We start from the raw sequence: 132,125 nt of genomic DNA on the forward strand, positions 1-132,125 counted from the left end.
CAAAAAGCCATGCTATAGTAGGCGTCCCATGTATAAAGCAGAGGAAGATGGGCAGGGATGTTAGCTCAGGGCCAGTCTTCCTCAGCAAAAAGAAGAGGACTGGCAGTATTTAGCTCAGGGCTAATCTTCCTCAAAAAAAAAAAAGTTCAGAAAGCCTACTCTATACCAAAAAAGATATGCACATACTATTTCCAAAATGGAGGGAGAGATGACAAGAGGACAAATTTTTCAAAGTATTTTGGATACTTTTGGAGTTTAACTTTGTGTTGCCCTGATACAAGGTTGTTTTATGCACCTATGTTTAAGAAGGAAAAGTTGTCATGTGCTTCCTCTGAATCTCTGTCACGTACAGAAAAAAAAAGAATAAGTGATAGCACCCCAGTCATATTGCTGAAATACACAGGTATATGCTCTATGTAAATATTTATACAATTTGGCAACATCTTACTACAGTATACAAATCAATTTGTTTTGCAGTGCTTGCCAATGGGTGGGCCAAATTAGAAGCAACCAGGACGTCCAAAAACAGGGGATCAGTGAAAGAAATTATGCTTGCCAATGAGTGGCCCAAAATATTAAGAATGTCTCAGATTTTTACACTTACCAATTGGTAGAAGTGTTTGTAATACGTAGTAATTGCAGAAAACACATTACTTAGTTGCCAAAACCTATCTAAAGATCCCCCAAATAAATAACATTTATACCTGTATCATGGGTATAGAGCCATTTCTCATTTGCTCAAGAAATTCATCCCAAAATCTTGATTAGCTTTTCCTTATACTAAGAACCAACTGATATTTCTGACAGATGCCGTGTAAATGGACAGTAACTAATAAAATGCTGATTCAGCAACTGAATTGCTGAGTCATAAGGGATTACTGGTATAGCAGGCATTTTTAATTTTGTCAGTTTCTTCTCACGCTAAGTGGAAAACTCCGTCCTGGGAAACAGTCAGGCCCGTTGTCCCTGGACTAAGAGCTTCTGCCTAATGAAAGGCTGGCTGCTGAGTTCTTGTGTTTTTGGAGGGCTCCCAAAATTTCCACCACTGCAGAATTCTTATCTTCACACCCTTCTGAATTATCACACCTTCTGGGATCATTTTCATTTTTCCACAAGTATCGTTTTTATTTGAGAATTTTTTGTAGTGAGAGTCTGTTGGTAGTAAATTCTTTCAGTATTTGCACCTGAAAATGTCTTTTTATCACCCATGTTCTTGAGAGATAGTTTTAGTGGGTAGACAGTTCTAGGCTGACAGTCATATTTTCTCATCAATTTGAAGATCTTATTCCACAGGTGTCTGAGTTCCATTTTTGGTCTTGAGAAGTCGGCTGTCAGTCCAATAATCCTTCTGTTGTAAAAAGTAACTGTACTAGTTTACTTGGGCTGCTGTAACAACTTACCACATACTGGATAGCTTAAAATAACAGAAACGTATTCTCTCACAGTCTGGAAGACCAGAGACTAAAATCAAGATGTTGGCAGGGTTGATTCCTTCTGCAGACTCTGAGGGAGAATCTGTTCCATGCCTGTCTCCTACCTGCTGGTGGTTAAGAGCAATCCTTGGCACTGCTTGGCTCATGAATGCACCATTCCACCCTCCACCAACACATAGTGTTGTCCCTGTGTGTCTGTGTCTTCACATGGTGTTCTCTGTGTGTGTCTGTGTCTCCATCTCTGTTTTCTTTTATAAGGATGCCAGTCATTGAATTAGGACCTACCCTACTCCAATACGACCTCATCTTAACTAATTACATCTGCAAAATCCTATTTTCATATAAGGTCCCATTCTGAGGTTCCAGGTGGACATGAATTTTCGAGGAATGAGGGAACACCACCCAAGCCAGTACAGCAGATTATATGTATTTTTCTGTGTGGTTCATTTCAAAGTTTTCTCTTTGCTCTTGACATTCTTCAGTGTCTAGAAAGAGATTTCATTTGCTTTACCTCATCTGGGATTCGCGGGACTCCTGAATCTGAAAATTGGGATATTTAATCAGTTTTGGAAAAGTCTCAGTAATTATCTTTCTGAATATTGTTTCTCTCTCATTCTCTTAATTTTTTTCTTCCTTCTGAAACTTCAATTAGACATTCTTGTTTCTTTCTTTCTCTCTTCTCAATGTCTCTTAACCCTCTCTTTCAAACCTTCTCTTTCATGTTTTCTGTCTTTTTGCCTCATGGTGCTACATTCTGTTTAATATCTTCATATCTATCTTCTAGTTCACTAATTCTTTCTTTAGCTGTGTTTAATCTGTTTTTGACTCACCTATTGAGTTTCTAATATGAGTTATTATGGTTTTCTTTCATAAAAGTTCTATTTGGTTCTTTTTTCAAATATGCCTGACTATTTTTAATAATCTCTGGCTCCCCATGCACATTTTCCGTCCTTTTATCTATTTAAACATGTTAAACACATTTATTTCATATTCTGTGTGTCTGCTAATTCCGGTAACTGAAGTTTTTTGCAGGTCTGATATTGCAGTTTCTCATTTCTGCTGTTTCTATCTCACAGTGGCTTTTTTCCTTGTGTTTTTGTAATATTTTATTAGAAACTCTTATTCTTAGAATCTTGCTAGTGTGGAAATTCTTTAAAGTCTGGGTTTAAAATGCATTTCTCTTGGGAGGTATTTTGGCCACCCAGGTACTGTGAATTCCAGTCTGAAACTCACATGAGGGTGGGGTTGTATTAAGAATTCTCAGGGGAGATTTTTTTCTTTTTGTTCCCTTCACCCAGATCCAAGACTAAGACAAGCCCTTATCCCTCTGTGTGATTTCTCCCCTACTTTATTTACTGAGGGTGTCATCTCTTGAGGGTTTTATTTTATGTGGGAATGTCCAACACTATCCCTCTCTCATCTTGCACGAGCTTTTTCTCCTGTGTCTTTCTAAACCAGGAGCCATCAAGAGAAGCCCGCAGGGCCAATTTTGTATCCAGGGCTTCTTTCCGTCTCCGGATTCCTGCCCTTTAGTCATTCTGGTTTTTGAGAACATCTTACCTTACTTCTAGCTCAGCCATGTAAGATAGGTCTCTCCTTGTATGCTGGCCTCCCCAGCAGGATAGCCATATTCCTCATGGGGCATCTTAGGGCTTGCATAAGAACATTTCCGAAGAGACAGGAAGCAAAAACTACCATTCTCCTTAAAGGCCAGGCTCCAAGCCAGCACAGCATCACTTCTGTTTCATTCCTTGGGTTAAAGTGAACCACAGGCCCAGCCCAGACTCAGAGCAGGAGAGGACTACACAAGCACATGCATACCAGGTGGTTACTGAGGGCTACCACACATGATCATCCTCCCCGGTGCCCTGCCAACGCGGAGGCCCTGGCCAGCCCTGGACTCCATCTGCTGAAGTCCCTCTACCACAGCTGCCAGATAGTCCCCCTCCCATCCCACTGGCTGAGCTGGGGGTGGAGCCTTCAGACCTTTAAGAGGTCTCTAAATACCTTGTGAGACTCATAACCACTCGGCACTCTATCGTGAAGGGAAGAGGTGAAGAACTCACCTCTCCTTGCCGCTCCCCCAGGTTTTGCTGTGTCCAAGAAGCCTCAAACACAGACTCCAGCAGAACGGCCGTCCCAGGCCCTCCGCCCAGACCTTCCTGCCGGGATAACTAAGGGGCAGGCTGTCACAGTACCAGCCACTCTCTCCTCCCTCTTCATGTACAGGGAGGCCCCTCAAGGGCTCAAGGGATTGTCTGGAGCTGGGCTTCCACTGCTTCCCCCAGTCTCACCAAATAAGTCTGTATTTGCTGACACCTCATTTCAAGACACCGTCCAAATCCCCCATCCCACCCCACAATCGGCAAGACTCTGCAACTCCAGACCTCCCCCGGGAACTGGGGAGTCATTGGAGGGGGCTCCCCATCTAACGCCACATTTTCTCTGAGCTTCAGCTCCAGAGCACACAGTTCTCCATTAACTATGATTCTCTCCAAGTTTTGGATTACAGGTGACTTTTTTCCCCAGTTATTCTTCCTTTTTTATATTTTTTAATTTTCTATCATGAGCATGTGTTCCTTTGTATTATAAAAAAGATATCATAAAAGTTTAAGAAGTACCATGGAAAAATGATGTTCAGAAAGAATTAATGATGAGGAAGAATGCTTATAATTTTTTAAATTGTTTTAAAACAAGATGCAATTTTACATTTTATATATATGCAGTGCATGTAAAAGAAAAATGATGTTACAAAATATCCTTCGCAGTCTATCTACTGTGAAGTGAACGAGCTTAAGCTCCAGCGCCCCTCACTTGCAGGGGCCACTTCCGAGGCCCTGGTAGGGGCTCCAACAATGCATTCAGAGAGTCATGTGTTCTTGCAAATTTTGCACAAGTGAGATAATTGAACCACATTTGGTTAGGATCACTGTCTCTCCTCTGCCTTTCCCTCCCTTGCCTTCTAAGTGTTAATGGAGAGGCCACAGGCGTTTCCGTGGTCTGGCTACAAGGAAGTTGCCTTGGGTACACATTCGGTTTAGGTTTAGTGGGATACATTTATGAGGTCCACAATCCTGTCCGTGTACAGTTGTGTGACTGCTAGCTGTCCCCATGTATGCATGGCTTCCGGGAATACTCATGCCAACTCACTTGGTGCAGACGCAAGGGCAGAGGTCATATCAAGACACAAACAGGTCCTAGAACACCATGCACTGGAGGTGTCAAAAGTTGGTCTCCCTGGAGGCAGACATTGAAATAGAGGCTGGGTGCAAGAGGTTTACTGGGGATCAATGCCTGAGAAAGGAAGGCAAATATCAGGCATGCAAGAGAATATCAGGAGGCTCCAAGTGGATCACCTGGGCTCTGCAGCCCTGCCTGCAGCCCTGCCTCCACCTGATGTGAGGGTCAATTTCCCCTGTGAAGATGGGGGTCCCTACACACAAGAAACACCAAGCGCTCAAGCAACAGCCATGGCTTATCGTCCCATCAGACTCCCATGTGGACTCTTTTGTGTCTCTTAGTGAAAGTGTCTCTCTTTGGGGACCAGGACGCTAGCCCTGCAGAGCCCAAAGTTGCAGCAGCCGAAGTGGTGGGATGTCGCTTCCAAGGTTAGGTTACAAAAAGACTAGGGCTTCTGCCTTGAGTGTACTTACTTGCTTACTTGCTTTAAGGGAAAGCCAGCTGCCATGTCATGAGCTGCTGTATGGTGAGGACCACATGACAAAGGACTGATGTCTCCAGCCAACGCCAGCAAGGGCTCATGGCCTGCCGACAACATGTTAGTGAGCTTTGAAACAGAACGTCCCCAGTCATCCCCCAGTCAAGCCTTAAGATGACCACAGCCAGGGTCAACACCTTGACTGCAGTCCTGTGAAAGCTCCTGAACCAGAGGCCCCCAGGTAACTGCAACCAGATTCCTGACCCACTGACACCATGAGATAATAAATGTTTGTTATTTTAGGCTGCTAAGTTTTGGGGTAATTTGTTATGCAGCAACAGATAACTAATATACAGGGCCACTCCTGCTTCCACTCCCTGCTTCCCAGGTCCATGCATTCTTCCTTCTGAAGATACAGTGTCATGCAGAAGTCTCTGATTTAGTGCACACACTATGTCCCAGGGGATGGCACCCCACTATGCAGAGCATTGCCTTTGAGCTGGCATTTCAGCTGTGCCTTCCACGGGCTGTGCCATCACATTCTACCTAGGTGGCAGCTTCTGGGTGGTGTGGCATGTGATGCCACCATGGTTCAAGGGGCCCCCAGCCCTCTCCCCACTTCCTTTGCTGAAAAGTGGGTCCTCCAGGGGGTCACAGTATTATGTGGGATCCCATGCTTGTTGATCAAACATCAATTAGCTCTGAGCTCGTGGTGTCAATAAATTTCTGCAGGCAGCAAAGGATGGTAGTAGCTGACTGGTACCCTTGTCAGAGGCCCATCCTTTTGGCCCCTGGGAACACCATGTTCTCAGATCATCTCCGTAGCTCCCTGTGGATCAGGCCCCTTGGCTGCCACATCATCCTTGCCAGTCATTATGATCATTGCAACCCTCTGGCTTTTGGCCTCTCTTGCAGGTTCCTTTCATCTCCAATGCTTTCCAAGAGCCAAGCTCTGTAACGGCTCCTCCTGTCATTAGCCCGGCCAAGGGAGGAGAGTCACCACAGAGCTCGTTAGTGGCACTGGTGCCCCTCTCGCCACTCATTCCTCCGGGAGAACTCTCAAAGTGCAGGCCCCAGGCCAGCAGTAAATTGTTGGGCTCCACTCCAGACCTACTGAATCAGACACTGGGGATGGGGCCCAGCAAACTGTGTTGTAACAAGCCCTCCGAGTGCTTCTAAGGCACATTCACGTTTGAGAACAACTGAGTTCGTGCCTCGGTGAAGGGTGTGTCCTCTGGGCTCTCCCCTAGAACGTAATCTCGTCTCCACCGTCTGCCACTCGAGCATTTTGACTTCACTCATCAAGAGCCATCATTTTTCCAGGCTTCTGGAAGACATCCTAAGAGCGACTTCATACCATCTCCTGGAGTCCCAAGTCTAAAAAGCCCTCCCTATTTACTTTTATATTCCCAGCCTTGATCGAGCACCCTCAGAATCCACTCCCTCTTCCTTTCCTGGCTCCCCACTCTGTGCATGGTCTTGCAGCTTGGAGCAGAGTCCGTTTTCTCTCTTATCAGGCCCAGCAGCACATCCCCAGTGGGGTTCTGTTGGACTTAACTCTAGTTACAGGCCTAGTGGCCCGAAGGGGAGGTAAGGACAGGTCCTGGGGGGAGCACACATTGCCTGGTTGGGAGAGGCCTTTGCATGGGCTTCCAGCTCCAGGGAGTGCCAGCTCTTGGGGCAGGGTGCAGAGTGGGGCACTTCTGCAGGCTCAAAAGTTTCAGGGTAGTCTAGAGAGCCAGAAATTGTTGAGGCCTCCTCCCAAACATCTCCATCCCGTGTGTCAAGGTCCCAGGTTTTCCCAGCCAAGGCCCTGATCTTGACATAACAGACTTGTTTTGGCTGGGCATCTAAATTTCTTTCAAGTTCAGCCCCGGGACTATGAAGGGTCCAGCTTGAGCCCTGACTCCGCCCTCCCACTGTAGGGGCTGGGGGACTTCTTTGCAGATAGCCAGAGAGGCCCATTGGCTTTCCAGCTTGCCTTTCAAGGGCCTGTTACCTGCCCTCAGCTTTGTTGTCTTTGTATAGATGTTGAGTATCAATGACACTTAGCAGTAGCTGATCCATCCTTTTGACCTTGTATCTATTATTTCCTCCATAAGGTTCAACTGACTGATAAGTTGTATCCGCTAGAGCATTCTCTTCCACTGGTACACCTCCCAGTCCACCACCCGTAAAAGCTTTCATAATTGGACCTCTACTTTCTGCCAGGGGTTGTCTGTGCTCCACCCACCATTGGAGTCTCTATTGCCAGCTAGGCAGTGAGGGATCCAGCCCCAAAACTTCATCTAATCATCTGCTTTCTTAGACCCCACCCTGTTCCAGCTGTCAAGGGACGGGTTCTCCAGAAGCAGACGCCGCTGAGACAGTTTGGGGTGTGAGACGTTTGTTAGGAATCCACACCTGTGGAAGGAAGAAAAGGAAGCAGGATTAGGGAGATGGAGAAGTCAAATGGTGGTGCAGGCCCAGCAAAGTCTTGGCCACATGTTGCGGAGTTCTAGACTAAATATGGTCCATTAGAGTTCCTCTTCAAGGGGAAATGGCCAGGCCTTTACATCTCCTTTCACTTCAGTCACTGGAAGCAGATATGGGCTACCCTATGACAGGCGTGACCTTGGGTGAGGTGGCTCTCTGTAGCTGAGGCCAACCCCGAAGATGCTGACAACTGGAGCCTGACTGCACTTCCTGTAGCTGGACAGCAAGCCCTTTCCTAAAACGGGGTCTGAAGGGCACATCTCTGTGTCCAGTGGGGAGAAACAAGGTGTGCAGTGTACAGGGCCAGAAGCTAGCCTGCAAAAAATCCTTCCAACCAGTAAAAGTATAAAGTGGTGAGTGGAGAATTGGGTTCTCAGGAATACACTGTCAGAATAGAAATTCTCTTCTGTATGAATTGACTCAATAATCCAGTATATACAGTTATGGACACATAATTCACTTGTTTTTATGAAAACCCAGTGAAATAGAATGATCACAGTTCCCCTGTACCCCTGGGTGAGACACAAATTCTGGTAGAACTCAAACAAAGGTGTTTGTGTTTTTGGATGAAGTTGCATGTTTTATGCATCACTCCTGTATTGGTTGTCTGTGGCTGGGTAACAAAATGTCCCAAAACTTAGCATGTTGAAGTAGTAGATATTTATTATCTCACAGTTTTGGGAAGGCCAGGAAGTTGGGAGCAGCTTTGTGAGGTGACTCTGGCTCAGGAAAGATCATGAGGTTGGGTAATTAAAAATCTAAAAAAATTAAAATTTCCATGGTGCCAAAAGGGAAAGACACCCCTCCCCACCACACATGCCTTTTCTTTCAGCATTTCCTGTAAAAACTTGTCATCTTAAGTCCTTTCTCTGTCTCTTTCAGATGTATGTAAATCGTTTTAAAAGCCAACTAAGGTTCTTGCCAGTTTTGCATCCTAGGACGGTCTTTCTTGAAGGCCTTGGAGCCATCTCTTTGCAATGTGAACACTAGAAAGGATGGCGCCTTATCTCCATCTCTATGGGAGTTTAGCCTATGTGCCTGGCTCCAAGTTATAACTTCCTGCTTGTTGAAAATATATGAGAAGTTTTCTTTCTCCTTTTGGACAAAGACAATTCGCGTGTATGTGATAGGTCATATCTGGCTGGCTATATAAAAGGGTAAAATTCCTTTCTGTCTTTGACATCTCTTTAGCAGATTGCCTGTGACGCACATCACAGCTTGGTTTGATGTTTATTCCGTAAGAAAACTGTTTAATTCTTTTCTACGTTTTGAGCAGAGGTTTTACTGGGTTGGCAGGAGATTTTATTTTTAATTCTATTTCCCTTAATTATTCCCTTTAACTATCTTTCTCCCCTTAGCTGTCATTAGCAGTTACAGTTAAGACATCAGCCGAGGTTGCATTCATCTGAAGGCTTGACTGGGGCTGGAGTACTGCTTCCAAGATGGTTCACTCACACAGCTGTTGGCAGAAGGCTCCAGTTCCTTGCTGGCTATTCACAAGAAAGTTCAGTTTCTTACCACGTGAACCTATCCTAGACAGCTGTTTGAGTGTCCTCACGGCCTGACAGCTGGCTTCCCCTGGAGTGAGTGATCTGAGAGAGAGAGAGCAAGAAGGAAGCAAGAATATCTTTTATGATCTAGTCTGAGAAGTGACATGACTTCATCTCTACCATAGTCTATTTGTTAGAAGTGAGTGACCAAGTCCAGACAACATTCAAAGGGTGACAAATTAAGCTCTCCTCTTAAGGGAAGTTCAAGTAATTTGTGGACATATTGCAAAACCACCAAAACCAGAAGTACAACAAGAAGTGCCAACAAGCTGGTTAATTAGCATCCCCAGTTCGAAAAGTATCACATGTTAGTCCCTACACAGATAACTAAAAATTCTCTGAAATCCCGTCGCTTTTATATGAAATAACTTGATGGAGGTTTTCCCAGATGTGACAACAGTTCTCAAAATTTCCATGATATTACCAATACAAGTTGAGAAGATGAAAGAAATGTTTCCAAACTATCAAAAAAAAAAATTTCAATCAACTATGCTGGAGAAAAGATCACTTTTCTATTCTTTCTGTAGAAAATATTTCAGGGGCTGGCCCCGTGGCCGAGTGGTTAAGTTCACGTGCTCCGCTGCAGGCGGCCCAGTGTTTCGTTGGTTCGAATCCTGGGTGCGGACATGGCACTGCTCATCAAACCACGCTGAGGCAGCGTCCCACATGCCACAACTAGAAGGACCCACAACGAAGAATATACAACTATGTACCGGGGGGCTTTGGGGAGAAAAAGGAAAAAAATAAAATCTTAAAAAACAAAATTTCAAAATCATTGTTGGGGTGGGGGAGGGGTGAACTGGGTGAAGGTAGTCAAAAGATATAAACTTCCATTTACAAAATATAAATAAGTCCTGGAATGTAATGTACAGCATGGTGACTATAGTTAATAATACCTTGTAGTATATTTATAGTATATTTGAAAGTTGGTAAGGAAGTAGGTCTTAAAAGTTCTCATCACAACAAAAAAAAATTTGTAACTATGTGTGGTTACGGGTGTTAATGAGACTTATTGTGGTGATCATTTCACAATATATACAAATACTGAATCATTATGTCATACACCTGAAACTAATACAATGGTTTATGTCAGTTATATCTCAATAAAAAAATAGAAAAAAGTACAATGTTCTGCACTATTCAAGTTGTCGGTCCCAACACACAAAAAAATCATTGTTCTATGAAGAGGAGACCAAAGAGTGTGCAGTGAAAAAAATGTAGGAAAAAGAGTATTACGCAAGTGTGCGAGATAATTAATAAAAATATTGGGTTATTTTCAGGATTTTGTGCTGTTTGTGGTATCTGTCAGCAGGGCTGGCTTCAGGGGTGAGCGACCAGTGCTTCATCCTCTCGGCCCCTGTCCAGTGACCTCTGGCACCCCCCACTTAGGTGGGGGCCTGGGCGTAGGTGCAGAGTGGTCCATCAGTGTCAAAGTGGGTGGGGTTCAACTTGTGTGCCCAGTGGTCTCTCTGGGCAAAGCAAGGCAGTGCCCATCCCACCATTTGGTGGTCAACTTGGCAGTGGCAAGTCTTTTGTCCATCCCTGATCCAGGTACCTATCGTGTCCTGGCACCTTGAGAGCTGCCCTCTGCCATGGGTTGAGGTGGTGGTACATGGAAAGGGGAGATGCCTGGCTGGACCTTTCTGTCCCAGCAAGGTCAGCTGGCGGGAGAGGAAACCAGTAGCCATCAGGGCCATGTGCATACTTCATCTGAGTCCAAGGCAGGCCCTAGCCCACTGGAGCAACAGCACTGGCCCAACCAGTATCCCCATGCCCAAAGGTGTGTGTGCTCTCTTGGCCTGTCCCGTGCCTGAGGGACTCCCTCTTCCTGCTTCCAACCTTCCTGGGTACGGCCTGCGTTCATCTCCTCTGGCCAGCTCCGGGCAACCTTCCCAAGCAAGTCACAAAATACAAATTACGTACTTTCAGGGACTCCACATCCATGTTAAATGCTGTGATATTTGCATTCAAAACCAACATTGCCGGATATAAAGACAAATGTTAATATTCACGATCATAATTTAAAATTTTATTTTTTCTTTACTTAGAAGAAAAATTTTTATTTTTTCTTTACATTAAATAGCAAACAGGGAACGCTCCAAGTCGAGAGAGGCTGCAAAACAAAGGGAAAAGCTTTATTCTTTAGTACCTTTCACAGCACTTTTTTCCTGCTTTTGAACCGGGGACCTCGCGTTTTCATTTTGCACCGGGCCCGCGCAAATTATGCAGCAGATGCTGCTTGTCAGCTTCATTCCATTAGTAATTTCTTGTGATTTATTTTCTCCTCCTACAGAAATGTTCACTTTTCTACCTAATTTTGCACCCTTTCCCCAGAATAGTAAAATCTTCACAGAAGCCGCGTCCTCCGAGACACCCCCAATATCGACTTTATCTTAAGTGATGACATCACGGATTAATTTTTTATTTTCCTCTTACACGTTGTCTGAAATCCTGAAGATAGAAAGCCTGTAAAGCTCTTAAGATTAGCAAGGAGGAAAAAACTCCCTCACAAAGGAGTGTCATTTCAAAAACTAAAGGAAATCGCTGGCACCCGAGGGGAAGCCGGAAACCCGGCAAAGGGATGTTGGCGAGAAGTCCGGGTCCTCCGCAGGCAGCCCCGGAGCCTGCGCTCTGGGCCCAGTCTGCCCTCGAGCGCGGCCCCTTTAAGGGGCGGGCCCGGGGGCGGGGCCAGGCGGCGGCCCGCTCTCCCAGGCTGCCCCGCGCGCGCGCGCCGGCAGTTGGGCCACGTCCCTGGCCACGTCGCGCCCGCTCTCGCCATCTTCGCCGTTTCCTCTCAGGCGCCGCCGCCGCCGCCTGAGCCGCCGAGCCCCGGGGCCGCCGCGCCGACCGCCGCCGCCATGAACATCTTCCGGCTCACCGGGGACCTGTCCCACCTGGCGGCCATCGTCATCCTGCTGCTGAAGATCTGGAAGACGCGCTCCTGCGCCGGTGAGCGGCGGGCGAGGCCCCGGAGAGGCTCGGGCGGCCCGGAGGAGCCGCCGACCTGGGCCGGCCCGCGGGCCCGCGCTGGCCCGTCACACCCCCTCGGCCGGCCTGGCAGGCGGGCGGCCGGGCGGGCGGCCCGGGGCTGGGGGGAGCCGCGGCCTCGCGGGGTGGGCGCTCAGGCCGGGGCGGGGTGTCGCGGCGCTGGGGTCGCTCCGAACTTGATCCTTTCGGGCGGAGGACGGCGCGGGGCCCCGGGGTGTCGGAAAAGTTTGGGGGGGAGGGGCCCGGCAGGCGCGGGGAGCCCGCGAATCAATGGGACGGGCGCGAGGAGGATGGGCAGGACCGCGGCCGGCTCGGCCTGACGTGGCAGCCAGGCCACCCGGGAGGTGGGGCGGGCGCGGGGAGAGGTCACCCCGCTCCCCACCCTGCCTCTCCGAGGACTGGCCTTTAGGTTAGGGTGTCGGCTCAGGCCTGTCCCTGGAGTCCTGCGGGCTTCACCCCGGCTCTCGGGTCCGGGATCGTCCCCGCCAGGAGAGGGGGTGGGGCAGGTCTCTTAAGTGAGTTGCTTGGGGGTGATCGGTGTTGCCGTGGGGAACGAGCCAGTTTGTCCGACGCCCGCCTCCATCTAATAACGGGTTCTCTTAAACCTGCGGCGCTGGGTACCGCCGAGGCCTGATGTGGCCTCCTGTAGCTCCTCGCTCCACGTCACCAGGGAGTTGGCGGCTCCCTCCTCGCGAGTACACGTTTCAGGCACGCGTTGCTGGGAGGCACTGGGGCACATCTTCCCCCACGTAATAGCTGCGGAGGTTTGCGTGCCGTTCACCCCAGCCGCTTAAGAACGGCAGGTGTTTCAATGATTTCTTAAAACGCAGTGTCCTCTTTAAACTTGCTTTTGATGCCCTGACCCCAGTCGAATAACTTTTGGTGAATTCAAGAACTTAATTTTTGCAGAGGCAGTGAAAGATGGAGTCCTAAAGGACCTGGGTGGCAGAGGTGCCATTTGCCTGATTGATTTCTAAAAACGTCCACATCTGAAGGACACCACATCTTTGACTGCTGTCTTCAGGCCTCACCTGTCTCCCTAGAGCATAGCTGAGATCCAGGAAGTAAGCAAAAACAGAAAAGACCTTTGAGCAATCAAAATGGATGTTACAAAGTCCATGTGCTGAAACCAGGGTGTCCGGCTTGGAGGTGATCTCTCAATTTATTCCTAGTTCTGAGAGTGAGCTAAAGGCCTCACATGGCTCGTCCCATGTTGTCCTTAAAATAACCTTACAGATTGGATGCTGTCGTCCCTATTCTGCGAGGAGAGAACTGAGTCTAAGAGAGGCGAGGAAATAGTGTAGAGCCAGGATTGAAACACAGGCAATCAGTAACTCACCAGTAAGGATTTTGGAGAACTGTCTATTTTCGCTTAAGTCATTTTGGTTTAAATATTTGATGCCAGATCAGTAGTTTAGATCATTTTTTATTGCACTCAGAAAATGTTATTTTTTTCCCTGCTTTGTTAGATAGAACTGATGTATGACATCGTATTAGTTTCAGGTGCACAACAATGATATATGTGTATATTACGAAATGATTCCCACAATAAATTTAGTTAACATCCATCACCACATGTACTTAGAGTTTTGTGTGTGTGTTGATGAGAACTTTTAAGATCTACTCTCTTAGCGACTTTCAAATATACAATACCGTCTTGTTAACTCTAGTCACTGTGCTGTACATTACATCCCCAGGACTGACTTCTCTTATAACTGCAAGCTTGTACCTTTTGACCACGGTCACCCATTTCGCCCACTGCCCATCCAGAAAATGTTACTTTCAATCTTTATTTTTCCTCCAGAATCTTTGTATAAGTCTCTCCGTCATCTTTTCATATGTTTCTCAGAATCCCCTCCTCTGTCAAGTGATTAAATGTTGAAGCCTGCTGTCTCCTAACCGTGCATCTAAACTAAGATGTTGGGGAGAAGTTACTGCAACTCCAGATACAGAATTCTTAAGGGAATTCTGAGTGATAAAGAGAAAGTGAGAGAGTTTGCTGTTTTGTTTGTTTTTTAATAATCACTGTCCTCGTTTGGGAGATTTAAGAGCATTTAGGAAAATGTAAAATACTTCAGCCAAGATAACGAAGAAGAGAAATAGGTGAGTTAGGTCGTGTGTGTTTGCCAAGTATTCCTACAATTAGCCTGTGGTTATAGGGCGTTATTAAACTGTTCTCGGTGTCAGACTTAGGATCTTTTCAGTTCTTATCCATGCGATTTCCTGGCCTTTTAAAAATCAAAATCACCGAGATCGTTTATTCAGAATTAAATGCTAAATTTGACTAGCTGCTTTGTTTTTCTATCCTAAATTATAAAAGTTTGTTTAGAGATTTTTGAAAGAGAATTTGATATGAGTTTCTCAAATAACTGGAATAGGAGACGTGTACATTCAGGTTGTGTTTCTCACTTTGAAAATACTGGTTTGGGAGTTCATTTTAGGATTTTGGCACCTATTTTGAACATGCCTGCAGCTACAGAGCCACGGGGCTTTTTTGCCTTAGGGTGAGGGATGAGACAGGTTAGCGAGGAAGCTGGAGATTCTGTTTTCCTGACCACGTAATTCCAGAACAGCTGCCCTGCGGGACCTATTTTAAAGTGGGGGCAGGGCAGCTGATCTTGCATAGCTCTGTTTGCATTGGCATTCTCTTGTGTCTGTCTGCCATTGTCGTTGCAGTGGGGTGCCCCATGAAGTGTGAGTTTCTTGTCTTAAACAGTGACCTGGATAGCCTTGAGAGGATAAGCTTGGTCTGTAGATGAAGAACTGCCTACCTCCATTTTCCTGTAGACCGATCGTTATTAACAGCCGTGTGTGTTGTACTTAAAGTAATAGCGCAGTCCTTGTGAGATCCGTGACTCCAGCCATCCTCCCCATGTCTCTCCCCTTCCCTCCTCCACCTCTTGCGTAGATTGTTGTTAGCTCTCGTCAGGTAGGTTGTAGACTTTTTCATCCTACCAAACGTGACAAACATGACAGGAACGGATAGTCTCCCTACTTTTTGCATAAATGGACAGCTTATGTTTTGAAGCAAATGGAAAACTTCATCTTCTGTTGTCATTGAGAACTTCAGGAAGCTTTTACATCACATTCCCAGCTCCCTCTTTGTAGCATCTGCCACCTCTGTTCATTTGGAATGCCAGTCTCTTGAGTAATCATTGCTCTCAAACATTTAATGACCACCCACTATGTGTAAAGCATTGAGGACACAATTCAGAGCAGCAACGTGTAGCTGACAAAGTTTCTACTCTCAAGAAAGCTGCAATTTAGTTGAAATAATAAGACATACATAAAAAGATAAAAATACAGGGTACCAAACCATATAGGCCATAAATCCTGTGGATGCCAAGTGTCAAGAAGGATCCCAGAGAAGACTCCCTGACTTCCCAACGAGGAGTGTGTAAGACCTCTATGAAGAAAAGCCTAACACATTGCTGCTGGACAAAGAAGGTGACCTGAATGTATGTTCATGCCAGGGTCCTGGAAAGGACCAGACGGGCTGGTAAGGAAGGAAGCAAGAGGTTATGTCTCCCCAAATTAACTTATTAGTTCAGAATATCATCAAAGTGAAAGGATGATAAACTGAGAAAAATAATCTGCAGTATATCTAAGTGACAAAAAGTTAATATCCATAATAAAATACTCCTACAAATTAAAAAAACAACCTGATAGAAAAATGGGCAAAGCAGCAGTTGACAGAAGAGTCAAAGAAGGCCAGTTAAAGCATGAAAGAATGCCCACCCTCACTGGTCGTTAGGAGCCTGGGTATTAAAACAGCAGTGCATGCCGTCATTTGCCCTGAGCAGGAAGAAGTAAGAGGTTTACAACATGTGGTGTAGGTAAGGGTATGAAGTAAAGGGCATTCTCATCTGGTATTAGTGAATGTGAAAATCAGCACAGCCTTTCCGGGGGAAATCTGACACTATATCAGAAGTTGAAGTGTTCCTATATTTTATCCCAGCAATTCTAGGGAATCTGAACTACAGAAATTGTCATATATGTGAACAAAGTATGTATAGGTATAAAGATGTTCACTGTACCTAAATAAGCACAAAATACTGTTTATAGATACAAAGATGTTCGTGCAGTATTTATAAGAACAAAAATTGTAAACAACCCAAACATCCGTTAAGGGAGTGAGCGCACAAATGTTTACACATTCACACTATGGAACACTCTTAACAGCCATTAACTAGAAATGAGCTGGAAGGATTAACAGGGAAAGATAAATCTGAGATAGTAAGTTAAAAGGCAAACTGTACAGCAAAAGATTGTATAACCCCACTTTAAGGAGCAAACGTGTGTGGGTACACACATATAGAAAAGGGCTTTTAAAAAGCCTGGAGGGGCCAGCCCAGTGGCATAGTGGTTAAGTTTGCATGCTCTGCTTCAGCTGCCTGGGGTTCACAGGTTCGGATCCTGGGGGCAGACCTGCACACTGCTCATCAAGCCATGGTGTGGCGGCATCCCACATAGAAAATAGAGGAAGATTGGCATAGATGATAGCTCAGGGCCAGTCTTCTTCACAAAAAAAAAACAAAAAAAAAAAAACCTGGAAAGTTGCACTTGAAATGGAGGTGGGAATGGTGTTAAAAAGGTCCTTTTGGGTTTTATTCCATATATTTTAACCCAGTTGAAATTTTTAATAAAATAGCATGAATTTCTTTGAAAACAAGAAAAAATGGCAAACAATACATAGTAAGCTGTCATTTATCAAGCATTCATAGTGTGGAAGGTACTTGTTGAACTTTTTCTCTTCACAGCAGTCCCAGAAAGTTGGTATAATTTTGCCCCCATTTGACAGATGGGGAAAGTGAGGTTTAGGGGGAGTCACGTATGTGATGGTCCCAGGCTTACCCTGTGCGTTCAGAGGCTGAGCCTGAACCCAGACCCTCTGGCTCCAAAGCCTCTCTCCCTAAGTCACAAGAGCTGTGTTAGGAGTCGGTTCCTGACTGTTGAGCTGCTGGCTCCAGGGAACGTTAACGGCCTTTAGGAGAGCGTCCAGATCAGAGCGTCCAGATCGTTTGAGAGACAATGGTTTGGAGCATGATGCCGAGACTGTCCTGGTGGTCTGACCTGTAGTGCTTGGTTGCGTCCCAGCTATTAACAGGACAAAAATAGTTCACGGAAAGCTTTTCGGTTTGATTGAGGCCTCTGTTCTGTAAACCAGTGGGAGTATAAGAAATGCGACTTTTAACTTGCAGCATAATTGAAAGTGACATGCATTGGAGTATATAGTTGTGGGCTTTTACTAAACTTAACTTTGCCCAGTGGGAAAAGACAGGAATGGCATTAAGTTTAATGGTTGGTTTCCATTTAACAACTTATACTCCGTGTTAGGGATGTTTGGTGCGTTTGGTATCGGGATGACTGTTCCAGAAACACTGAGAGTGAGCATTCTTGGGAGCTTGTTACTTGATAGCCTTGGCGTGCTGTGGTCTCACCGCAGGGAGAAACCGACCGTGGGAGCCCCCCTGGCTTCAGAGCACGTATTTCCCCAGGAAGGAGATTCCTGCCCCTGCCCGCTCTGTCTTCAGCTGGGATCTCTGCCTTCCTGTGAAGACAAGACAGTTTTTCTGTTTTAAAAGAAAAAGCTGCTACTTGCTAATCAGGATCCCAGCCCAGGAAGAGTAGGGTAGAACTGTCAGCATCCTCAGGTTTCCAGCATGGCAGTTCCTGCACCACAGGACAAACCCCAGGCCACGCGCTGCCTGTCCCTCTCTCCTCTGCCCCATGCTCTGCTCAAGGGGCCCTCCCACCCTCTGTCTCGCAGTAAATTAGGGCAGAGCCCCACGCACATCGCCTATTTACAGCCACAGAGACACAGTATGACATAGAAACTCTTTGGAAGTGTTATCCCAAAATACCACAAAATGAGAATTTACCTGATGACATGAAAATAAAATGAATTCCATTTTCTTTCGTCCGTTTGCTCATTCATTCAGCAGATATTTTCTTAGCCCTGCTGTGTGTCGGGCCCAGTGCTCAGCACAGAGAATACAAAATGGAATAAGGCACGGCTCTGGCGTTTGTAGATCTCAGTGCTCGTGTGGGCTTGAGGGAGGGGAGAGACAGCAACCAGATAATCCCAGTGTGTTTTATAATGACTGTAATAGGAGCTAGGGTGGCAGCTGGCTTGAAGTAGTTCCGGTTATGTGCTGGCTGCATGAATAAACAGCACGGAGGGAGGGTGTCTTCAAGATGACTTTCCAGAGGAAGTGACATGTGAGTTGGGTCTCAAAGGGGAGTGGTAAGGGCCGGGCCAGTGGTGCAGCGGTTAAGTGCCCATGTTCTGCTTTGGCGGCCCAGGCTTCACCGGTTCGGATCCCGGGTGCGGACATGGCACCGCTTGGCAAGCCATGCTGTGGCAGGCGTCCCACATATAAAGTAGAGGAAGATGGGCAGGGATGTTAGCTCAGAGCCAGTCTTCCTCAGCAAAAAGAGGAGGATTGGCAGCAGATGTTAGCTCTGGGCTAGTCTTCCTTTAAAAAAAAGGGAGGGGGGAATGGTAAAAATATGATAGTCCCTGATTTTTAGGATAGGAATGCTGAAAATGAGGACAAAATTTCGAATCTGCTTGGCTTCTGAAGGCCCGTTAGAATAAACCTTTTACCACAAAATTTGCCCGTATATATCCTATAATTTTTTTATTTAAAATATTGAAAGGAACCATATAGGAAATGAACGGGAAATTTCTCTCTCAAGGCTCCAGCAAACATCAAGTGTGAACTCCATGCTCCTTATTCTTTTTACCCCGATCTTCTCTCCGTTCTCCCAAGTTCTCTTGTTTATGTCAATGGCAGCCTCATTGTTTCTCCTTTGGAACATTGATCTTTGATAGAAAAAAAAGTTCCCCATTACTGGAGAAAACACTAAAAGGAGCAGACTTACTGTCTACAGCTCCACCTTTGGCCCTTGAAGTTGGTTACTATTGATGGATCCAGAAGGATAGAGTCAGCTTTTTCTTCCATTTCTATTTAGGTGTTTTTGTGAATAGGCTGGAACTGCAATTATTCCTACGTAGAAAGTAGCGTTCTTACATTCCGGCTTCTCAACAAGCTGCTAGATTGTTTTCTAAAATATTTTTTGTAAGATATCACTTAAGAACAATGTGGTTTTCGCCTCCTGGAAGAGTGTCGCTAAGGATTTGAGTGCAGTGACATTTGTGCTAGATAGACGCTTACGTAAATGTCTAATGTGGAGTTTGCGATGTAGATGAGGGCGGGTGCGTTCTGACACCTTGCTGAGGTTCATTTTCCTTAATTCGCTCTGTCTCCGACATCTCCAATCTGGGTCACATAAATATTTGGTCAAATGTAGATGTCAGAAAAGCCGAGTGCACACTGTGTGGCCTTCTAGACTTCCCCAGCTGAGTGTCCATGTGCCGCAACAGGGCTCTGAGGGTGGGTTGGTGGCTGGAGGTAGAAACAGTTTCAAGGTGTTTAAAAAAAGAGTGCTGCTTTGGAAAGCTGGCTGTAGCAGTGGGTTCCCCCTTCTTGTTGCCTTAGCATCCAGGAACGTTTTTATGAGTGTGAGGTGGGTCACGTGATGAATCTAAGGGATGGAATTAAAAAAATCTTAATAGGTCCAAGTAAATGCTGCCCTCACAAAAGAAGTCACCTTGGGAGGCTGTCCCGCTGCTCCGGGGGCATTGCTGCCTTACTCTTGCCTGAAGGAGTGTTCCTCAGCTGGTCCCTCCTAATCCACTTAGATTCCAACTCCTGCCTGGAAACGTTTGTCACCATGACCTATTGTTTTTAAATGGAAAGAAAGGTGCTCAAGGTAGAACTGGAACGGTAAACAACAGCAGACTTTGAAAGTAAATTTATTCTAGCCTACCTAAAGTGGCGTATTGGAGAAATAGAATCTGCATTTGAACAATACACATCCTCGGATATAGGCCCTGGTGTAATTAAGTCACTTTCCTGTAGTCACCTGTCATAGTGAGGCAGAAAAGTACATGTGCTAAAGGAGCATATTCAAGAGTGTTAAGGAAAAGAAAAACTAAAACTGCTCTCATTTATTTAGAGTTATCCCAGACATCAGCCTTTGACCCCTGGCGTCCCCCTTTCTATATCTGCCCTTCCTGTACAGTGTTATCTACGGGAGTCATGAAGCATTTTGAGGCTTTTCTCATACTTTCTTTTTTGTTTCTTTAGGTATTTCTGGAAAAAGCCAGCTTCTGTTTGCACTGGTCTTCACAACTCGTTACCTGGATCTTTTTACTTCATTTATTTCATTATATAATACATCTATGAAGGTATGGTATAACATCCAATGGAATGTATTTCATCCATAGTTCACAGACCTATAGAAACTGTTAAATTTATGTCAGCTGAGTACTTACTTAAACATCTTTAAGAATAATGTCTAAATATGCTGTTCTTGACGTAAGCCCTTTTAGACCACCTTGTACACATACTGGGAATAGTTATCATTATGCATATTTTTTCTGTTTCAAAGCAGTATCCACTTAATTAAAGTACTTTGCATTTAGAGGTTTGTTTTTTTTTTTAGGTTTCTCTCCCCAAATCCCTCCAGTACATAGTTGGATATTTTAGTTGTGGGTCCTTCTAGTTGTGGCATGTGGGATGCCGCCTCAGCATGGCTTGATGAGTGCTGCATGTCCGCGCCATTCGAACTGGCGGAACCCTGGGCTGCCAAAGCGGAGCGCACAAACTTAACCACTTGGCCACGGGGCTGGCCCCATAGAGATTTTTCAATCTTAAGTTCCTCCAGTGTGATAACTTCTAAAACTCTTGATAACTTTATAAGAAAGAGGGGTAACTTATGTTTTCAAGCAGTGGGAAATTATAGACTCCCCAGGAAACCGAGCAAGTTGGCTCAGAACAGGAATGAAAGCCAGGGCTTCTCACAGCAGTGCCCTATTTTGCTGCTGTGTGAGAGACTGTTGTAGGCATCTGCTTCTTGTCTTTTTTTCTCATTAAGTACATGTTTCTTAAACTTCTGCTGTGTTTGCCATCTTTATTACTTTTGCCATGCTTAAATAGCATCTGTACTGTAGTTTACTTAATATGTTTTTTGAACCTTTTAACTCAGTCTAAGCATTTGTATCCATGGCACCTTTGATGTCCTTATATTTTTCGTATTTCGCGTTAAAACAAATCTGTAACTTATTAAAATACAAAATGTTTGGGGCTGGCCCCGTGGCCGAGTGGTTGAGTTCTCGTGCTCCGCTGCAAGGCGGCCCAGTGTTTCGTTGGTTCGAATCCTGGGCGCGGACATGGCACTGCTCATCAGGCCACGCTGAGGCAGCGTCCCACATGCCACGACTAGAAGGACCCACAACGAAGAATATACAACTATGTACTGGGGGGCTTTGGGGAGAAAAAGGAAAAAAATAAAATCTTAAAAACAAAGTTTGTATGCCACCTAACATCTTGTACAGCACTGGTGGTACACGTTCCACACTTGGGGAAGCCTCAGTTCTTTCACACAGTCACTGAATTCATACTTACTGAACAGCCCAGGGTTGGGCACTTCCCTAGTGCTGAGGACAGGGCAGAAAACATGCAGAAGTCCTGGTCTGGTGGGGGAGAGTAGACCGCTCATCCCAGGACTAATGAATGACTGCAGTTTGTGCTAGGCGCCATGAAGGAAAAGTATGAGGGCTCTCAGGATGTGTAAAGGCTGTCTGGGTTCATTCATTCATTCTTTAGTTGCTTAGCGAGCATTTGTGTGCCAGGCACTGCTGTAGCACTTGGTTATTGGTTAATGTTTAAGCTAAAGCTGTTGGTGTGGTATTTAAAACAACTCCCCCCAACACTTTGTGTTCAGCAGCATTTTTATAAGGACAAGTCAAAGTAGACAAAGCAATATTTGAGCCTATGGTCTTTCCTAAAAAGCAAGTCTGTTACCTGTAATCATTCCATTCTTCATTACTAAGTGATGGGAGCCCAGTAATCAGGAAGTAATTTGCTTACTTAAAATTGGCTAGGTCCCTGCTTATTGTCCAGGCAAGTGAAACCTGCAGATACCAGAAGAGTGTGAGCAAGAATTCCCCCTCCCTCTGCCTCAGGATTCCTGGCTTTCAGAGGAATCCTTCTTGCTTCCTTGCTCGTAGTTTCCAAGCATAATGTTCTGAAAATCAGAGGAGTGAGAGCCAAGTTTCATGAGCTCATAGCTTTTTCCACACTGGTGAGGGGGAAAAGCAGTTGCTGTCCTCAGCAGCTGCTGAAACCTTTGTGGACTCAGTCTCAGCTGGCCATCGGCTGGGTGCTGGGCAGGGACATGTGCCTCGGCCGGCTGTGCTGCTGGAGGGGACTCTGTGTACAGAGGGATATTTTGTTTATACATGCAGATTTTATGTTATTTTATTCATGTACGTGTATATACCTATTTGTGTATGGAGGGAACTCCTTTAACAGTATAAGATATTAATCTTCCTTGATTTTTTGGTGTGGAGAGTACTTCTTTGGTGTGTGGGTATGACCAACAATCTTAGTACTTTGTTGAGTGTATATTTGCAAATATAACTTCATGATGAAGTGCCAAGGACAGTTTAGTGTCTTTGTCTTGTTTTTAAGCATGTGAGGGCTTGATGATTGCTCTCATTTTCCTGTTAAATCATTTGCCCAAATGTTTTCCTAATTAAGTTTCACAAGTTGGCTTTTCTAAGGAGAAGTAGTACCAGGCAGGGCAGCTGCTATCCCAGTTGTCTGTATTTATAGGTTAAGCCTGCTGTTTTGTTCTCGGGCCTAAAATTCTGCAGTCAGAAAACTGGTGTAATTTCAGACTATCAGACTTTTCCTTTGGGTCGGATGAATATATAGTGCTTGACCTTTTGAATGTGAAAGAACATATAACTTAATTATAAGCCTTTGAATAGCTATACTGCTATGCAAACAAAATCATTGCTTCCTTGTAGGCAGCAATGTTTTACAAATTATTGCTTAAGTTCTGCTTTTGTTATGTTACCAAAGAAAATTTTACAGCAACAGTGTGAATGTTCAGTGTTTAACACAATTTAAGTAAAAGCCATCATTGCAAAGTTTTGCATGAGTTACATTGTTTATCTTTAGAAAAGCACTAAGAAATATCCTCATGCTGGAAAGAAGCATGTTGGTTTTGAACTGCATTGAACTTTGCATTCATTTTCTTCTTAAGCTGCTATCTGATAGTTTAAAGTGAGATTAAAAATACATTTGTTGGAAGTTTCTTGTAAAGTTAAAGTTGGACTTAACATATGAGCCAGCATTCGCACTCCTAGGTATTTACTCAAGAGAAGTGAGAACTTATGTTCACACAAAAACCTGTACGCAAATGTTCATAGCGGCTGTATCCATTGTCCCCCACACTGGAAACAACCTAGCTGTCCTTTAAGTGGTGAGTGGATGAACAAACTGTGGCACCCCCATACAGTGGATGCCACCCAACAATACAGAGGAACCAATTATTAATAGACACACCAACATGGTTGGATCTCACATCATTATGCTAACTGAAGAAGCTGGTCTTAAAAGGTGATGTACTGTATGATTTTATTTATATAGCATTCTAGAAAAGGCAAACCTGCAGAAAGCAAGAACAGATCAGTGATCACCAGAGGTTAGGCCTGGGGGGAAGGCTCGGCTATAGAGGGGCTGCGTGAGGGAATTTTTGGGGGTGTGATAGGACTGTTTTGTGTCTTCATTGTAATGGTGGTTATATGACTCGTAAAACTCTATCTTGTAGAAAGCCAAGGGAGTTGGAACGATTGAAAGGTGTTGATGACCTGGTATCTTTTCTTGTGTTTTTAGCTTATCTACATTGCCTGCTCCTATGCCACAGTGTACCTGATCTACATGAAATTTAAGGCAACCTACGATGGAAATCATGATACCTTCCGAGTGGAGTTTCTGGTGGTCCCTGTGGGAGGCCTCTCGTTTCTAGTCAATCATGATTTCTCTCCGCTTGAGGTTGGTTAAGAGGTTATTTAGTGGTCACATCTGCTTCCCTAGGGAAATAGACCTTTTTGCAGATAATGTGGGGTTCTGTTTGTTTGTTTGTTTTTGGTTGGGCAAGCTTCTGGTGCAACATCCACTATTTGGTGTAAATAAATCATGGACAGGAATTAAGCCTGCAGGTATTTGAGTGTCTGCTGACAGGTTATTGCCTGACTCCCGTTTAGAATATAAACACGATGCCTTGCCCGTCCGAGTGTTTGAGGGCATGATCTTCTCCCCACTCTGACCCAACTTTCGTTTCCTCGTTGTGTACGAGCGTTGCATGTTGACGCCTTGTCTGTGAATCCTCTGAGCAGCGCTGCTACACTCCTCAACTTTAGGAAGCATGGTTTGCGTGGTGCCCCTGGCGCTGTACAGTGCTGCGGCCTGCTCCTGAGTGCCCTGTCCCTCCCTTAGCCCCTGGGGCGGATTAAGTTACGGCTCTGCGCTTGCTCATCTCACGGTGCTGGGAGTGCTTGGGTTTCCGAACACGCCAGGGACTACTTGCAAGTTCTTGTCAGCATGGATAAAGTACCATGTGAGGCAGAGAGCTGCATGATTACAACTCCGGTCTCTTACCCCTTTGATTTAACCACACCAAAAAAGCTTTAAGAATAAGAAAAACAGTGAGAACATTTAGATAGTCTGGAAATGAGACCAGTTGGTGAGGAAAAACAGCAGTGAGGGACTGGAAGGACCCGGTTATCAGTGTTGTCAATCCTGGCAGCCAACCGGGTTGATTCAGGACCCTAGCTTTAGAGTGGGAGAGGCTTATCCAGGAGAAACGTTGTATATGTAGATTCACAGAAAATTGTAGGGAAGAACGAGACCTTGGAAAGGCAAGGTAGTGAAAATTCAAATAGATGTGTCCAGGTTACTCAGCTTGTCATTGTGAGTGTCCATGCCTCTTAAATGTAGCTTTGGTTTCTGTGACGTATTATTAAATGGCTAAGCTGCTCTATTCTGGGCCCAGATGCCCAGACTCCCTGCTCTTCGTGTGCTGCTCCGCAGTGGAGCAGGAGTCTTTCCTGTGAACCTACAGTGGGCACCAGTGCTGACGGAAGCTTGCTGTTTCTCCTACAGATTTTGTGGACCTTCTCCATCTACCTTGAATCAGTGGCTATCCTCCCGCAGCTCTTCATGATCAGCAAGACCGGGGAGGCGGAGACCATCACCACCCACTACCTGTTCTTCCAGGGCCTCTACCGCGCTTTGTATCTCGTCAACTGGATCTGGCGCTTCTACTTCGAGGGCTTCTTCGACCTCATTGCTGTGGTGGCCGGCGTTGTCCAGACCATTCTGTACTGCGACTTCTTCTACTTGTACATTACAAAAGGTATGTCAGGCTGCGCCCTGCCTGCTTTGTTCTGCGGCCATGTATTCTTTTAGGGGCTACTATCCATCACCAGTCGTCCTCTTTTCGCTTGAGGAGGATTCACCCTGAGCTAACATCTGTGCCGGTCTTCCTGCATTTCCAGGAATTCCTGTATGCATGTGGGTCACCGCCTCAGCATGGCCACTGAAGAGTGGTTTAGGTCCCCGCCCGGGCACCGAACCTGGGCCCCCAAAATGGAGCGTGCCAAACTTAACCAGTAGGCCATGGGGCCAACCCTGCATATAATTTTAGGGGATCCAGAAGCTCCTGAAACCCAACCACAGACCCCAAGCTAAGAATCCTTGCTTATAGAGTAAAATTCCTAATGGTAGAATTGCTAGGTACAAAGGCATATATACTTTATCCCTTTTTTAACATCCAAAATTTCATAGACCTCTGTGCATCGTAACAGTTGTATGTTAAGATATGTTGATTAGGGGAGAAAGTCATGATAACAAAAAGCTGCTATGAATTTAGTGACAATTTCAGTTGAATTTTTATTTCTTAAATACGATTGCTATGGCATCCACGTACATGAAGAAAATTCCAGTCTATATGTGCATGACATTTTCATATTTCAGGGGGCTTTGTTTATTGACACCAAAATCAGATGACTCTTGGTTGCCAAAAGCTTATTTCCTTGTACCTTACTATGTGGTATCTTGTATGACAGACTTCTAGGAAAGGGAAGAAGGAAACTGTAAGCTTGTCAATATCAGTAACCTTTTGTTTTCTCTTCCTCTCTTTAAAATTCTAGTACTCAAGGGAAAGAAGCTCAGTCTGCCAGCGTAAGTGCCAAAGACCATCACCAGCATCTGTCCTTCAGGGTGCTCGGACAGAATTCTTACCACAGCAAAGGCACAAGATGCTTGACATGGAAAATCAGAAACTTCCCTCTTCTGTTGCAGATAGTCATGAGTGGCTCTGTAAGAACCCAGAGGAAAAGAACCAGAAGGTTTCTGTTTAATGCATCTTGCCTTATCTTTTTTATTACTATGTACAAAGATTTTTTTACACAAAGAAACTTAATGCTGTATTAATAAATTCAGTGTGTAGCTTCAATTGGGGTAGTTCCAAAAAGTGAAGATTTTGTGAGGAGTAAGTACAAACTTTTTTTTTTAATTCTTTGAAATTGTCGATTCTTCGTGTCTACAATGAAATTGTACTCCTTGACGGCTGGTAGATTATATATTCTTCCATCTATCAAACTTGCATTCCACTATATTTATTTTTTGCCAAAAGATGAGTTATATTTGTTTGAAATCTGAGACACTATGTTCAATTTGGTATATCTGTTTCAATTTCTTCCCACCTGATGTGGAAATCCTTCCTTGGACATCACAACACTACATTTAAGGCTGGTAAGGATGACTTGCAAGTCTTACGGTTTTCATTACCAAAATTTTAAGATAATGAATGTAGATGGAGTCTCATTTAAGAGTCACCAAAGGTGCCTGCGCTCCTCCCTGCTAAGAAGTGTCAGTTTGAGACCATCTCAAGGTGTCGAAGAACTTGGTGGGCAGGGGTTCCAGGTTCCTTGCCATCTGAGTGTGGGATGCGAGGGACGTTTATGATTATTTCGGATCTAGGACTCTGCTTCTCTGAGGAGTGGAACACAAGTAGCTAACTGTCACTTTGATGTACAATTTCAGAAGATTACTACAACCATGTCATGCTCAGATTCAAATGGTTTTTCATACCACTTTTGGGTCGTAAAATCATTTACATTTTTTTAACTGGCAGCACCAATTGCCATTCCTTATACTCTTATATTTTTTGGTTTTAGTTTTCTTTTTACTGAGCTCTTGCATGATTTATTTTGTGTTACCATCCTAAATAAACATTTTATTAAACATAGAATAAATTGTCTTTTTTTAGTGAATTAGGCTTTTGGAACATCCTATGTCTGGATGATTTTTTTTTTTCAGTTGGCAGCAAAAACTCCATATAGGGCTGCAAACATTTTTTGTCCACTTAATCTAAAACTTTCTGTAGTTTGCGGGAAAATTGGAATTTTTCCTCCTGATTTTGCCGTTATATTGATTTGCTACCCCTTTTTTTGATTTTGGCAAAGGCATATGACTTTTTTACATGATACACCATAAATGTTAAAGTGTTGAATACTAACAGTGCTCACTACAAGGAGGATGTAGTGTTTTCTCTTGTAGTATTAAAATATCTTGTGGAAGAAGGGAGCTGATGGGTTTTAATTTTCCTTCTAAATTGGCAGTGTAACTGCATAACTTAACCTCCTGTCTTCCTCTCTCATTTTGCTTTCCCCCCTTGCCTCACATTTTTGCTTCTGTGTATCAGTATCTTTCCAGCATCCTAGTTTTGTTTTAGTTTGTTTTCATCCTCCTTGGAAGATTCTGAGAGCGTGGAAAAAGGATGGGAAATCCCGTTCTTAGTGGAGCAGACTGCTTACTGCCCAAACTGGGACTGGGGCGGGGGGCTCACACCTGTTTTTGTGCATGTAACTCAAACACAAGCTGGGCTCATTCGTCGGAGAGCACAATTCACAGAGCAAGGAGCTGGGACCTCGGCACGCCACCTGATTTATGAAGTATTGATTCCTTCTTTACTCCTTCTGCCCAAGTAAAAATAAAATTGGTTAAGATGATGCCACTATTTTGTGGCCAACCAGGATGACGTGACAAACAGGGCGCCTGAGTGAGTGCAGGGCTGGGGCAGTGTCCTCACACACGATGGAAACCAAGGCCTGTATGACACGCCTGATGAAGCACTGTTTCAGAATTACTTTCACTTCCTGAATAAAGGTTGTCAGGTAATTAATACTTTTTATTGAGCTGTTTTATTTGTGTGATTTTTTTAAAATATAATTGGTAGGAGAAATAAAGCAAAGTTAACAAATTTTCCCACTAAATGATCATTCTGAAAAGCTGCTGGCTCTTGGCTGCCTGCAGACACCAATCCGATCCCTGTCCGGTTCGGCCACAGTGTTGAATCGCATTTCCTGCCTCCTTACAGTCTGGTCCAGAGGGGAGTAGTAGAAAAGCAGATGGCGAAAGAAACGTTGCAGGTGGAAGACCTTGCAAGAAGATTCGGCCCAGCTTTTCCAAAGATGCCACCAGGCTGGATAGCTTCCTGGAAAGGTCAAGCAAAGGTTTCATTTTGATAGAAATCGTCGTACATGATCTGTGGGACACTGAATAAAACAAGCATAAGCTTTGGGGTTAACCTTGTGTTAGGAGTCTCGTCCCCATACTCCAGCTCTGCGACCCTGGATTTACACAAGCCTCATTCCCTTGCACTCACATGCAATGACTCGGGCCACAGGATTTCTGCGAGGTGCAAATGAGCTCATGTCCTGAGGCTCGAAACACGGAGGTTGGTGCACAGTAAGTGCTCAGCAGCTCGGTGACCCCCTTTTCCCCTCCCTTTCTTTATGCTTAGCTTGGGACAGCTGCCTCAGAAGCCGGCTGAGAACCAGTTCTGGCAGGAGTCCCTCTGGCCCGTTTGGTGACCGTGGTCAGTTTTCCCCGTGTTGGGAGAGCAGTGCATGTACAGAAATTGCCTCTCGGGTGCCTTCCGAAACAACCCGTCTGAGAGGGCTGCTGACGGCTGACTGGAGTGGGTCCTTCGCCCTCTAGTGGCTGAAAGTGCAATTCCAAGGAACTGCGCTCTGCCCAGGTCTTGCCGCCGGGTTCTGCCGCCGCCCGTCCGTCGTGGTCCCGTCCTGTCCTGTGCCATCTGGTTTAGCCTTTGTAGTGTGGAGTCTTGGGTAGGTGTTGTGGGTGTTTCTCCTCCAGTTCTGAAACAATTCGCTCTTTTACCCCTGCAATTGTAAAGCAAGTTGCAGCATAATATAGCACTGATCCTTGTAAATAATGAAAAGGATACTTTTTTATACTATTAGAATATAATAGTCCAGATCACTCCTCTGAGTTTTGCCCTAGGCACTTAAGGGGGAAGCGGTCTTTGGGCAAACACTACACTACACTTGACACCATTACCAAAACAGAATGCAAATATAGAACCTATCCACTCATCAGATAAGTTTTCTAAGACAATAAATGGTTCTGTAAGAGGAAAACTGAAGTGCCCTGAAACTAAAACTGATTTCAAATTCTGAGCACTGAAGATCTCAGGACTAAAGAATGCGTAGAAAAACAACTATGCACCTTCCTGAAAGAAACTAATTAAATGCAAGGATGTTAATTTCACTCGGACATGGGGATTTACTCAAATCAAAGAAAATTAAGTCCCGAAGGGAGAAATAGAGGAGGATATGAATCACCTGATTTGGAAAAATGAGAGTAAAGGTCATAGTTTCTCCAAGTTAATATGAAGATAAAATGAAATGCCAAGAAAGTTTCTGGAGAATGTTTACTTGCAGTTTGCAAATAAACAATGAAATGAACCTGAAAGAGTAAGCAGAGAAGGATATCAAAGATCTCCCCCACCACCAAATGCCAGATGGAGCAAATATGGACGGATGTTATCCCTTGTTAAATCTGGATGGTGGGTCCTTAGGTGTCAGGCATCTTCTGGGTATTTGAAAATTATCATCACTTAAAAAAAATCATGATTGGTTATTTACCTTTTCAAGAGCTATGCCATGACTTGGATATTTCATTTTGGAAATAAGAAATAATTATTTTTAAAAATACTTCCTGGGGCTGGCCCCGTGGCCGAGTGGTTAAGTTCGTGTGCTCCGCTGCAGGCGGCCCAGTGTTTCGTTGGTTCGAATCCTGGGCGCGGACATGGCACTGATTAAACCACGCTGAGGCAGCTTTCCACATGCCACACCTAGAAGGACCCACAACGAAGAATATACAACTATGTACCGGAGAGCTTTGGGGAGAAAAAGGAAAAAAATAAAATCTTTTAAAAAAACTTCCTTTTTAAAACAGGTATTTTTAATAACAGAAAATGGAAAAACCTGTCTCTAAGGGAACGAATATGACATGTATGAGATACGCAGATGATGGAATAATTTTTTTTTAAAGATTGGCACCTGAGCTAACAATTGTTGCCAAGTTTTTTTTTCTTTCTGCTTTTTCTCCTCAAATCCTCCAGTACATAGTTGTATATTTTAGTTGTAGGTCCTTCTAGCTGTGGCATGTGGCACGCCGCCTCAGCATGGCCTAATGAGAGGTGCCATGTCCGTACCCAGGATCCGAACATGTTTCGCAGAGCACGCAAACTTAACCACTCGGCCACGGGGCTGGCCCCTGAATAATGTTTTAAAATAGGTCTAATTCAACCAATGGAATAATGTTACATGGAAGTGGCAGAATATACTTGCAGTGATTAGAACTACACGAAATACTTTGTTTTAAAAAATGTGTATACTATGTCTTTGAAATTGTATAGTTTTGTGGGTTGCTATTGTCTAACGTTAAGTTCAAAATATCTACTTTTACTCACAAAAGTTTATGAAGAATTATCTTATTGCTAAGCCTTACAAATCCTGTTTTCAAAAGGGAACTATTACAGTTAAGAATATGTACGATCACAGGCACAACCTTCTAACTTTTTTGGGGGGGGGGCTTTGTTTGGATGATTTGTGGGAGGTTGTTTTATTTTACGTACAATAATATTCTCTGGAAAGGTTTTGACACGTGCATGTAAGCATGCATCCACCACCCCAGGACCGTGTAGACCAGTTCCTGCTCCATAAAGTTTCCCGTGGTAGTCAACCATTCCCCCTCCCATTGCCCCTGGGAGACCTGTATACTTTTATCCTTTCCACAATCTCACAGGAGTAGAATCATACAATAAGCAGCCTTCTAGGTCTGGCTTCTTTTTCTTAGTAAAATGCATCTAAGATTTAACCATGTTTTTTGTGGGAATCAATAACTTCACAGTCAATAGTTTGTCCCATTTCTGTGGACGTACCACAGTGTCTATTTCCAAACATCGATGAATGACACCTTGATTATTTTCAGCTTTTGGCAATTATAAATAAAGCTGCTTTAAACATTTGCATATAGGATCTTTGTGTTTCTAACTTTTTTAAAATTTATTTTGTAACGATTAGCACCTGAGCTAACATCTGTTGCCAATCTTCTTTTTCTTTTTTTCTTCCTTCTTCTCCCCAAAGCCCCCCAGTACATAGTTACACATTCTAGCTGTAGGTCCCTCTGGCTGTGCCATGTGGGACGCCACCTCAGCATGGCTTGATGAGCGGTGCTAGGTCTGTGCCCAAGATCTGAACCGGGGAAACCCTGGGCCACCGAAGTGGAAAGTGCGAACTGAACCACTTGGCCATGGGGTGGGCACTAACAACCTTCTAACTTCTGAATCACCCTCTTTCACCTTAATTCCTACTCTTCTTCCAGATCTCATTTTAATATCTCCTTCAGGAGAGTCTTCCCTGACCTCTCTAATTAAGTCATGTGGGGGACTGGAATTGGCCACCCCAAGATATGTCTCTTTGACATGAGGATTATTTAGGGCTGGTTACTTTTAATAAACTGCAAACAGGAAAGCAACTGAAAAGTAGAATTTACTTACCCTTTCTTAAGAGACATTTACATTGTAAATGAAATCCCCATCTGTAAAGGTGTCTCCCTCTCTGTACCAGGAAGAAGCGGGGATGACCTTATCTCTAGAAACTCTTAATCAATGCCAAAGGCAAGGACTTAAATCTGCATCTTGTTTACTGTACTTGTGTGGTAATCTCCCATGATCGACTCTCCCCCACCTCCAACATCCTCCTTTGTCTGTAGCTGAAGATGATATTTAAGGTGGTGGCTTCAGCCATTTTGGCGAGTTGCTCAGCTTGCCTGGGCCTCTCCCATGGATACATGCTATAAAGCTTTGTTTAATTTTCTCCTGTTATTCTGTCTCATGTGAATTTAATTTGTTCTCCAGTAAGAAGAAGAACCCGGAGAAGGTAGAGGAAATGTCTTCCTCCCCTACAGTCACTTTGGACCACACCAAGTGGCCAATAAATATTTATGATGAATGGTTCTCCTTTCTTTCTTTTTTTTTTAAAGATTTTATTTTTGCTTTTTCTCCCCAAGGCCCCCCGGTACGTAGTTGTGTATTTTTTTTTTAGTTGTGGGTCCTTCTAGTTGTGACATGTGGGATGCCGCCTCAGCGTGGCCTGATGAGTGGTGCCATGTCCAGCCCAGGATTCAAACCGGGGAGACCCTGGGCCACTGAAGCAGAGTGCATGAACCTAACCACTCAGCCACGGGGCCGGCCCCAACTCTCCTTTCTATTAAAACCTCATAACTTCCCTATTTACAATCCCCTGTATCATTTTCACAACCATTGATACAATTTCAATATTATTTTTAACCCTGAAATTCTGCCCTTTAGAAGACCCCTGAAGGAACTTCAGACTTGGAAAATCTCGACATTTAATGAGTTTGTTTATTCATTCATCAAGTATTTAATAAGTGCCTACAGTATGCTCTGTTATGTGCATAGCCGTGAACAAGTCTAACAAGGTGGCCATGCTCATACAAGTTACACTGTAAGATGGGAGGAGAGAGGTAATAAACATGATAATGCCAGGGAGTGATTCATGCTATGAAGAAAACTAATGCAGGGTGAGGGAATGGGAAGCAATGGGTGGGCTGTTTTAGATAAGGTGGCCAGGGAAGGTCTCTTCGAGGTAGTGACACTTGAGCTGAGGCCTGAATGAAGAAGTGGGAGAGTGAGAAGGAAATACCTGGAGGAGGAGCATCCCTGGCAGAAGGAACAGACTTTAAAAGCCCTGAGGTGAGAATGAGCTTGAAGTATATCAAGAGAACAAAAAAAGGCAGCCAGGAGTGGGGAAATGGAGGGAGAGAGTAATAACCCTAACCCCAGGAGACATAAACAGGCATTTACAGACTTGTGTGACCACCATGGAAAGGCCTCTGCAGGAGGTAGAGTCTATTTTATTCAAAAAGTGCAGCCTTGCAAAATCCTAAGCGGAGGACGGGCCTTGTCTGACTGATCCAACAAGGTCAACCCGGCCGCTATAGGGGGAATGCACTGTAGGGTGGAGACAGGGCCAGGCACCAGGTGAAGGGGGCTCAGACCAGGGTGGAGGTGCTGAGAAGTGGTCAGTGATGCAGGGTCAGTGAGCCGAGGAGACAAAAGAAAGATTTCTTGGGCTCTCAAGGTCTGGCAGTAGTGCTCTTTTATTTAGAGAACAGTGTGGAATAGCATGGGGACAGGACCCATGGGCAGTCAGAGCTGCTGCGTGGGGACAGGACCCACGGGCAGTCAGAGCTGCTGCTGCTGCAAACATGGGTTGAGAGTAGGGCTAAATTTAAGGCATAGGTATGTGAGTTATCTCTTTACAAGACAAGGAAAGAATATGTAAAAAGTCATTAAAATAGTATCAGTGCAGGTGGGGTCTGGCTATTGGGTGGTCCTATAACTTTAGATAAGAATCAGACCGGATTAAGTCAGGATCTCCTAGGCTTCCTGGAGGATGTTGGTGGTGGCGGGAGTCAGCTACATGAGGTTAGCAGACAAATACAATAAACAAGACTTAAGTCCTTGCTGTCCCCATTAAGAGTTTCTAGAGATAAGGTCATGCCCCCTTCCACCTGGTGCAGGGAGGGAGACACCCCCACACATGGAGACTTCCTTCACAAATGCAAATGTCTCTCATCAAAGGGCAAGCAAACTCCACTCCTCAGAGCAGGTTTTTTTTGTTTTGTTTTGTTTTATATATATAACGAGGTTTTTTTTTTTTTTTTTTAAAGATTTTATTTTTTACTTTTTTCTCCCCAAAGCCCCCCAGTACATAGTTGTATATTCTTTGTTGTGGGTCCTTCTAGTTGTGGCATGTGGGACGCTGCCTCAGCGTGGTTTAATGAGCAGTGCCATGTCCGCACCCAGGATTCGAACCAACGAAACACTGGGCCGCCTGCAGGGAAGCACGCGAACTTAACCACTCGGCCACGGGGCCAGCCCCCTGGTCTGCAGTTTTTAAAAGTAACCAGCCTAAAATAATCCTCATCATAAACCCCCCCCAAACCCATTTGGCCCCGAAATCTTTTGGGGATATGGACAATGGTCAGTCTTCTGTAACTACTTCCGGCTGTACAAGGTCGTAGAGCTGTCCCTAAATGGGGCCATAGGTATAGGTCGGAGGTTCAGTGGACCGGAAGGCTGTGCCCGTGGCATCCAAGGCTGACAAGGTGTACAGAGCCTCTGGAGACGAGAGAATCATTTGACGAGAGGTGGTCCAGGAGGTGAAACTTTGCTCACATGCAGAAGACAAACAACAAAATAGACAACAAATTATAATAAGAAATACAAGCAATATGATTAACCTAATGAATAAGGTTTTGATAGTAGTCCAGAGACCTGGTCCTGACCAGGAGTTCAACCAATCATTTAGAGATAGGGCAGGGTCAGACATGGACTTAATTTGGTGGCTCATATCACATAGGAAGCCAGAGATATTTTTATGGTAGTCAGGAATATAAACACAACATTCAGTTTTATAATGGCACAAGTGCCCCCCTGTGCTGCTGTCAAGACATCCAGTGCCATTCGGTTTTGTAGGACTGCCTTGCGCATTTGGGACACTTCTAAACCGAGCAGCGAAAGGCTATGTTGTGTATCATTTAATGCCTTCATAGTAAATTTGTTTAGGACTTCCATGTGCCAGATGACACTTTTGATTCCTAATTGGGGAAGGAAAATTGAGGCAAGGTGGTCATACCAGTGGAAGACAGAGCATGTCCAGCGCTGTTGCAGGTTGGGAAGGTTAGCAGGAGGAGATATAGTAAATGTAGTTCTACCCTGCATCCAGGCGAAGCCTAGGGTGCATCGTCCAATCCATCCAGGTTGTAGCCAAGGCCATAAGTTGGAGCCACACAGCCACTGAGTGCCATTAGGGGCTAACCAACATATGCTGGGCCGTCTAACCCAGTCAGTCCCAAACCAATCAGTATTTCTTAAGGCTATGATATGAGAACACATATAATGGGGAATTTTTCCCATAGGTCAGGTGCTATTTTAGGCCACGTATCACAGGTGTGATTGGTTTGTTCCCAACATAGAGTGGCCTTTTGACTGAGTTGACCACTAGGAGTGAACCAAAGATATTCGTCCCAAATTTGATATAGTCCATCCTGTGTGTATCGATAAGTTGGGGACTTTACCTTTAGAACTTGTTGTTTATGATCCACCTGTGACAAGGCAAATCTAGTTAGCATTTGGGCAGTAGAGTTGAAGGAAAAGGTCTGACTGTGGCCAGGGAACTCCCAGGTATCAGAGATGGATGGCCAGGAGGAGACATTATGATTAGTAACAGGTGAATCTTGTAGAAGAGAAGAGCTAGAGTCTAATATCCATGATTGCCTACTATAGCTTCTGCTGAAACATAATTTTTTCTCTCTAAAACCACCCTTATTTTTACAAAAGATAGCCAAATTAAGATAAACTGGTTTGCAAAATAAGTGTAGTTTCAATAAAACTTGGTCCAATTATTTACACAAGTGCAGCAAGAATAACAATTGATTATACAGGCTCTTTTAAATCTGCTTTGCTGGAATTTCTTTTATGAGGAATCTCAGATTGAACGGTAAAGGCCTCTTGAGGCCAGAAAAGCCAAGCCAAGGACTTGCCATCAGATTTTGCCTGCAGTACCTCCAGATTTGGGTGGACTCCTCTCTTCTCGAGGTCCCCCAAAACATTCTGAGGTTCCTTGCACCTGCCAGACAAGCAAGCTTCCTTACTTACCAGGTAAGATTGCCAGAAGCTCTGTAAACAAGGTACCAGGCCAATATTTCCAAGTGGCTTTATTCTAGATGGTCCAATCTTTGTTTCTGAAAAGCTGTCTTGTCATATCTGAGCCTGTATGTTTCTCTCAGATATGACATTCCAGTCAAAGCCTTGGTAATATAACCAATGTGTCCTGTTATAAGGAGAACAGATTCTTATTGAACTTATGCAAATATTGCCACGAAATAACCATGCTCACTCACAAAGAGTTTCCAAATTCTGGAGGGATCAGGTAGGGAGAAAAAGATAAATGTTTCAGTTTTGCTGATTAAGGTATGATTTCACCAAATTGCTATAAGTCATAGTTAGCATAAGAGAAAAGAGAAAAAGATGTCCTTAAATATGAGAAAACAAAACAACACATCAAAACTCAACAATATTTCAAACAGAAGTCATAAAAAATTGTAATCATCCACATCAGTTCACACAGTGCTGTATAATTGATTATTGAGCTTAATCTCCTGTTAGCAGATTTATGAGCTCAGTTTCTCTATTAGAATTCTGTAATTTCTTACCCAGTTCAGTTTTACAATCTGAAAGTTTATCAGAAACCTGTAGTTTAGAATCTTGTGTCAGAATCCTTTCCAGGAATTTCTCTGAAGACGAAACATATTTGCAAAAGCAAAAAGCATCACAGTAAAATAGCAACTATCTGTAAATGGACAAAAGACTCCAAGGGCAACTGACAAAGAAACTTGGCTACTTCTGTGACATACGACACTTCAAGATAATAACTGGAATTATGACTGATAACCAGGACAGAGCAGAATTTTAGGAATGCTATATAATTTTAAGACATCTATATCAATAGTATTTACCCACACAATACCACCTAAGAAAGGTTATCATCGCTTATTTGACAATGCTTCCCATGCAATTTCACAGAGAGAAGCTTGTCAAAAATACCAAAAGACTTTAAAACACTTGTTCAAACAACGCTCACTGTGAAACAATGCTCAGGGATCCATTCAAAGTGACAACAGAAACAGTCAAAACTCTTAAGAGTAACCTCAGTCATTATTGTCACAAAACAGATTTGTTGTTTAGGTAGACTTAGAGAGGGCCAAAAGTTCAAGAAAATTATCCCTTGAGAGAAAACCAAATTTTAATTTCTGCACCAGCTTATTTTTAACATTAAAACTCATTTACTTAATTGGATTTACTTTAATTTGAGCCAACTTGACCAGGCATAAAACTCCTTTCTGAGTTTCTTTCACAAACCTTCTACAACTTTCTTTTTACATTCAGAATTTGTCCCAGGCTTGCTTTCTTACTTTCTAGTACTTTAGGACAAATTTATCTTTCTTAACCCAACAAAAATACTTCCATTCTTTACATTCTTTACACCATTCTTTATTCCATTCTTTATACCTTGTTTACTGAAAACATATATGTTAACTTACTTGAATACAGAGCTGTTTTCCTTATTAATTCCCAGTAGCTTTAATTATATACGTTAATTAGAACTTTTAACTCTTACAGACCCTAGTAAACATTGAAAAGGTAAGCAATTATGAACTGTCTTTTATACCAGCATTCTAAACACTTCATAATTTCTAGAAACACTCCACTTTATAGTAATAGACCCAAGCACTTTTAGCCTTGCTGCAATAAGAAGCCAAAAGTAGATAACTTAGATATGTTTAGCAATAATGCTTGTGTTCTATCCAATCCAAAAATGGCCCAGATACTCAGATTTTTATCATTTAACTTAACTTGGCAAAACTCTAAAGTTGTAAGTTACCAAAAAGAATTTGGAAGCTGTTTTTGTCCAAGTATACAGACCATAAAAGTTATTTGACCCACTTTTATCTATTTAAACCATTTGTTTCCAACAATTATGTTCAGATTACCCACGAAAACCTCATGAGACATTAGACAAAACTGGTCATCACTTAAAGATATTATTTTGCTGACGAATTTCTAACAGACAACATGAGCTTATTTGACTAGTAAACCCAGGCTGCATGCCTGCATCATAGGCAAATACAGACAACTCTGACAACAAGACTATTTTCAATCAAGCGAACAAACTGAAACAAGCTTTCATTTACCAGAGGTTAATTCACATCACGTTAACTTGAAGGGCATTGGATTAATTTCTACTACGTTTAGAATTTATGTAAGCACTTACGTTAAGCCAATTAAACAGAGCTCTTAATTTTCTCAGAAACTGGGTTGTAACTCAAATTACATTCTAGGTTGATCTACCTGTCCAACTGAATCACAAAGGCACACAGAAAACCCCTCAAGTTTTCTCCGAGATGGCATTTCTGGGGCATAACCCATCCAATTGAAAGTGTTTCCAATTAGTTAGAATGTACCCAACTGGTGAGTCTCCGGGGATGCTTAGGGCGTTCCCCGTGGCAGTAAAGCCAGTGTCTGACTGACAGTGAACTGGAGAAGGGTGCAGAGCCCGATTGTGGGCATCAATATGGTTCTAAGATCTAGTCAAGTCCTCCTTAGCTGGGGCACTTAGTCCCTGAGCCAGCACAAGGTGAGGCAGGGAAGCAGGAGGCAAAGACCTGGAACTGGCTGGAGGCCAGGTCTCCCAGTGCTGGGGTTGAGAGTTAAGTCCCTGGCAAAAGGTTTTCAAGTTTTCGATTTTACAGCAGGTCCAGGTTCTGCTCAGGTCCAGCCTGAACTTAACCTCGACTTGGTGACAACAAAGGAGGTGATGAACAAGAAAGGAAAAGAAGAGATCAGACCTCGCCCTCATGGCCTCTTCCAGAGGGTTATCAAGATAAGAGTCACACAACAGTTCCTGTGCTGGGGCACACTACCCCAGCAGGACATTCACAGAATAAATCACAGGTCTCCTATCCTCATAACTGACTCAGTAGGTGACTAAAATACTCAATGAGCCAACCATCAAGAGAGGGCACCCCACTTGGGGTTGCTGGGGTGATCAGGCCCGGAAACCCAAAGTTCGGGGGCTCCCAGGTGTGGAACCTTTGACTCTTTAAAGATTTCTTTATTTCCCGGTTTCAAAGCTCAAAAGGAGACCAAAATGGCCACTGTAACGCTAAGACAGACGAAAGAAATGGGTCCATTACCTTGAAAATCTCCCCTGAACCTAGGGCAGTGTCCTACCCGTCGTTCCTCCTGTGGGGTTCCTATAGCAAGGCGTGATGGGGGCATCCCCCAGCATTGCATCCCTTGTATATCTTCCCTATTATGCCTGGCAGTAATAGGTGCCTGGTGAATGGTCCCAGAGATAAAAGAATAGAGAAAAACAGTGAGGAATTTTCCACTGGTCTGGAGGACATTCTACCCAATTGCATCCTGGAGCCATTCTCCCAAGAAGGGGTTCCCATACTCAACCAAAGGTTAGAGTTTGGTACTTTCCTTGAACCGGAGTCCTGATTGGGACTTTCCTGTGGTTCGGAGTGTGCTCAGGAGCCATAGGGAGGGATGCCAATCCAGCCTTAGGAAAAGAAAGCTTCCACGGGAGTCTTGGAGATTGGCTACCACCCTAATGACGTAAGTGGTCGACCCATGACCATGTAAAATTTATATATTAGAGATAGAGTCAGGAAGGAATGGATTAATTCATTCTACATCACCCTGAGGCTTAAGGTTCCGATTCTCTTCAAGCTGAATGCCATGATTTGCCCCATAGAGTAGCCATAGGCAGCAAACGTGGATTCATACAGCCATCCAAGAAAGTTCCCGATGGAGAAGTGAATTTAGATCCATCCTTGAAAAAGAGAAATGCACAAGGAAAAATGGCACTTACCAGAACTCGATCTCACAAGCCGATGAAGCAAGATCCCCTGAAGCAACATCCCCTGAAGCAAGATCCCCTTACGGGCCACCAGAAATGATGCGGGTCGGTGAGCCGAGTCATGGAAAGAAAGATTTCTTGGACTCTCAAGGCCTGGCAGTAGTGCTCTTTTATTTAGAGAACAGTGTGGAATAGCATGGGGACAGGACCCACAGGCAGGAGTAGCTGCTGCCGCTGCAGCTGTGGCTGCAAACATGGGTTGAGAGTAGGGCTAAATTTAAGGCATAGGTATGCGAGTTATCTCTTTACCAGACAAAGGAAAGAATATGTAAAAAGTCATTAAAATAGTATCAGTGCAGGTGGGGTCTGGCTATTGGGTGGTCCTATAACTTTAGATAAGAATCAGACCAGATTAAGTCAGGATCTCCTAGGCTTCCCGGAGGATGTTGTGTTACTGAACCTGAAGTGAGTTCGCTCACCTGTTGTGCAGCAAGTCAATCTCTGACACCGGGGGTGGTGGAAGAAAGTAGGAATTTTATTTTTGCACAGTGCTGAGCAAAGAGAGAGGGCAGCTAATGCTGAGATCCCAAACTCCCCGAAAAGCTAAAAGGCAGGGTTTTTATTTGGGATTTTAGGTAGGGGAGGGGGAGCATATGGCCTTGCTGGTTGGAGCTTTCCCACCAGCCTGTCTTTGGCCTTGAGACATTGCAGAGAGGTGGGAGCCCATGACCTTGCTGGTCAGCAGCTTTCCCACCAGCCCGTATCTCTTTGTGGGAGGAGATAGTCCAGGTGCTTGTCCTTGACAGTGTCTGTCTCCATGGAGGATAGTGGATTCTGGAGCCAGGAAGCCAGAGAGTAAGCAGGGAATGAGTGTTTTGGTTTTAACCCCATATATGCTGGGTTTAATGTGGGGAAACTGATATCAGGGTCCATATCAGTTGGTGATGGGGGGGGGGGGGGTCAGCTACATGAGGTTACCAGACACGCACAATAAACAAGACTTAAGTCCTTGCCGTCCCCATTAAGAGTTTCTAGAGATAAGGTCATGCCCCCTTCCTCCTGGTGCAGAGAGGGAGACACCCCCCACAGATGGAGACTTCCTTCACAAATGCAAATCTCTCTCATCAAAGGGCAAGCAAATTCCACTCCTCAGAGCCTCCTTCTGGTCTGCAGTTTTTAAAAGTAACTGGCCTAAAATAATCCTCATCAATCAGAACCTTCGTACTGGGCGACCGCCTGCTTGAGAGGACGCAGGGCAGATCAAGCTATTCTCCATGCCCCCAGCCCCAAGCTGCAGGGTGGTTTCAGACCCTGAACTCCAGAAGTGTCCTAACGCCGCACTCCTGACCGCAGGGGGCACCGAGAGGGCAACTTCGTCACAGGCTTGGAGTCCCACAGACCTGGGACGAGCCCCACATCTGCCAGTAACAGCCGTGGCAACCCCAAGAGTCCTTATCTATAAAATTGTAGGGTTAGCAGGACGGACTTGACCCACATGCAAACCTGAGAACAAATACCACAGCTCCTTCCGGGTCAGAGTATCTGCGCAGGCGCAGAGGATCGAGCTGCGGCCTCACGGGGCTCAATGCGCGTGCGCCGAGCTCCGCCCTCGCGTGCGCCTGCGCGGAGTTGCGGTTAGTTTGGCGGTGGAGCCGGGAGGGCGCCGGGCTCGGAGGGTTGACAGGCGCGCGGCGGGCTGGCCCGAGGCCGGGCGGCGGGGCCTTCGCCATGCCCGGAATGGTGCTTTTCGGCCGGCGCTGGGCCTTCGCCAGCGACGACTTGGTCTTCCCGGGGTTGTTCGAGCTGTTCCTGCGAGTGCTGTGGTAAGGGCGCCGGCTCTGCGGCCGGGCGGCCGGGGCCGAGGAGGAAGCGAGGGGCGAGCGTCCGCGAGTGGTGACAGTGTGGCCGGGGGCCTGCGCGTCCACGCGGGGCCCTGGGTCGTCTGTACCGCCCGAGGAGGTCTGCTGTTACTCCCCTCGTTTTACAGGTGGCAGACTGAGTCCCCGGGCGGGTCGGCCGTGCCCGGGTCACACGGGGGGCCCGATGGCCGCGCTGCGGGGCATGAGTACCCCTCCCCCGGGAGCCGCCAGGACTTCGCTGCCCACCGGAGCCGGGGCCTCGGGGTCTCCTTCCTCAGCCAGGAGCCGCCGCTGGCATCATGCGGGCGCTCTGCGTGGAAACGCACAGCATCTCCCATCTGCCCTTGAAAGATGGGAAATAACCCCCTTCAGGGCCGTTCTTGAGCCGGGGGTGGCTGGATTCCATGAGAAGCAAACAGGCGTGGTGTATATGCTCTTGTCTTTCAAAGGGTGGAATCGGTGGGAAGTGGAATTGGGTCCCTGAAGTCTGTTCCCAGAGGGTCTGAGCAGGGAGTAATATCATTGTTACAAACATAGATTCCTTAAGGGAAAAGAATACAAAGGCACGAAATGTTATGAGCTGCTCCTCAGTAGTTTTCAGGGCCAAGTCTTTCCGAGATCATTTCCCAGTATTATTTCTAGACACGGAGTCATAATATCACAAAACTGACAAAAGCGTTAAAAGGTATCTAATCCGGTTCCTCCTCTGGGCTTGAATCGTTCATCCGGAGTTCTTGCCAAACAGCGCTGGGCCCTCTGCCGCAATAGTCCTGGTGATGGGTCAGTATTACTTTGCATTGTTTGGTGCTGTTTTTCAGTGTTTTGCACTGAGTTGTGACATACTTTTATGAGTCCGCAATACTTTTCCTTTCCAGTTTGTGTGTTCACCGTGGAGCATCCTTGCACAGCTTGCATCCCGCCCCCCTCGTTTTTGTACTGCGCACAGCAGATGACAATGGGTGTTTATCAATTTCTTGTTAATTCACAGAAGGAAAAATTCTCTTCTTAATAATTTAGCCAAAAATAATAATAATAATAATAAGTTAGCCAAGCATATAGGTTGTTGGCTTACCACTTGGGTATTTCTGAGTCACAATGGGGGCTGTTTTCCAGCAGCTCACATTATATTTGCTTGCTTATGGCTTTAAATGCTTCTGGTGTATTACAGCAGGCATAGAATAAGACCAATTACGTATGCATAGAATGTATAAAACTCATTAAAAAGAAAAAAGTCATACTCTTCAGTTGACTTAGTGGATGTTTTATTGATGAAAATTATATTCCAAAGCGAACCTCGCCTTGTTTGGGAAAATATTAACTTTTCCGTGTTTCTATCATGTTTTACAACGCAGCTCATGCCATTCCATTTCTGACCCTCCCTATTTCTCGGCAGGTGGATCGGCATCCTGGCTTTGTATCTCATGCACAGAGGGAAGCTGGACTGTGCCGGCGGGGTCCTGCTCAGCAGTTACCTGATCGTTCTCATGGTTCTCCTGGCGGTGGTGATATGTACCGTGTCAGCCATCGTGCATGTCAGCATGAAAGGTAGACTGGCCTTTTCTGTTGGACGTCTGGTCTTTTTTAGCAGTTTTATTGAGCTGTAAATCACATACCAGATGATTCACCAGATGATTTAAAGTGTACAATTCAATGATATTTAGCATTTTCACAGAGTTGTACAACCATCAGCACAATTTTAGATCATTTTCGTCACCCCAAAAAGAAATCCTGTACCTATTAACAGTCACTCATCATTTCTCCCTAATTCCCTGAGCCCTAGGCATCCGCTAATCTACTTTCTGTCTATAGATTTGCCTATTCTGGATGTCATATAGGTGGAATCATCCACTGTGTGGCCTGTTGGTCTGGCTTCTTAAACTTGACAAAATGTTTTCAAGGTTTGTCCATGTTATAGCATATATAGCACTTCATTCCTTCTTGTGGCTGAGTGATATTACATCGAACTGTTATACCACATTTTATTTATCCATCCTCAGTTGGTGGACATCTGTCTTGTTTCCACTTTTTGGCTGTTGCAAATAATGCTGCCATGAGCATTCACATACATGTTTTTGTCTAGACATGTTTTCATTTCTGTTGGCTGTGTACCTAGGTGTGGAATTGCTAGATCATTTGGTAACTCTGTGGTTAATCTTCTGAAGAACCGCCAGATTGTTTTCCAAGCAGCTGTGCCATTTTTCTTTCCCACCAGCAGTTTATAAGGGTTCCAATTTTTCCACATCCTCACCAACACTTGTTATTATCTGACTTTTTGATCATAGCCGTCCTACTGGATGTGAAGTGGTATCTTGTTGTGGTTTTGATTTGCATTTCCTTGATGACTAATGGTAGTGAGCATCCTTTCATATGTTTATTGGCCATTTGTATGTTATTTTTGGACAAATGTCTATTCAGATCCTTTGCCTAATCTTCAATTGAGTTATGTGTCCCTTTATTAGTGAATTGTAAGAGTTACATCTATTCTTAATGATAATTTTTTACTACATGTACTGTTTTTTGCATACAGTCACTTAACTGAGAATGTCTCTGAAAATGTTGGAAACCTTACCTATTCGATTCCTCTGGTTTGTAGGATGAGCTGAGCACTCTGGTGACTAATAAAGAAATGCATTAAAAAATAAAACTTGTCAGTCAAAGGCAGGGCTCTATGGCATGCCACCATCCAATGTTTCAGTGTTTTATCACTGCTTGAATCGGGGTGTAGGAGGCATGCCTAGAGATTGTAGATGATGAGGAGGATAAAACTGGGAGGGTGTAGCTGATAGATAGGTGACAAAATCAGGATCTTGACAGTTTGGAATGACAGACTGGAACTTAAAAGATGCTAGTTCATGGGGAGAAATAAAGAGAGAAATGTTAGGGGCGAAATGTTTCATGAGAAAAAGACCTTAGGGTTTGGATGACCAAGAAGCATGGCATTTGCCCGCTTACTATAGTAATATCTAGAAAATAGAGTGCTGTGTACTTTAGTGTACCTCTGAAAACATGAATGCATGGGGTCTGGTTCAAAGAAGGTCCCAGTTTGGTGGTCTGTGCCGGTCCCCAAGTCTGGATTGTCATTGGTGCTGGATGTTGAAGGAAGGGAAGGAACTGAATGTGGATGATGTGGTTTTAGCACTATGAAGTTATTAATGAAGTCAGAACTTCTGAAAGATGAAGGATTTAGATTGGTGTCATTTCAGATACAGCGTTATCTAAACCATTTGCCCTTTCTGTTCCTGTCACATTCTCTTTGGTATACCAAGTTTACAACTGTAATAGTGGGTTCAGATTTGAAGCAGTAAGTGTAAGCTTTCTTGTCCCTAAATGTTTTCCTTCAGGTGTTTGTGGTGGTGTCAGGGCACGTTCACACCCCATGATGGATGGCCATGTTCACCCAGGCTCCTCCTTCTAGGCCTCACACACTGCCTGCACCATCATACTTGTGATCGGAGCTCGGAAAACATCTGCCGGTCATACAGGATGTTATGGGTGGATTGTCTGTCCAGCAGCCACCTCCAAACAGAACCCCGTTTTATTCAGGACGTCCCCCCATCCCTCGTATACCAAGAGTATGTGTCGGAGAAGCTGGCCCTCCGCCCAGCTCAGGAATGGACGTGTGGCCCAGTTTGGGCCAGTGAAATTCAGGGAGTTTCCTGGGAAATTCTGGGGAAGTCCTTCCTTGCTCCTCTAGGAAAGATCCAGAAGAAACCTTTTGTTTTCCTTTTGGGTGATGCTGTGCACGGATGAGCTGAATTCCTGCTGTATCTCCACTCACAGCCGGGATGAGCTGACATCCAGAGGAGGGCAGGGCGGTGAGGAGCACAGGAGCGCTGCTGCCTGTCCTGGCTCTGCACTTCCCGTCCCCGACGTCAGTGTGAGTCCTTCCTGTTAGTAACCAGCTGGAGTTGGGTTTTCTGTTACTTGTGGCGAGAGAGAATCACAACTGAACTGAAAACAATATTTTATAAAGACATGTTAGTTTAATTGCCAATTTATTATAAATAATTGACATCGTACACTTTATTAAAAATATTATGTAAACGTCAGTGAAAATACCATAAAAAACAAAAAAGATAAATGGGAAAAAATATTGTAACACATGAAACTTAGAGCCAATTTCCTTAATATAGAAGGGCTTCTACAATAAATAAAAAAAGACCAATAGTCAGTAGAAAAATGGGCAAAGATCATGAACAGTAAAATAAATATAAATGACTTTTACATGTATAAAAAATGTTCAGTCTCAATCCTAATAAGAGAAATTCTCCTAGATAATACATTGAGTTGGTGAGGCTGTGCAGAAACAGGCAGCTCGTTTTGTTGATGGGAATATAAATTGGTTGACTCTCTTGGAAGCCCAGGTTGACTCTGTGTGTGTATCTGTCAGTGTTTTCCTATGCATTTGCATGTGGCAAAGAAGTGCTTGTAGGGACGTTCATTGCAGTATTGTTTGTAGGTAGGAAAGAGTGCAATAAACTCAGTGCCTGTCAATAGGCCACTGGTCCGGTAAAGTATAGTTCATTCATTTGATGGTCTCCTGTGCACCTGTTAAAAAGAATGAGAAATGCTTAGTGAGCAGAGAAGGAATGATTTCCAGTATGCTGCAGTACAGGACATTGTATGTAGTTTGCTACTTTTCCCTAAAGGGTATATGCTACATGTTTTGTTTATGCGCAGACTCTGGGAGGCCACACAAGGTACTCGTTTACTTCTAGGAAGGTAACTGAAAGGCTGAGGCTCAGCGTAGGAGGAAGGTGTAACAGTTACGTTATACCCACTTGAACTGTTTGAACTTTTTACCCTTTACGTTCATTACCTGCTCAAAATCAGTGTTCTTTTACAAATTGTAAATTTTAGGTATATTTTTTAATAACTTAACACATTGGTAAATTTTATTCTTCATACATGGATAACTTCCATCACCCTTTTTGTTTCATAAGTCGTCTTGATAGTTAATCTGTCATTTGAGCTGAAGACCATGTTTATTTAGCTTTTGGCTGATAACACCTCTCTAAAAGAAACACCACAAGTTGTAGAGGGTGCATTTGGAACAAATAGAATTGAGTCATCTTTATCCGAAAGACTGATGCTTATGTATTTACCTGTCTTCTTTTTCTTGGTCATCAACATAGCTTAGTTGGGAAGAATCTTGATATTGTTGTGGTAGTTTCTAGTTTTGATTTGAGACCCTCCCTGATCAAATCCTACTGTTCCTACCATGTGGGAGGTTTAATTGGGGAAGATCCACCCTCACGACTGCCATGTTTTGATAGAAGAACACCCTTGACGTCCAGGGTCTGACATTTGCCGTGTTTGGTTTGATCATGGGACCTCTAGCATCTCCTCTGCGTTTGCATCTCAGGAGGTCATTGCTCATCTCATGCTGGAGAAGCTCACAGTCATGTGCTGCATAAGGACATTTCAGTCAGTGGTCCCATGAGATTAGTACCCTATAGCCTAGGCGTGTAGTCGGCCAAACCATCTAGGTTTGTGTGAGTACACTCTTTGATGTGGGCACAGTGAAGGAACTGCCTAACGACGCCTTTCTCAGTGTCTCCCTGTCGTTAAGCGATGCCTGACTTACTGCAGTGGCTAGAGGTGTTGGATCCAGAGATCCCGTGACATAGGCCTTCTTTTCGTTGCTCTAACGGAAATGGCTATGCCTGATGAAGGACCATAGGGGTTGAGGACATCACATTTGGAGATGCAGCTCTGCCTGTTAGTGATGGGGCATCCACATCACAGTGCCCACTGCAGCAGCCAGGTCCACACCAGCAACTCTATGTTGAGAAGAAAATAAATAGCTAAATGGAATAAAAATGTTTTCCCATGCAGGCATAACTATTCAAAGGAGACTTTTTCAGTATTTTGTTTCTTTTTTGGAACCTTAATCAGAACTCCATTTCCTGCTTCCTTATTTACGTATTTATTTCATTCATGCAGTATCAGTATGTTGGCGTTTCAGGTCCAGGTGCTGCTGACGGCATTAGGGTGCTCCCTCATTTGGAATCCCAGCCATCCAGGAAACGGGTGTGTGTGTGTGTGTGCGTGCGTGCTGGTGCGTGTGCACGCACACATGTGCGCAGATATTGTTTCCTGTTCCTCCGGTGGTTGGCTGTTGTTATACAATAACAAGCTCCAAATGCAGGACTGATTTTTTCCTTACCTGCACTCATTGTCCCTCAGAGGGAGTGCTGTTTCAGTTACCTTATAAAATTTTGTCTTTGTGCTGGGGCTGGCCCCGTAGCTGAGTGGTTCAGTTCATGTTCTCCGCTGCAGGCGGCCCAGTGTTTGGTTGGTTCAAATCCTGGGCGCGGACATGGCACTGTTCATCAAACCACGCTGAGGCAGCGTCCCACATGCCACAACTAGAAGGACCCACAATGAAGAATATACAACTATGTACTAGGGGGCTTTGGGGAGAAAAAGGAAAAAATAAAATCTTAAAAAAAAAAAAATTTGTCTTTGTGGCAAAAATGAGGCCTGATGGTGTCTAATATTTTAAAATGTGACTCTAAGAAATTTATTCTAATGGAAGGTAATTTTTGGAATTCAAAAGCTATTTCCTTACCAAATCATTCTTTAGCTCTTAGATTTTTTCAATCATTGTTTTTGTTTTAATTATGTGGCATTTTTATGTTACTTAAATTACTGTTTATTGCAACTTTTTCCCAAAGGGAGAAAATTGATGTTTTACATCAGGAATTAAAGCGCACAGGCCTCTGTTGATACTTGGATTTGTTTTGCAAGTGCAGTTAGAAATGTCGTGTCTGAATGTTAGCCTTCTTCAAGTGGTCGCACATGTCAGAATTGGTCACTTCCCAAAAGCGAGGATCATGGCAGCATTGGTGAGGCAGAGAGACTGGGTCATGCAGACCTGGATTATATTTCAGAAAGTAGTTACTAAACTCTCGTAGCCTCAGTTTCCGAATTTGTGAAATGGGATGGTGACTGTCTCACAGTTGTTGCGAGAGTTAAAGAATAATGAGTGTAAAGCATTTCGGATGGTGCCTGGAATGATACAGGTCTCGAATAGATGGTGGAGCTTCTTTTCCTGGCTGTTAGGACTTGGGTGACCGTGCATCTCTGTTTGCCTGGGACACTTCTGTTTTATGCCGGTTGTCCTAGCATAATTATTAATAGCACCTTTCACTCAAAAGTATCCCAGTTAGGACAGTGATTACATGGTCACCCTAGTTAGAATCTAGAAGTGTTTTTAAACCCTGATAAGCCTAAGAAATGAATCTGAGGCTTTTTGTCATGTTTCCCATTCCTCACTTTGTCACTTTCAAATTTAGGCATTGCTTACCAATTACAAGTAGAAAAATTCAGATGCTGGTGTGTGTACAGTACAGATATGTGCTCTAATAGCTATGTTTTTGTAGAGAGGAGGCTCTTCATCTCTGAGGAGGCAAGTCACCAGTTTGAATGTTTGTGTATTTCAGGAACCATTTGTAATCCTGGCCCGCGGAAATCTATGTCTAAACTGCTTTACATCCGCCTAGCGCTCTTTCTGCCAGAGATGGTCTGGGCTTCTCTGGGGGCCGCGTGGATAGCAAGCGGTGTTCAGTGTGACAAGACAGTTGTGAATGGCATCATTGCAACCGTCATTGTCAGGTGAGGTCCTTCGTCTTCTCTGTCAGTTTGTTGTCTCAAATGCACTTAGATGCAGGTAAACAACCTTTCTGAGTAACTGCAGATAGCCCAACGTCATGCAGGCTTCCTAAAATCGTTAGAAATTGGACCTTTTTTGGTAACTCATGAAAGTTTAGAGACACCTGTTTATGCATGAGAAATAATTGATTTTCCATTATGTATTTATTGATGTCGTTTCCTTTCTTACTGGTTCTCATTTTTCTGCATTCCCTCCCTCCTCAGAAAGAAGGAAACCTGAAGACCAAAACAAGGGCAAAAACTAAATGTAGGGTGAGAAGAAATGCAGCATCAGGAATTGCAACAGAGAATAATAACACCAGAAGAAAGATTTTGCATTTTCCAGGCTAGAAATCTTAGAAATGATCTCGTTACATCCCCTTGTGACTCGTTCTGTTGCTGCTTTTCCTGAGTCTCGCAGCCAGGGGCAGCAGTGTCCCTTCTCAGAGGTTCATCTTCCCACCAGCACACACATTTGTGAATCCACAGTTCCTTGCACATTGTGGGCAGTCCAGAAATATTTAAACATATGAATGAAAGACCTATCGGAGTATCCTGCGATATGGCAAAATTCTTTTGGTTTTACCGAGAAGAGGCCTGAGACACTGAGGAGTAAGGGCCTGGGTCATGGACAGGGGGCCATGGAGAACAAGTTCCGGCTCCTTCTGTGCCCAGGCTTCAGCTCTGCCCACCACCAGACAGCTCCTTTTTCTCTTTTGTGGTCTCTACTTTTAGGGCTCTAATCTTTGTGGGACCTGGGTTAGCCATGAGCTCATAAGGAACTTTCTAGAAGAACAAGTGCTCACCTCAGCCAGGTTCTGGGAGATCCCCCCTCTCCCTCAGTAACTAGAGCTACGGTTGTACAGATGCAAAAACTGAACCCACAGGAGGGAGCCTTTGACTCCTGCATCTGGATGTAGGACCCACAGTCATCATCCTTTTCCTCCCTCTTTTGCAGTTGGATTATCATCGCCTCCACTGTGGTTACCATTTTCATTGTCTTTGACCCGCTGGGGGGGAAAATAGCTCCACATTCCTCTGCTGGTCCCAATCACCTGGATGGTCATGAGTCAAGCCAGTTACTTAATGGCCTCAAGACAGCAGCTGCAAGCGTATGGGAAGCCAGAATCAAGTTCTTGTGCTGTTGCATTGGGAAAGATGACCATACTCGAGTTGCTTTTTCGAGTACGGCAGAGCTTTTCTCAACCTGCTTTTCAGTAAGCTGAAGGGGTCTGGTTTGGTCTCTTTCTTCTGTTTAAGTAAATGCTTCTTATGTTAAGATGAGTACTCTGTATTTTGAGCCACTCCCCCTGTTCGCATGAATAGCTCTTGAGAACTTGTAATCTGTGAGTGTGGTGGAATTGGGGGTGGATACCCTCCCTGGAATGAATACTCAAGTACTCTAGGGAGCATCAAGCAAGGCCCTGAGTTTTCAGACCCTGCCTCTCTAACTGGCGCATCCTGGTGTTGACACTTGTTTGTTACACTGTCTAGATTTTGGATTAGTTTTTAAGGAACTAAGTAATGAAAGCTGTACATTTGGGGAATAATTTGCCAGTTGTCTTTTCATATCCAGCTGGTACTCAGCAGATACCAGCTACAGGCAGTGTCATGCATCCAAGGTAGTATCAGACCTTGGTTTCTTACTACTTTATAGCATGACAGAAATGAGAGATTTTTCTACTTTTGAAGAAAAGTTTAAATAGATTCTTGCAATCCAGAAAATTGTGATCATTCTAGAGCAGTTTCTTCAGTGATTTGGAAATAATTGTTTTGTTTTTTTCCCCCACCCAATGTGTGTCTTTTCATACAATGTTCTCTGATAAACCACTATTACGTTCAGTATTGAGACCAAGTAAGGGAGAGCGGTTCTCTTCATGTCCTGCATGCCTGCCAGGCTTCTTCTCCCCTCCCTGTGGTGCATGAGTCTCCACTGTCCAGAGCTGGCCCTGTAGCCTCACACCGGGCCGTAGCAGCGGCCTCCGTGTAGGGATTAGAGAAGCGTGTCCCCCTAAATAATTTTAAAGGAGTGCTTCAACCAAGTCTCCAGATAGTTGGAAGAAGGAAGAGGAGAATCTGGCTATTCTTGGAGGATGTCTTAACCTGCATCCTAGGCAGAACCGATGGCTCAGTGGCTGAGTGGCCAGTACCTGGTCCTTCCTTAGGGACCAGAAGTGCCTGGAGGTGGTTGAGCATTCCTGCCTGCTCCGTATCCCTCCTGAAAGAGAAGGGTAGCTCTCGTCCAGAGACCACTCTGTTGCTTTCCTGGTTTGAGGCTTGCTGTACTCAGTATAAGTTCCGTCTCATAAACCTCCACTAGGGACTCTTTCAACAAAACCTCCACAGCATCTTGAGCAGTGAGAGTATAATAAGCTTGGGCTAAAATCAGCCATTACTACAAAGATGGTGAATTTATCCATTTGCTCCCCCACTTGACAAAAGATGTGAAATAGGTTAAAAATAGCATAGTCACTTGAAGTGAAATTTGAAAATAGAGATCGACAGAATTTTTATGTTCTCCAGTGGATTTTGTCTGAGGACAGGAGAGTAAAAAACATTAAGCTCACATATAGAAGTCCTGAGAGGAAAATACTTTTTAAAATACCTTTTTACATGTAACTGTATCTGTGTGTCTGTGCATGTGAACTATATAAACCTGGATCTTAAGGAACTCCTGGGCAATTCCTGCTGAGTTTTATGACAAGCTGTTGTGGTTTCCCATCCAGGACACAGATCTGGTGCCCAGCGACATCGCGGCCGGCCTCGCCCTTCTCCATCAGCAGCAGGACAATATCAGAAATAACCAGGAGCCTCATGAGGTGATCAGTCATTCCCCAGAGCCCTCCCAGGTAAGCCCATGTTTCTGTTGGGTTGTATGGTTTTGACATTTACACTTATTTGTAAATCTTCAAAAAAAACCCACAAAAGACTAGCCAGTGGCAGTTTCAGGAGCACTTGGCTTAGAATCTGATTTGTAGCTTCTGTTTGTTGTGGTTTGTCACCTGTCAGATGAGACGTCTCATCACCTGGAGTTCAGGTAGATGGAGGCCCTTCCCGGCCAGTTCACTGTCCATTCTATTTGTAAAGCATCCTCTTTTAGAAAATTGCCTGTTGGAGTCAACATATCAAAACTTCCTTCTAGGGTGGGACCTGGTTCTCCCTGGGTGTGTTTGCTCTCTTCTTTGGGCCTGGGGAACGGAGACAGTTCCACTTTGCTTGATGATAGTTTTTCTGCCACAGATTTTTATGCCTTTGAAAGAGAAGGTTGCACATAGGTATATGTGTTTCTCTGCACTGTATTCCAGCACATAGTTCTTAGCATCCTGTTTGCTGCGGTGTGGAAATATGCTAGTCATCGTGGTCATCTAATAGGAAGTCACTGGCTCATTTCACCAGGACAGAACAGTCATTAGGGTGTTTTCTGCCGTTAACTCCCACCGTAGTTGCTGCATTTTTGTATAAAATGAGGGGTCCGCCACAGTCTGTGTTTCCGGACCAGTTTTCCCTATGGAAGTCCTCTGAGAGGTCTATTCAGTGAATTAAGAAAGGGAAGAATCAGGAATGTGAGTTCAGGTTTAAGATCTTAGTGTGTTGATTCTCTCCATAGGCTTCCCCTAAACAAAAAGCTTTTTTTCTTCTCTTACAGGAAGCTGATTTGGATGCAGAATTAGAAAATTGCCGTCATTATATGCAGTTCGCAGCAGCTGCTTACGGCTGGCCCCTCTACATTTATAGAAACCAATTTACAGGGCTGTGGAAGATTGGTGGTGACTGGTAAGTTGGCAGGGCCTGAGGCCTCCCTCTTCCTTCTAGATGTCACTTACTATGATTCTCCATACTTTATTTTCTAAAAATTGTATTTCCTTTTTTTTTTTTTTTTGAGGAAGATTAGCCCCGAGCTAACATCTGCTGGCAGTCCTCCTGTTTTGCTGAGGAAGACTGGCCCTGAGCTAACATCCGTGCCCATCTTCCTCTACTTTATACGTGGGATGCCTGCCACAGAATGGCTTGATAAATGGTGCCATGTCTGCACCTGGGATCCGAACCGGTGGGCGAACCCCAGGCTGCCGAAGCAGAATGTGTGCACTTAACCGCTGTGCCACTGGGCAGGCCCCATATTTCCATTTTTAAAAAACTTCTGTTTTAAGATATTTCAAAAACTGCAAGTGCAGTACTGAGAACTCCCATGGATCCTTTGTCTGGAGTCCCCCGTTGAGACTCACGTGTATCGTGTGTGCTCTGTCCGCCCTCTATGTACATGTATTCCCCTGCACCGTTCGAGCTTCAAGGGCAGGCATCATGCCTCTTTCTCTCTCGTTACTTCAGTTGGTATTTCTTAAGAACACGGACATTCTTTTACGTAACTACAGTATAATTATAAAATTCAGGAAACTTATCATCAATCTTTAGCTAATTTACATCTTGTTTTCACATTTTTCCAGTTGTCCCAATCATATCCTTTAGAGCAATTTTTCCTCCGACCCTGGATTACACATTGCATTTAGCTGTCGTGTCTCCTTAGTCTCCATCCATTTGGAACAGTTCCTCAGTCATTTTTTGTCTTTCATGATACTGACATTTTGAAAAGAACAGTCCAGCTGTTTTGTGGAACGGACCTCAGTTTACGTTTGTCTGATGGTTTCTTCATGATTAGATTCAAGTTAATGGGTTTTTGTCAGGAAGGCTCCATGAGGAACATTGTGTCCTCCTCAGTACATCGTATCAGGAGACACGTGATGCCACTTTGTCTGTTATGGGTAACGTTAGGGTCTCTCCCATCCTTGTTGATTTATTTTTTGAATATGTAAAGCATTAACATGATTCCAGAAGTCAAAACTCTGGTAAGAAGTATACACAGAGGGCCGGCCTCGTGACCGGGTGGTTAAGTTTGTGCACTCCACTTCCATGGCCCAGGGTTTCGCCGTTTCAGATCCTGGGCACAGACATTGCACCGCTCATCAGGCCATGCTGTGGCGGCGGCCCACACAGCACAACCAGAAGGACCTACAACTGGAATATACAACTATGTACTGGGCGCTTAGGGGAGGAGAAGATAAAAAACGATTGACAACAGATGTTAGCTCAGGTGGCAACCTTTTAAAAAAGTTTAAAAAAATAAATAGACACAGAAATATATTTACCTTTTAAAGGCATTTTACATTAGCCAGGCTAAGTCCTGAAAGTTGTAAACTCTGGTCCTCATGTTTGCTGGGAAAATGGGACAGTGGGGGTTAATATTCTTTGGTAAGTGGCTCAGGTTGGCCCAGTAACGCCTTTGCTCCCTGTTTTAGTTGCAGAAACAGAACAACAGAATATGACTTGGTTGGAGGTGATCGGCTCAGCTGTCATTTTGGCTCCATCCTGCAGACGACGGGGCTCCAGTACAGGGACTTCATTCATATAAGCTTTCATGACAAGGTAGAGTATGACAGTGGTTCCTGACTTCCCTGGGGTCCTGGAGTCTTTTGAGATTCTGATGGAAGTTGTAAATTATTCCCCCAGTAAAGTGTGCGTAGACACACACACTTACTCACCCACCCCCAAATTTTGCATACCATTTCAGGGGGTTCACAAACCCCCTTAGAGCCCACACAAGTTTAACATAAGATGGAGCAAAAAGTCTTCGTCAGCGATCCTCTGCTGTGTTTTCTGTGAGCCCACCTTTTATTGAAGAGCAGTGAGTTGCCTTTGGCAATACTCCCACACAGCTGTCCGGCATCAGTCAGTCCTTGTTTCTGGATCTGAGCTCCGTCCACAATGGGGGAGTGCGGTGCGTCTCATGCTCTGCGGGCGATGGGAGTCTCTGGGGAAGCTGGCGCACATACAGAAGCCAGCTCTGTCTGGCGTCTGTGACCCATCCTTGGTGTTGCTTCGTAGCTCTCCACGTGATTCTCATGCACCAGAAGTTAAGACCCACTGGTGTGGTGTGGCGGTGCTCAAATTGGCTGCCTAAGAGACTCTCCTGGGGAGCTTTGAAAACTCCCGAAGCCCAGGCCACACCCCAGATCAATTAAATCAGAGTTTCTGGCACTGGGACCCCAGCTCAGGAAGCCCCAGGTGGTTCCAGCATGCAGACGACTGTGGGATCCTCTAGAGACGCTCCCAGCCCAGTGGCTGCCGAACTGCTGACTGAAGACTCACCCGGGGAGTTAGAAAGCCCACTGCCCGGGTCACACGCCGTTCCAGGTCAATCAGAGTGTCAGGGTGAGAGCAGGCTGAGTGTTGTTTCACTATCCTCAGTGAGGCTGGTGGGCAGCAAAGGACAGGAGCCCGGGCCTCGGCCCCTTCACTGAGTGGTAATGACAGCAAGGACTGGTGTGTTTTAAAGCAGACAGTTTATCATAGAGGGTTTGTGATTCCGTGAGCTCTTTCAAGGAGCACCCCCGCAATATCATCATGCGAAAGTCCCTCTCCTGTGGAAACCAGGGAAATGAAGTCGGCAGCCTTCTTTCCTGCCTGCCTCAGTTACATAGCGGCCACCAGACACAGGTGGCCATCATCTTAGAACTGCTGCCACTGATCAGTTGCCTTCCACGAGCCAGGCATTTTCTCAGTCTGCACGCCACCCGGAAGAGTTAGGGGCCGTTATAGCCTTTTTCAAGACGAGGAAACAGAGAATAAGAGGACTTTGGACATTTGCTTGAGATGAGGTGGCAGGAAAGGGGCAGGCCAGAGCTCCCTACCCAGGGCTGCCTCACGCCAGACCCTCGGTGTTCTCTCGGGGCTTGGCCTGAAGGAAGTGCACTGGAGCCGTGGCTGCTCTAAATGGCAGTGGATGCTCCCAGGGCTGCGGCCTCTTCCCCCTGCTGGGAATTAGACAAAGGAGGGGCTCCGCTCTGCCCCTGAGATGGCCCCACCCTGCCGCCGAGGGTAACAGGGTGATGGGGACTAAGAGAGTCTCTGGTGAGCAGCGCCTGTGGGCCCTTGCCCAGAGGGATGGCTTTCAGTTGGTCCCCACAGGACTGGATTTACCATTGACTGGATTTACCATTGACTACCATGACTGGAGATGCTGGGACTAAAATGAGGGAGGCCAAGTCAGACTGTGTCCACCTGCACCAGTGCAGTAGCTGTGCTTGTGGGGGTCAGGGAGGCTAGAAAGGAAAGCGGAGGTCCTTTGTCACAGGAGTGCATGCTGTTTCATGAAAGCCTGTCGTCTACAGAGCATCAGAGTAGTCGTCCTGCCTCGTGAGGATGAGCAGAGAGGTGAGTCGCTGTGCCCCCTCTCCGCCACGAGCCAGGTTTCTCGTGGGCTGCTGTGTTGTTAGAGACGCTGCGCTGGCTTGGCTGTCTCAGTAGAGACGCGTTCTTGCTATTCAGGCCTTGTGCTTGTTTCTGTCTCCCTCAGGTATATGAGCTCCCGTTTTTAGTGGCCCTGGATCACAGGAAAGAAGCTATTGTGGTAGCTGTGAGAGGAACCATGTCTCTCCAGGTGAGGGGCCTGCCGCATCAGACCTGGGAACTGGGTGGAGGGGCCCAGGGATACTGCAAATCAACCAGCTGCAGATGCCGGGAGACCCTGCTGTGCCGGAACTGGGAAGAAGCATTCCTAAGATCAGCGTCAGACACAGGAAAACACTGGTGATGGAAAATGAGGAAGCGAATCCTGGGTTGTGAAACACTCCCTTTGAGAAAACAAATGAAGTTGTTTCCTTGTAACTGAGAAATGTCAGAAACATAGCCGCCAGCAGGGTTGGCTCCCTGGCTCGAGGAGCTCCTAGACGGGTGCCCACTTGACTCCCCTGATGTGCCCTTGCCAAGCCCCCAATCTGGGTGACCCTCCCATTGAATTTTTTGCTCCCAGAGCCAGAAGGGGATAGTAAGTGAAATGGTACTGTTGTCAGCTCCACCGCCAGTTCCTGTGTGTTGGCTTTCTCTGCCAGCCCCACGTGGCCTGCTCTTCTCCGGATGCTGCGAGAACTGCCGTTCAACCCTCAGATCCCCCTTCCATCCTGCTCATTCCTGCCTTCTCGGCCCCTTGGAGATACTGGACACCTTACTTCTCTCCATTTCTGTGTCATGGTTTTTGGTCTCTTCTTGGCCGTTCCTCAGTCTCATTTCCTGGTGCTTGCTTCTCTGCTGACCCAGAACATGTAATGAGACTTAAAAGTTCAAGCGCTTGACCCTCTGCTTTTTCTGACCAGTTCTGTGGGGCAGGGCTTGCAGCTCGGGCTGTTGGCCAGGACCCACACCTGCGTCTTCAAGAGCGGTCTGGGTCTGCCCTGAGGCACCAAAGAAAGCAGACGCCTCACCTCCTCACAGACGCGCTCTTCCGTCTGGGCTCCCCATTTCTGGTAATTTTGCGGCGTCCGTCAGCTGCCCACTAAAGGAACGGTGGAGTGATCTTCAGTTTCTCCCCTTGCATACCGCCCATTCTGTTGTGCGTGGAGCCCGGCCCCAGCCGCAGTGTCTCCAGCCATCTCCTCCGTTCCCAGCGCCATGGCACTAGTTCTGGCCCAGTCCTCTCTTTCCTTGGCCAGTGAAATCGTTTCCTACCTCCATCCCTGTCTCTCCTCTCTCCTCTTCCCAATCTGTCCTTTATACTGTCCACAGAGCACTCTTTCTAGAACCTGGGTCCAATCTTACCAGTCCTTCTCAGAGGCCTCCAGTGACTTCCATGCTTTTGATACAAAGTTCATGTTTCTTATCACAGTTCTGTCGGTGCTTTAGGACTAACCCCAGGCTGCCTTTCCAATTCCCACTGCACACCAGTGGTTCCTAACCCTGGCAGCTTTGTAAATAGTGTAGGTGTGGAGCCCCTCCCCACAGTGGGCCGGGCTCACTGGGTCCTGGGGCCACACCAGCCTCTCAGGTTCTGCCCAGGGCCCCTTGATGCGTCCAGAGCTGAGCACTTGTGCCTGGCCCGCCACCTGCTTTCCACAGTCAGACGCCTCTGCCTGGGTCCTGCTGCTCCCGTCTCCTTCCCAGAAGTGAGCTTGTCCTCCGGGCTCCGGCTCCGCCTCCTCTAGGAAGCCTCCTGGCCCTGCAGTGCTCACCCCCTGCTGCGTCTGCTGGGTCTCTTACCCCGCCTTATGTGTTAGCTGGCCGGTGACTGGGAGCCCTGGGACTGGGCACTGTGCTTCGTGGGTGCTTAGAAGATGTGTGCGGAGAGGGAAGGCAGAGGGTGTGTCTTAGACGTGTCCCATGTCCCCCTCCGCAGTGTTCACTCCTGGCCCAGGGCTGGACATGCCCCGGGTTCCTCAGGACCTACCTAGCCACCTGGGTTTGTCTCCCGAGTTCAGGCATCTCCAGTTCAGGTCTCAGTAGTCTGACCCAGGAGACTGGGATATGTCCCCTGTCCCTCAGAGAGACCCACCCGCCCAGCCTCAGACAGTGCCCCGCTCATCCCGACTGACGGCCTCTTCTTCCAACGCACTTCTCTAGGACATCCTTACGGACCTGTCAGCGGAGAACGAGACCCTCAACTTGGAGTGTGAAGTGCAAGACTGCTCGGCACACAAGGTAGAAGCCCTGGGGTTTGTGGTCTGGAATATTCCATTAAGGAGAAACTCAAAGGGGCCAGAATTTTCCCAACTCTGCCTGTCTCCCATTAATGCTGGCCATGTAACGAATAGCTGCTATACGCCAAGAGCTGTGCAGTGTGAGTGCTTTCATCCTTGCAGCGCAGTCTCACCTCCGCCCTGTGAGGTCGCTTTCGCTTTTGTCTTTTAAGAGAAAGAAGCAGATTCAGAGTGAAGGAGCGACTTGCCAGAGGCCGCACAGTTAGCGGAACCAGTGTCAGAATCGGCACGTGAGCCACAGTGGAACACTCTCTTCCCTTGTAATTAAAGAATACGTTCTCATGGCGAAAAAAGCTTCAGTACAGTACCGAGCAAACCAAGCTGTTTAGCACACTACACCTAGTACAGTGTCCTGACACGGGGCAGGCTCAGCCTCCCGCCCAGGACCCCTCCTGAGAGGCGGCACTGTCAGCACTTCCCTGCGTGTCGGTCCTCAGGTTTTCTCTGTGGATGTCGCAATAGCCGAGTTCTTGTTTCACTGTTACTGTGCTGTGGGGGTGGGCTGCGTAAGTTCCTCCTGAAGGACCAGAATACGGCCTGCCCAGAGCACAGTTGTTGGCCTTTTCTAATAATTTTAACTGTACATAACATAGTATTTATTATGTAAACCATCTATAAGCGTACAATTCAGTGGCATTAAGTACGTTCAGAATGCTGTGTGCCCATGAGCACTATCTGTACCCAAAACCTTTTCACCATCCCAAACATAAACTTCCAGTAGATACTAATCCCCCTCCCCCAGCCCCTGGTAACCACCATCCCACTGTCTCCGTGAATTTGCTCGTTCTGGGCACCTCACACGAGGGAATCGTACAGTAGTTGTCCTCTTATGACTGGCTTATTTCCCTTGGCATACTGTTTTCAGTGTCCATGTTGCAGCATGTGTCACAACTTCCTTCCTTTTTAAGGCTGAGTAATATTCCGTGTGTACATATACCACCTTTGGTTTATCCAGTCGTCTGTCAATGGACATTTGAGTTATGGCCACATTTGGGCTGTTGCGAATAATGGTGCTGTGGACTTGTGTGCAGATATCCGTTCCGAGTCCTCACTCTCACTTCTTTTGGGTATGTGCCCGGAAGTGAGATTGCTGGGTCTCGTTGTATTTCTATGTTTAACTTTTTGAGGAACCACCAGACTGCTTTCCAACGCAGCTGCGCCATTTTACGTTCCCACCAGCAGCGTCGGAGGGTCCCCATTTCCCCACATCCTCGTCAACACTTAGTGTCTGGGTTTTTTCCTTCTATTATAGCCAGCCTAGCAGATGTGAAGGGCCGCCTCACTGTGGTTTTGGTTTGCATTTCCCTCATGACTGACGAGGTTGCCGAGCAGTGTCCTCGTGTTTGAGGGAAAGTCTGGAATGATTCCCTCCCAGAGGTGACAGCAGCGGTATGTCAGGGGTGGAGGGCAGTGCGCTTGTGCTGTTTTTATACACTTCATATGTTTCCTTAACCGAAACATCTGTGACTTCTGTAGTAACCACTTTTAAGTAAAATGCTTAATTTTTATAAAAATACGTGTTAGAGCAGGAGTCTAGCTGCTGGTGACTGAGCCGCAGTATCCTGCTGGGACAGCCGTCAGAGAGGAGGCAGGGTAGAGGCTGTGTCTGCCACAGTTGGAAGCTTGACAGCCCTAGGAATATGAACTGTTTCTTTTAACCTTTAGCTGGTTTTTTGTGCCTCAATTCACAAAAGAGTCCAGTTTACCTATTTTGGGCGTGTGTGAAGAAATACAAAAATTTTAAGCCTTATTATGGAGACACATCAGCCAGCCAACCTCGGAATACCTGCACAGTGCGGGGAGCGGGGCTGTGGTTCCGCTCCCGCAGGAATCTGTCCACCGTGACGGCTTTGTGTGACCACCAGCTGCGCCCCTTTAGGCCTGGCTTTGTTCCCGGCTGAGGCCTCCTCCAGGGCTGTTTCATTCGGTAACGCTCTCACCTCCGGCCAGGAAGGCAGCTGCTCGAGGCTCAGGGGCAGGAGCTGGTCCCTGCTCTAGGCTTCTGTTCTGCCAAGTTTTGGCTCTGACACTGTCTGTCCGCAGTAACTGGAGTTCAAAGCCGCGCAGCTGAGAACAGTCCTGGCATTTCGACAGTAACACGTGTGCCGGGAGACTTACCATCAGCGGCAGTGGTGGCCCAGGTTCTGTTGGGCTTTGACTGCCCAGAGCCGGCCACGGGGTAGGTGGCTAATAAATGTTGAAGGAAGTGGACTGAATTGCATAGTGGGAGGGGAGGAGAGGGAAACTGGATGCTTTGTCAAGAAGTGCTGTCACGTTGTGCCCTGAATGTTCAACCCGGGAACCTTCTCTCGGTTCCTCGTAGGTGAGGCCGGGTTCAGCCTTCTACCTGCAGGATTGCAGAGTCAGGGATTTGCAGTAGCTTTAGCGGTGGTCACGACAGTCTCCCATCCTACACAGAGGGTCTCCTGCTTCATCTCGTCAGAGGACAAGCTGCACAAGGACAGGGCCGGGCTCTCTGGGCTTGTGTAGGAAGCACTCCGAAAATATTTCTGATCAACAGGGTTTTCTCTCTTCCATTAGAACTACTTAATTTTCAAGAAGTCTGTTTCCTAGGACAGCTGTATTTGTTAGGAAATTTTACATTTTATTTATTTTTTTTGAAATTAACCCAAAACCTGACCTCCCTAGAACTCCCTTCTGCTGGTTTTAGCTTTGCTGTTGCGGGAACGGTGGGTGCTTAGTCAGGGCTGCTGCTTCAGAACTTCAAGTTTGAACATCATTTTAAACGATTCCTCATTTAAAACTGAAATCTGCCAGCCGTGCGGACTGGGCTCAGGGGAACTGTGGCACGCCCGTCCCGCAGGATACTGTGGCTGCAGCACTGCATCTGTTGACATGGAGAGGTCTTCCTGATGTCAGCCTCATACACGGAAATACTTACTGAGCATGCTCCATGCGGAACGTGGCGTCAGGAGCCAGGATCCCAACAGTGAGCAACAGACATGGCTGCTGATCCCAAGATGCTTATTCCTACTGGGGGAGACAGAATCACAAATAGGGGTACATAGTGTAATCCCGTCATCTGTCTCACGATCCATCGCCAGCAACCTCCTTTGTCTGCATTTTTAGGGGATTTCTCAAGCTGCCCGATATGTTTACCGACGACTCGTCAACGATGGGATTTTGAGCCAAGCTTTCAGCATTGCTCCTGTGAGATTTTTTGAATTTTTCTTTTCTTTCATTTTCTCTGTCATCAGCTGTTTGCTTTTTAACCTTGACTCTTCCTGCTTTTGTCCTCTAGGAATACCGGCTGGTCATCGTGGGGCACAGCCTGGGGGCGGGCGCCGCAGCCCTGCTGGCCATCATGCTCAGACAGTCCCACCCGCAGGTCCGCTGCTACGCCTTCTCCCCGCCGCGGGGGCTGCTGAGGTAACAGGGCGCTGCTGCAAGTGGCACGGTCAAGGCTGGTCTTTTACTTCTCAGTCTCAAGGGAAGCTTGTTTTGAAGCACTGTTTAGTTGAAGAAAGACTGAATAGCTTTTCATAGGCCTGTCTGCCCATAGCTTTGATTTCCTAAATGAGACAGTGCTAAGATTCATTTTTTATGAGTTTGAAAAGTACATTTTTCGTTTCTGACTCAACATACTTAATCCTGGGCTGTTCTGTATGACCTATTGCCCTGATTATAAAAGAAATTTGTCCTACAATAAGAAAGGAGAAAAAAAGAAATCTGTAGCCATCGTAGAAATTTTGGAAAATACTAAAATCTGGAGAGATCAGAGATCTACCCAGAAATCACCATGGTAACTATTTAGGCTTGTTTTCTTCCAGCTGTTTGTGTGTGTGGAAATGGGTTTTACAAACTGAAATAATAACCTATATATTATATCCTTAAATATTCTTTGAGAATATCTTGGGTTTTTTTGTTTTTTAGGGGTTTTTTAAAATTAATTTTTTTTTTCTTTTTTTTTTTTAAGATTGGCACCTGAGTAACAACTGTTGCCAATCTTCTCTTTTTTTTTTCTGCTTTTTTCTCCCCAAATCCCCCGAGTACATAGTTGTATATTTTTGTTGTGGGTCCTTCTAGTTGTGGCATGTGGGACGCCGCCTCAGCATGGCCTGATGAGCAGTGCCGTGTCCGCGCCCAGGATCCGAACCAGTGAAACCCTGGGCCACGGAAGTGGAGCGCGCGAACTTAACCAGTTGGCCACGGGGCCGGCCCCAAGAACATGTTTTTTAAATAGTTGCTTAATATTCTATCATCTGGTTACAACATTTTTACTTATTCCACTACTGATGGATATTTACATTCTTTTCATTTTTTCATTCTTATATGTAATTATGTCAATATCTTTATACATAAATATTTGTGTACATTTAAAATTTTTTAAAGCTTTTTTATATCAAAATATATTTAAACATATATATTAAAAGATGAGTGACTTTTTAAAAATAACTTTTTTTATTATAAGACAAAGACAAAACATACATTTTTGAGAATAAGCAAACATCCATACAACTTGGATGTATTTTGCTCTGTGAAAAAAGCCCGATACAAAAGACCTAGTCTATGATTCCATTTGTATGACATTCTAGAAAAGACAAAACTGTAATGACAGAAAGCAGATCAGCGGTTGCCTAGGGTCGAGGTGAAGTTGATTGCAAAGGGACACAGGGAGCTTTGAGGGTGTTGGAAATGCTCTATACCTTCATTGTACCAGGTGCTGGTTAAACACTTACATGCATTTCTCAAAACTCATCAAATTGCACACTTAAAATGGGTGATTTTACTGGTGTAAATTACACTTCAGTAAAGCTAGTTTAAATACACACACACACCTGCAGCCACCCCAGGTAGAGAAATAGAGCACTGCTGGTGCCTTAGAAGTTCCTTGCTCATCCTCTGCTGTCCTGCTTACAGACAAGCGCTGTCCTAGTCTTTGTGAACATTCTCCCTTGCTTTAAAAAGAATAGTTTTACCACTTGTATACAAGGCTTTATGTACTGTAGTTTGGATTTGCATGATTTTGAACTTTGTATAAATAGAATTGTACTTTTTTTCTGTGACTTTTGTTCCACATTATGTTTGATGCCTGTAAGATGTTACTCTGTAAATTCTGGTTATTTTTCATCATATCTCTATCACAAATTATTTATCTGTTTTACTGGCGATGGACATGGGGTTGTTTCCAGTGCGGGAATGAACTTTCTCTGAGGCGTAGGTCTCGATGGGAACGACTAGATCATGGAGTTTGCACGCACTCAAGTGTCACATTTTCTGCCAGTGTTTGTTTTACAGAGTGGCTGTGCCAGTTTACACTCTCAGCAGCAATGTATGCGAGTTCACATTGCTCCATATTCTCGTCAACACTTAATATTGTCAGACTTTTAAAATTTTGCCAGTCTGATGGGTGTGTAGTGATGTTTCCTTGTGTTTTAATTTGCATTTTCATGATTGCTAATGAAATTGAGTCTCTTCATGTATACTTATTAGCTGTTGAGTTTCCACTTTTTTGAAAATCTTTTTGCCCATTTTTGTATTGGCTCATGTTTTTTCCTCATCAGTTGGTGTGTATATTCTGTATGTCAGTTCTTTGTTGTTAGTGAGTATGTGTTGTAAATATGCTCTCCACTCCTCAGTGTGTCTTTTTACTTTGAGTCCTGTCTTCTGCTCATCAGTTCTTAATTTTAACATTGACTAATTTATCATTCTTTTCATTTATGATTTTTGGGGTTTTGTTTCTTTTTGAGAAATCTGTCTCTGTCCTAAGGATGTAGAGCTAGTCTGCTCTGTTGTCTTCTACCAGCCTTTTATTCTGCCTTTTCACCTTTCTTTAGGTCTTTAATCTGTTTGGTTGGCCTTTTTGTGTATCTCGTATGAGGTAGGGATCCAGTTCCGTTTACCCTCCTCACACAAACAATGCATCGTCCTAGCACTGTTTACTGAAAAGTTCCTCCTCCCCTGCTTATATGCAGCCCCGCTTTTGTCATTTGTGAAGTGTCCATATTCACGAGTCCATTTCTGCATTCTGTCCTCTCTTCCACTGGTCTCATCATCTGTCTCTGCTCTAATGCCACACCGGATTGATTATCTTAGTTTGAAACTAACTGTTGGCCTCAAGTAGGGCAAATCCCCATGCCTTTTACTTTTTCAAGAGCATATTGGCTTTTCTTAGCCCTTTGCACCTCCGTGTAAATTTTAGAATCAGTTTTTCATGTTCTATAAACAAAAGTTTATTGGAACTGTGATTTCTGCTGCCTTTCTTTTCTAGTTCAATTGGGAGGGAAGTGACATCTTTATATCACAGTCATGTATTGCTTAATGACGGGGTACATTCAGAGAAATGCATCATTAAACGATTTTGTCATTGTGCGAACATGATAGAATATACTTACACAATCCTAGATGGTATAGCCCACTACACACCTAGGCTCCATTATAATCTGCTGGGACCACCGCTGTACATACGGTCTGTCATTGACTGAAATGGCTCATGACTGTTTTGAGCTTCTGAGTCTATGAACATAAAGTCATTCTCCAAATATTCAAGTACTCTTCAAGGTCTTCAATAAGGTTTTATAATTTTCTCTGTAAAGTCTTATACATCTTTTGTTAGGTTTATTCTTGGGCATTTGTTACTCTCTTTCTGTTGGTGACATATATAATCCATAGAATTTTGTCTTTTGATTTTGTATCCCAACCTGTTAAATTTTCTCACTAATTATAATTCATTTGCAGATGCTTTTTGATTTTTTAATGTATTTAATAATTTCATCTGTAGAGGACAGTTTTATCTTCTTTCCTTCTTTTTGTCGTTCGGTGCTGGTAAGACCACCATTACGGTGTTCTCCATGTCCCTTTGCAGTTAACCCCCTCCACCCCCGGGCAAACACTGGTCTGCTTTTTGTCACTATAGTTTTTTCTTTTCTGGAATGTCATGTAAATGAGATCATGTATAGTCTCTTGTGTTGTGCTTCGGCTCAGCAAGATGCATCCAGGTTACGTGGGGGTTTGCTTTGCTGTTTAGTGGTCTCCTTTAATGCATCTTCCTCGAAATTTATTAGATTCTTGAAACTCACTGTGCTTTCGCATATTGCCCCTGCTCTCTTCTGTCCCCTTCTTTGGGGGCCTCAGTTAGACACATATTCTACCTTCTCACTCTGCGTGTCCGACCTCTCAGATCCTCCGAGTCTTTGCCTCTGTGTGCAACATTCTGGATACTTTCTTCAGGTCTGTTTTCTATTTCATTAATTCTCTCTTCAGCTGCTTATAATAATCTCTTAAAACCATCTATTGTTTTATTACAGAATTTTCATACAAGAATTAAAAAATGCAAACAAGAATAGAATGGTATAATGAACCGCCATTTAATCAGCTTCACTAATTTATTAACATATGACTAATCTCATTTCATATACCCCATCCTGCTTCCTACAGATCCCCATAGCTGGATTACTTGGAAGCAAATCTGAGATGTATCATCTCATCTGTAAATATCTTAATATGTCTCTAAAAGATAAGACTTTTTTTTTTCTTTTTAGGAAGATTAGCCCTGAGCTAACTGCTGCCCATCCTCCTCTTTTTTCTGAGGAAGACTGGCCCTGAGCTAACATCCATGCCCATCTTCCTCTGCATTCTATGTGGGACGCCTACCACAGCATGGCTTGACAAGTGGTGCCATGTCCCCACCTGGGATCCGAACTGGTGAACCCCAGGCCGCCGAAGCGGAATGTGCGCACTTAACCACTGTGCCACCAGGCTGGCCCCAAAGATAAGACATTTGAAAAACATTAACAATTCCTTGATTCTAGTAATTGATCACATTTTCCCAATTATCTCATAAATGTTTTACAGTTGACTTGTTTGAATTAAGACCCAAACAAGGTTCTTCGCATTGGTGAATTTGTCTTGCAATTCTTTTAATGTATAGATTCCCCCCCACTTCTTTATTTCTGAAACCAGGTTATTTGTTCTGGAGAAGCCACATTCTGGATTTTCCTTATTGTATACTCCTAGTGTCATTTAACATGTTCCTCTGTCCCTTTAGTTGGTTGTATTTCCTAGAAAATTCTAATTATGTCTAGACATTCGATCAGATGCAGGAGGGTTTTTTTGACAATACGTCACAGTAATGGTGTGTCATCCCCACTGCATCACATTGGGAGGCACATGTCTGCTTGTCTCTCTCTGTGTTGTTAGCAGCTAATGATTAATACATACATATTTCATTAGAGGTTGCAAAATGGTGATATTCTGTTTCTGTCGTTTCTTCTGCATTTATTAACTGAAAATTATGAAGAACTTTTCTTCAAGTATTTGGTTTACTCTGAAGTATAGTTCACACAGGAAAAGCAGAATAAATGCTTGACTCTTTCCCTTTATTTGGTAGTGTTCAGAATAATGAATTGGTATTCTAGCAATCTCCAGAGACAGACGTGAGTTATTTTAAACCATCGTTATAAGCCCATGAGCTTCAGCATCTTTCTCTTTCGGTCCATTGCAGTTACTCTTTTGATGTCCACACTGTCCCATCTTTGGCCAGTGGGAGTCCCTTCACCTAGGCCGCTCATCCTACACAACCCCACTCATCGGATAGTTTCTTGCTTTCTGGCACTGCAAAACGTTCTCAAGTGTTTTGCCCTGTGGTGTATCTGGAGTCAGCCATTTCTCCAAGGAGTACTGGTTTCCTTGAGTGGGAAATGCTTTTCAGAGACTCTACTCTGGGCACTGGGAATGATCATTAACACAGAGCAGGTCACAGTTTCTAGGCCTTTTCACTGGAAAGAGGTAGGAAATGCTTTTGTTCTCCCAAAGAGAAAATATACCCTTAATTCATACTGATACTTCCAATTACAGATCAGGGTTTTTACTTAGATTATTTGATTGTATACTTGGTTTTTCCAAAATTCTTTGTGTCTTTTTTCTCCTATGCTAAAAATTTTGGTTTCTGTCAGCATTCACCTTATCTTTAATTTGCATTTCTCTCTCTCTCACTATGTATATATCCACATACCCCAGATTGAGAGGTCCTGGTTTCAGAGTGGTAGTCCAGTATGACTCTGACAGGATGAGTCCTGGGAGCAGTTTGAGATTGCTTTGCAGTTTGTTTTTTCTTTGGTTCTATTCCTACTAGAGAGGTACAGCCAAATTACTGTTGTTTTAAAGTCACTTGAGGGGCCGGCCCCGTGGCTGAGTGATTAAGTTCATATGCTCCACTGCGGCGGCCCAGGGTTTCGCCGGTTCTGATGCTGGGTGTGGACGTGGCACCGCTCGTCAGGCCATGTTGAGGTGGCGTCCCACATGCCACAACTAGAAGGACCTGCAACTGAGATATACAACTATTTACGGGGGAGATTTGGTGAGATAAAGCAGGAAAAAAAAAAGAAGAAGATTGGCAACAGTTGTTAGCTCAGGTGCCAATCTTTAAAAAAAAAAGGTCACTTGAAATGATTCTTCTGTTTGGTTAGTACACTCTTAGGTTCTTTTGTTTCATTTGGCTTATGATTTTAGGGACTGCTTTTGCTGTTACTTTGATGTAGTTTTGTTTCCTATATAGTTATGTGTCACATAACATTTTGGTCAGTGACAGAGCACACAGACGACAGAGGTCCCATAGGATCAGCACCGTACAACGTAGCTGTGTCGTAGGCTGTGCGTCTAGGTGTGTGTGAGGACACTCTACGGCTACAGTGTTCGCACAATGACATCGCCTAATGACGCGTTTCTCAGAACGGGTCCCCGTCGTTAAGTGACACGTGACTGTGTATAAAACAGTAACTTGGTTCCAAAGACAACCCCGCAAAGCCCAGTGCGCTCAGAGAAGTCTCCTCTCCCTCGTTACTCCCTCAGCAGTGGCCTTTCTCTCCCCCCAGAGGAAGCCATTTTTAATAGTTTATGACCTGTCTTTTCACTGTTTTCCCATATGTTTGTGTTCCTCCCCCCTTCTTGGAGGAAGGCACCGTGCTCTCCCTGCTCTCCTGCATCTTGCTGTCGGGTTTAACTTGAACGGGGTATCCCGAGGCGCCACAGCACACAAACCACCCGCACTCCCGCGCAGCTGCAGGGCCTCGCTGCTCTGTGGCTGTGCCCCCAGTGCTCTGTCGATGGGCACTGGTGGGTTCCAGCCTCTGCCCCCACACGTGGGAAGAGCTGCAGTGAATAGACCTCTGCATCTGTCTGACGTTTTTGCCGGTCCGCCTGTGTGAGGTTCCTCCGAGTGGAGTTGCTGGCTCTGAGAATGAGTGCGTCTGCTCAGTCCCCCATCGTGAGCTGGTTTGAAATTTCAGCTGTGGATCGTCTCTGTTGCTGTGTGTTGTGGCTTTAATAGAATCTGGCCAGTGAGCTGCTCTAATTGAAGTCCCTGTGTTTTCTTTCTCTTCTCCTTCAGAGGATAGGGAACAGAGCTGAGTTCTGTGAAAAGTGACCTCCCCCTGACCTGGCAGAGTTACTTGATTTCTCTCTCTGAAGCTCTCTGTGGGCAATAGAATCATAAAACCTCACTAGTTTTTTTTTGAAATTTCAGCAAATCCCTCTATGAATACTCTAAGAGCTTCATAGTGTCCGTTGTCCTGGGTGATGACGTGATTCCCAGGTGAGTCTGCTGGATACTGTGTCTGGGGTGGGGGACTGAAAAGACCGAGCACCAAGCCTCAGCCTGATCTTTTGTAAACAGGTTAAGTGTGACCAACCTGGAGGATTTGAAGAGGAGGCTCTTGCGTGTGATTGCTCACTGCAACAAGCCCAAGGTAACCGGCACGGCCGTGCAAGAGGATCCGAGGAGCTCGGGCCTCCCTGCGAGCCCGTCTGTGGCATTGAGAGAGGTTTCCAAACTCAGAGGCTCTCAGCCCAGAGCCTTGGACGCTGGTGCTGGCGGCTCTCTCCACGCTGTGTAGACCTCCGTCTGGCGGGCGTTGATGAGGCCCAAGGAGGCAGACGGTGAAGCAAGTCCGTGAGGGGGCCGCTTAGGAAATGCTGTGACGGAACCGTCGCCGTTCTAGTTGAGGGATTTGCTTTGTCATATTTCTTAGCCCTGTCTTGTGACCAACAGTATCCTAATGGCTTTGCTCCCAAAGCTTTGAAGATAAGGCTGCCAAACAGAGTTTAGGAGGTGTGCTAGTGTATCAAAATGTGGAGTGTTAGACACTTCTTAAAAACGGTGACAACTGTATATTTACCAGTAGAGAAAGGTATCTGTGAGGTATTGAAAAGCTTAAAAAAAAAACAAAAAAGAGCAGGCTAAAAAATGATTCTTAGAGGTATGATCTGAGGCAGGGGGAGGTGACAAGGAGTTTTGACCCAAAACACCAATACGCTAAAATACGGTTTTATTTAGATGATGGGATTAGAGATGATTTTCACTTTTTAACCTCTTTGTTTTCTGATATTTTGTTTTTGTTGCTAATCAGGAATTTATTTGTTTATTTATTTATTTTGCTGAGGAAGATTAGCCCTGAGCTAATACCTGTGCCAGTCTTCCTCCACTCTATATGTGGGATGCCGCCATGGCATGGTGACAAGTGATGCAGGTCTGCACCCGGGGTCCAAACCCAAAAGCCTGGGTTGCCAAAAGGGAACACACCAAACTTAACCACTTCGCCACAGAGCCACCCCCCAGGGAAAAAGTTAATTTTACGTAAACTGTCTAAACTACCCTGCCCCCGCCATTTTTTTTTTTTTTTTTGAGGAAGATTAGCCCTGAGCTAACTGCTGCCAATCCTCCTCTTTTTGCTGAGGAAGACTGGCCCTGAGCTAACATCCGTGCCCATCTTCCTCTACTTTGTATGTGGGACGCCTGCCACAGCATGGCTTGCCACATGGTGCCATGTCCGTACCCGGGATCCGAACCAGTGAACCCCAGGCCGCTGAAGCGGAACATGCAAACTTAACCGCTGTGCCGGCCCCCAAAATTTTTAGAAATTAGTAGCTAATGTCTCTAAGGGAAGAGTAAAACTGGTTTGCAGAATTGCCCGAGAAGAATTAATGGTAATTTTTTCCTCAAAATCTGCATGATTTGGTTCTTGGCTATTGCTGCCAGTGTGGTGGCTTCACTGCCCCAGAGACAGCTGAGTTTGGGCCCAGTGACCTCCACACCCCTAAGATCCACAACTTAAAAAACAGAACAGCTGGGCCTCTGTCGAGCTCAGGCTCACTGCCACCTAACAGTAGCTCATGGGCCCCAGGTCGCCGGTGACAGTGAAAGCCTGAGTCGCGAGCGTGCCGCCTTCTTGGGTCTCGCCCTCAGTACAAGATCTTGCTGCACGGATGCTGGTACGAGCTGTTTGGAGGGGATCCCGATAACCTGCCTACCGAGCTGGACGGCGGTGACCGGGGAGACCTGACGCAGCCTCTCCTGGCGGAGCAGAGTCTGCTGACGCACTGGTCCCCAGCATACAGCTGCTCCAGCGACTCCCCGCTGGAGTCCCCCACCAAGTACCCGCCTCTCTACCCACCTGGCAGGATCATCCACCTGGAAGAAGAGGGCACTTCAGGGAGGTGAGTGTGGCGGCGTGGCCCGGGGCCTGGCGCGGCTCAGTCCACTCGCCACCAGCAAGAGAAAATGCGTGTGGAGGTTAGACCCCAAGTGATGCCTCGCTAGCTCATCTTTTCTCTCTGTCAGGTTTTGCTGCTGTTCTGCTGCTCATTATCGAGCGAAGTGGTCCCATGAATCGGAATTCAGCAGAATCCTCATCGGCCCAAAGATGCTAACAGACCACATGCCGGACATCCTGATGCGAGCCTTGGACAGCGTGGTGTCCGACAGGGCCGCTTGCATTTCCTGTCCAGCCGGAGGCGGCGCTAATGTGGACGTGGTGTAGCCAGGGCTCTGGAAGCTGCTCCAGGACGCGGGACTGGTGCTGCTGTTCTGGAACTGACCGGGTATCAGTGACTCCCCAGATGCCGAGAGCCTGGATGTCCATCGGGAGGAAGCTGACGGGCACTGAATCTGCCGGTCTTCAAGTGAGCGTAATTTGAGAAATAATTGTGCTCATGGTATTAGCAGGATCACGAGTCAGGGGAGAGCACCGAGGTGATGGGACTCTGGAGACTGAGAATGAGCGTGTGAGGAAGCTTCAGGAAGCCCCTTTCCCGTGGGCCTGCCGATTCCTTGGGACCTGAGAACTCCAGGAAAGGGTGGGAATCCAACAGCCAGGCTTCAGGCCCTGCTGGATCCTCAGAGTCCCACCCCTCGGGCCACCTTTTCTCTGTCAGGGTCTTGTCACTGCTTAGCCGAGTCTGAACTTGGCACCCAGGGCTGTAGCTGCACAGACTCAGGACTCGGCTGGCAGGGTGCAGGCTGGGGGTGGGGTTCCTCCTGGGTGGCTCTACGGGTCAGCCCTGAGCCTGACTGGGAATCAAGGTGAAACCGAGTTGGGGATGAGTCGAGACCCCTGCTCCTGCCGAGTGTGGCCCTGCACTTCCCTGTTTACACTGCATCATCAGCACCGAGTCCACTACTGAACTCTCGTGTCGCCTTCGGGCTCTTGGAAGTCGGTCGGGATTCAGAGGGAGCTGGAAAATAAAGCACTTACGCCTGCCATTGTGTCCGTGCAGTGCTGTGCTCTTCTTACCGCATGTTTTCAAGGTCTGTTCTAAGTGGTTTTACGGCAATCGTGTTTTAAACCGTTTTTTTCTGTCTACTGTAAACAACAAAATGAAGTCTTCAGTTTTCTTGGAGCTCTGGCTAAAGACGGAAGATTGCACACGCATCTGACTTCACCCTACCCCCACCCCACCAAGGCCCCATAAAATGACAATAAAGGCATTTCCTTAAAAAGCATAACCCCACAAGGATAGGGAAAGAAGACACAAGAACCATCGATGGCTAGAGGGAGACAGAACCCTGAGTGAAGTGGAGGAAAGACAAGAACCAACCCGGTTTTCAACCCCGATGTCCCTGCCCCTCTGACACGGGAGGGAAGCAGACGATGGGACTGGCTCAGGTGAGGTGGTTTCCCGGAAAGCTGGAAGAAATCTGGCCGTTTGTTTGCCTCGGGCAGAGGGAGCACTAGACACCAGCACTGCTGAGGACACACAAATGCCATTCCTCAGCACCTTCAAGATTGTCCGGAGCAACCTGACCTCCAGGCACGTCCCTCAGGGTGTCTCACCTGTCAGCCACACCACCTTAGCTCTGAAAACGTGCAAGGGAGCATTTACAAGCTTCACTTGAAATGCCCTGGTATCGTCCAGTGCTGCAGGCTCCATCTGTAAACCCCAGGCCTGTCAGTTCCTAGTGGCAAAGGTAAGAGATCTCAGACGGACTGGAACAACACTGCCCCGGTGGGACCCACCTGCGTGCGGTTTCCAGTCTGCTTTGTAGGTTCTCAACCTTTAAGCACAAGCCAAGGACTGCCAGACATTTGAGGAACAAGGGACCAGAAGAAACATGTGGGCAAAGCTTCAAACTCCCCCAGCCACCACTTGGGGACAGAGAAAGTGCTGCAACCACCACAGCGATCCACGAGGCTGAGAAACTGTTAGAGAAGGAAGAACACCTGGGAATTAAGCGTGAAGACGAGCTCAGAAGCAGCAAGGCAGTGGATATGTGAGTAGTGGGAAACACGAGTTTCCAAGCGGAGAGGGCCCCCCAAGCACAGGGCACAAAGGATCAACAAACCCAGGACATGAGGACAAAGGGGAGAGCCCACAAGACTTGGAAGGAAAGCACAGCCCCGTGCAGTGGGCACGGCCTTCCGAAGGCTGAGGGGAAGTTGTTCCAGCCGAGAATTTTAGACCTAGCCAAAAAGTATCAGCGTAGAATGAAGTTATTTTCAAAGACACAAGGGCCGAAAACAGATTTCCCACACAGTCCTCAGGAAGCTCTTGGAGAACCTGTTCATCAAAATGAGGAGGTAAATTAAAAATCAGGAGTCGGGATGCAGATGAACACGCACGAGAAATGGTGGCGAGAAGACTGAGACCTCAGGAAGGCGAAAATGGATGAAACAGAATACCTCCAAACACCTTGAGAGATTCAGACGAGATGGAAGTTCACAGATTATTAAGTACACAGAAAACTAGGCAAATAAGGTATGAATTATCCCAAAAGAAACCAAAAGATTTGCAGGAGAGACTAGGTACTGCGCGGCTCGGCTGAGTATTTACAGAGTAAGAGCAACAGAGACACTAACAGTGAGCGCCAACCAGCATGACGGAGGGGCTGGGAGGGCTGGGGCGGTGGGCAGCCGGGACGGAGAAAGCCCTCGATCCACCAGGACACAGGATCGTGGTTCGGGCTCAAACTGGAAAATCCAACTGGCAAGAAAAGCATATGGTTCAGCCTGGCCCGGGGAGGGGAGGGCGGGGGCTGGAGGTTGAACTGCCCGCCAGTGGCCGGTGATTTAATCCTAGAAGGATGGGGGTGAGAGCTCCCGGGCGGGGACTCGCGGAGATTTGGGGAGAGTGGTCTGGGGAGGGCGTGGGCGCTCCGCCCTTCCCCTCCCTGGCCCTATGCACCTCTCCCCCCTGGCTGTTCCTGAGTTACATCCTTTTACAATAAACTGGTGATGTAGTAAGCTGGAAAAAAAAAAAAAGCAAGCAAACAAGACTTGTTTTTATAGCAAACCTTTACAACTATTTGCTCTTTAAACTACGCATGACAGTATCTTTGGTAAAAAGGAGTATTTAGATAACTGATTCCAACAGGAAGTGTGTAGAGCATAATTTCAGGCTCCAGAAGGGATCTTAGTCATATAGCCTCTGCCCAACCAAGCTGCCAACTCGGTCCCGACATCTGCGTTTTCAGCCCAGAGCTCTGGCCTAAAATGCACGCGCACACACGCCCCAATGTGGTTCTCACCAGCACTCAACAGGTCCAAAACCAAACATCACTCCCTCCCCCATCGTTAGCTGCTTGATCCACATTCTCTCCCCGGAGGGGCCACTACCCGTCCCCCCCGCGTGACAACACGCACTGGAAACGACTCTCCAACAACCCAGGGTTTTCAAGGGAGGCAAGTGAACACACACCCCAGGAAGCTGCTCACCAGGCTCTCAAGAATTCAGTATCACCAGTCGTATGATTCCAGGATTTATTAAGTCTTACATGCAAAACATACTGCTAATTGCATTAGCAAAAGATCAATGTAAAAACACTCCACAATTCTGCAACGGTCAATTTAAAAAATTTTGTTCTAGTGGTTGAAAGGTCCGACCTCGTATTCTTGCCAGTGGGTAAGTTGTACAGAATTCATTAGCACGAGCATGGGGTTTACAGAACCTCACAGACCCAAAGGAACATCGTTAGGCAGGGCAACACCGGGAAGCAAGTGTCCACGGGACGAGGCGAAGAGGGCCAGCAGTGGGGGGGATCTGGCAAGACAGCGATGTTAAGAAGGTTCATAGTTTAAGAATATCTAAAATATCTTAAAAACCGGAAAGCTGCAACACATGATTTTTACACCTAGTTACTAGAAAACTAAGGAAAGCACTTATTAGCTTTGAATAAAGTAAAATGAAAACAGGAATGCACTTTTTACTAATCTACAAAAGAAGTTTCTAATGCGTTATCAGAAAGATTTTATAATACAAGGAGGCATATTGCTCATGAAGAAGGGTGCTATAAGAAAAGCACGCACTAAGTTAGCGACTATGGGAATGACCAGTTCAAAGTGGAATTAAAGGCCCGATTTCGGGCGGGGTGGCAGGCTTAGGAACGAGGAACGCTTCAGAGGACAGTTACGGATCATACCGACCGACCTTCATCGTCTGCTGCATTTGGCAGAAATTAACCTTTTAAAATTTTTACCCGTGACACTTTCATTCGGTTTAATTATTACGTGTACAATGTAGTGTAAATTAACCTCCACGTCATCATTTTGTCAAAATACTGTCTTCATCCTTTGATCACATCCAATGTCCCGCACACTCCACCCCAGGGCACCCGGGGCTGGAGCAGAACGCTTCGTGGGACAGACACGTGACGCAGAGTTCTGTTCAGAATCTCAGCAAAGCTAACACTAATTTTTTTTTAAAAAATCTCACTACGAAATCAAAAAGCTTGATCCAAAGAGCTGAGTTGTCACCCTCATCCCGTCATGAGCTACAGTACAAGGTTGGGTCAGGAACGCAGGAACTCGTCAGGGGTCTGCGCTAACCCCGAGCCGCGGGCTCCGGAAAGGCGAAGGCCTCACGCGGTTTAGTGCTTAGTGTTCTCAGCACAACGCGACTTAGTTCACAAGGTATTTTGGCAACTCTCAAGCAAGAACAGGGGCTTTCGAAAAATAAGGCTTTAAGAAAGCTGGTCATTTTAGGGCTAAATTTTAATAGAACGTGAAAGTTTGAACTCTTACACTTTAAACAAACAAAACCTAGAAATTACTGATTGGTTCAAAATGGTTTTATGGAAAAACTAATCTGTAACAAAAACTTGGCATTGAGTGCGAAGGCTCCACCGTTTCTGAGCAAAGCGTACAAAGGTTCCGAGGGGCGGGCGGGCGGGCGAGGGCGCGGACGTTCACAGCAGCAGGCATTTCCTCTTCCTCTTCTTGACGGGAGGCGGGCAGAGGACCGCTCGAATAGCTTCATCGAACACTGTCTTGAGGCCTCGCTGTGTGAGCGCCGAGCACTCCAGGTATTTGACAGCACCTGCCGAGAGACGCCCCTCTGAGTGCCACGCGCAGCGCTCCCACGGGCCCATCCTGCCAGCACAGGCGACGCAGCGCCCCCGCCCGCCCCCTGCCACGCCCGGCACAGTGGAGCGGCCCGTCTCTGCCTCCCGGACTCGACCACCGAAGGCCCTGCTGCGCTCGTCCCCGAAAGTGAGCCAGACCCCGAGCTGGAGGAGCACACTCCACTTCCCCAGACCGGAGGCCAGTCTCTGCCACACAAATGAAAACGCGTGCCAAGCAGACGTGAAACACGCAGGATTTCCTACCGATCTCCTTGGCCATGGCTAGGCCCTGCGGGTAGGTGATGGGAGTCAGCTTCTTCTCCTTCAGTTTCTCGATCGTGTCCTTGTCATCCCTAAGATCAAGTTTAGTCCCCACCAGGATGATGGGAGTGTTGGGACAATGGTGTCGCACTTCAGGATACCACTAGATGGGAAGAAAGGAATCAAGTTATGGACACGTTCCTTTATGAACTCCCTTCACCTAAACGATAACCACACGCGTGCCAAGCTGTCACCGCCCCGCCTGAGTCACTCCTGCAGGAAACGGCGCCTGCGCTCCAGCCTGGCTCACACCGCCCAGAACCACGGACTACCTGAACCCAGGCAGACCACCTGGGGCTGTGCGCTTATTAGCAAGGCAGGACTCCCAGGACCAACGACCCTCCAGAACAGGCTCGGTGTGTCAGTGAGAGTGAGACGGGAAGAGGAAGGAAAGGCCCCCGATAAAAACCACTTTGTTTTCGGTAAAACGACTCAAGTTCTTAGGTTAGAAAACCCTTCATATATTCAGGGATGAGAATGCGTGAACCATCGGGACCGAGGTCTCACCCTGAGGCCACGACCCCGCTGAGCACACCCTCAGCACTGGACCTGAAGGGCGTCTTGCACGCGGCATTTTCACTAAGAGCTGTGAAAGACGCAGGAGCAGAAAGGCGTGGTGGTCATTTTCCTGAGCAGCCCCGGAGCGCGTGACTTGAACCCAGAGCGCACAGCACTGCCGGAGCAGACCCGGAACCAGAGAAGCCCACACGCTGAAGCATCTACTTAAACTCATTACCTGCCTCGGGAGCAGACTTCCTGAAGCCAGTCGAAATAACTGAACATTTCTATCAGTAAATGCTATTTTATTTTTAACGTTTCTTCCTGAGCGTGACATTACGTAACAAAATATTTTTCTAAAAAGTCTCCACTTACCTTTGCACGGACATTTTCAAATGATGCAGGACTCACAAGAGAAAAGCAAATTAAGAAGACGTCCTATAAAAAGGAAACAGAGGGAGGTGTTTAGAAAAATGGGTCTTATAATGGCGAATGCACTTTGCTTTCTAAATGCTGCTGGGAATTTATGCTTCAATAAAAAAAGAAAAGAAATGGAAAAGAAAACAAACTCATGCTGTTGGGAATGAACCGTCGCACGCAGCGCACCTGCTGTGCAGGAGCTTGTGCTGACGGCCCCCCCTGGACCCCCTTCAGCTGCGGCGGACGGCTCCCAAACCAGAGCCAGCGCAGACACCCGGCTCCTCCTGAGAACAGGGAGCAGGGCCAAACACGCCAGCAGCTCCTTGAGGCCGCGGAGGCCTCTTTGCCATCACTGCCGACCCCACTGGGAACGTACGACCCATTACACACGGGCGCAAGATCAAGGGGCAAGGTCCTACTCCAGAATGTCTGTAAAATTTGGTCTCAGTTTCTCAAAAGCAGAGTCAATTTTAAAAAGATTATCTACAAACAGCATGCTTCTCATCACGCTCCCCATGTGCACGCTGAGTACAACGTGCATCTTGAACTGCCATCAGAGTGGCTGGCACCCGGGGGGCGGGGAGGTCTCCAGCAGTGCTCCATGAGCACGCTCCTCTGTGACGGAGGATGCTCTGGGGTGTTCGGTGGCGTCTCCTCAGCTGTCAGAGCCTCTCAAATCCACGCAGGGCCTCTGGGGAACCTGCGCCTGGAGCAGTGGTGGCTGAAGTAGACATTTAAAGGAAAAGCAAGTGCAGAACAAGAACCTGAACCAATTTCTGGCTACATGTAAAATATTTGGGTTTTTCCTCATGTTCTGTACTGTGTAAAAAGTCAAATTTAAATATTTACTTGTATTAAAAAATGCCGAAGAGTTTCTAAAATGCTAGGTTTAGAAAACATTTTCCTGGAAAATTCCAAGGCAATTATGCTACTTTGTGAAATGCACACAATTCCCAAACTAACACTTTCAATCATCCAGCTGATACTCTTGTACCTGAAAGGGAAGGAAACATCCCACACGACAGCTTTTTATAAATGACATTTGAAAAACGCCAGCGCATGCACAAGCTTGCCCAAGAACCGCCACCACGGCCGCTCGGCACAGAGCTGATTACTGTTCAGAGCAGGGTGGGGTTAGCGCACCAGCACGCACAGCCGCGCCCGGACAGGCCCCCGGCCCGCAGCCGCCTCAGTCCCGCTCCGCTCAAGCGCACAGTCCGCGGGGAGCTGCAAGGTGGAGCCCGGCGTCGCCGCCCCAACCAGCCTGGAGGCGCCCTTGCGGGCAAGGCCTCCTCTCTCGGGAGGGGGACAGTCAAGCTGGGAGGTAACTGTCAGGTTCTAGTGAAAGCAGATTTCATCGAGCGGAACCCCGACCTTGAGTGAATCGAATATCAAGCACTCAAGGGGCGAGAGGCTCAACAGGAAATCCTGGGAAAACTAGGGGAAACGAGAGGAGAGAGGAAGCTTGAAACTGAAGGCGAGTGAAAGGTTTACATACGGCCATCGGCTTGTCTTTGCCCCTGGAGGTTATATCCTTACCATACGTTTCTCCAACCTAGTAATGCACGAGAACTTCGTTTGAGTTTAGTAAAAACTGACGAGAGTAAAATCAGTATAACTCGTTACTATTCTTCATCAGAATTCCGTCTCACCCCTCCCGAGGGATCTAAACACAGACGAGGATCTAACAAGCCCAAGACGCCAAATGCCACCGGAACACTCCATCCGCCCGGCCAAGGGAGCGCCCTGCGAAGGTCGAGGACGGGGAGGACAGAGGTCAGGAATCAGTGGGAAGGCGACAGGCGCTCCTGCCCATGGCAGCGCAGGCACAGGGTCCTCCTCCAGCAGCAGGTGTGCAGGCCCGTGCAGCGCCAGCTTAGGCTCAGACAGGAAGGGTCCTTCCCTCGGCCAAGGCCCGCTGGCCGGCATCCCTCGGCGCCAAGCGCGCCTCCCCGACATCTCCGACACGAGCCCGGCGGAGGCCCGGCACACAGCGCAGAGCAGCCGTGTGTGACCCAGGCCCTCCAGGACTGCCGCCAGGTCTGAGGGCTGTGAGCACAGCTCCCCTGTGCCGGACCACCGGGCTCTCCCCGTCAGGCTCGGGAGCGTGGTGTGAAGTCAGGGACCCACATCACGGAAAGGAACAGTGCTGCTGCACCGAGACCTTCGACTCCCGCCCCCAGCAGATCTGGACGGGGCGGCCCAGAGTGATTGTTTCCAGTGTTTATCACACGCTTTCAATTAATCGCCCTGCTCCAATAAACACTGAAAGACGTGCTCTCCCAGCAGCACAGAACCCTGGAATTCTTTTAAGAGATGGACAAGAGAAGCATGTTAATTTCTTCTCACTCAAGCTTCTCTAACTTACAATTCTGTGAGCTATTTTTGAAGATCTGTCCTCCCAAGGCCTTGACATGATGCCAAATCTTTACTGTGATACAGAGACTCATGGGCATCAGCCACAAAAATGCAACTTCAAAATATCCTCTAACCACATCTGTTCTACCCTTTCTTTTTTCCTGCTGAGGAAGATCAGCCCTGAGCTAACATCTGTGCCCATCCTCCTCTACTTCGTATGTGGGACACCTGGCACAGCATGGCTTGCTAAGTGGTCTGTAGGTCTGCACCTGGGATCCAAATGCACAATCCCCGGGCCGCCGAAGCAGAGCGCAGGATCTTAACCACTGCACCACCAGGCTGGCCCCATAGGAACATCTTTTTCGATGAAGACACATGCTTTCCATCCCACGTTAACATTACACCATCTGCCTGTTCCTTCCTCCTTCCTTTTTCTTCCCCAAGTCTAAATATGGCTTTAAGGAAACATCCTAGTGCTTCTGACGCTGCTCTTCTGGCATCCGTTCGTTCCGACCTTTGCCTGCCCACCTGATGCCCCGCCCAGAGTGGCTCCACCTTGGCTGGGGTCTCTAATATGTGTCTGTCCTCGGAACCCTCAGAGGGCCTCACACCGGCCACCTGGGGCGTAGCCGTCCTCGTCCTGCCTCACAGGGTCCCCCTGTGCTCCGGAGCCTCCTTATTCCGCCTGAGCTGGCATGGGTGACAGGCCCATCTTTCTGCTGGACTTGTCCTGCCGATCTCAGGAACGTGGCATTCATCTCGGACTTCGCCAGACTCGCATTGTGCCTTCAGTGACTTTATGACTCCTGTCTCACAAACCAGGCCTCCCTCCTGGTCAAAAGTCCAGCCAGAGCAGCAGCTCTTACTGCTGCCCCCGCCCCCATCTGTCAGCGGGACAATCCAGAGAGACGACTCTGCTCTCAGCTGAAGCAGACGGGGCCTGACTTCTGGACAGCTGCAACCTCGCTGCTCCAAAAGCACTGGCCTTTCTCTCTCTTTTGTTTTATTCTCTTCCAAATGCTTTCCACCTGGTTTTACGTTCGGGCTTGAATATTTTTTTAATACAGGCATTCTGTGCACTCAGAAAAGGCCCAGGATACATAAACACAGCACAGAAAAGCAGCTGCACATGCATCATCAACGTGGAGCTGCCACGAAAACCAGCTTCAGAAAAAGAGAAAAGTGCCCTGCCACCTGGGAGCTGCCTGGCGCTCACGGCTCGGCCATGGCATGTTCCTGCGGAATGTAACAAGCCCCAGGACACCGACATCAGACAAGGTCACTGTGTGCCCCTGCTGAAATGAGACCACAAGCAAAGGACTAAAGAGAAGACCACTTCGCAATCTTGTTTAAGTATAAACAAAGACAAGTCACCGTGCAAACCGCCCAATCACTAAACACCCCCTCCCCCAGCCAAGGAGAGCGTGGGACCACTTCTGCGCCCGCACCCATCACAGCATTAGCCTCGCTTCAGCCCCACCTCCAGCTGAGAGTTATCCTAACACCCACGGAACTCCCCTGCTTCCTGCCAGCAGCCAACCCACAGCAGAGCCCCGCTCCCCAGCCCCGCCCACTCACCCACATGAGCCCAATCCCTCCCACAGCCCCCCAAGGTGTGCCCCCTGGTGGCAGAGTAACAAGTAACAGACCCAATTCTGTTTAACCACAGGTGTGTTCCTGCGATTTTTGGCTGGAGGACACGGATGCTGTGACAGCCAAGCTAACAAAACTCAAAGCCTTTTGAAAATCAAAATAGCCAAGCCAACCACGGTGGTTTTCCTTTCTACCTAACATCGCAGGGGTCTAGCTCAGTTCTTAAAAACCTTCTCCCGTCAGAGCACACAGAGAAAATGAACACACTGGCACGACACGTTGAGGTCCCGGCTGACCCGAGCACACAGAGGCCCGGGTTCTCCTCGAACAGGTTGGGCAGCACGGGGCTCTCAGAATGCGCAGGACTCAGGCCTTGTTATGACTTTCGCAAGTCACATATGCTCCCATCACACCACTAAATCCCGGAACATGCAGGCACACGCAGGTGACTGGACACAACATGACGCTGGGCTTGAGCACTATGCTGAACACGCCTTGAATCCAAACACAACTGAAGAGGAATAGGCAGGACTTACAAAGGATTTTTTTTGGTGAGGAAGACTGGCCCTGAGCTCAGATCTGTTGCCAATCTTCCTTTTTCCACCCTTCCCAGAGCCCCAGTACGTAGCTGTGCATCCTAGTTGTAGGTTACTCGGGTTCTTCGTGGGACGCCGCCTCAGCACGGCCTGATGAGCCGTGCGCAGGTCCACACCCAGCATCCGAATTGGCGAACCCCAGGCTGCCAAAGCTGAGATTGCGAACTTAACCACTTGGCCACAGGCCAGCCCCCTGACAAAGTACTTTTAAAAGGGAATAAGGGGCTGCCCCGTGGCCGAGTGGTTAAGTTCGTGTGCACTGCTTCGGCAGCCCAGGGTTTCGCCAGTTTGGATCCTGCGTATGGACATGGCACCGCTCATCAAGGCCATGTTGAGGCGGCATCCCATATGCCACAACTAGAAGGACCCACAACTAAAATATACGACTATGTACTGATGTACTGGGGGGATTTGGGGAGAAAAAGCAAAAAAAAAAAAAAAAAACGGAATATAAAGATAACTTACTGAAGAATAGAAAAGCTCCAAGGATTACTTAATTTAGAAAAATTAAAACTTGAAGGGCAATTTATACTGAAAACGATGACTGCCTGCTCCTCCTCTTGGGGAGAATGAAGTAGAAACTAATAGTTTAAACAGATTTAACTTAGTGACACAGAGCTAACCAACAGAGACGGGTGGCAGCATTAAATGACCAGAGGAAACATAACATGTCTTTTTAGGTCACAAAGACCTAAAAAGGGGTGAGCCTTGGCTAGGCAGTCGTCCAGCTGGCCCCTCAGGAGCAGGCCTGCGCAGTCAGGGATGAGCCACACAAACAGGCCTGCAGAGCAAAGAGCCAACACCTGGAGACCACCTTCCATTTGCTACCAACTTAGAGGTTTCCCCTTTGTCAACGAGAAACCAAGGCGCCAGCCTGTCACTTCAAGGCCTGCTCCTCTCGGCAGGACAGCACGGCTCACGGAAGGAGATCTTTAGGCTCCAGGATCTCAGGATTCGGGGCCCGCCCCTCAGGAGCCACGCTAACTTCCTCATCTCCAAAGGCGTCCAGGCAGGCACACCGTTAACTGCTGGCTGGGTGCTCTCGCCCCTCTGCTCTCGAGCACCCACGCAACCCTCTACGCTGGCACACGGTGTGTTTCACAGTCCTGGAGCTACTGGAGGCGAAGGGTCATGTTTTCCTCCCTTTTTGCGGTTCAAGCATTTGACAGGAAAACAGTCTACGGCCTTACACGGGAGGGACATAAAAGGCTGGATTTCCAGCCTCACACACTACGGCTTGATGCAATCTGTTACTTATCTATGAGCTCGCTGGCACACAAAGTGGGACTCTTGCCACATCACCTTTGACTTATGACTCCCTTAGAGGCAGTGAGTGACTCCCTTAGAGAAAAAGGCCGCGCCCTGCTCTGGACCCCCTGAGTCACAGGAGGTGGTTCTCATTTCTCAGCAGTGACACCCCGCCCTTCTAGATAGATCCAGGGGGTTGGGGACTCCTACTTTACCAGCCAATATGCTGGCAAATCCATTTAACATTTGGAATTACTAAGTGCCCAGTGGGTACGGAACAGTCTCCTAAACAGTGAAGAACAGTGAAGAATTCGAACCATTTGGTGATTACCGCTGATTTTTAATACTTAATCACAGTTAATTTTTAGCTAGAGACTAACTGAGAACCCCCAAGGACAATCGGCAAAAATCTACAGCTCTAAGAAGCGGTATCCGGCAATTCCTCCAGCAGGAAACAAACAGAAGACAATGACAGCTGCCTGGGAAAGGCTGTGCTCAAAAGTTTAAAACTATCACTGCTAAACAGGAAGTTCATTTAAAGAAAAAACAGAAACGAGAACTGGGTAGCCTGGAACTAATTAGTTACTTTCACCCACACTAACCCGAGACAAAGGACCGAGCCTGCCTCCCCGGGCTGGCCCCCGGCCTGCTGCAGCTCGCGCTGCCTCCACTCACAGCTCGGGAGCTCCCCAGGTCTATCCCCTCATCCACAGAAGGACGAGGCGGAGTCGCAGGAGCAGCTACCCTGCAGGCAGCGCCAGGCCTGGGCCGGTTTCTGTGCTGTACGTACAGTAACTCGTCTAACCTCCCAGAACGCGGTGCAGAGGGAGGGGAAAGCTGCGTGAGCTCACACCGCCAGGAGAGGGGCGGCGCCATGGCAACCCCCGTGTCTGCCCAACCGCGCCTTCAGCCACCTAAGTCTCCAAAGCTGTTTTAAAATAGACTTTTAAAATGAAAAACGTAACAAGATAAGCAAATAACACAAGGAAAACGACCGCTTCCTAAAGAAGGTGGCTCCTGACCATGTCTCACCAGGTGGTGCTGTGGCAAGGAGGGCATTTAGTGTGTGATACAGGAATAAACCAAGCTACAAGTTTCTGACTGGACACACTGGACACATTTTTACAAAACTGAAACCTCAGTCAACACCGACAAGATTTCGGTACTAATGCCACCGAGGATGAACAGGTACTTTACAGAAAAATAGTATGAAACCCATAAGATTAGTTACTAACTTGATTTAAAGAAACCTCATCTTAACTGCTTAGCTTGATTGTATGGTACAAAACTGCCCACAGCAAACTAACCTTGAGACTAACAGCCACTGAAGCTGCTTTAGAGAACCTCGCGATACCGGCTTCGTCCGGCTGTCCTAAACCTCAACGAAAGGACGTGTGGCGCAGAGCGTCGTCGGCAGTAACTGCCAACAACTGGTAATGCTCAAAAGTAAAAACCAACCCACTAAGCCCGGTGTGCATCTAGGGGGACAGTCACTACCGCACCAACAACTTTATTTGCTATTACTCAATATACCCAAAAGATGGCAATATAAGCAAATCCACTGGTGACATGCAATTAATGAAACACTGGGGAACTGTATATTCAGAAGGACATCAAACGTCAGTCACGATCCTTACTGTTTGCGGGTAGGAGAGGGGACGCAATCTGTCGTAATCTTCTTGTCCAGCTGTATCCCACAAGCCCAGATTCACCGGTTTTCCATCTACCATAACATTGGCAGAATAGTTGTCAAAGCTGTGGAATGGAGTAGAAATGGTTAGTCTTTAGTGGAGCGTAAGGCACAGATCAGGACCTGAGTGGCTGTCCTAGCCGGGGGCCCAGAGGACGTGTGCTGAGAAAGTTAGGAGCGGCCAGAGGCTGCAGGCCAGCAAAGACCCCGGCCTGCGGGCAGAGAGGAACCGGGATGGAGGGAAGGGAAACCCGCCTGAGAAACACAGGGCCAGCTGCTCAATGTAACTGACACGAATTACTGGCAGCAATAAAAAAATCAGAACATTAACACTTTTCTGCCCAGGAGGAAATAAAGTATAAAATGAGTCCCTTTATCAAACCCCACTTGTTGAGTTTTTCAGGTACACATCTGACTCATTTTTAACAAAGCAGCGCCTCACAAGAGCTGCGCTCTGCACTGTTTCCAGAACACCCACCTGAGTGGAGGGCGAATTAGTTGAGTCTTGGTCACTCATGCCTGTAACCCAAGTGCAGCGGAAACACAAACCAACCACGTGAGACGCGACCATGTGACGTTTTCAGAGTGAGTGTACCACATTACACATGTATTTCAATTAATTAGAAGCTGCCAGACATAATTAGTTAACTATAAGCAGCAGCACCCCAGAAAAGCCTACAGGCTCACGGGGGGAAATAAGGTTGACATTAAAAATTACTACAAGTAGCCTAGAGTAGTTTCATTAAAAAGAAAATCGGGCCTTGCAATTCAAACCAGGGCGAGTACCAAACAGAACCCAATACACAGCAGCCTTTCAAATAAAACTCCCGAATTCATTTTTACATACTCTTAAGACTACAACTTAGGGTCTGACTACACGGCAACAGCAAAGTCAAGGTCACAGCAAGGTTCCAATGTGGTTCACAGAATTTAAAGACCAAACCAGCTTTCATAAAGAAAAGGTTTGTGTGGAATTCTGCTTCTGTAAGAAAAGGACAGATTATTCAATTGATGGTATTGTGACTTTTTTGTCCATCTGGGAAAAAGAATCAGGTGCCTGCCTCATATAATACCGAAAAGTAAATTCTAAGTGAATTAAAGATAAAAACTTCAGCCACAAAAATCCTAGAAAAAATACTAAAGAGTATTTTGGCATCGCTGAAGTAGGAATGGTCTTCCTAAGTAAGACACAGCAGGGGAAGGGAGGAGTGGCACATTTAGATAAAAATGTTACTCTTCTCCACGGCAGAGGACACCATAATGAAGTTCAAAGACAAATGAGAGACAGAAGGATTAATGTTTCTTATATACAAAAGTTCCACCGGTAAGAAAAAATTGCACTAGAAAGGTAGGCAAAGGATTTCAACAGGTAATTTACGGAAGACCACAAAAGGACAGTAAACATTCAGATTTTAACCTCAGTGGTGATCAGAATGCAAATGCGGAGGTAACTTTTTTCACTCGTGTTAACCACAGCACGCACTAAGGGGCCATTTCGGTCACAGCTGGACACAGTGACAGCTGTTTCGACAGCAACTGGCTGGTAGCTCTCCAAAGTTAAAGTCCCCCTTCCCTTTGGATGGGGCACAATTCCACTTCCAATAAACCATCACATGTGCACAAAGACACGTGCGATGATGTTTCACACAGAACTATTTGTAATGCCCGCCCCCCAAAGACCTAAACAACCAGGGGCTAAATCAGCTGTAGCATTTCTGTCATTAACAACTGTTAATGATTTAGCTCTGTCTGCAAGTCTGGATAAGGAAAGACCCCACCACAAATTCGGGACAACGTGGACAGTATAATTCCACTATATTAAAATGTGCGCAGGACACTCCAGAGAGCGCCTAAGTGTGTGTGCTGTGCTTGAGGAGGGGGGGCCAGGGGGGCGGCTGTGGGGACAGAGCTCCCCTCGGGCGCAGGGCGGCACATTACGAGGCTCGGCTCCAGGGGCTCCCAGCAACCCCACCACTAGAAAAGCTCATTTCTGTCTCCACCCAATTCTGCTGCCCACAGGGGATAAGCAGCCCGGCAGCCAGTCCATCCTCCCACACCCCCTTCCGTCCCCCCACACCCCTCCTCGCCCCACACGCCCTGGTTTCAGTTCCAAAGCCCATACCTCAAGAGTGACATGTAACCATCGGACTACTTGCCAGAAAAGGCCAATTAGAACATAATGGAGTATTTCACGTTCCCGTTCCTTGATCTTCCACACACAGAGCCCAGAGAGCCAAACGGATCTGAAACTTGGACACTGAAGTCTATACCTCACTGTCAGCTAACTTTCTTTTGTTTCCTGAATGTCTAAAAAATCAATGAGGGAAGCGGCACGCTTCATCACTATGCGGAAACTTTACATTAGATTAAGTATTTTTTAAAAGCCTAAATACCTTATAATTAGACTCTGATGAATGTTTGAGAGGAAAATTAATCATATCAGTTCATATGAGGATTAAGAATGGCTTTATAAAGCAAAACGAAGGTCAAAGGAATCCGAAAAACATCACGGAAGTCCACGCCCGGGTGGACTCGAGCTACTCACACGGTGGGGATGTACTCTCCGGGAAACGCATTGGTCGTGTAACTGATCAGCAGGCACGTCTTACCTACAGCTCTGAAGAGAGAGAGAAAAACGGGGTAAGGTGCTTAGTCAACATGAATGTAATCCTCACTTTCACTGTTCTGTTAATAATTTATAGAAAAATCAAGGAGTATACACCAAGTCCTCAGCATTACAGGAAACAATCAGTTCCCATAACCTTTTATTTAACACTACACGTCTATTTTTATCCTGAACTTAAAGTCAACAAACCAGAATTTCTGAGAAAGGCAGTCAGGAGGTATGTGATATGAGCACTAATGGTCACGAAACAGTTGTTAAGTAAGCACAAGGCTCAAGAGGACCAGTTTTCAAACGCAAAGTCTCTTCTCCCAACATCTGTAGAAATCTTTCACCCAAGAGCCTTCTAGTCTATCCCCACGTTATTCTGATGTATTAAGATGCAAACACAGGCTTCCTCTGCGACTTCCACCTTGTTGCTAAGTGATCTATTTTGCCACCTCTGAGCGGCAGCTCCACCCGCCCCCCTTGCCTCCGGCAATCAGTGGCACCCCGTTCTCTTCATGGAGCGCTTAGTCACTAACCCCCACTCGAACTGCTCTCACTTAATTCATCTGCACCTCCCCAGCCCCATCCTCACAGACTCCCCCAAGTTCTCAGAGCGGCTAACGTGACATATTCCAGACGTATTAATTAACGGCTCAGGGCTGCTGCAGTCAACTTCCCAAACAGCTGCAGAGGAGGAAGTAAAAGGGAACCGTGTGGAAGCACGTCCTCCGGGGACGGGAGGGCCTCCTGCACAGCAGGCAGGGGGCACAGCGGGCCGGCTGGCAGAGGTCGGAGTGGTGGCTGGAAGTCTCCCAGCCACTGAAATGGATTCCGAGAGAATCTCACCTAAAAATTAAGACGATCACTGCACCATTAGCCAGAAAACGGTCTCCAGATTTTACAACATTCATGGGTGACTTCAAGGACTTCCGAGAGCCCAGAGTCCCCGGCCTCCCAAGGGATCACCAGATGCTCTCCTTAATGAGCCCATCTCCCCGTCATGATGACACCCTGGGGTTCTGAGTCCTAAGATTCTGCCATCCAATCTCAACGACTACGAATCAGAATTCACCATAAAGAGGTTAAGTGCTTTTCTAATTTCCCTGCACTCTGAGCTTAAGACAAAAATCTCACCACAGGCAGATTACAGGCCCAGCCAGTCTTGCCAATACTTGTTTCCTTCTCAACATTATTAAAGGCTTAACAAAAGTTGGAACTCCCCACGCCAAAGACCTCACAGGGTCAAACATTACATCACCAGGAAGAAGCTTCCAACTCCTCAAGGCTTTCTAAACAGGAATGACTCACTGGCCGTACATTTTGCTAAAAGCCTAGAATGTAAAAATAAACCTGTAGGAGCAGGAGCCTAAGACCTGGAGTCATGATGCTGGATTTGAGACCTCTGGCCAACTCGATCACGTACTGGCTGGACTTTTGGGTAAGTTTGAACTTCCTTACGCCTCAGTTTTCTCAACTGTAAAATGGATGCAAAACTAGCAATTCCATCACAAAACTACTGTGAGCATCAACTCAAATTCGGTCTATACCAACAAATTGTGTGCCATGCCAGAAAGTGTACTAGGTGCTGAAGAGATTGCGATGAACCAGACCTCATGGGATTTATGCAGCTACTGAACTAAAAAGTGAAGAAAGTAGTCATTACACAAAACGACAGGCGTGCTAGTGGTACTAGATACCCTGGAAATGTACAGCAAAGGGATCTAACCTAGTCTCGGGGGCGGTTACAGGAGGCTGCGATGTACGCTGAGACTTAGGAGTGGGGACACGATAGGGAGGAACATTCTCGGCAAAAGCAACAGCATATGGGGAGGCCCAGATGACAAGAAGCCCCATATAACCTAAGAACAAATAAGGGGGAAGAAGCAGAAGAAAACCCGAAGAGGGGTCCTCTCTTCCCATTAAGGACATGGGACTTGATCCTAGTCGGGAAGTCACAGAGGTTTTCAGTTGCCTTTTGAGGAGCAGTCTGATGCAGTGGAAAGAGGGCGGAGGAAGCTGGGACCGGAGGCAGGAAATCAAGGGAGCAGCCGCTGCTGCCTTCCAGGAACCAGCGGGCTGGTCTGGACCAAGGAGGGGCTTGGGGTGAAGAGAAGGGGCCATTCCAGAGCTGCCTGGACGTGAGGCTGAACAAGCAGGACTCCGCCCTGGACTGGACGTGGTGGCTGAGGAAGAGAGTGGAGTCTAAGGCCACGATCAGAGAACCTCTTCTGAAAATGACAAATGCTGTTGCGTGAAAATGTGAACAGCTATGGCCTCATAATGTCAAGAATAAGCAGCTATAAAGGTTTTAACTGTTGTGTTAAAATGTCACACTTTCCTTAAGATCGCGTCCTAAGTCTCTTCCACATGTATGCGGAACAAAGCCACTATAGAAACACGACCAAGCGTGCTTCAAATGCTCTGAAATCTCCTTTTCTGAAACTTCATCTTCAGCTGAGGCATCATCTTCTGAAAGGTTTAACTGTAAAGGAATTCAAGGTACTGGCAGAACCTGATGCTGATGGCAATTTTATTACCAATCATTATGTGCTATAAGTCTGTGTTCAATAAGAAATTAAATTTTAAAATTGACTTCTGGGGCCGGCCCCGTGGCCGAGTGGTTAAGTTTGTGCGCTCCGCTGCAGCGGCCCAGGGTGTCGCAGGTTCGGATCCTGGGCGCGGACATGGTACCGCTCATCAAGCCACACTGAGGCCGCGTCCCTCATGCCACAATCAGAAGGACCCGCAACTAAAAATACACAACTATACCGGGGGGGCTTTGGGGAGAAAAAGGAAAAATAAAAATCTTAAAAAAGTAAATAAATAAAATTGACTTCTTAAATAAGCACATGTCCAACCTCTGATTCAAATATTTACTTATTTTTTTAAACAGATAAAAAGAAAACGGTTGTGTATCTCCCATCAGTGTATTTACTCACTTCTTTTAAAGACACTCCACAAACACACACCAGAGGCAAATCAACATCGGCTCCGGGCAGCATCACAGCTTTCCCCCACAGGAAGAGTGGAAGCCGTACTTGGTCACAGCCCTAACTGATGCTGGGCAGAACTTCTGGAAGTTCCTATCTGATTTGGAATTTCCAACTTTATATATTAACTGCTCAGTTTAACCTCTTTTTTAATGTTTGTAAGACCCGTAACTCTGGTAAAGGAACGTGAGTCTGGTGGAAGAACATCCACGTGAGCCCTGTTTTTAACCCATCTGTGCTTCTCCCGCTCTACCGGGTGGAAATAACCAAGACTAAAGCCAATAATCTAGGTTCCTACTATGGTCTTCATTTTCCATTAGGAGAACTTTAAGGACACTTTTCACTTAGAAATTTTTTGGTAAACTTCAGCGTTATTTCCTGAAATCTATAAACCAGAACTTAAAAGCACATATGATCGATCTATCTGGAAACACTGGCAATTTTCTCCTGTTAACAAAGGGATCCAGGAAGCTCAAAAAGAACTTTCTCCATTGCCTTTTTAAAAAGAGATAAATGACCTCATAGGACAGAAAAACTAGATTTCTCCAATGACTACTGTAAACCAAAATAAGAGGGCTGTATTGATGTCTGAAATATCCTAAATCTTAAGGGCAAATTAAAAAATGTAGCAGAATATGCATTGTAAGTATCAAATATATATTCATACTTACGGCATAAATGCAAGGCGCTGCGTGAAAAGTCCTCAATTTACACTGAGAAATGGGGTTTGGGGATTCTGTGACTACCAGCAGGCCTTCAGTAAACGCATAACTATGCAGAGAATAAGTTCAGAAAATGTATAAACTAATAGAGTAGTGCTACAAAAACACAAAACCCAATCTGAAATTCTGATGTTCTGTCACTAGCAGGGGACATCACAACCAACTTACAGAAAGCCAGCCATTATCACCACCGGAGGCTTCAAAAAATTCAGATTCTGGGTAGTTTCTAGAACACTCAAAGCTGAAGATGCTCCATGGGGATGCTCCACAGAGCTCAAATCTGAAGCAGCCGACACGCTAGATGGCTCTTCTAGAACCACCAAGCCTAACCCTGGGGTAGCTAATATTTGGGTCAGCTGAAAATAGAGAATTCAGAAACAGGAATTTATATCTGACTGCATATCACCCCCATTCTCCTTCAAAATCAACTCCTCTATTAAATCCTCTCAGGAAGACTGGCACAGATGTTAGCTCAGTGCTAATCTCCCTCACCAAAAAAAAAAAAAAAGAAATCCTCTTAAAATATTCCCCAGTAATGGGAAGATAGGTGATAAAGCAAACAGAGCAAAATGCTGATTACAGAATCTAAGTGGTGGGTATATGGGGGCTCAGTGCACAAGTCCTTCAGCTTTTCTGTATGTCTGACATTTTTCATAAAGGTGCTGGGGGAAAATATTCCTCCTGATGCCTGTGGTCACTGGCTCAGTAGCAGGATTCCTGATAAAACATCTCCTTTCTAGGAAGACTAAAATTATCAGATAGAGCTACCTGGTGATGCAGAGGTGGAAAAGGAGGGAGCAGTAACACGGGAGATGATTAACGCAAAAGACAGAACGGCATAAAAGGCGGCTTTAAGGTTTCTAGAAGTGGATTCCTGATACTCCTCCACTGAACTCAACCCCCAACTTTTACTGGGATTATCATTTGGGGAAAAAAAAAAAAAGAGGATTACGTATAATTTTACCAATCAAGATCAGAGTCGAACACTAACCCTAAATTTGGAAGCCAGTGCGGAATTCCAACGCCTTTACAAGAGGTCAAAAAGAGGCAGCCCCGGGCCTCCAGACCAAAATATACAGACAATTCATGAAGTGCTTACACATCCACAGATCATACCGTCACTGACTGTTCCCCAGAAGCGGGGAGCGAGTGGTGCACATTCCTGTAAAGAGGACATCACGGAAGGCATTTATCAGGCTCAACTACAAAATTCCTGGACAGCACTGGCTACATCAGACCCTGGGCTGGAGAGACCACTAGCCCAGCCTGGAGCGAAATGAGGGGGGCTTCAAGTCACGCCTTCTAGTCAATCCAAGCCAGAACCACTAAAGATGGTTGTTTATAAATATTTACTGTGACTTGCTGTCTGACCTAAGTAAAGCTGAGAGACAATCTGGGGCAGAGGTCCCCCAAAGAAAAGTGACGGTGCGTGTGTTCGGGAAGGACTAACAGAATTAGAATCAACAGAATAAAAAAGCATCAATTTTTATCTCATATTTTACACTCACAGTGAAACGATGTGCTATATAGGAAATAATGCATTAGAAGAATACAGGCTAACTGATCCTAGTTATAAGAAGATTATGACATAGCTTTTAACCATAATTCCCAAGAATATTTTTAAAATAAGGAAGCTTGCAATTTGTGGAACCTCGGTTTGCGTTCACTGCTTGAACTTGCCCTTAATTGCCTGAAATTTCACAACATGAAGTGACTTCTGCACCCCGCAAAATTTAGACCCACACTTACAGCTTTAACGATTTTTTGAATAAAGAACATTCCAACTATATCAGCAGGAAGATATCTTATCTGGGTGAAAGCAGAAGAACATTTTTGGTATGGAAAATTATGTGTCTAGATTTTTCAGTGTATCACCCCTCATTCAAAGTAACACAGCTCACATTTTTTTGTAAAGGTACATTTCACTTCTAACAGGGCTCAGCCCTAGTCAACATCAATGTCAAATACACTATCAAAAAACTGACTGAAAAGGCCAGGAACTGTGTTTTAGGCCTAACACTCCCCTCACGGAGCCTAGGAGTGCCTCACAGTAACAGAAACAGCAATAACAATAATAAATAATAATACTGGCAGCTGGCACTTGCTCCGCGGGGCCCAGGCACCTGTGAGGCACTTAACATCCAACATCTTGTTGAATCCTCACGACGTCCCCTAGAGGCACCTCTCTTGGGGGATGAGGGACACGCTCAGGGTTTCCCCATAAATGGTGAGGCGGGGATTTAAAGGAAGGATCCAAATGTCACAGTAGACATTCAACAAGTATTCGACTCCACAAGCCAAAACACACAGTCGAGGCCCACAGGCTGGAAGCACTTTTAAATAAACTAAATCTATCTGCTGCAGCTTATGTTTCAGCAATCTTCAAGTAAGAACACGACATTCTATGGTTAGATACTGAACTAGCAGCAATCTGATTTTTAAAAAAACTAGTGAGTATTATTTCATCATCTAAGCATTACTGATCCAGCATTTTTAAGGAAAATTCAGACAATTTAAAATGTTCCTAACACACAGTGACATGTTTGGCTAATTTATCACACAAAACGATCAAAGCTTCATTTGAACGAATTTACCGATTTCACTATTAAACCAACTAATTAGATATTTTTGCCCCACGTGAAAGTAAAGCTTTCTTTTAAAGGTTAACAACAAAAAAGTACCATACATATTTCCTAAGTGGGTGAACCTTAACAATTTTTAGTTATTACATGCAACCACGAAGGGTTAACCATCCTCCACATCTGGGAGTCTGACAAACCCGACAGACCAGCATCTTTAAAAAAAAATCAGTTGTCCAAGTGTCCTTCCCGCATCTGAATTAGTTAGAGAAACCATTTCAAACGTCTAACTTCCAGGGACCGAGAATTCACAAATCCACTGCGAGGCACAAAGGCAACTTCAGTCCGAACGACAAGTTTGGGGACTATCCACCAAAAAGCAGCAGCGATGCCAGAACCCTCCCTTCGACTTTCCAAGACTCCAACAACAACAACAAAAAAATATGCACCAGTTGCATTCCGAGTTGGATGAAACTGGTAGTAATTCCTGGAGCTTCCTTGTTCACGCTCCACCGCTCGAGCAACGCTGAGACACCCAACTCTGCTCGGATTACACTGGGATGCTTGTTTCCAAGGGAGAAAAAAACTGCATAAGACAAGTCTTGTCTTCCTCGAGGGCCTGGACCGACCCAGCGCAGACAGTCATGCAAAGAAACGCCTTGAGTCACAGGGCAGCTCGGCTCCGGGAGCCTGTTCCGCGACATCCCATCCCGAACGCACGAAGCCAAGGCCCATCTCTCTCTCTCTTTTGTTCCCCCCCCTTTTTCAATGACCACATCACGTTCAGAGACAAAAACAGTCTCGATCCCACCCTGCTCCTCGCAGTGACAATCTGAAAAGTTTCTCCAGGGAAACAGCAAAAAGGATCATTTAAAAAAAAAAGAAGAAGAAGAAGAAATCCTACAAGTGGCGAAGTACCACCCGCGGAAGACATCCCCCACCCGCTGGTCCATCAATGGGGGGCCGCGGCACCGGCCCGCGCCAGGAGTCGGCAAACGTCGCCCACCCGCGCGGCGCCGCCCCCCGAAGCTCTCCGGGGGGCTCCAGGGGGGTCACAGAAAAGCCCAGGGAGGGTCCTTTTGGGGAACGAGGCGGCGCTCCCAGCCCCGCTCCTCCACAGGCCGAGGCGGGCGGCGGCGCGGGGCGAGGGCGGAGTTCACTTTCCCTCCTGCCCGGTCCGGGGGGACTGCCCCCGGAAAGACCCCCGGAGCCCGTCCGCGCCCCCCGGACCCCCGCGCGCAGAGCCGGGCCCCCCGCGCGCCCCCCGCGCGGCTCGGCGCGCACTCACCCGTCTCCCACCACCACACACTTGATGGCCTGCATCTCGGCCGCTCGCGGGGCCGCGGAGGCGAGGAGCTGCGGGCGGCGGGGCGCGGGGGGCCGGGGCCGCGGAGCACGCCGCCTCGCCCTCCGCCGACTGGAAGCCGAAGGCCAGCGGCGGCCACCACCCAAAGCTGGGGAAAACTGCAGAGAAACAGGAAATGGCCGCTCCACTCACATCCGGCCGCCCCTCCCCCGCGCCGGCGCCGCCGCTCCCAGGCTCCGGGGCGGGGCCGCGCCCGCCCGCCCGCGCGCCTCCCGGGGCTCCTCTCGGCTTCGGGGCCGCTCGGCAGCGCTCGGCAGCGCTCGGCAGCGCTCGGCAGCGCTCGGCTCCGGCCGCGGGCGCGCCTCGGAGGGCGGCGGGGCGGGGCGGCCGCCATCTTTGTGCGCGCGCGGAAGCTGCCCGGCCCGGCTTTGGCCTCGGCCTCGGCGTCGCCGGGAGCCTTAGGGTGCAGAGCCCCGCTCCCCGCGCGCCCCCCAACTGCACGCCGAGGCCGTGCGAAGGACGTCCATCTGTCCTCTTTATGTGATATCTGTATTTTCTGTGTTGACGAGGTCCTTCTAGAAAATTCGAAACCTATAACTATAAAGAAGACCATCCACCACACCATTATTCCGGGATAACAGATGTTCGTGCAGCCAAAATTAATTGTTTTGGACGCATTGAGCGTTTACTGTGTCCTTTTCCTTTGCACCAAGTTCTGGAGACAATGTTCGATATTTTGGTGTATTTCCTCTCAGTTATTTCTTTATGTGCAGAGCAAAAATGTTTAAACAAAATTAAGAAATCGTGCTGAATCGTTTAGGACACTTTTAAAGGCTGCTTACTCTTCGTTCCGTGATGCGCATGCGCCTCAATTTAACCAGTGCCTCTCAATGTCCCCATTTGAGAAACGATGCTGGGATGCTGCGCAAGAAGCTTTACAGCCTCATTTCTTTGGACGACGTTTCCCAAAATGGAGTGACTGGGATTTTGTTTTTTTTAAAGCTTTTAGATTTTTTACTGCATTCGTTCCCATCGACTGCTTGAGAGTGGACCCTCCAGGGGAGGGAGTGGATTTCTGCTCTTTTCATCTTGTAGGTCTGCTCGTCCCGTAACGCACTCCGTTGCTCAGTATTCTAACAGTTTTCTGAAATCACACCTTTTCTACACAAGTTTTTTTTTTTTTTTTTTTAAGCATGTTTGTCTTGCAGTAGTTTCAAAATAAACGTGTTCCCAGGGCAAAGGACAGCTTCCCTTTTGGTCTGTTCGTAACCATCTCCCAGGAAGAAAACTTAAAGGTTCAAGGATGCTAGGGCAACAGTGCTGATGGAAATTTCCAGGGACTGTGACAAACCTAAACTCCCAAGTGTACTTACATTCATGTTTTTAGACCAGGAGCAAATAAAAGGGAGGAGGCCTCGGGTCGATAATTTAATTCAACTGAACAAACGCGTTGAACGCGAATGCTGGTAATGGACCGATAGGAAGTGAACCAGATAGGGATGCAGTTGCCAGGATACCAGCCCACTGTGCTCAGTGTGCTAAGAGGGCTACAAATATGGTGCTTACCAGGAGGCAAAAAAAACTATATTCAAGATTAAGAAAAAAAAAAAAAGGCTTTCATGAAAGAGATGAGAGTGGAAAGATGGGTCTGGGTAGGATTTTTGGTGTGTCTTGATGGAGTAAGTAAGAAGAAAAGAGTTTTCCACAGAGAGAACAAAGTCCTGAAAGTTAGAGACTCAGGGGCATCCTGAGATGTGACACGGAGGGAGCCAGGCATGTGCACTGCTCCAGGGCTAGAATCCAGAGAGGTCATTGCAGGCTGGATTACGGGCTGCCTTGAGCGTGGACTTTATTCTGATATGACATGAGTTGTTGAACAAACACCTGACGCAGCCACATTCAGATCATTATTTCTCTGAATGAGAAATTCAGATTAAGTGAAAGTTCACCATACGAGAGGTTTGTGTGTAAAATAACACGATTAATGTACAACCCACATATGAAAATCAGCTTTAAGTTAAAACTGAGTTAATTTAAAACTTTTCTAAAGTTGGCCTTAAGTGTCTGTTTATAATGTTCCCCGTGGCAACAAATGGTCCAAAAAAGTTAAATTAAAATTAAAAAAAACAAATATCAGACTATGTGTGTTCCTGAATGTGCTACATAGTTATTTATCAAGTGCCTACTATGTATGCAATTTATACCCTACTAGGTCCTTCATTCAAGGTCAATCATTCATTTGGGTCCAGGTCTTGGAAGGTCCCTGCCCTCAGGGGACCTACATTCTAGCCGAGGAGATGCGTAAAAGGCAAATGAATATTTGATATGTGTTCCCAGATTAACATGATGGATTGCATGCAAGATTCGATTTCACTTCTACCAAAACCCCACTAGAACTTCAGAAAAGGAATAATAATCGTAAAAAAAGACATAATCTTAGAACAGAAAGAAGTGGGGAGGAGACAACAGATGTTGGAAGCTGGAAGGTGCGGACAGACTGGTTGTAACTGATTTAGGCGGCTAGACTGGCAGTGGAAAAGCTGATCAACATCAGATCTACCCCAGGGAATCATCAGAGGGCTGGGACCGAACTGGCAGCACCGGGCACTTCTGGAAGAGAGGCACAGGGCCTGGAAAACAAAAGAATTTAGGCCCTAGGCTGAATCTTGACCCCCTCCAACCTCTTCCCTCATGGCTCCTGCTGACAGCTTCCCTCAGAATAGGAGGGTGGAAGGTGGGGGGCTCTCGTCTGGGGAACCTGTCTGGCCCAGGAGGAAAGACCAAACACACATCAGCATGGGGAGGGGGCTCCACGAAGCCTCTCCCTCCTTCTGAGCTTCCTATTAACGCTTAGTTTCTCACTCTTGATCAGCAACAGACAACCAAGCATTAAAAGATATATAAGGAATGGGGCTGGCCCCGTGGCCGAGTGGTTAAGTTCACGCGCTCCGCTGCAGGCGGCCCAGTGTTTCGTTGGTTCGAATCCTGGGCGCGGACATGGCACTGCTCATCAGACCACGCTGAGGCAGCGTCCCACATGCCACAACTAGAAGGACCCACAATGAAGAATATACAGCTATGTACTGGGGGGCTTTGGGGAGAAAAAAGGAAAAAAAATAAAATCTTAAAAAAAAAAAGATATATAAGGAAGATCTCCAGAATAGAAGCTAGAAATCAAAACAATCAAAATAAATAAATTGGCGGAAAACAAGAACAGGGCAAGGAGAGGGAAACCCAAAAAAAGAAAAAGCTATCAGTAGCTTCAGATAAGAGAACATCACTCGTTCATAAATAAGAAGGTTGTGCTATTTTTTTTAAAAAAACAACATTCCGATGATTTTCTAAAAAGCTCAGAAATTAAAAGCAAGCTAGCAAAAATGAAAAACTCAACAGAAAGGTTAGAAAGTCCAATTGAGGAAATCTCTCAGAAGACCCAAAAGACGTGGAGAGAGAGAAAAGAGGAAACGGTGAGAATGTTAGAGAAGCAGCCCAGGAGGTCCAACCATCCCAATCATATCCTATAATAGAAAAGAAAGAACAAAGGAAGAGCAAAGGAGGAAAACATCCGTGAAAATGTTACGGACATTTCCCAGACCCGAAGGACAGGAGTTTACGGATGGAAAGTGCCAGCCCAGTGAGTGAAAATAGATCCACCCCAGATTACATCATTGTGCAACTTCAGAACAATGGGAACAGATAAGATCCTACAAGCTTGCAAAGAGAAAACAGAGTCATAAGGAAACAGGAAATAGAACGGCTTTAGGTTTCCCAGCAGTTACACTGGTGGAGCAAGGCCTTCAAGATTCCCAAGGAAAATAATTTTCAGCTAAGAATTCTACTCATAGCCAAACTATTGATCAAGTGGGTGGGTGAAGTAGGAACATTTTCAGACAAGTAAAGTTCTCCAAAATTTTACCTCCCACACACCATATCCCAGGAAGCTACTGGAACATGTGTTCCTCCAGTAGGAGAAAATAAACCCAAAGAAGCTGTGAGAGGCAGAAATGGGAGAACCAGCACATCAGAGGGGAGGGGGGCACCCCCACCCCCAGCCCCACCCCTACCCATCCCCCTGGGGCTGGTGACTTTTGCATGACCAGCCCACTTTGCAGTGGGAAAACTTTGTGGCCGTAAACCACACACGGTCTGTATTCCTGGCCACTTTCCCCAGGATGAGCAGCTGGGGACAGTGGAAGACAAGCCAGCAATTTTGCTGCCAACTCAGCTCTGATGACAGAGCAAGGACGTGATAACAATGAGAAGGTAACAATGAGACAATAGAGAAGTACTTGTTGATGTGAATGGCTACACTTTTTCTCTCCCCCACCACCATTTTATTATAAAAGTTTTCAGGGGCCGGCCCAGTGGCGCAGCGGTTAAGATCACACGTTCCACTTCTCAGCAGCCCAGGATTCGCCGGTTCAGATCCCGGGTGCGGACATGGCACCACTTGGCAAAAGCCATGCTGTGGTAGGCATCCCACATATAAAGTAGAGGAAGATGGGCACGGATGTTAGCTCAGGGCCAGTCTTCCTCAGCAAAAAGAGGAGGATTGGCAGCAGACGTTAGCTCAGGGCTAATCTTCCTCAAAAAAACAAAAAAATTCAAACACAGGAATGTTGAAAGGAGTATAGAGTGAACTGTGTATATATCCAACTGAATTCTACAATTAGCATTTTACTATACTTGCTTTATCGCATATCTGACCATTTATCCATTCAACTCATCTAATTTTACGCATTTCAGAAGAAGTTACAGAAATCAGTACATTTCATGGTTAAACACTTCGGCGTGCCTATCATTAATCATGTTTGCTTATAGTTCGCTTTTTCTAAGGTAAAAATTACATACAATGAAGCGCACAAATCTTAAGTTTGCCGTTCACTGAGTTTTGACAAATATATACACCTGTGTAATGCAAAAAGTAGAGGAAGATGGGCACAGATGTGAGCTCAGGGCCAGTCTTCCTCAGCAAAAAGAGGAGGATTGGTGGCAGATGTTAGCTCAGGGCTAATATTCCTCCAAAAAAAATGAGTCGTACAGGATGTACTCATTTGTGTCTGAATTCTTCCCCTCAGTATAATGCTTTTGAGATGCATCTGTGTTGTCGTGTATATCAGAAATTTTTTCGTTTTTACCACTGAGTAGTGATCCGCGGTAGGATTTATCATGGTTTATCCATTTCCTGTTGATGGGCTCCCAGGGTGTTTCCAACTTAGGCTGTTATAAATAAAGCCGATAAGAACATTTTGGTACAGATCTTTTTAGACATGCATTTTCGCTTATCATAGGGAAGCACTTAGGAATGGAATTGCCAGGTCATAAGGTAGGTGGCTTTTGTTTTAGAAGAAGGTATGAGAGCTTCTGAGTTGGTGAACACATGGAGGTGCTGGGAAAGTGGCACACCCAGAGATGGCATGGAAGCTCCACGCTCCTCCCCACGTGCCTTGCCCTGTGCATCTCCTCCATCTGATTACTCATCTGTACCCTTTATCACATCCTTTTGTAATAGACCGGTAAACAAAAAGAACACTTCTTCCCTCCATTTCATTCAGAAAGAACTCTGTTCAGTACATACGAAGCTTCTCCCCACATCAGCAGGGGCTTTTCAGATACTGGGCACAGTCTGACCTTATTCCAGGACTGGGAGAGAGAAAACGCCATGCTCCTGTTTCAGCAGCAAAGGAGAAGTGAGTTGGTGGAGAACAACCTGGTTCAGAAGCTCCGGGACTGAAACAAAATAAAACTGGAAATGATGCTGGAGATGCAGCTGAAACAGGACCTGGTCCGAGTGGAGAAGGCCACGGATGTCGGAAGAATTGGGTCTTACTGTCCACTCCTCTGACAGAGGCACTGGAAGCTTCACTTAAGGACCCACATGTCAGTTCTGATGGAAATACCTGGTACCTAGAAATTCTTGCAACAGGCTGGACCTCACCAACCTCACAAAGGTTGACGATACATGGACATTAGACAAGTCGTAAAAATAATAAGAATGATAATAAGAATTTAAAACAAGAAAGCCAAGTGGGGAAAGTCCTTAAAAGGGTGGCTCGGTTCTGCATTATATGCGACCCTCACCCCTAGAAAGAGGGCTTGACATGCTTTCTCTCTAGGTGGTCTCCAGGGCGGTGGCCTATAGGGCCAAGGCTTGGCGGGGGGTGAGGGTCGCAGGGGCTGGAGGGCTCTTGTTTTCCCTCCTCGCAGTCTAACAGATAGGACTTCAGGCTCTGTCCTCTGGACCTGCAGCCGCTCACACCAGGGACACGCCCAGAATGAAACAAGCTTTACAGTAACACGCTTGACGCTCTTCGGTTGGGAAGGTTAGTGAGAAGAGGACAATTTGTACCATCTCGAGCTGGAAGTGAGGCTCTGCCACCGCCCCTCTCACCAGCACGGCTGGGTGCTCCTACCGTGAGACCCAGGGAGTGGCCGAATCAGACCAAACGCCTACTAACGGGGACAGTGGGAGGGAAATAAATTAGCTTGGTGCCAAAAAACAGCCACTGGAAGGCTTTTTTCCAAATTGTCTCATTTCACCCTCCCATCAACAATGTCTCCCCACCAAAGCTTGTTGTTATCAGTCTTTTTTCTTTACATTAGTCTTTTTAATTTTAGTCACACTGGTGGGTCTCTAGCGGTACTCGCTGATTTGCATTTTCCCTGGTGGCTAATGATTTGAACACTTCTGTGTGTGCGCTATTACCACACCCCTCATTTAACTAGCAACTTAGCAAGAGTCTTCTGGGGGCCAGCCCGGTGGCACAGCGGTTAAGTGCACATGTTCCACTTGGGCGGCCCGGGGTTCTCTGGTTCGGATCCCGGGTGCGGACATGGCACCCCTTGGCACGCCATGCTGTGGTAGGCGTCCCACCTATAAAGTAGAGGAAGATGGGCATGGATGTTAGCTCAGGGCCAGTCTTCCTCAAAAAAAATAAAAGAGAAACTATTCCTCAGCCCAGATTCATGTTTCATAGTTCAAGAACACAGGTCAATGAGTGATGAACTTCCTGGCAACGCTTTTCAAGGAAATTCTTTCCATTCCAAAATCACTTTGCACTCTGAAGGGTACCAGCCTTCCTCATCTCCTCAAAATCTTTCACAGAATCGTAATTTCTGTAGAAATCTGCATACGCCTTCTTTCTCGGTTCAGCCATAGCAAACTTATGGAAAGCCGCAACTCTCAGGGACACAGTGAATGCCCCCAAAATAAGAAATCGCACACGCTCGGCCAGAAGGCCCTGCATTTGAGGTTTCTTCGAAGTGCTGAAACCGTTGTGATTATTCTCCTCAACATCAGCGTCCTTCCTGACTGATGGAGAAATGCAGAATTTTAAAAAAAAATTGAAGACATACATGCACATCATTAAAACAGCAACTAGTACAGCAAAGCTTATCCTAGAGACCACAGCCCCCTGCCCAACCTTTCCCGGGTCTCCCCACCCCCAAGTCTGCCCCTTTAAGGGGCAACCACTTTAAAACAAACAAAAAAATACAACAAATTAAAGAAAAGGGTATTAAACCTAAATGTACAGATTCGGGGTAACCACTTTGAACTGGACCCGTTTTCTTGCAGTGATCACCTCTATATTGACAAGCAGCAAGCTAATGCCACTGTTTCTTGCTTGACCAACTGTCGACATTATCTCTTGACTTCGTGCTGTGATAACTGAAGATAAATGAGGATTTTGCTCACTGATACCACCGTTCCTCCCAGATTTTTATACATCCCTATTTTAGTTCCTTTCTTGGTTACCGTGGAAACTTTAAATAACAAACTGTCCCTCTCTTCTTTGTTCTACCCACTCTCTCTGGAGCCTTCTAGGTAAGATGAGGTTGACTCTGCAGGTTCACGGGGGCCAGCCTGGTCTGGGCCTGGGCCATCAGAGTGAGCAAGGCAGCATCAGCCAACAAGCTTGTGCCTCTGACCCCAGGGCAAGCTGTTTGCCTGGGCCCCGTCTTCCGGCAAATTCACCCATTTTGTCCCTGCAGTCTGGACAGATAGAGGCCTGAAGGTGAGAGTCCTGCCCAGAAGTCAGGCGGGAGAGAGGTCAGAATCACCCCAGGCCCCTCCAGACCCCAAGCCAGCTGCTGCTTGCTTCTTTGTCTGCTAGCGATCCCAGGTGTGGTGTGTCATACCAGCTTATTGCACCAGAAATGTCCAAGAGAAATATAATGCAAGCTCCACAGCAGTGTAGTGAAGGCATTAAAAAGAGTAAAAAGAAACAAATGCAACCAACTTTTTAAGCCACTTTATGGAGGTGTGATTGACATGCAAAGAGCTGTACATATTTAATGTATGCGACTTGATGAGTTTGGAATAATGCAGTTAACTTTAATCATATATTTTATTTGACTCAATATAGCCAAAATGTTATCATTCCAGCATGTGATAAATATACAAATTATTGAGATATTTTACACTCTTTTTTTGGTACTAAGTCTTTGAAATCTGGTGTGTATTTTACACTTATATCACATTTCAATTCAGATGCTAAATGTGCATCAGAAATATTTGATCTGTATTTAGGTTTTGTAAAATTTACTACTGAAAAAGTAGATTCCCGTACCCAAGCTGTTCTAAACATACTTCAAGTTTTCCAATAACTGAATTTGAGTATCAGGTTTTAATTGAAATTGAAGTAAATTTCAAAAGCTCAGTAGCCAAATGCGGCTACCCTATTGGACAGCACAGGTTTACTGGATGACGACGAGGCTGGTGCCACAGAGAGGCCCCTGCCTGGAGGGACCATCAGAAACGTCTAGATGAAAGTCCCTTCTGTTTGTTTTTTTTTTCCATCATGGGCATATTGGTGACTATGTTGCCTACTACGTCACCTTTTTTTTTGAGGAAGATTAGCCCTGAGCTAACATCTGCTGCCAGTCCTCCTCTTTTTGTTGAGGAAGACTGGCCCTGAGCTCACATCTGTGCCCATCTTCCTCTACTTTATACATGGGACACCTACCCCAGCATGGTGTGTCAAGTGGTGCCATGTCCGCACCCAGGATCGGAACCGGCGAACCCGGGGCCGCCGAAGCAGAACGTGTGCACTCGACCGCTGTGCCACCGGCCTGGCCCGGCTACATGACCTTTATAAGGACCATCTTTTAACTCTCGGTAAAAGTGAAAGCTGTGCTTCCCCTGAAATATACATTATGTATTGTATGTGTTTATATATATAATTTCAGATATACTGATAAATGCTATGAACAAGAATAAAGTAGTGCTTATTGTATTAGTCAGGGTCCTTTGGAGAAATGTAACCAATAGGAGACAGAGGGAGACAGAGAAATTTATTGTGAGGAATTGGCTTACACAATTATGGAAGCTAAGTCCCGTGATCTGCCATCTGCAAGCTGGACACCCAGGAGAGCTGGTAGTTCCGGTCCAGGTCCAAAGGCCTGAGAACCGAGACAGCTGATGGTGGAAATTCCAGTCCGAGTGTGGAAGACCAGTGTCCCAGCTCAAAAACAGACGGAGAGGGCACATTCTCCCTTCTTCCACCTTTTGCTCTATTCAGGCCTCCAGTGGATTGAATGCTGCCCACCCCCCCACCCCCCCCGACGCTGGAGAGGACCACCTGCTTTACTCAGTTCACCAATTCAACGTGAGTCTCATCCAGAAATACCCTCACAGACACACCTAGAATAATGTTAAACTGAATACCCCGGCACCGCCGGGGTCAGTCAAGTTGACACATAAAATTAACCATCACACTTACTATTACGGATATTGAGGGGGATGTGTTATCATCATAATTCACAGGACCAATAGCAATAATAATAAATAGTAACAAGAACAAAATCCAACCAACCGCTGAACATATACTACTTACCACGCACTTCATATGCTTTTTGCGTATTATTTCTAATTCTCAAAACCACTCCATGGGTAAGACAGATAGTAGTTATGCCCATTTCACAGATGAGGAAGTTGAGGCATATTGACATTTAGTAGCTTGTGCAAGATCAGGTCTCTGGCAAATGGCCCTTTGAACCAAAATAGTTTGATGCCAGGCAGGGCCTGCTGTCTTAGTCACTACACTAAGCTACTTCACTTATTTATTCTTTCGTTATAAAATTTTAAAGAGCTGGGCCCTGCTCTCAAGGAGCTTCCGGTATAGTAAGGCCGTGAGTACTATCACAGAAAGAAACCATTTTTGTCTGGAAGATAGAAGCGAGGATAAGGAGATGATTCAGTCCGCAGGAAGACACGGTATGTGGCCTGGATCTAAAAGGACAGGTATTGGTTGGGTCTCCACAGTTGTGGTAGATTATATATTTTCCAAGTTGGCCACAAAAGATCCCGTATCCTATATGTCCTTCCTACAAAGTGATATTGACACTCGTCCCACTGAAATGAGATCTATGTTCCCTTCCCTTAAAGCTGGACAGGACTATTACCCATGGCAGAAGTAGCACCAGGGGTCTGCCTGGGACCTTTGGGAAGCTTGTTCCTGGAACCTGGTCACCACGCTGTGAGGAAGTCCAAACTACATGGAAAGGCCACGTACAGGTGCTCCAAATGCCAGCCCCAGCTGAGGGCCCAGCTAATCGCCAGCATCAATGGCTAGACTCTCGAATGAGGAAGTGTGGCATAACAAAAAATATGCTTGGCCTTTGTCCTGGTTCCTGGCACAGATCACCTAACACTCTTGGAATTTCCCGAGTGATAGGAGTGTCTTTTGTTACTCAGGAGGAGACCTTTCAACCCTTACCTGAGTTTATGTTAATGAAGTGACTCATGGTTGAGCCCATCGAGATAGCTTCAGGGTGGGGGCTGGGCGCCAGAAAAACCGACCACCTGCTTAGAGGGTTGGAACCTTCAGCGCCACCCTCCAACCTCCAGAGCAGAGACAGGAACCGCAGATTGAGTTCAATCCTGTGGCCGGTGATTTAATCAATCGTGCCTGTGTCATGAAACCCCATCGGAAAGCCCTGAAATAGGAGGGCTGAGGAGGTGCTGGGCTGGTGAACACATCCATGGGCTGGGAGGGGGGCATGGCCAGACTCCATGAAGAGAGGGCACGGAAACTCTATGCCTCCCTGGACCTTGCACCTTGTCCTATTCAACTCTTTTTTTTTTTTTTAATTGAAGGATGGTTGACATACAAAAAGCTATGCATATTTAGTGCCTACAACTTGATGAGCTTGGAGATAAGTACACGCTGGTGAATTATCACCACAATCCATACATCGCCTCTAAAAGTTTCCTCCTGCCTCCTTTACTTATTATTATTTTGTTACAAAAAGACAACATAGGACCTGAGCTCTTTTTTTTTTTTTTTTTCTGAGGAAGATTAGCCCTGAGCTAACTGCTGCCAATCCTCCTCTTTTTCCTGGGGAAGACTGGCCCTGAGCTAACATCCATGCCCATCTTCCTCTACTTTATAGGTGGGATGCCTACCACAGCATGGGGTACCAAGCGGTGCCACATCCACACCCAGGATCTGAACCAGCAAACCCCAGGCCGCTGAAGCGGAACGTGTGCACTTAACTGTTGTGCCACTGGGCCCGTCCCGAAGACCTGAGCTCTTAGCAAATGTTTAAGTACATACTACAATATTAACTATAGGCCCTACGTCGTACAGTAGATCCTAGGACTTATTCATTTTGTATAACTGAAACTTTGTCCCCTTCATACCCGTAGTCCCCTCCCCTCAGCCCCTGGCAAACACCATTCCACTCTCTGCTTTTGTGAGTTCGACTATTTTAGATTCCTCATATAAACAGTATCATGAAGTATTTGTCCTTCTGTGTCTAGCTTATTTCACTTAGCATGTTGTTTTCCAGGTTAATCCATGTTCTCACAAATGCCAGGATTTCCTTCTTTTTCAAGGCTGAAGAATGTTAAGGCTAATGATAATAATAAGGCTGAATAATAGCCTTCTTTTTTGAGGCTGAATAATATTTAAGGCTGAATACCATTCAGCCTTAAAGAAGACTGTGTCCTTTTGGGCTTTTCATCCAGCTACTTATTTATATCCGTTATAATAAACCAGTACTCATAGTGGTTTCCTGAGTTCTATGAGTCATTCTAGTGAATTATCGAACCTGAACAGGGGTTGTGTGAACCCCCAAATTTATAGCCAGCCTGTCAGAATTACGAGTCGCCCCCAGGACTTGTGGCTGGCATCTGAAGTGGGCGCCATCTTATGGGGCTGAGCCCTTAAGCCCATGGAGTCTGACGCTATGTCTGGGTAGTTAGGGTCAGAATGGAATTGAGTGGAAGGACACCCAGTTGGTGTCAAGGAATTGCTGTGTTGGAAAACACAGGAAGCCTTCAAGATGACAGCAGCCCAGCTACCATCTGACCACAAAAACATGAGACACCCCCCTAACGTGAGAACCACTTAGCTGAGCCCACTCAACGCCCAGAACAGTGAGAGATGATCATAAAATGATAGTTGTTGTTTTAAGCCACTAGGTTAAGGGGCTATTTCTTATGGAACAATGACGACTAAGTCGTATCAGGGATTCCACATGGGGACACTGGCAAAATCAGAAGTGAAAGAATGGGAAGGAAAGAGGAAGATGGGCATGGATGTTAGCTCAGGGCCAGTCTTCCTCAGCAAAAAAAAAAAAAAAAAAAAAAAGAGGAGGAGGAGGAGGATTGGCAGCAGATGTTAGCTCAGGGCTAATCTTCCTCAAAAAAAAAAAAAAAAAAAAGAATGGGAAGGCAAAAAGACACCGGGAGAACATCATCAGCTGTGGTTCTTGGCTTGCAGGCAATAGAAAGCTACTCTGGATTAAGAAAAAAAAAAAGAAAGATATTAATGGGAAGAAGACTGGTGAGCTCACAGAATCTAAGGAAAAGTTTAGCAATCAGGACTCAGAAAGGACGGGATCCAGGGGCCACTCTGGGGCCCTCAAAGATCTTCTTTCTGGGGTGCTGACATCACAGAAACTTAGCCCCACCTGCCTGAGGGAGCAACAGCACTCAGGCTTCCAGTCCTGGCGAGGGGGAGGGGAGATACTGGTCAGTATGATTTGGTCACCTGCCCACCTATGGGGAAAAGGAGAGACCCGGTGACTCACAGCCCACCAGAACCACAAGGAATGGGCCAGAGGAAGTCCCCCCAAAAGAATGGGAGTTGCGGCTGGGCGGGCAAACCCAGAAGATATTCACCGTATTCATTAGGATAAGGTTCAGTGCGAATGACAGAGACCTAAAGTGACAATGGCTTAACCAAGATCCAAGTTTATTTCTCTCATGTGTAAAAATCCAGAGGTAAGTCAGTCAGGCTGGTATGTTCCTTTTATCCATGAAGTCTCAGGGCCCAGCTCCTTCCTCCTGTACCAGGGTGGAGCTCCAGCCAGCATATCTAAGTTCCAGCACAGGATGGAGACACAGAGAGGAAAGGAGCAAAGAGCCTGCGTCCAGTCTGTCTTCAGGATGGTTCTGGGAAGCCACCACTCTTCTTACATCCCATTGGCCAGAACTAAGTCACATAACCACACTAGGCTGCGGTGCCTAGGTGCAGTTGGGAAATACAGGCCCTGCCAAAAATCCTATTACCCCTCAGGAAGAGAAGACTGAGTCCAACAGGACAATTATCGGGTCCTGCCTCATCTACCACGTGCCATCTGGCTGCCAGGTACTCACACACATACATCTTTCTACACATTGAATATTTTTAAATGCTCCCACCCATCATAATATAACCATCATAATCTCACACTCAACCAAGAACACATACAGCCTGTCCTGAGGAGAGAAACACAGAATGGGGTCCAGGAACTGCAGGAGCTCCGAGTCCAGGACCTCTGGGGAGTGGCCCCTTCCTTCAGTCCCACCTCGGTGCTTTGCAATCTGTGGATCAAACAGAAGTTTAACCAGCACCGACTGACTTCATATATAATAATGAGGAAAAGGAGGAGGAAAGAGATGTAAAAATTTTTAAATAATAATAATACGGCACAGCATGCAGGGAAGTGCAGGTGGACGCTATCCACAGTCCGCGTTTCTACAGCCACAAGCCTGAGCTGACATTTATCACTTCCCCTTTCACTACCCTTTCTGAGATCCCCTTGCCCTTGGCCAGCATCCAAGTTAGCTAGTTCAGTTCTTTGCTCGAAACTTCATTCCAAAAAGTCTGAGCCCTTGTTCGTCCTGCATCTTTTTAAACCTTTATTCTCGATGTATCGGTCATCTGTTGCTGGGTAATAAATGACTCCCAAACTTACAGGCTTAAAACAATAAACAGGGAACGGGGTTAAGCAGAATGACATGGCCACTGTGGAGTGGCCTGAGGAGTTGGGGGCGCCCCACAAGCACACACTCACAATACTACAGTAGGGGAATGTTAAATTATCAAGCAGAGAGAAATACTAATAGGTTATTCAGTGTCTGCTTCTTTTGTCTTCAAACAGCACTCATAAAAAAGGCGTCACACGGACATTCACTTTGGTCCAAAGTAAAAATCTGAAATGAGACTACAGAGAACCACCATGTCAATTCCTAAAAAGTAACTTGTAATTTGCACTAGGCTTAGCTTTTCGTTAAGCTGTATAAAACTTAAGCACGGACATTAAATAATTATATTTTGCAATTTATTTCATGACCGATAACATCAAGGAGAATAATGTGAGTTCAGCTAGATGACCCATGGCTTTTTGAATGTCATGCGTTTGATTCTGACACATCCTTGGAGTGATCATTCACTCAAAAAATATTTCTTGTCCATCTGCTACACGTCATGAACATTACTAATGTTAATTGACATTGATAACAATGAAAGCCACTTTACAGCTAAGGAGAATCTTTGATATTTTGTAGCTTAATAGAAACATTTATTATCTTTGGGTTTTATTTTTTTAAAGATTTTATTTTTTTCCCTTTTCTCCCCAAAGCCCCCCGGTACACAGTTGTATATTCTTCGTTGTGGGTCCTTCTAGTTGTGGCATGTGGGACGCCGCCTCAGCGTGGTTTGATGAGCAGTGCCATGTCCGAGCCCAGGATGTGAACCAATGAAACACTGGGCCGCCTGCAGCGGAGCACACGAACTTAACCACTCGGCCACGGGGCCAGCCCCTGGGTTTTATTTTTATTTTAACTCTTTATTAAGGATACTTTCAAATATAGAATGAACACTTAGGTATCCATTGCCCAACTTGAATCATTATGCCACTGGGCCGGCCCCTCTCTTTCAGTTTTTAAGTATGTTTTTTTTAAAGATTGGCACCTGAGCTAACAACTGTTGCCAATCTTCTTTTTTTAATTCTTCTCCCCAAAGCCCCCCAGTACATAATTGTGGGTCGTTCCGGTTGTGCTATGTGGGATGCCGCCTCAGCATGGCCTGATGAGCAGTGCCATGTCCATGCCCAGGATCCGAACCTATGAAACCCTGGGCTGCCGAAGCGGAGCGCAGGAACGTAACCACTCGGCCACGGGGCTGGCCCCTAAGTATCTTTTTTAAAATGTCACAAGCTTGATTTTGCTGACTGCATCCCTGTAGACATCTAATATATTCCTCTGGTAATTAGATCTAGAAGCTTGATGGGTTCAGGTTCAATTCTTTTCTCCAATAACATTTCATCGGAAGTCACGTGTCTAGTTGTTTCTTTTTGTGACGTTAGCAGTCATCAATGACCATTGCTTAGATTCATTAACTCATTGAAGCTGCGAAATGGTGATATTCTGATTTTGGCTTTCCTACTTTGCTTATTAGCCGGACCGGCTATCAAGAGAAACACACCTGGGGGCGGCCCAGTGGCTGTAGTGGTTAAGTGTGCACGTTCTGCTTTGGTGGCCCGGGGTTCACCGACTCAGATCCCGGGTGTGGACGTGGCACTGCTTCGAAGCCATGCTGTGGCAGGCATCCCACATATAAAGTAGAGGAAGATGGGCATGGATGTTAGCTCAGGGCCAGTCTTCCTCAGCAAAAAGAGGAGGATTGGCGGCAGATGTTAGCTCAGGGCTAATCTTCCTCAAAAAAAAAAAAGAGAGAAGCACACCCTTATCAACCACGTGGTCACCCTGAAGCCCAGTTCATACAGGTAAAGTAGGACACATGCTTCATTCTTTCCCTTTATTTACTAGTTTACAAAAATGAGTTTGTCTCCAGGCATCTTCCAAAGGTGACCAGTGAGATCGTTTTTGGTTTTGTTTTGTTATTGTGTACCGTACCGGGTTGAATTGTGCTCCAAAAAATTTCTATCTACCCAGAATCTCAGAATGGGACCTTGTTTGGAAGTAGGGTCTTTGTAGATAGAAGATGAGGTCATACTGGAGTTGGGACACACGCAGGGAATTTGGCTGTACGAAGGAAGACAAGCAGAGATTGGAGCCATGCAGCTGCAAACCGAGGGATGCCAAGCACGGCCGGCAACCACTAGAAGCTGGAAAAGCCGAGGAAGAATTCTTTCCTATAAACTTCAGAGAGAACGTGGCTCTGACAACACCTTGATTTTGGACTTGTAGCCTCCAGAACTGGGAGAGAATAAGTGTCTGTTGGGTTAAGCCACATGGTTTGTGTTAATTTACTGAGGCAGCCCCAGGAGACTAAAGCTGAAACCATAAGGAACTCAGGCAATTGCCCGTGTTTGGTATGTTTCAATCCATTTTAGTTATCCTTATTGGTGCTCAAATTGTCCCCTTTTTGGCCAGTGAGACTCTCTTGAAGTTGGGTCCTGAGTCTTTTTGACACAACACTAGCAGTCTACGGGAACTTGCTTGCTGTCCGGGAGGACAGGAAGTTCCGGGCTCATCTTGCACATTGTCTGTCCCACATTGGGGTCTGCCTTTAGTTGGGAAATTGGCATTTGGAGATTCCAGTCTGGGCACTAGGGGTGCTCAGTGCTATGAGGTTGGTCACTATTCCTAAGCCTTTTCAGTGAATAGAGCTAAGAAACACATACACACACACACACACTCATACTTGTAAGATAAACACATACGAGTTCAAGCCACACCTCCAATTCAAATGCAGGCAACTAACATTTCTATTTAACTTCATCAAGCTGATACGGGCAACTCCTTCGTCCCATGCCCAAACTCCTTGTTCTCGATGGCACCAACATCATTTCTCATTACAATACAATCACAGAAATTTCAGAATAACAATGTGACCGCCACCACCAATAACATACTGAAAACAGTTCAGGAGTTTATCGCCGTTTTTGTGGGTTTTTGTACAGTCACATTGCAGTTAATGTTTCCTGGAATAGCTCCTTTCTCTGTTATGCCACCAACTGGATATACAGGTTCATTTGTTTCATTTTGCTTTCGGTTTTTAGGAACTTTTTAAAATTGTCGTTTTGTTTTACAGTTGCGTAAAATATTTACACGGTTCCAAACTCAAATTCTACAAAATGAGGTATATGCAGAGCAGTACAGCTTTTACCTCTGTATTCTTTTTTTTTTTTTCCCTGAGGGCCTCTATCCAATTGTTTGTTTTTTTGGAGGAAGATTAGCCCTGAGGTAACTACTGCCAATCCTCTTTTTTTTTGCTGAGGAAGACTGGCCCTGAGCTCACATCCATGCCCATCTTCCTCTACTTTATAGGTAGGACGGCTGCCACAGCATGGCTTGCCAAGTGGTGCCATGTCCGCACCCGGGATCTGAACCGGTGAACCCCAGGTCGCCATGAAGTGGAACGTGTGCACTTAATCACCGCGCCACCAGGCTGGCCCCTACCTCTGTATTCTTGATGCTATTCCCTCCCTCTCACTACAGGGAACCACTTTAAAACCAACTTATGGTTTATCCTTTTATTTAAAGAATAAAGGTATAATAAAATTAAAAAAGACCCCCCAAAACCCTGCAAATATGTACAAATATGTATGTGTATCTTTCTCCCTTTCTTAGCTAAACAGTGGCATTCTATGCATGTTTGTGTCCTCCTTACTTTGTTTACTTAACATCAAAAATGCCTCCAAACTACTTCTGTGTCAAAGACTCACGTTGGCCTCGAGCTGTTGATCAAGGTGCCTGGAAAGAGCCCTTCAGTGGGAGACTAGAAACTTGCATTTTCTCAAAACGGCAACTGAGCTCATGTGTTGAAAGCCACCCCACCCTTCCAGGTCTCCATAGGAATGAGCAAAGGAATATAAATTATTTTTGACTGGCATTTTGGGTCGTTTGTGTCCATCCTTTCTTCCAGCACCATAATCAAGTTGTCTCATTCTTCTGGTTGCTTGCATTCCGTAGGTAGATATTATTAATTATAATGATTATTGATAGATCCACGGAACTCGCGTTCTGTCCAAGGACTTATGGGCTCCGAGTGTGAAAGTAGCTACCGCTTTCTGGGCGCCCTCTATCCACCTGGGACTGTGCTGGATGCTATGCACCCCTGACCTCATTTATGTCTCACAAATACTCTGTGGGATCCTCATTCTACAGAACCACGTCACGGGGCGCTGAGACGTTACGGAACCTGGAACCCAGCTTCCCTGTGCTTTTCTCACCAGGTCGTGCTGAAAACAAAAAAGGCTTTCCTATTTCCCTCACCTGAGAAGCTTCTCTGAAGGCAGGAGGGAAGACTGTAGGTGAATCACTTGGATTCTGTTGCAATTGTGAATAAAATTATTTTCCTATTTGCCTTGGCCGCATTTCTCCTCTGTCCTCTCGGAACCCTTTGTACCGCTGTGAAAATACTTTTCACACTGACTTATAATTAGTTCAGTCTGTGCGTTTCTCAGATTATAATTAGCAGAATGTCTTCCCAGAGATGCCAGAAAATTGGGGCTGAATTGATGTCAGGTCAGGAGGCTAGACTGATTTACCAGCCTGCTCTGTGGCTTGGAACTAGTTAACCTTGATATATGTTAAACCTCAAGTCTTGTTAGCATTCCTGTGTGTTCCCATTGACCTCTCATTATGTCTAATTACAACAGGTTGCTTACCTTGGTCAGGTTAGTTTTGTGGTCATTTTGTTTGCCATTGTTTATGGCAACTGAATAGCTTGTTAAAAATGCCTCATTACCTCAATGGCATTTCGAGACAAAGAAATGAGTAACCAGGGAGGAAATATATATATCTCACATCACCGCAGCCCATCTGGTCTTTCAACATAATTCTAATAAAAAGGACTGCCAATTTTCCAACAGTGAGAAATCTTTACAGGCCTAGGAACAAATTTAGCTGAGCTCCAATGTTTACACATTGTCAGATCGATTTTGTGTCTTTAGGCAAATCTTCCACTGAAGACCCTAGCTTTTCAAATCTTTAAATTATTTTCCTAGATACTGTATAAAGAAGGGTTCCTTTTGCTTTTTTTGGGGAGGAGAGCTTGAAAAACAATGATAATTCAGCAGCATGTGTTCCGCAGTCGTCAAAGACAGAATCCACTGTGCACTGAAAGGAAAAAATAGCTCCCAAAAAAGGGGAAGTGAGCTTCTTAATGTCAACGATAAATGTGGCAAAATGTAATGCTGCAAAAATATGGGAAACTGCAGGGTTGCACAAATGCTTTGAAAAATATTATTTTAATATAACCATAAAACTAGCCAAAAGCTAAAAATCCTCAAATATCTATCTAAAACGGTCTTCGCTGAAAACACAATGGATAAGAAATATGGTAATACTGAGTATCAAACAGGATGATTCTTTTACCAGAGTAAACATTTAAAGAACAATGCTAATACCAAATAATAGTCATTATAATACTAGAGATGTCCTCTGTGATGTACGATCTTCTTTGGATTATAGATACATAACATGAAGATCAAAAAAATGATTTTGGGGGCTGGCCCTGTGGCATAGTGGGTAAGTTTGCGAGCTCCACTTTGGTGTCCCAGGGTTCGCTGATTTCCATCCTGGGCGCAGACATATGCACTGCTTATCAAGCCATGCTGCGGCAGGCATCCCACGTATAAAGTAGAGGAAGATGGGCAAGGATGTTAGCTTAGGGCCAATCTTCCCCAGCAAAAAGAGGAGGATTGGCGGCAGATGTTAGCTCAGGGTCAATCTTCCTCAAAAAAAAAAAAAGTTAATTAAAAAAATGACTTTGTGAATTCATTTTGGAGTAGAGAATTTTAAAATGATTTTTAAAAACGATTATTGCAAATCCATTTTGGGGCACAGGATTTTTACATTTAAATCCACTTTTACACTTGCTTTCTACTGTCGCTTTTGTAAAGGATTTAAGACTTGCTTTTCATTTTCTCAATGAAACTTTTTTCTCCCCTGTACCAAATTCCCAGCCTTTCTCACTGGTTTGCAGAAGTAATAAGATGTGAAACACTTTGTCTGAAACAAGAAGGAAGGGATCCACCTTCACACCACAGCAATCTTTAATAGACATCTATAGGCTCAAGTAGGAAGGGTTTTTCACTGTCAAAAAACCCCAGAACACTAGAAGTTTTGGAAGTTTCAACATTTTCACTTTCACATCAGGGGCTTTAATTAATATCATAATTATTAAAATATTAAACTTTCTATAAGTCGACGCTGAACAGAATGGCTGGAGACCGTAAGCAATCCACATGGGGAGCATGTTCTGCCTGTCGGCCCCAAGAAGCTACCCTGTGTTTGCTTTTTATAATTGTGGCAGATAGACATAACGTAAAAGTTACAGTTCTAATAATTTTTCAGCGTTCAGTTGAGCAGCATCAAGTACATTCACATTTTCGGGCGACCCTCCGATTCAAATTCACCATCATTTCATCCCTTGCCACTAGGGGGCAGACGGAGACAGCGCATCCGCCGCCCTCCCCGTGCCGCCTCGTCCACGCATGCGTGTCTCACCTGGGGAAGGTGACAGAGGCGGGGCCTCGGGGCGGGGCCGGGGCGCGCAGGCGCGGCGCGGGCATTGTGACGTCAGGCCGCGCGGCCGGGCTGGGAGCGGGCGGCGGCTCGCGGAGGCGCTTCCCCGAGCGTGACGTGCGGACTGCCCTCCCCGCGGCCCGCCCGCCCACCGGCCTTGCCGCCGCCTCCCTCGCTCCCTCAGCGCGCCGAGCGCGGGCCAGCGGCCGGGGCGGAGGCCCAGGGGCGACGCGGCGCCGACAGGGCGGGCGGGCTTCGGAGCGCCGGGCGGCCCGGGTCCGCGGCCGGTCGGTGCGCGGCGGGCGGGCGGGCGGCGGGCGCCGGTCTATATGGCGGCGGCTCTGTCGGGCCTGGCTGTCCGGCTGTCGCGCTCGGCCGCCGCCCGCTCCTATGGGGTGTTCTGCAAGGGGCTGACCCGCACGCTGCTCATCTTCTTCGACCTGGCCTGGCGGCTGCGCATCAACTTCCCCTACCTCTACATCGTGGCTTCCATGATGCTCAACGTCCGCCTGCAGGTGGGTGAGCCGCGCCCGCCTGGTCCCTCTCCCCTGACCCTCCCGAGCGCAGGTCTGTGCCCCGCGGCCCGGCCCACCTCGCCCGGGACGATGAAGATGCTGCCGGGCTGGATGCTGAGTGTCGATGCTGCCAAGCACCGTGCATTTCTCCTGCAGCCCCGCGGGAGAAAACCCGCCGGGGTTATTGTTATCCCCGTTCTGCAGACGGTGCTGGGGGGAGGAGGACGGGGTGGGGCGGCTTGCCTTGGGTACGGGCCGATGGCTGCGGGGTGGGGTCCGCAGAGAGGCGAGTGAATGCTGGTACGGGCTGGAAAGGCCCCGAAAAGGAAATCTGGAACAGAAAATTACAGATGGTTGGGTTTGTGGTTGACTTTACTAGTTCTCAAACTTTACGAAGCTTGAAAAAAAAAAAAATCCTTCAAACTTAAAGTGGGTTAATTAATGTTAACTCATGTTCTGATGGGTGTATCTTATTTATCCTGGCCAGGGGTGGAAGCTGGCTGGGGGTGAGGAAGAGGGAAAATGAAGTGGAAGAGATAGAGACCCAAAAGGTTCAGAGGGCCGAAACAATTCAGTTTTGAAATAATACGCACACGGACTCGCACACGCCCAGCACCCTGGTGATCACCCTTGCGACAAATGACTGACATTTCCACCTACGTTGAATTACAGCTGCCTTTTTTTAGTAGAAGGGAAGGTCATCAGATTGAGAATTATTCCTTTCCAGGTATGTCACAGATGGTCAAGAGCTTAGCTTCTCTTGGATTCCGTTTACCAATCTTGGAGTGCCTACTATGTGTTGGGCACAGGCTCTGTGATGGAGGAGGGGCGGGTCCCTGCCCTGGGGAGTGTGGGGGGGGCTTACAGCCTGACAGTAGTTGTTTCTCCCTGGTGTGCAAAATTAGGAAGTCTGAGCCATAGGACCAGGCAGTGTTGAGGCCATGTGGGTGTTGTCCTTTTTTCCCCCGTCTGGTTTGGTTTTATCAGATTGGAATTGTCCGTGTGCCTGGACCTTCAGGTTTCTGGTGCCCATCGCTGGTCTTGGCAGGCCACATAAGACTTAAAATCAACTGTTGGTCAAAATTGTGTTAAGGTGAGTTGAGATGAACCTGCCTCTTTATTTCAAAGTCCAAATTGAGATGCTTATTCTTTTTTTTTAAAGATTTTATTTTTCCTTTCTCTCCCAAAACCCCCCTGGTACATAGCTGTGTATTTTTAATTGTGGGTCCTTCTAGTTGTGGCATGTGGGACGCTGCCTCAGCATGGCTTGATGAGCAGTGCCGTGTCCGTGCCCAGGATTTGAACTGGCGAAACCCTGGGCCGCCGAAGCAGAGCGTGGGAACTTAACCACTCGGCCACAGGGCCAGCCCCTGAGATGCTTTTATGCGAGCAAGGGCTTGTGGCGTCCTTAAGTGGTACCCGGCTGAAGGAGTAGAAAACCGAACTATCTTTGCAGCAGGTGGTATAAATGAGTAAAGGCTGCTGGGTGTGGGGACAGGGTAAACCAGAAGACTTGACATTAAACCCTGAGCATCGTACTAGAAACGGAGGAATTACATAACAAGGAATCTGTATTGTAATGATTGAGAGTAAGTGCATTTTGGAGGAGGGAAATTGGTCTATGATAGAAGTGAGGTGGCAAAAATAAAAAAGTAAAAATTAAAAAAAAAAGTGATCTGGGCAGTCAGGAGAGCCTAGACGCAGCAATCCCAGATGCCCATAATGGCTGACTTGGTGGACTCTATGTCAAGCAGTAGTCCAGCTCAGCACAGCTTTAGAGAATTGCGGGAGCTGAATGCTCCAGGCATGGAGTGTGGGCCTTTTCAGGTCAGGGCTGAGTGGGGTTTGGGCAGGCACGGACAAGGTGGTCACCAGCTACTTTGGGGGAGGGCTGTCTAAGAACCGGGTGGGGATTTTAGGTTTGATGTGGAGCTTGATTAAGTGCAACAGCAGCCGTTTCACATGCTGGGGGGGACTGGGTGGGGGTGGGAGTGTCTCTCTTCTTTACTGTAATAGTTACATCTGCTACTTTAAACTCCCCTGCAGGGTTAGAATTTCTGTTCATTTGTGGAAAATCAGCTTACCTGATTTGAGGCTTTAATTATTCTGGCCTCTGCTAAAGGGAGGTGCAACAGGAAATGGAATCTGAGTAAAGGGGGACAGCCCGGCGCACTGCCTTCTTTTTGTTCAGAACGCTCTGTACCCCTCCTCTCCATCTGTTTTGAGAGTAATGAGGAATAAAGGACTCCGTTTCTCACGTTTCCTTAAAAGCTCCGAGGCATCTCTTCGTAGGGCAGCGAGGCATTTTAAGGGGTGCATACCTCTTTAATATGAAAGATGATTAAATGACAAAATAGGTGCAAAAGGGCTTTGTGAACTCAGAAGGTTGTGATTTAAAAATACTCTTTGCAAGCAAGCCTTAATCTCAAGTCATTAACATCCTACTTATTTTAGACAGAATCTGAAATATAAGGCAGTAAAAAAAATGAGAATGCATACCTAACACTAAATGTAAAAGCAAGATAAAAAATCATGCTGACAACCTGCTGTAATTTAACTAGTTGTGCTACAACTTGTCAGTTATGTGGCTTGTGGGAAGAATCAAGTATCTTAGCCCCAGGTCACCTCGATTCCTATAACTATTAAAAGAGAAGGCCCAGGGGCTGGCCTGGTGGTGCAGCGGTTAAGTGCGCCACGTTCCGCTTCTCGGTGGCCTGGGGTTCGCCGGTCCAGATCTCGGCTGCAGACATGGCACCGCTTGGCAAGCCATGCTGTGAAAGGCATCCCACATATAAAGTAGAGGAAGATGGGCATGGATGTTAGCTCGGGGCCAATCTTCCTCAGCAAAAAGAGGAGGATTGGCAGTAGTTAGCTCAGGGCTAATCTTCCTCCAAAAAAAAGAGGAGGCCTGAAAAAGAACAATCAGAGACAAGAAGACACCTCATCCTCTGGCACCACCAGCCACACCACCAGCACACACCGGCGCTGACCAGGCCGGGGAACCTTCCCTCGGCTCCTCCCTCTACTCGTTCTGTTTCTAACTGCTTTTTCATCGGCTCCTCTTTCTGAATGGCTTTCTAAATCCATAGCTCCTTATGTTTCCATGTTTCCGTATCACTTGAAAACATTCATTCATTCATTCATTCCAGTCAGATAAACAGAGCTCAGAAATGCAGGAGCGAGGGGGTTGCTGTTCTAAATAGAGCAGTCAGAGTGGGCCTCGGTGATGAGTTGGCATTTGAGCAAAACCCTGAAGGAGGTCCGGGCTTTAGCCTTGCAAATGTCTGGGTTACAAGAGTATTTCATCTTGTGCAGAGAACGCCCTACCGCTGGTGCAAGGCCAGCATGTTCTAGAACAGCAGGAGGCTGGTCAGGGAGGAAGGAGGAGGCAGGAGGTTCCGACTGAGACGTTAGCTCAGGTGGTGTCTTGTAGACACTGACAAGACTTTGGCTGTGGCTCTGGTTAAATGATCTTTCTTATGTCTGAACGATTTCAGAAGTAGTGAGGATTCCAAGACCCTAGACCCAGCGTCAGTTCCAGCTTGAAAGGAGTTTTTTTCCTTTTGCTTGATTGACATCAAGCTCCTAGAAGAAAACTGGAAGAAATGATGGACTATTAAAGAAATGTTATAAAAGCTTAACGGGCCAAGTCGAAAGCTCAGTTAAACTTAGGAGTTCTGGCTTCTGAGATAACGAACAACAGTGTATTTGAGGTGATAAGTACCAAACATGTAGGAACACAAAAATACTACGGGATCTTTCGGGTCTTTCACGTGAATGCTTTAATCGTCATTTTTCATACACTTCTGAAAAATTTTCAACCTGTACAAATAGGTTGAAGTAGGTTTTGAAAAATTTTCTTTCTCTATAAAATTTGAAAGAGTAGTACCATGAATATGTGTATCCTGGACTCGAGTTCTTTAAAAGTGTTACCAATAGTCATATAATGGTTCAGGCAGATATTAAAGGATATGAGGTAGATCTGTATGTAACTCATGTTAAAAGATATTCAGAAAGAAAAAGATATTCACCATATATAAAGCGAAGAAAAAGCAAGTCTAAAAATCATCTGTGTAGTATTAGCACATTTATAAACTTTTTCATACATGTGCTTGTCAATTCCTGTGGCAGCGTTCCAGGACCAGGGCGTAGCCCTCACTCAGGAGAGAGCCGAGGCCTTGCTTCTCAGATGATCTGTGGAGAAGGACCAGTTTCTTCACCTCCACAGGTGGTGGGGGGGTGCTTATAAACAACCAACATTTATTTCTCACTGTTCTGGAGGCCGAGAAGTCCAAGATCAAGGTGCCAGCGTGGTCAGGCTCTCGTGAGGGCCCTCCTGGTTCATAGCCAGTGCCTTCCCACTGTGTCCCCCCATGGTGGAAGGGGCTAGAGTTCTCTGTGGGGTCTCTTTTATAAAAATACTCATCTCATTCATGAAGGCTCCACTCTCAAGACATAAACACTTCCCAAAGGCCCCACCTCCTAATACCATCATCTTTGGGGGTTAGGGTTTCAGCATATGAATTTTGGGGGGTTGCAAACATTCAGACCAAACCACCTCCTGATAGCTTTGTAAGAGCCAATAAAAATGAATTGATTTCACATGCAAAAGAGTGACGTTGGACCCTTACCTTACACCATAAATAAGAATTAACTCAAAATGGATCACAGACCTAAACGTAAGGGCTAAAACTATAAAGCTCTTAGAAGAAAACATAGGGGGAACTTGGCAATGATTTCTTGCTAACACACAGGCAACAAAAGAAAATATAGGTGAACTGGACTTCATCAAAATTAAAACATTTTGCATCAAAGGACTCTATTAAGAGACTGAAAAAGACAACTCACAGAATGGGAGAAGGTGTTTGCAAATCATTTATCAGATAAGGGTTAATATCTAGCGTAAGTAAAGAACTCTTAACGACGACAAAAAAACCAATCCAAAAATGGGCAAAGGGCCTGAATAGACATTTCTCCAAAGCGGATATACAAATGGCTAGTAAACCTGTGAAAAGATGGGCAACTGGAACATGTTTGTGGGCAGCCAGGCCACTAACTACAGTGAGGACCTGACATGTCACCATGATGAGCTCTGAGCCCCAGCTCACCCCCTACAGCCTCGTGGCCCCATGGGATGACCCAAGGAGGGGCCCCAGTGTCCAAGCCCCCCTCCTTGTCCTGGCCCTGCAGGTTGTGGACACAGCCCCCAGTGTCCCCCTGCCCCTGGGCTCTCACGGACCCACCTGAGTCCGCTTTTCTCTGTGAGACTCTCAGCCTTCCCCACCTCCTGGACTCTCACAGACCCGAAGGGTGAGTGACCACCCATTTCTCACTGGCAGAATCTCCCAGCCCAGACCCAGGGACCCCCATGCCAAACTCAGGCTCCGAGATGCTCCATTAACTGCCCCAGCTCCAAATCTGAGCCTCAATCCACACAGACGGAGACACCCCCCCCCCCCGCCCCTGTCCTCCCTTGGGGTGGCACTGCCGCCAGCACCCCTCCCCTCTGCCAGGGAGGCAAGACAGTCCAGTGCTGGGGCAAAAAAAAACGTCATTTGGGAAATGCAAATCAAAACTACGATGACATACGACTTCACACCCGGTAAGATGGCTATTATAGAAAAGAAGGAAAATAAATGTTGGTGGGGACAGGGAGTAAAAAGAACCCTTGTGCACTCTTGGTGGGAATGTAGAATGATGCCTGCTATGGAAAACAGTTTGTCGATTCCTCAAAAAGTTAAATGCAGATTTACCGTATGATTGAGCATTCTGCTTCCAGGTGTATACTCACAAGATTTGAAAGCAGGGGCTCAGACACTTGTACTCCAGGGTTCGCAGCAGCCAAAAAGTAGACGCAACCCAAGTGTCCATCAACAGATGAGTGGATAAACAGAACGTGCTGTGTACATACAGCGGAATGTTATTCAGCTTTAAAAAGGAATAACGTTCTGATTCCTGCTATAGTGGAATAAACCTCGAGGACATCATGCCAAGTGAAGTGTCAGACACAGAAGGACACTTAGATGAGGTCCCTAGAGTAGTCAAACTCATACAGACAAAGTGGGATGGTGAGTGCCAGGGGCTGGGGGGAAAGAGGAGTAGAGTTAACGTTTAATGGGGGCAGGGCTCAGTTTGGGAAGATGAGAAAGTTCTGGAGATGGGTGGTGGTGATGGTTGCACAGCAGTGGGAATGTACTTAAGTGCCAGTGAACTGTACACTTAAACGTGATTAAAATGCTCAATTTTGTTACGTATTTTTTACTGCAAATTTTTAAAAAAGCTTATTACTAGAACAGTGATTACGCTCCTGGATGTTGTGGCCATGTTAAGTTACCATGAAAGTTTCTAAGTGCGTATTCTTAATTCTGTTCCTAGATGATCACAGTAACAAATTTCCTGGAGTCGGGGAGGACACGCGAGACAGTGGCTCTTGCCTCTGTGAGGACTTTGGCTTGTACTCTGAGTGAAATGGGAAACATTTCACTGAGACGTGACCCTATCTGATTTACTTTCTGAAAGGATCATTCTTTAAAAAGCTTTATTATGGGAATATTCAAATATACACACAAATAGTATATTGAACCCATGTATCCATCACCCCTTTTCAATAAGGATCAACTCTCTGCTAACCTTGTTTTATCTATTTCACCCCGACCCTGCACTGTCTCCATCTCCCCACCCCACACTGGAGTATTTTAAATAAATCCTAGTCAGAATCGATCACTTTTTTGGTTTATTTTTTTCCTTTTTCCTTTGAAATAATTTGACTTAGAGAAAAGTTGAAAAATCTTACACAGAGCTCTCGTAGACCCTTCGCCTGGCTTCCTCTGATGTCAACATCTTACGTGACTGTCGAACGGTTGTCAAAGCTGAGAGATTAGCATCAGTCCAGTACTCTCTGGAGTTCCTCAGTTTTTCCCACTAATGTCCTTTTTCTGTTCCCGGACCCCATTGCCTTGAGTAGCCGTGTCTCCTTAGCTGCCTCCTCCAGTCTGTGACATTTCCTCGGTCTCCTCTTGTCCTTTGTGTCCATCAATTGGACATTTGGGCCGTTTTCACTCTGGCTGTTATGAATAATGCTGCTGTGAACGTTCCTGTGGAGGTTTTGTGTGGCCATGTCTTCGTTTCTCTTGGCTGCATACCTAGGAGTGGCATTGCTGGGTCCTGTGGTGACTGTGTTTAACCATTTCGGCAGGACTGCTCTTGCCGTGCTGTAAGGGCGGAAGGTGGAAGCGGGAGACCCTTCGAGGAATGTGGGACAGAGGTGGGGGGGTTCAGGGCGGCTGCGGGGGGTGGGAGGAGGTGGTTTGTTGTGGGTGTATTTTGGTGTTTGGTTTTGCCTGCCTCAGAGGACGAGGTGTGTGTGGGAGAAAGACTCGTTGGCATTTCTTTTTGTGAACTATCCCTGTTCTTCGCCCATTTTTCTGTTGGGGTGTTCATGGTCTTCATCTCTTGGAGCTTTGCGTCTGTTAGGTAAAAGTTGTCTGTGATAAGAGCTGAAATTTTTTTTCTAGTTATTATATTTGATTTTGCTTATGGCATGTTTTTGCCATACTGAAGTTTATTTTTATGTGGTCAAAGTTAATAATCTTTTCCGACTTTTGGGTTTTGTTACAGCTGGAAAGGCCTTCCCAACTCGAAACGTAGAAGGAATTCACCCATATTTTATTGTGGTACTATTATGTACGCTTTTTACTTTTAAATATGATACATTTGCGTTTACCCTGATATATAGGGTGTGATAAGGTTCGAAACCGACCTTTCTCCAAACAGCACTGCAGTGAAAAACCTCGTGCACGGGCCCTTTTTGTCCTTGTATGTGTGTACGCTAGAAAGTGGGCTTCAAGAAGACAGCCCTGTTCGTCTGCTTGGCCTTGCATCCTGATCCGAGCGCCTGGCTTAGGGTGGGGGCTCCTCGAATGCCTGCTGATTGAACCTCTAGCACGACTGCAGGAGCAGGATCCCGAACGGAAGATTATACGCATTTGCAAATGATTTTGAAGTTATTGCCAGCTTGCCCACCACTCAGTTGTTCCACTGTGTTTTCTTCTGGCAGTGCCGGGGCTGCCTCTGGGTGCTCCCCGTTCGTTCTTCAGCCCCTGCAGCCTGGGCCTCGGCCTCTGCCCCTCCACGGAAACGTGCTGGTCGGTGTTTAGGCCACTTCCATGTTGCCATATCCAGCAGTCACTTCTCTGTCCTCAGCTTTGCAGAACCTCGCGGCAGAATTTTGTCGTTCATTCCCCAAAACACTCTTATGATGATGATTATAGCTGCTGTTTATTGGATGCCCATGGGATGCTGGTCAGAGAAGATGCTAGGTGCTGTCACACGTTTTTTTCTTTTTCTTTTTCTTTTTTTTTTTCGGAGGAAGATTAGCCCTGAGCTAACATCTGCCAATCCTCCTCTTTTTTCTGAGGAAGACTGGCCCTGAGCTAACATCCGTGCCCATCTTCCTCTACTTTGTATGTGGGACGCCTGCCGCAGCATGGCTTGCCACGCAGTGCCATGTCCACACCTGGGATCCGAACCGGTGAACCCGGGGCCGCTGAAGCAGAACGTGCGAACTTACCTGCTGTGCCACCGGGCCAGCCCCGCTGTCACACGTTGAGTGCTCACAACATCCTGAGGAAAGAGGATCGCCCGAGGCCCCCGAGCTGGGTTCACAGCCTGGCCTTCAGCCGTGCGAGCGCACCTTTGGCGTCCAGGTGGCCGAAGGAGGAAGCAGGGTGGTGGCTAGCGAGAGCTGCACACTTGGCTTTTTAAGGGCAGGTATGATTTGGGCACGCTGACTGATCAGTGACGGGAACTCAGTACTGGCAGTGTGTTTCCTGTCGTTATGATTCAGCTTTGTGTGGACATGACTGAGTCGTTCCTCTTTCTCATCCTCTAGGCTGTGTAGCAACTTGAGGAATTTGTTTCAGCCACCACCTCAGTCTGATCATTTTAGTCGTGAGCACAGCGATGTTAAGGTGTGCTGATGTTCACATCTGAAGGCTGGGTGAGGCCAGGATGGTCTGGGATCGAATTTGTGAGCCTTCGTAAGGCAGGACCCCACTTCAAGCCCATTGTCGTCCTGACCTGGCCGAGCAGCCGCTGCTTGCCTAGCTGTGTCTTCCCCCGGCCCCCTTGTGGGAATAGCCTTGCCAGCTGGCTTTTGGAAACGTAGACGCCGGGATATTTTTAGTTTACGGAGCAGTGGTATCCAGACTGTTAGTTCTCTGAGGCCATTAATAGCTCAGGTTAGGGAAGGTAAGGTGACAGCAGTCCAAGAGGGCAGCAGCTGCCTAATTGGGTCAGGCCTATTGTCACGCAGCAGGTCAGCTGCCTCCCTCGGGCAGGGGTTTTTGTGGAAGATGATTGCCCATGTCCGCACTGAGGATCGCCGACATACCCAGACAGTCTCGTTTCCCCGAGCACATCCCCCGCTCTGCCTCTGTGGTTCCACTTTTGATCTTTGGCATCTTTGGGTTGGGGGGATGAGGGAGTAAGTTCAGGAATTTACTCCCAGTGCCGCACTTTATCTTTCCTAAATTGTACTGTCTTCAATTTCAAAACAGTCTCCTTCCCTCATTCTGGTGGTCTCAGTTTTGGTGAATAAGTGTGTTTGCCATAATTTATGCTGCTTATTATTTTGTAAACTTAGCGTGGACGTGGGAGATGATGAGATAACTGGGGCCAAGGACAGTTAATTATATGATTAGGCATACTTTATTTGGTACACTATAATGGACCAATATATGTGTAGTATAGGGAGAATAAACTACAAAAAATATTTCACAGATGACATGTTTAGAAGTTATTTGAAAGTTCTTTCTGGCTCTCAGAATAGAAGTGATGTGTGTAAGAGTCTCATACCAGAAGAGTTGGCTAGCTGAGCGTTCAGAGCCAAAATGTTTTCACCGACCTCCTAAAGTATTTTTATTAAGAGAATTAAATACATAGTTTATTACCAAATTTGCTAAAGAACCAGAAGATCTTCAGTAAATAACTTATTCTGTCATTATTAAATACATGATTACATTAATCTTACCTTATTTAAGATATTTTAACAGTTCTGGAAATACTTTATTTTTCTGAACAGTACTAAGTCCTTGTACAAGGACGTAATAAAAGTGGCTAGAAACTAATTTTCCTGAGAATTGGCCCATATTAAATGACCTGTTTTTCTTAAGATTTTTTCCAAAACCTATTTTAAGATGTATTAAAAAGGGGCCGGCCCGGTGGCACAGTGGTTAAGGGCACACGTTCTGCTTCGATGGCCCGGGGTTTGAGGTTCGGATCCCAGGTGTGGACGTGGCACCGCGTGGCAAGCCATGCTGTGGTAGGCGTCCCACATATAGAGTAGAGGAAGATGGGCACGGATGTTAGCTCAGGGCCAGTCTTCCTCAGCAAAAAGAGGAGGATTGGCAACAGATGTTAGCTCAGGGCTAATCTTCTTCAAAAAAAAGATGTATTAAAAATATATTTAGGAATCCTTCCATTTCAGGAAAATGTTCATTCTTAGTACATTTCATTCAGATCAATAAAATAAATGTAAGATTTGAAATAATTTGGAAAGTTGATGTGAGAGAACTGTCAAGAGAAGTTAATTAGATTTGACTTGCAAACTTAGAAGGTATTTGTTTTGAATTGTAGCTGGAATCCACACTTAGGAGAATTGCACCTCTTAAAAGTTCTCAACGCCAGAAAAAAGAAATTATAATTATGTGTGGCAATGGATGTTGACTTATTGTGCAAGTGATCATTTTACGATATATACAAATATCGAATCATTATCTTATACACCTGAAACTAATGTTATGTCAGTTATATCTCAATTTAAAAAAAAAGATTCCCGACCAATGCAACTGTGTTGGGGCCGGCCCCGTGGCACAGCAGTTAAGTGCGCACGTTCTGCTTCAGCGGCCTGGGGTTCTCTGGTTCGGATCCCGGGTGCGGACATGGCACTGCTTGGCAAGCCATGCTGTGGCAGGCATCCCACATGCAAAGTAGAGGAAGATGGGCATGGATGTTAGCTCAGGGCCAGGCTTCCTCAGCAAAAAGAGGAGGATTGGCAGCAGATGTTAGCTCAGGGCTAATCTTCCTCAAAAAAAAAATTTAAAAATTAAAAAATTAAAAAAAATTTCATCTTCTGTTTGTATATTGCTTTATACTGTTCAAATATATTTTTATCAGTTATATAGAGTAATGGTCACAGTTCTATCAATAAAGAGTTTTCTGCGTGCCCCATAGATACGTCTATATCTATATCTGTCCTTATTTATAAACTATATATTTTGCTCCACCAAAATATGGTATATATGATAAAACAGAAAAAGTAAAGAGGGGGACAAGACAGCAATGGAGTAGGAAAAGATATTCTGATACTTGCCCCCGTGCTTCTTGAGGTGGGGTCACCCCATTTTATTGACTGCTGGACTAGATTGTGTGAAGGATTTTTCAGAGTTTGCGTGTAGCTAACTTAGCGGTTTGTGCAGGAAATGTGTCTAACCACAGTCTTTCTGGAGCGCTCCATGCACTTGGCGTCTGTGACACGGAGTTTTCCCAAGGTGCTTTTGAGTCTTAGTCCTTGGTGGCTCTGGTGGCCCCTTGCCCGTCTGGTCTTTAGATCTTGGAGATCCCGGCCCTCTGTACCTTCTTTCCGTCTTCTCTCTTGATGTGTTATACAAGGGCCATCATTTTATCTACCTCCCGAAAGCTGGTGACTTCCGAATCTCGGTCCCCCGCTCTGACGTCTCTCTTGAGCTTGATTAGTCCAGCTGCTGGCGGCGTCCCACAGTGAAACTCCGTATGTCCGTCTGTGCCCTGGAACTTCCCCCAGACCTGCTCCTCCTCCCCGTTTTCAGTTAATGACACCTTCAGTACCCAGAATTGAAAGTCAGAGCAACCTCACCTTTGACATCTAGTCAGTCACCGACGTTAAAAAGATACTTCCGTTTCTCTCTCCTCTTTGTTCTCCCAGCCTTCCTTCTTTGCCCTGCACTCTTGGAATAGCTTCCTAGTTGGTCTGTCTAATGTGGTTCCTTTCCAGTCTAGCCACCACACTGCAGCTGGAGTGATTAATCTAGACTGCAAATCTAGCCAGCGTTTCTGGGCTGAAAATTCCTCAGCGGCCGTCCGTCACCTGCTGAGTGAAAGCCACGCTCCTTGTAACCGCGGCCTGTGCCTCTTTGTCAGCCCCTCAGTGCCTTCCACTTCAGCTTCCAATAATACTTATTTGCTGTATTTCCTTCCCAGTATGCTCTCTTTGATTTTTTAAAACATTGAACACAAGTTTAGAGTCATATAGCTTACAGAGTCTCCTAGTTCCGTGAGATGATTTCAGAGAAACAGCAGTTTCCTGCTGCCCATTTCTCCATCCCCGTGGCCAACCACTTTCAGCTCTCGCTGGTTCTCTTGGTGTCCACTTCTCTGTCTCTAAATTACTGCTTATCTTGTTGCTTCTCGACTTTTCACTTAGGCTTTGTCTGTGTCTCACTGTGGGAGATGAGATGTGAGCTGTCTTTTGCCTGGCTTCTGCCTCCCGTACCCACATTTCCATCTCTCCTCCTTCCCAGTAGAGTTATTGCATTTTAGATGGCTGTTCCTTAGGATAGCTTCTTAGAAAAATTACTGAATATGATTTATATATTTATTTTTCATCTATTAATGTTCTGGGGCTATGGCTGTTTTTTAAAGGAACATGTGTCAGAGACTTTTTAACTTATCAATTAATGACGGAACTAGTAGAATGTTCTAATCAGTTTAAAGGAGAATTTAGACCACACACACACACACACACACACACACACACAATATCAGGAATGCTAAAGTGAATTTACAAATAGATGTAAAACTGGTCAGCATCCACAGGGCAGTCATCAGTTGCATTCCTCTGGATGAAATTAATTTTCATTTCTTTGGACAGGAAATGGTTCGCCTTCCTCTTAAGGTTCCCACAGCTCACAGGATTGTAGAGCAGCTCAGAGGCAAAGGTGCAGGGCCCTGTAGAATTAGGTAACCCAGAGGATGCACTGGACAGCACAGCCAGTAATCTTACTTTTTGTCCATTTCAAAGCTTTTCACAGTTTTTGTGACCTCTTCCCCATTTGGCACATAGCAATGTCAAAGCTTATTCTTGGTCACAGAAGGAGACTGGTCTCACTAGGTTTGCAGGTGCAGCAGGGGTGCTGACCAGATGGGCCACCTCGAGTTTGCTCTTGAACAACTGCTGACGTCACAAAGCAACTTCTGTCCAGAAGTTTTTATGGAGAATCTCTTGCAAACCCTCAATTATTTGCTAGTCTGAGAGTGGGGAACTAACTCCAAGAAGGTGTCTCCGCCATATTTTTACTTGCAGTACCTATGAATTTTGGTGAATTCTTCCCTTATCGAGGCTCCAGAATTTGCTGAGCTTCCTGACCTGCCAGCGAGAGATCTTCCTTCCTCCTTTAAGGCTGGGGTCTTGTGTGCCAGGACCCCTCCAGGCTGCTTCTCCTGGGAGGGCTTTGTAAAGATTGGATCCATAAGTAAAGTTGACCTTGATTGCTTAAAAGTGGCTTGTCACACCTGAGACACAGAATCGTTTTCAAATAGGACACTTCAGGTAAGGCCTTGGTTGCGTAATTGAGTCACGCAATTCTGTCCCATTAAAAGGACAGATTTTTATTGAACCTATGCAGATAATTATGTTGCTGTGAAAAGTACAAAGCCTAAGAATGTTTTTTTTAAATTTTTAAGTATTATTAGGAAACGCTGCATTAATAAAGTACTGTTCTTTTTGTTGTGATCTCTAATTGGTAGGTTGTCGTCCTGTTTTCTGTCAAACTGTAGGGATCCTTGGGACCAGCCCTGTGGCACAGCGGTTAAGTTCGCACCCTCTGCTTTGGCAGCCCCGGGTTCAGTGGTTCAGATCCCGGGTGTGGACCTACGCACCGCTTGTCAAGCCATGCTGTGGCAGGCGTCCCACATATAAAGCAGAGGAAGATGGGCACAGAGTTAGCTCAGGGCCAGTCTTCCTCAGCAAAAAGAGCAGGATTGGCAGCAGGTGTTAGCTCAGGGCTAATATTCTCCCCCCCCCAAAAAAAGTAGGAATCCTTGGTACCAGAGACTATTAAAGAGATCTTGACATTTGTTAGAAAATATCCGATGTGTGTAGACTCTCTTGAGACTGTATCTTCATTATAACACTTTAATTTGATTATGTTTTTCAGGTTCACATCGAGATCCATTGAAGGCCGTCTGCTGACTGACAAAGGCGTGTCCTCAGGCTTACTGCATCCGAGAACACACAGCATGAGGGACGGAAGAGGGACTCTTGGCACCTGCCTTGCAAAAGTGAAGGGAGGGGGAGAGGACGTGGCCACACTATTACGTAGACTTAGAAGAACACAGAAGGGCGGCCCCCACCCATCAGGTGATGTACCTTCCTGGGTGATTAAGCCTGCGGTTGATGTCAATGGAAATTCACAAAATGAGGAGGTGAAATCATTGGAAATGAAAAATGATCCGAGTGAGTTCAACCTCTTGTCTCACCATGGCAGCAAAGTGCTTCCATCTTTGGAAGAATCATTAAGGAGAAATTCAGCTTCCGCAGCGGCTCAGAGCAAGATTGTGGATCTGTTCTTTGCGCCTGTAGAAGAGCGTTTTGCTTGGGTGTCCTGTGGCGTTGGGGAAGCTCTGGTGAGGGACTGGCTGGGAGGAGGGCCCAGGGCCACTGACGGCCACAAAGGACGGGGCCACAAAGGAAAGCCTTGGGAGTCAGGACTACCATGCCATCAAGAACGGTCAGAAATGGGGATTTCTGAGGATGCACCGCCCAGTGCTCTTCTTGAGGGGCTAGGCCCTGAGTTGGAACTGTCTGGCCTGCATTGCACGCTGTCTACACTGCTGCACGCGCGTCCTGAGATATTCCTGAATGATGAGACGAAACCTGTTTTCCTTGGCCATTCAAAGCCCACGTCTTCAGAGCAAACAGTAGAAGACAAGAAAGTGCTTTCGAGTGTAAAAAGTCCCTCATGTGGTCTGCAGATGACACTGGGCTTGCTGGCTCTACAAGCTTTTGAATTAGCAAAGCCGTCACGCCATAGTTAAGGTACAAGCAGAACAATAAAAATAGTGAGATTAATTTTAAAAATTGTCCTAGAATGATTTCTTTTGCATTAAATCTGGCTGCAGACAGTGCAGCCGTGAAGTTCTGCTTTGGTTTATGTGACCAGACAGAATTCAAGTGAGTGGAATTTAAACTCATGGAGAGCTGGTTGATGTGGAAGGAGATGTTGAGAATGTTTTAAAATGTGCTTAAAGGACGTTCAGGATTGGGAAACCATTTCCTGGAAAACGTTAATAGATCCCATTATAAATATCAGATTAGAACATCAAGATTTAACATAAAGTTCTTTGTGTATCTTCAACACCCGGTCTAAAGGGCTGCTGACCCAGATACCGTGTCTTCAGACTGTCTCTGACCATCTACCGGAAGTGCGTATTCGTAAAAGTCAGCCCCTCGGTACTTGCTCTGAAC

General features: G+C 46.2%; 5 protein-coding genes and 2 long non-coding RNA genes across 13 annotated transcripts in view; 4 read left to right on the forward strand and 3 right to left on the reverse strand.

Annotated features, from left to right (window-relative positions):
- Nucleotides 1-11,823: 11,823 nt before the first annotated feature.
- KDELR2 (KDEL endoplasmic reticulum protein retention receptor 2) lies at nucleotides 11,824-28,214 on the forward strand. Of its 2 annotated transcripts, XM_070567425.1 has the most exons (5): nucleotides 11,824-12,065; nucleotides 20,261-20,361; nucleotides 23,861-24,019; nucleotides 25,130-25,382; nucleotides 26,179-28,214. In XM_070567425.1, exons 1-5 carry the CDS (start codon nucleotides 11,975-11,977, stop codon nucleotides 26,211-26,213), a joined length of 639 nt encoding a protein of 212 aa, XP_070423526.1. In that variant the 5' UTR covers nucleotides 11,824-11,974; the 3' UTR covers nucleotides 26,214-28,214. The 2 variants fall into 2 exon arrangements, with proteins under 2 accessions (XP_070423526.1, XP_070423527.1); XM_070567426.1 differs by lacking the exon at nucleotides 25,130-25,382 and having other exon boundaries at nucleotides 11,837-12,065.
- On the reverse strand, nucleotides 16,724-18,134 carry LOC139074825 (uncharacterized). The gene is made up of 3 exons (XR_011524674.1): nucleotides 17,987-18,134; nucleotides 17,517-17,655; nucleotides 16,724-17,260 (listed from the first exon to the last, which is right to left on the reverse strand). It is a non-coding gene; the product is annotated as an uncharacterized lncRNA (long non-coding RNA).
- LOC103562795 (uncharacterized) lies at nucleotides 28,200-41,410 on the reverse strand. 4 transcript variants are annotated; one of them, XR_011524673.1, is made up of 5 exons: nucleotides 40,338-41,410; nucleotides 39,871-40,104; nucleotides 29,680-29,803; nucleotides 28,698-29,217; nucleotides 28,200-28,526 (listed from the first exon to the last, which is right to left on the reverse strand). It is a non-coding gene; the product is annotated as an uncharacterized lncRNA (long non-coding RNA). The 4 variants fall into 4 exon arrangements; XR_011524671.1 differs by having other exon boundaries at nucleotides 28,621-29,217; nucleotides 40,338-41,393; XR_011524672.1 differs by lacking the exon at nucleotides 39,871-40,104 and adding an exon at nucleotides 39,698-39,831 and having other exon boundaries at nucleotides 40,338-41,388.
- A 47-nt stretch (nucleotides 41,411-41,457) lies between these two features.
- DAGLB (diacylglycerol lipase beta) lies at nucleotides 41,458-72,392 on the forward strand. The gene is made up of 15 exons (XM_008527546.2): nucleotides 41,458-41,681; nucleotides 43,111-43,262; nucleotides 49,166-49,337; nucleotides 50,332-50,590; nucleotides 52,100-52,222; nucleotides 53,020-53,147; nucleotides 54,665-54,791; nucleotides 56,722-56,805; nucleotides 58,758-58,835; nucleotides 61,985-62,065; nucleotides 62,157-62,284; nucleotides 69,378-69,446; nucleotides 69,528-69,600; nucleotides 71,097-71,347; nucleotides 71,472-72,392. The coding sequence occupies exons 1-15, from the start codon at nucleotides 41,587-41,589 to the stop codon at nucleotides 71,668-71,670; spliced, it is 2,019 nt and encodes a 672-aa protein (XP_008525768.1). The 5' UTR covers nucleotides 41,458-41,586; the 3' UTR covers nucleotides 71,671-72,392.
- Nucleotides 72,393-74,872: 2,480 nt separating this feature from the next.
- Nucleotides 74,873-95,663, reverse strand: RAC1 (Rac family small GTPase 1). 2 transcript variants are annotated; one of them, XM_070567423.1, is made up of 7 exons: nucleotides 95,381-95,629; nucleotides 87,736-87,807; nucleotides 85,138-85,255; nucleotides 79,204-79,260; nucleotides 77,661-77,723; nucleotides 76,731-76,890; nucleotides 74,873-76,441 (listed from the first exon to the last, which is right to left on the reverse strand). In XM_070567423.1, the coding sequence occupies exons 1-7, from the start codon at nucleotides 95,413-95,415 to the stop codon at nucleotides 76,311-76,313; spliced, it is 636 nt and encodes a 211-aa protein (XP_070423524.1). In that variant the 5' UTR covers nucleotides 95,416-95,629; the 3' UTR covers nucleotides 74,873-76,310. The 2 variants fall into 2 exon arrangements, with proteins under 2 accessions (XP_070423524.1, XP_070423525.1); XM_070567424.1 differs by lacking the exon at nucleotides 79,204-79,260 and having other exon boundaries at nucleotides 95,381-95,663.
- A 20,513-nt stretch (nucleotides 95,664-116,176) lies between these two features.
- Nucleotides 116,177-132,125, forward strand: part of SMIM10L3 (small integral membrane protein 10 like 3) — a 16,492-nt gene continuing 543 nt past the window's right edge. The window contains exons 1-3 of one of the 2 annotated variants that reach the window (XM_008527545.2): nucleotides 116,177-116,623; nucleotides 117,111-117,350; nucleotides 130,816-132,125. The exon at nucleotides 130,816-132,125 is cut by the window's right edge and continues 543 nt beyond it. In XM_008527545.2, coding sequence (XP_008525767.2) covers nucleotides 116,438-116,623; nucleotides 117,111-117,149 — 225 coding nt within the window. In that variant the 5' untranslated portion in view covers nucleotides 116,177-116,437 and the 3' untranslated portion in view covers nucleotides 117,150-117,350; nucleotides 130,816-132,125. The remainder of the gene's footprint in view (nucleotides 116,624-117,110; nucleotides 117,351-130,815) is intronic. The other variant, XM_008527543.2, reaches the window with a different exon arrangement.
- Nucleotides 130,898-132,125, forward strand: part of FAM220A (family with sequence similarity 220 member A) — a 1,771-nt gene continuing 543 nt past the window's right edge. Inside the window, exon 1 of the mRNA XM_070567427.1 lies at nucleotides 130,898-132,125. This exon is cut by the window's right edge and continues 543 nt beyond it. Coding sequence (XP_070423528.1) covers nucleotides 130,898-131,695 — 798 coding nt within the window. The 3' untranslated portion in view covers nucleotides 131,696-132,125.

This window comes from Equus przewalskii, chromosome 12, assembly GCF_037783145.1.
Source record: "Equus przewalskii isolate Varuska chromosome 12, EquPr2, whole genome shotgun sequence".
Lineage (NCBI taxonomy): Eukaryota > Metazoa > Chordata > Mammalia > Perissodactyla > Equidae > Equus > Equus przewalskii.

Coding starts and splice junctions, on each gene's coding strand:
- RAC1 (XM_070567423.1), bottom strand. CDS start 95,415: ATGCAGGCCATCAAGTGTGTGGTGGTGGGAGACGG. Junction 87,808..95,380: donor TGTGTGGTGGTGGGAGACGG/GTGAGTGCGCGC, acceptor CTCTCTCTTCAG/AGCTGTAGGTAAGACGTGCC. Junction 79,261..85,137: donor CCCTCTCCTACCCGCAAACA/GTAAGGATCGTG, acceptor GTGCATTACTAG/GTTGGAGAAACGTATGGTAA.
- KDELR2 (XM_070567425.1), top strand. CDS start 11,975: ATGAACATCTTCCGGCTCACCGGGGACCTGTCCCACCTGGCGGCCATC. Junction 12,066..20,260: donor GAAGACGCGCTCCTGCGCCG/GTGAGCGGCGGG, acceptor TTGTTTCTTTAG/GTATTTCTGGAAAAAGCCAG. Junction 24,020..25,129: donor ATGATTTCTCTCCGCTTGAG/GTTGGTTAAGAG, acceptor TTTCTCCTACAG/ATTTTGTGGACCTTCTCCAT.
- DAGLB (XM_008527546.2), top strand. CDS start 41,587: ATGCCCGGAATGGTGCTTTTCGGCCGGCGCTGGGCCTTCGCCAGCGAC. Junction 52,223..53,019: donor ATTCCCCAGAGCCCTCCCAG/GTAAGCCCATGT, acceptor CTTCTCTTACAG/GAAGCTGATTTGGATGCAGA. Junction 56,806..58,757: donor GAGGAACCATGTCTCTCCAG/GTGAGGGGCCTG, acceptor GCACTTCTCTAG/GACATCCTTACGGACCTGTC.